This window comes from Thunnus maccoyii, chromosome 17 (genome assembly GCF_910596095.1).
Source record: "Thunnus maccoyii chromosome 17, fThuMac1.1, whole genome shotgun sequence".
NCBI lineage: Eukaryota > Metazoa > Chordata > Actinopteri > Scombriformes > Scombridae > Thunnus > Thunnus maccoyii.
The window spans coordinates 13157380-13299601 of NC_056549.1; the positions used below are offsets into that span (position 1 = coordinate 13157380).

Sequence of the window (142222 nt, forward strand, 5' to 3'; positions counted from 1 at the left end):
GTGTGTTCAGGGTGTTATCAGTGGACTCACCATTAGCAGAGCAGCATGGATCCAGCAGGGAAGCCCAGGAAGCCAGTAATGCGTGCGCACACAAACACACACACACACACACACACATAGGGGTGGAGAGCAGAGGGGCAGATGATCAGACATTGCTTTGAACATTGCGACTTATTTCACATCACATCAATATGTTTATTTCATGAGCTGCATCTGCGACAGCTGCATACTTCAGTATTCAGAATCAAGGTCAAGTTATGAGGGAGTATAATATCATTTCATCCAATTATGTTGCACAAATTCAATGGATTTTCATGACTAATCATTTGGTCAAGTTTTTTGTAAAGCCCTTGGTCACGTTTACAGTTCATGATGCTTACATTATGAAACAAAATATTTAAAAAAAAAACACCCACTAACAGTGCCTTTAAATCTGAGACACTATATGAACAGGCTAGTCATCTGTAGAAATGACACAGCTGATTCCTGTTCACACTGAGCATCCAGAACAGTCATGAGAGAAAAAAAAAAGTCAACACACAGCAGATCTCCTCCCTGGTGTGACAGCAAACAGTCCCATATCAATCTCATTTTATTGACATAATATCCACAGGTTAGTGAGAGGAAACACACCCACACAGGAACATTAATCACACAAATGATACAGAGCTATTAAATTAAAGTCACCTCCCACTGTCCCTGAAGTCCTCGACCCTTTTTTTTTCCAGGCTTTAAATTGAATTGAAACCTCATTGCTACCTGCTGAGGAGGATGTGCACAGAACATCTTGATCTTTCTCAGTCTGAATTTAGATTATAATGAAGCTAATAAAAGTTGTTTAAGCGAGGTGCCATTTCATTTTCAGCATTATTATATATATCTCTGAGGCAGCAACTGTACAATGAAAGTTTGTCTTGGTACGCTGACTGTATTTTATCATATGATCCCCAGATTTTACATTCAGAACACCAATAAGATCACAGTAAAGACAGCATTAAAACAAACTATGCGATCAGCTACTATGCCATGCTTTTCTAGATCACTAACAACACATGAAAAAGTCAGAAGATTGTACCTGATTGCCAAAGGTCCCATATTGCAAAAATAGTTCCGGCACAGAGATTAAGACAATCACAAGTCTTGACTCTACAACTAATCAGCCTGACCTGATCTAAAGTCTCTCTATCTCTATCTGTCCTCACTCTCTCTCCTCTCTCTGTCTCTCCACCTTCTCGCCTCCTATGTTGCCCGACAGAAACCTCTCAGTGCACTATGTGGCAAAAGGCCTGTGGTACAGTTGTCTTTTTCCATTATGCGGACTGGTGAGGCTTGCAGTGTGGAGCTGATCCACCAGGCTAGCAGTGTCCTCACTGTAAACCAACAGGTTGTGGTAGTGTTGATAATCTAACAGGCTAGGCGATGAGAAACACAGTGTCCTACAGTCAGGGAACTGTAGTAGGCTAGCTTTCCAGTTTCCCATGCAGGCATGAGATCAAGGCAGTACAGATTCTCTGGAGGATTAGTAGCGAGCCCTTCTGAGGGGAATTACCCTGACGCAGCCATCTGGACAGCAAAATATTGCCCACTAGCCCAACTATTGCCCAGCAAACTCTGTGTCCTGATCTGAGGAAAAGTCAGATATCACCCAGTCATCCATCAACCCTGACCTGACAACAATCATTCAACCCTATACTCTGGTTTTAAAAAACAGTAAATTGTGACCCAGGTAGGCCTGTACCCTGGTTTAAAAGACAGCCCCCCCTCCAAAAAAACATACTCTGGTCTAAAACATCAAACAAACAAGACTAAGAGTGTACAGCGACACTAGCAGCTCTGTGAACTCTGTGTGCTTTGAGCTAATTGCTGACATGATGGCAACACTAACATGCTGACATTTAGCAGGTATAATGTTTACAATGTTTACCATCTCAGCAGATTATCTCTGGCAAGCTAAAATGCACTAATTAGCACAAAGTACAGCTAAGACTGATGTCATTAGTTTTGCAAGTATGTAGTCATAAACCAATATAGGCCTATTGTACAAATGTTTGAGCTACTGGTGGTACTAGAGGAAAGGTCAGAGGTTCACCAAATTCATCCTCTGGGGGATCATGAATACCGTTACAAAATTTCACAGTAATACATAGTTGTTGACAGAACAAAACAATAAAATAAACTCTATACCCTGATTTTAAATACAGTGAACTATTGAACTATTACAGGGTAGTCTGCATTGTGAGAATACAAAGTGCATTATCAGAGTAGACATGCACTCAGAACACTTCAAGTGCTCCATTAAATGTCGACTGACCTCATCAAAGTGCAATTAGTCCACTCTAATGTACATAAATGCTACAGTGGCCTACCCCATCATGCTTATCCATTAGCCACTACAAAAGCGTGAAAACTGCTTTTAACAAATTAGTTAAAGTCCTCAAAAGATCCTTCAGTTTTTAAGATTCAAGTGTTAACATTGTGAAGGTGTGGCAAGTGTGTCTCCTACCTTTGCATACTCAGCAAACAGCTGTGTCTTCCAAAACCCTGTGTACCTATTTTTAATTGCGCACTGCCGATCTCTATTTTAGAACATTCTGGTAAGTAATTCACAAACATGATCAAATGAAGGCAATATATTTAAAAGGAGTTGTAAATTGTAATAGCCTATCAATTTTAGTTTGGTGTAATTAAACATAATATGCAGAGGCAATACATACAATACCCTACCAGTGAATTCGGCTAGTGTGTAGTCTGTTAGTGCAGAGATAACACTATGTATGCTGGAGGAAACAAATATCTGGTTGATCTGGTGTTCAGCAGAAATACACTGAAACTCTCACCACATACCTCAGAGCTCATAATGCAAACCACCATTTGTGGTCAGCAATGGAGGGTATCACTTGTTTTTTTATGCCAGTAAACCTCAAAATCTTGCCAAGCAAGTGTTTGTGCCACAATCTGAACATATTTTTAGAAATAAACCGTGACAAATACAATATTGCACTGTTGCTTACAGTACACATAGATACACTTGAACCAATGTACACAACCAGCCTGCAGACATGCACCAGCGCCTAACCCCTATGCTAAAAAGTGCAATAACATAACAGAATACATACTAATTAGGCACACACACACATCAAAGTGAATTTTACCTGACAACCAGTGAACCAGTTGATAATCAGCTGGAACAAGCGGCTTGACTGGACTGAGTATTTCCTTGTTGGACTGTCTGTTTCTCTTGCTCTCTCTCTATCTTCACGTGTGTCGAGCAAATACCAAGACACTGAACAAATATTTCTCTCTCAATTCACACCTGTTTGTTTTGTGTAATGTCAACCACCAGCTCTCTCTTGCTCTCTCTCTCTCTCTCTCTCTTCCTCTTACACTTCTTTGTGTGTGTGGTAACTCTAAACTCCAGGATCAGGTGTCAGATAAGGAAGAGGGGGAAGAGAGAGAGAAAGACAAAGAACTTACAAAAGAAAAACAACCTGATATACAGACAAAGACAGGCTGAAAAGCAGAAGATAGATTGAGAAATACAGTATGCTGAGAGGTACCAGAAGAGAAGGAAACAAAATAGAGAGAGAAAGCTTTTAGCAGGGTGCAACCATGGGTGGCACCATTACCTTATCACTGGTTTAAAGGAGACATTAGTTTACTCTGCAAGTTGTTTTTCAGTCGTCACACTTGTGGTACGAGAGTATCCATTTAATTAATTCCTCTCATTGTGTGTGTGTCTGTGTGTGTATGTGTGTTGGTGTGTCTTGGATCAAGAAAGGTTAATCAGGGAAACATTTTTAAAAAAAAGGTGCCTTTTGTATGAATGTGTGTATGTGTTGACCACTCACACCCACAAATATCCAAACTGTGAACTGAGACTCAGTGTTGTCACTGTATGCTTGTCTGTTACACTCATTCTACTCAGACAAAGATATAAATGCTTTCCTATTAGGTTTGATCACGGTTTAAGTGTCCTGTAATCATGACTAAATTCAAGGATACAAGGACCTTTATTGTCATCTGACCGCAGTTACATTCATGCTTTTCAGTTTAACGCTACATATGATGGCATGAAATTGCATTTCCTGGGACTTTGGGGAGAAAGTAGCGTAATACAAAAGAAGTATTTAAAATTTAGAAGTAAGAAATGAATTTTAGTGTACATATATTAGGTTGTCACTCCATTTAAAAGCAAATCCAATTTCACTGACTGAGAGTCATTGTGTTATATTTGAGTATTGGCTATGAAGCCACACCACAGTATTCCTATTCTGGTAAAGTGCCAATGATTATTTCACTCAGTCACCTTAGTTGTTTTGTTTTCTACAAGAAAAAGGAAATTGCAAGGGCGTTTTGTTTGCATTTGTAGACATCTGTCAAGTTGTTATTGTTATTTTATTCATCACTATCATGCAATTTTAACATGCACTAGAAATCTGTAAACATTTTTATTTAATTCCTAGAGGTACCAAACATGACATTACAAATCAATAAATTGCTGCAGCAGCAAAAACAGCAAAAACAAACTAGAATCAGTAGAAAGTTAGAGGGATTTCTCTATCCACCAACTGAATCCTTGTGAACTTCACTGGGATGGATGAATACCTGGTACATGAATGCACCATAAGGCACAGGTTTGCATTGAATGACTGATAAGCTTCACTAAATGCAAATTTAAGCTGAAAAGTATCTCCGCTTTATGAATAGTTATTCTTTGTGACATGCAAAGAATCTCTAAATGGGCTGTCTGAGATTTGTAGACTGTAGTCTTGAATCCTCTTAATGAATGTTCAATATTCATAAAACTGGTTAATGGTATGTGATTGTGAATATTTGTGTACTGTAACACCTGTTCATGCTACTGTACTATATATTTGAAATGGTATGTTTAATTGTATAATGTTGATTTTTAACTGTAAATGTTTGATGATTTTTCACCATATCTTTCCATTTTCTCATATATGTTATGACTTAGTTTTCTGAAAGCCCAGTGCAGTGTTTAAAGAAGAGTAGTGGTTGTGATGCATCACTATGTGCAGCCTAAGATGCACAATACTGAGAGACCACTAGAGGACAGCAGCCCCTCTTTTCATGGACGTCTCATATGAAACTGAGCTTCAGTACCTCTGCAGTTTGGCCAAATATGCTAAAAATAAACATAAGCATAATCTTGAAAACACATGTACACCAAGAAGAAAGATTGTGTGATTTTCTCTCAAAATAGATGTCTTAATTAATTTGAGATTTTAGAGAGCCCCATTTTCCTCATGTGGTTGACCACTGGATGTGGTTGCCAGTGTTGGAAAGTAACTACATTTACTTATGTAAGGTACTTGTACTTTACTTGAGCAATTCCATTTGATGCTACTTTATACTCCACTCCACTATATATCAGAGGGAAATATTGTACTTTCTACTCCACTACATTTATTTGACAGCTTTAGTTACTTTTCAGATGAAGGTTTGACACAATAGATAATATAACAAGCTTTTAAAATACAACACAATGTTAAATATGAAACCAGTGGTTTCTAATATTTTTGGCTTTTGATGTCTTACAAAAAGCAGTGTGTAGTCGGGGTCACATTTCAGATGTCTATGAATTTTTAACAGCTCCACCAAATAGTGATTTTTCCCTCTAAACTTCTCACATGGTTTCAATTCAATAAATGTTCAAATGATCCAATATTTCACCAAAAATCAAAGATTAGAGAAAAAGTCCAAAAACTGAAGATAGATTTGTGTATCAGAACTTTGTTTTTTCTTCTTCTCTCTCCCATTAATCATCTCATGACCCTTCAGATTTATCTGGTGACCCTTTGGAGGGGCCTCTCCCTTAGGTTAGGAACCACTGGAGTAAACAAGCTAACTGTATATAAAGTAATTCAAACTAGCTCCACCTCCAGCAGCTACAACAGTAACATGCTGCTTACACACTGATGCTTCAGTATTAATAATCTAATGATGACATATACAATAATATATCAGTCAGAGGGACCAAACCACTACCTTTACTGCAATACTTTAAGTACATTTTGCTGTTAATACTGTTTATACTGGTAATTTCAATTCAATCTCAAGTAAAGGATCTTCTTCCACCAATGATGGTTGTGTTTAGTTTTTTTCATTCTTTTGCTCTAGACAAAGTCACACAGTCAAACTGAAGCCTTCCCAGAAAAATGTGAGGAATTTTGTGTATTTCATACCAAGAGAGCTGGGGGGAAACTTCACCACATTTCACCCCAGCTGAATACAGCACTATAGCTGGTTACCATGACACCCTGACAAATTGCACAAAACATCCCTGATGGCGCTAAAATGATGTGAGAAAATTCAGTCATTAATTTTTTTTATGTTATTACTGTAAAATAGTCGTATTATGGTACTTCATGCATTTGAAACTTCTTTGACATGTAACAGAGTGGCACCCTTGACTTACTTAAAATTGTGAGAAGAAGTAAACATTTATGACATCATCAGATGAAATGTTTCTGACTTTTTGACCATCTAAAAATGAGTTAATTTAGTCCAGTTTTATTCCAAATCATTTTAAGAGTTGATCAAAGGTAGAGCAATCCAGATCGCCAAGTTTGTTTTTCCAACAACCACCTGTTGTCCAGACTCTCTCCCCACTCATCTCAGACAAACTTGACTTGAGTGTTTCCTGTCTCAAGTGGATATACTGGAAAGATTCTCTCTCTCTAGTATCCATGGCAACGAGCTGATCCATTATTGCAATTTCCACGACCAGGACTGAATCCTGACTCTGAAGTTTTAATATCTACTGTAGGCTCTAGGGAGTTTGTGTGATTCTCCAATACTAAGAGGAACAATTCTGACCTATCATCCTTTTTAAAACTCTGGTATCCTGATATATTTGGAGTCTTCACCGTCTAAACATGAATCTCATACACCAATAAAATGGGCAACGGTTCAGAAATTCAAACCCTTACCCTAACCCTAACCCTAACCCTGACCCTAACTTCCTCAAGCTGCTCCTTCAACATGCATGCATCTACATGTGCGGTCAACATCTCCAACTGATGAAAACCAATCTGAGTCATCTGATGGTGTGTCCTGACCTCTTTGAGGCCAAAGCGCTTTTCAAATCTGAATATTTGTTTCTGTGACTGTGGCCACAGGCCTTCTGGCTTACTGGTATCTCTTTGTGTTTTCAAGTGTCCCATGTCTTAGCTGAGCTTGATCAATCAAAAAGCATGAAAACACGACCAATTAAGCACACTTGCTGACTTTGTTCACTTTATTCAGTGTCCTCAGGCTGCTGTATTTCACTCTGTGGATAGAGAATTTATTTGACTACTCTTCCAACAGTGGTAACATTCAAATGAACAATATCCTGCACTCTTCTCTATACTGGCATACAAACACTGAGTAAACAGATACGCATTCATAGACAGATGGAAACACACACACACACACACACACACATCTCATCAACCTACACTCACACTAGATTATTTTAAGGTTATTTTAAGGTTTTTACATTTTTTTAAAGGTTTGTAATCAGGTAATTGTACCTTTTTTGAGGAAAAAACATATTAGACACATAATACACCATGTAACAAATTTTTACTTGTTTTTGGCTCCTGAATAATAAGTGTTATTTTAATTGCTTATGCCTTAAAGGTGTAGAAAATGGTTGCTTTTATATTCTGTCTTGATGCCTTTTATGCTCTATGTAAAGCACTTTGAATTTCCTTGTTGTTGAAATGTACTATACAAATAAATTTGCCTTGCCTATTATTCCCTTCAAGCTTTGATTTTGTGACCAGGATGGTGATATTTTAAAATGCACCTATTTCTGATGGGAAATGGGCAAATTTGCACATTTTCATTTACATAAAGTCAATAAAAACAACACATGAATCACCAGATATGATGACAGGAGACTATATTTGGGGGCTGATTCATGAAAGTAATTAACAGTATATCGTAAATGTGGAAAAACTACTCACTTCTAAGTATTCTGTGGTCACTTTTGTCTAACTTTAGTATACACACTTGTTCATTTTGACTCATATGTTGTTTTTTCTGACTTTATGTAAATGAAAATGTGCAAATATGTCCATCTTCCATCTTGGAAATAGATACATTTGAAAAATATCATTGTCCAGATCACAACAGCAAAGTCTGAAGTCAAGTCTTTTTTATTTATATAGCACCAAATCACAACAGATGTTATCTCAGGGCACTTTTCACATAGAGCAGGTCTAGACTGTACTCTTGAATTTACAGAGACCCAACATCCAACGGGAAGAAACCTTGAGCAGAGCTGGGCTCTAGATGGGCGACCATTTGCCTTGTTGGGTTGAGAGAAAAAGAAGGAGGGGGAGAAGAGAGACAGACAGACAGAGAAGCATAGCAACAATAACAACAACAGCAACAACGATGGAAATATCATAGTGGTAGCAGTGGGCAAATATGACTAATAATAATAGTGGTAGTATTAGGCGTCGAGCTGGACCAAGGGGACAGCAGGTGGTCTTGAAGCCTTTTTCTATACTTTTTAGGCATAAGCAAATAGGAAATAACACTTACTACCCAGGAACAAAAGTTGTGTTACATACGCCTAGGGTTGTTATTCCAAGCAGAGTCTTTTCTGTGCATCTTACAACATGTCTGGAGGGGATGGGCAAGTAGTAAATTACCAAAATGCAAATAAAATAGTGGACTTTTTGGCCCCATGTAGGTCTGGGGTCCATGGGCAGTACAAACGAACCACTAAATACCACTAAAGGTTTGGAGAGTCTCTATTATTGGTAATGGACAGTATTATTCCAGTTTTTAATCTGACTGACTGTTGTTCCCTCTAATTGAGTTTACGCACGCGCTTCATGTGTATGCGCACGCTCCCCCACAATGCGCGTGTACACACACTGTAGTGCGTGTACAGCCTTTCAGTTTTTTTTATCCAGTGAACCGAGAGAGAGAGAGAGAGAGAGAGAGGCAGTGTGTGTGTGTGTGTGTGTGTGTGTGTGTGTGTGTGTGTGTGTGTGTGAGAGAGAGAGAGAGAGAGAGAGAGAGAGAGAGAGAGAGACTGTCTTGTCGCTTCCGGCTTCAAACATACAGACAAACAACGCTTTACTACGAGCAGAGAGGTGTCGAGCAGCACGCATGACAACAGAAACCTCTTTAAAAACTATTTATCCCGGGAGCGAAACTGCGAGAGGACCTCACTGCTCGCTCCGGAATTCCTTAAAGTTTTCCTGAAATAACCAGAGAGAGGGGGAGAAAGAGAAAAAAATCGTGGTGGAGAAAGACATTTTGAAATCTTCTTCTGTGGAGGAGGAGGAGGATTTTTTTTTTTTTTTTTTTGGTGAAAAGGTGAAGAAGCAAAAAGGGACCGGCGGCAGCGTCGAACAAGTTCGTCTATGGAAGAAGCCAAAAACACATAAGAGGAGTAGTGAATAAGTTATTTGGCTGCACAAGAAGACGCGTCTTTGGGCGTTTTGTGTGTCAGACGCACACACAAGAATCATCCTCGGGTTATTGTTGCTGATATCAGGCTGTAATATTAACTCTGAGCGGTAAAAGTGTCCCGGACAAGCCTCGCAGAGGACGCTGAGGTAAGATCACACAGGGCCTGCTGTCATGTCAGGACCTCCATCCAGATTATTGTTGTTGGATATAGTTTATTACACTCTCATACCACCACTCCATGTGTAGGTGGGACAGGTTACAGTGAAAGTTGTGAGGATTATAGGCCTAGATATGCTTTAGTGACTGATATAATGGCTAAGCAAAGTGTTTGAATAGTGTGTGCAATTAAACAATTGTATCTTTATCACTTAATGAGTTTTGAATTGCCCCACAACATATGTTTTGTGGTTACAGATGTATTCTTAGATAGACTAAACTAACAGCAGCTTTCCAATGATATACAATATAATACTGTATACTCATTATCATCCATGATGTCACTTAGATAAGGTTTGAGTTGGGCAGCAGTGAATTCACAGTTGAATCTGCTTATCAAAGCTTATCTTATCTCTTTAGGTTTAACTTTCAGCAGTTGTATGTACAGAGGTAGATGCTGAAGAAGAAAAATTCAAATATTGACATATAATATTTGCGTTTCAGATAACTAAACAACAAACTAAAAATCAGGTTTTTCCAGATTTTGTTCAAATTTGCACTTTTGTTAAATGTCCTCCTGAATGTTTTGTACATCTCGCTTTACTCATAAAAAGGGACAACAGAAGATTTGATAAGAGATCTGGGGCTTAAATTATTTCACCAAACTGGATCCAAAATGGAATCCGCTATATGAAGCCTTATATAATGAGATTACATTAGATTTCAGGTAATTTCTAATTTGGTTTGGGTCTCCCTCAGGGCCCCGCTTGAGGCCTTTACCCTGAGCTATAAGCGTGGTGCTGTGTACTTTGAGTATCCCGTCTGCTATCAGTGGGCAAAATTGATAAAATCTTCTAGTGTGGTATATTTAATTTTATATCACAATTTTTGCAGTATCAAGTTTCTATGAAGAAACTGTTTATGGAAATAGATAACCAGGCAGAAATGTCTGTTTTTGGGAAATTTAGTGAAGTTAACACATGACAAATAAATGTACATCATCATATTAATCACACTGATGAAAAAAAATCATATAAAATTCCACTATTACCATAAATTAGTCCTGCTTATTGATGTGCAACATCGCCCACAATGACCTAATAATATCATATGTATAGCTACCACAGTATAAACAGTCTTGCACAATCAATCAGACAAGTTGTCTCACTGCACATATTAATGAGCTGAAACTAATGATTCTTTTCAGTATCGATTAATCTGCTCATTATTTTCTCGATTAATCTTTTTGACTATAAAATGTCAGAAACTAGTGAAACATGCATGTTATAATTTCTTAGACCCACGGTGATGTCGTCAAATGTCCTGTTTCGTACGACCAACAGTCCAAAATCCAAAGATATTCAGTTTACTATCATGTAAGACACAGAAAAGCATAAAATCATCACATTTAAAAAGCTGCAACTTGTAAATTTGGGCTATTTTTGCTCAAAAAAAAAAGAAAAAAAAAGACTAAAACAATTATTCAGTCGTCAATACTGTTGCGATTTAATTTTCTGTCAATCAACTAATGGACTAATTGTTGCAGCTCTATATATCATTATATTGTCCTGCCCTATCATCTGCTTATGTAAATTTTCATTTTTTTTAAAGCGTGTAGGTTTATTGCCCACTTGTGTGGGCAAGTGGGCAGTTTTAATACTCACACAGTCCCACTCAATCTGACATCAGGCTGCGCTGAAACACAGACAACACTCTGACTGAGGTAGTTTACATGTGCGGTTGTGCTGGAATCACCCAGTATTTGTTTGTATTTGAGTGTATTTGGTGTGTTAAAGGCGGTATTTTTGTGTGCTGCATTAAAAATTTGTGTGTGTGGCATCAGTGCAGTTCATGTCAGGGTCATGGTTTACTTAATTATTCTGCTTCATGACTGTTGGTAATTGTTGCTTAATGGTCTCTTTAAAATATTTGGAGTGCTGTTGGCACTCCAAATATTTCATGGACATGGACAGTTCATGTTCATGGACAGTTTAGCATATTTTCTGCTATCTTTTCGGGCAATATTATCTTTAAGGGAGGTGAAGACATGTAGGCACCAGAGTGGCATTGAAAGACAAAACATATTTTGTCTTTTCTAACTTCTTTCTGTTTTGTCACAAGAAGTATTCCCCATATCTTAAAGCTGGTGCGGTTGCAATGGATTCCCTCTGATATATGCAGTTCTAGTGTGAAGGCTAATCTCTTGCGATGCACCTTTAAGTGCTGCACAGACCACAGCTAAAAGTTCAGTCAGGGTTTAAATAATTTTTAGACAATGTCCTTTTTTGCGCCATTTAATTGACGATACTTTGATGATTCCTTTGGGATAATTGGATATTTTGGAGAGCACAGAATCTGGAGAGCTGTCCTGTAGTGCGACAAAAAAAAAAAAGGTCTTTGGGATGCAGCTAACCATGTGCAACATGCAGTGTGAAAAGGGTTCCTGGTGCCCAGTGCTGCTTCATTACAGCAACCGAGCCGTCTCACAGAAAGTAAATCCACTAATTCTGCATGAAAGATTCAGAATAGACAATCAACCTAAAAATAGCCTGCAAACACCATTTTTCCCTTCCTCACTCTTCTGTCTTTCTCTGTAGTCTCCCTCAGTCCTGCACTGTCTCATTTTCTCCCTCTTTCTTTCTCAAACTTTCCTCATCATCTGCGTGACTTTGTGTTGTTTTCATTTAAATTTTGTGTTGAAGCAGAGAGAAGTGATTATTCAGCGTGAAAAAAGCTGCACTGGCGGTTAGTAAGCTACTAGAGAGATGGGCCATTCAGATTGTTTCCTGCCTCCCTCTACAGTAACTGCGTCACTCCCCTACAAGGAAATCCCATGTTTACCCCGTAGTTTATGACCTGATGTCTTAACTCATCTGGAATCAAAACACATCCCAAGGCAGTCTCTGGCAGCTCAGTCAGAGCATGACAAGAATACCAGCATGCTTAAATGAGACCCAGAACTGGACTGGGAGGGCTTTGAAAAGCTCTTGTTTATTTGACATACAGTAGGAGTTGCAGTTTAGTTTTGCTGATCGTTCTGCAAGACAGAGGTGACAACCTGGTGTGAAAAGATATACAGTTTGTTTTGTGTATCTGTTTTGCTGTGCTACTCTGCAACACACACAGATTGATTTGACTTTGGCGGCTCTAGAAAGAAGCCCTTTCTGAGAAATTAATGAATATTAATTAATTTCAAAGCACTGAAACAAAAGAAAAATGCCACCAAAGACCAAACAACAAAACAACACTGCAATGGAATGAAGAAATGGAGGAAATCAGGAAATCCTTGAGCTTTATGTCGGAGGATATAAGTAAAGTCACCAAACAACAAACCAAACTTATAGAAGTAATGGATAAAATGCTTATTAAGGAGGAGGATGAGAAGACTGAAGACTTGGAGAAAAGAATCGATGACATGGAACAATAACACACGAATGGAAGACCTGATTACAATCGGACTGCCAGGGCGGTGTCAGTCACAGACAAAGGTGAGGATGCCCCTGAGAGATGAGATACTAACACTGGAACAACAAGTCATTGTTTTTTTTGAGAGACAGAACACATCCATTGAAAGCAACAACATCACAGCTTGTCAAACACTTCCCCAAAAGGGCAGAAGAGTAAAGCCGGCTATTATATTTTGTTTTGTGAATCGAAAGAGCAAGATTGAGCTATATTGACAGACTAGGAAGCTGACTTTGATGGGAGTGTATCCGAATGAACACCTCACCGAAAAGAATGCTGACATTGCCAGGCAGGCACGCATTCTCCAGAAGCGAAACAAAATACAAGCCACTACAAGCTGTCGGGCGGCTGTGGCACAGGTGGTAGAGCGGATCGCCCACTAATCGGAAGATCGGCGGTTTGACCCCTGGCTCTTCCAGTCCGCATGTCGAAGTGCAGAAGCGTCCTTGGGCAAAATACTGAACCCCAAATTGCTACAGAGGGCTGTGGCATCGGTGTGTGAGTGCGTGTGTGCGTGTGAATGTGTGTGTGTGTGAATGATTAGAAACTCTTCCTGATAAGCAGGTTGGCACCTTGCATGGCAAACTCTGCCATCAGCATATGAATGTGTGTGTGAATGGGTGACTGTGACATGTAGTGTAAAGTGCTTTGAGTTGTGGGAAGACTATAAAGGTGCTGTATAAATGCAGTTCATTTACCATTTACCACTTGGACAAGAAATTGCAAAGTTTTGATTTGGCTGAATGGATCTCCTGAAAAGTGGTTATGGTAAGAGAGCTAAAATCTAGATCTTTACAGATGATGACATACAACTAGCTCTGTCTCATGGAACAGGAGTCATCAATAGCCAATGATGTTGATGAACAGCACTGGCATGAAGTGTGTGTGGAATTATTTAAATGGCCAAGACAAGACTGTTTCTGTTTGGAAATACTTGAATAAACTATGACTGCTGCGATGAGACCTGACAAGATTATTCCTTTCCATTCAATGACATGGATGATGTTGAGTTTGGAGAAATGGGATCATCAGACTGTGTGGGTAACAGTTTACCTCGACATGAGAACTATGGAAAGGTGAACTTGACTTTACAGAACACAAAATGTATGAAACTGAGAATGACATTCATCCTAAAAATCACCTCTAAAATAACATGAACTGCAGCTGTGAGTATTATACAGATGAACAATTCAAAAGCAACATAATAATGGACCGTACGTTGTCGATAATACACTTCAACGGTAGAAGTCTGTATAGTGATCTTTTAAAATGAAGTGCTATTTCACCATGTTCAATGTAATTGCTGTATTAGAGACTTGGCTCAGTAAAGAGAAGGGAGCTGATGTTGAACTTGAGGGCTTCAAACTATTTACAGTACTATTAATAGAACGAACAAAAAGGGAGGATGAGTTGCCTTGTTGGTGAATAATTAATTCAAATGCAAAATAGTAGAAAGCAACAATAGAAAATATGGATTGTATTACTGTACAAATAAATGTGGAGAAATCTAAGAATCCAGGATCCTATCTTGACGCATAAGATGGTTGAAATGTATTTTATTTATTAAACCCAAATGAGACTTTATTCACACAAAGTACAGTATAAGTCTATTTCCTACTATCTTAAAACCAACTAGAATAACAAGTGACAGTGCTACATTAATAGATAACAGTTTTACCAATTAAATTGGGAGTGGGAGTAGAGAGTGGACTGCTCTTTACTGACATAAGTGACCACCTTCTTGTTTCTTCTTCTTCTTGCAACCTTACAGAACTTTTTAAAGATAAAAACACAAAGAAATTCTGATACTTATACATTTATTCAACACAGAACACCAGAAGTCATAGGTGCTGTTAAGGGGGACTCAAAGAAGCAAAGCTGGAATGAGGTTTATTTAAACAATGATCCAAACAAAGCTCATGAATTTCTGTCTGCTTTAACCACCTTATATGACAATCACTGTCCCATATGAACACAAAAGAAGCACACATATGAAGACAAGTCCTGGATCACCAGGGGACTAAAAAATGCCTGTAAAAAGAAAAAATATAACATAAGCAGTTCTTAAAATATAGAACAATGGAAGCAGAAAATAAATATAAAAAATATAGAAAAAAATTGACAAGTATAATGAGACACAATAAGAAGGATTATTACAACAAACTGTTGGTGCAGCATGGAAGCAACACAAGGTCCATGGAAAGTTTTTAACAGCATAATTAAAAGGGTACAGGACGAATCAGATCATCCACATTACTTAATTAAAAATAATCAACCAATCATAAAGAGATTACCAGTGAATTTGATGATTACTTTGTGAATGTTGGCTATAATTTAGCAAATGATATTGTTGGACCCAATAATGAAGGAGGGTGTAGATGATGACATTATTGATATAAATTCCAAAACCATATTTCTGAAGAGAATTGAAGAGAAGAAACTAATTGACATGCAGTATACAGTTTTAAGAATAAAAAAATCCACTGATTGTTCTGATATTGACATGACATTTATTAAAAAAATATTATAGAGTATTGAGCGAAACCACTGACCCACATCTGTAACCAATCACTCCAAACAGGAATATTTCCCAATAAATTGAAAATAGTAAAGGTCGTTCCTATCTATAAAAATGGAGATAGGCAATTTTTTCAAACTATAGACCATTTTCTCTCCTTCCTTAGTTCTTGAAAATTTTGGAAAAACTTTTTGTTCAAAGACTTGATCATTTCATAGAAAAACACAACTTAGTGAGTGAACATCAATATGGTTTTAGATCTAATTGATCCACCATAATGGTAGAGATGGAACTGAAATATCTACAGTAATAGAAAATAAGGAATAGACTGTAGACTGTTTAAATAGATTTTTAAAAAAGGCATTTGACACTATTGATCATAGAGTATTAATGAGGAAACTCGAAAGATATGGTATTAGAGTTGTAGAATACTTATGGCTTAGTATCTATCTTGATAATAGACATGAGTATGTGCAAATAAACAATAATAAATCTGACCTGCTGAGGATCACATGAGGGGTTCCACAAGGTTCAGTACTGGGTCCAAAGTTGTTTATATTGTACATTCATGATATTTGCAACATGTCCAAATTGCTAAAGTTCGTTTTGTTTGCAGATGATATGAATTTATTTTGAGAAGCTTCTGGATTCAGTGAAAACTTTAAATTAAATTTGGATATTGAAAAAATCAATAATCAAGTACAAATAATGAAATAGAAAGACCACAAACTACGCTAGAAACCACATATAAATCATTTAAAGACAAAAATGTTGAAGTCTAACTTCTTAACATATATTGTACTGTTCTTTTATAGTTCCATACATTACCTACTGTGTATAGGTTTGGGGAAACACATGGAAAACGAGCACAAATCCAATTTTTATGCTACAGAAGAGAGCTATAAGAATTGTAAACAGAGCTGATTATCATGAACCAACAAACATATTATTTATAAACTCTTCATGCTCTCAAATTTGGAGATTTGGTGAACTTAAAAACTGCACAATTAGTGTATAAAGTAAAAAATAAAATGCTTCCAGACTGTATCCAACTGAGAGTGAGTCAGTATGAACTACGAGGAATTTGCATGTTTACAAAAACAAAGATTAGAAAGAATGCAAAACAAGGATGTATATCAGTGAAAGGCGTTAATTTGTGGCTTTGAAAAGGAAATGAGTAATACAATCCATAGATTTAAAGAAAAAAGAAAAAAGATGATTAACAAATATAAAACTGAGGTATGAACACCTTTGTATATATGAATTTTGTTTGGGACTTTTGGGTATATATAATATACATATATAAAAATACATATATAAAACATATAATAGTCAATATAATAATCATAAATAGTCTTTCTCTTATTTTCCTTCTTCTTACCGAAAATTTAAGGGATCTGTACAAAATCATGAATATAAAAAGGTTAGCTGTAATAAGCTGAGGTTCAGTCTGCACCTTTTCAGTTAGTATAAACTTGCTTTGGTTTGACTTATTATTATTTATTTATTATTTATTTACACGTGTATTTGAGTGGTATAAGTTGAAAAACTAAACTAAACTAAACTAAACTGAACTAAAGTCAGTGGACAGAAATATTTTACTCAAGTATGAAAGAAAAAGTTGACCATGAAACAGGTTTTGGTGACATCTCATCTCAAGTTTGTAGTTGTGTGAACTGATTGTTCAAAGCTTTGTACTCCAGTAATCTGCTTAGGTTTATCTCATGTTATACAAAGCAGTCTGATACAAGTCAATGAACACTGAATCACTCATCTGTCAGAATCACAGACGAGAGTTAGTTACGAGTAGTTAGCTTAAAAAGAATACGCGTCTGCATCTAAGTTAAAAGCACAATCTGTAAATCTGCCTTTGGGAAACGAGACATTTTTTTGCAATGTGTTGCGCAGTTGACCACTGCGCATCAGGTACCAGTTGTTGCACAGCTAAGCTTATTTGCATAACTTATTTCAGATTTCAGTCACTACCTGTTTGGAACAGGGCTTGATACTACAACCTATCGCTCTTTTTCATTAATATACTGAGCGTGAGCTTAACCACATAAAGCATTAAAATGAGGATTGACAACTATATTTAGCCGTATTGTGAATGGGACCTGAGTGAGTCTGCAAATAGGAGACTCTCGTGCACCTTCACCTCAAAACCTTCTTGGTGCAGGGGTGTGTCATAGTAGAATACTTGCAGGATGCACTACTTAATAGAAAGCCCAGTACATAATTGTATTTGAAAACAAGCTTTTTTTTTAAAGCTTTCCAGTTAATTTAAGTATATTTTAAATTAAAAGCTCACAAGATGCTTGCAGTTGCTTTTTAATTCTGTCTTGTTGCATGCTATTTAAGCCTCCTTACATTCAGAAAATAAAGATACAATGACCTACAGTCTCTTGAGAGTGTGCTATCTTTTGCAGCAAATAGATAAGTGCTTATTCAGTGACTCTGGGTGTCTCTACATGTCTTTATCTGGTTCACTTCAAAGTGAGGAGATTCCATAGAGGTTTTCTGCCTCATTTTCCTGCTGTTTAGCTTTCCATCTTTTTGTCTTTACCCCTCGGTGTTATATGTCATGTCTCACTTTCCTTCCACCTCCTGCCCTTTTTCAATTCTCCCTCTCTGCAAGTTTATATCTCCATCTTTCTGCCCTTTTCTGCTTGCCTCCCTCATTTTGCCACTGAAAGAATGTTACCTTCAAGTTTTTTTATCTTTAGACCCCACAGTTTCAAACAAACAGTGTGCTCTGAGATCATGTAGAGCAAAAGATTATGAGAGTTTGGTCTGGCTGAACTTTGGACATCATGTTGTTGCTGCTTTTGTAGAACAAAGACATGTTTGGTACGACCATGAAACGAGCAGGATCAGGTTCATACACTTGAATATGTAAAACTCTATCAAGTTTCAAAAACAGTCTGGAGCAGAATTATTGTAAATTGTTATTTAGTTGAACAGGAGGAAGATGATCGCCACTGAAAAGGGCAGTCATTGTCATAGATATAAAATCTATGGTCACAGTGCTCTGTCATAAACCAGCATAAACCATTCAAATGAGCTTTATAAAAATCTCAGATTTCATGAAACGTTGACAGGAGAAAAGGCTAATTATTTCCAGTGAGGAAAACATTTCCCTTGCTCATTTTTTTCAACATTCATCCCTCTATTTCTCTCTACGTCTGTCTCCTTTTCTCTCCATTTCACTTTCTCTTGGTTATTTTTCATTTATTTAGTTTCATTCCTAGTACGAACAATGATATCTTTTATTTTGGACTAACAGCAGGACTACATGAATAATCTTCTTTGTCCATGACGCAGTTAGGGATGACTTTCCAGGAATGGAAAATTGGAGTTCCAGTATCTGTCGTTTAAGAAAAGGGCTTATTTTCATCTTGAAGAATGATTCTCGTTTTAATGCGTATTTGCTACTTAACTAATTTTCAGTTATTTTCTTTTTAATAATTAGGGAGGTTAACCCTAACCCAGCCTTTTCATTTTTTTCAGTGTCGGGTGCAGATTTTCTTGCAGTGTGGAGCTGCTGCTGCTGCCGACTGAATGCAGAAGAAACACTGAAAGCTGTTCTCCAGACCTCCCTGCAGCTTCAGGGGAGATTGTCAGATGTGTACCCAGCACTCAGAGCCCCTGGCCTGGCCGCGGGGATGGCAGCCTCTGCCCTGAACCTGAACGGCCTCGGAGTCATGAACAGGTCAGTTTTTAACAGTGTTGTCCTGCTGAGTTTTTGTGACAGAGAATGTGTTTGGTCAGTCTGCTGCGGCTGACCAGTAAGATTACTTTATTTGTAATACATCACAGAAAGTCATCCTGCTGTCCAACAGGTGAATGATTTACATTAAAACATTGTCTAATCACTTGTAGGGATGCATAAAAATCTCTCTTTAAACATTTTTTAGTTATTCAGAAAGCAAGTAACTCTTCCTTTCATCTGCAACCTAAGTTTTTGGAGCGTGTCACCATTAATTGAAATGATTGGTTTGTTGTAATCAGATTTCTCGCATCCCCTCCAATTTCTAGCCTCAATGCTCAGACAGGATGTTTTATTATGTGATATTAATCTTCCTTGCCTCTCCTCTTCTCCGCTCCCCACAGCAGTAATCAGTTTCACACCCAGCCAGGCTCCTCTAGTACCACCTCCCGAGCTAGAACCAGCCCGGTCGGCCGACCTGTGCTGCCGGTTCCTGATCGGACCACCTATTGCCAGTTACTGGGTGGGGGAGCACTGAGTGGAGGTCTCTACAGTCCAACCAGCCCCAAGGTATCTCAGGTCGAGTTGTTGGCCGTGTCCACAATGATGGACATAAATTAGAAAATGCCATTTATGTGTTTTCCATCCACAAAAGTTTCTTTTTGTTGTTGCTGTCATTCAATTTGGATTTTGTTGGGCATTTAAGCAGTCAATCATCAATATAAGAAATTAACATGGCCCAGGAACCTAAATAATGTTTTCAATTCTCAATTCACATTTTACATAATAAACAGTACCAAACTGATATATGTGTATTAGGATACAGTAGGGTGCTTTGAAGAAAATATAGAGATCAAAAAAGAAGGAAAAATAAATCACTATTTTTGTTTGTATTAGTCATTTTTGATGTTCTCTCAACCTATATATTAGCTTATATAATAAGTGTTTTGGAGTTCCCCTGATCCTGTCTTGTGTGTCTGCCCCTAGACGAGCCCCCGGGCGCTGGGTCGAACCTTTGTCTTCCCCCCTTCATCCTCACTCTCCCCCAGCCCCACCCCTCCTCGCGCTCGCTCCCCTTCCCCGAGAAGCCCGGAGCTCCTGGGAGTCAATGTGGGCCAGCGGGTTCGACGACTGAGCTCACCCGGCGGTGAGGAGAGCGGGGAAGGAGAGGTGCAGGAGGAGAGGGGAGGAGAGACGGGAGGAGGAGAGAGGCGAGAGGACAGGAGACGCCAGGCACAGCTGCTGCAGATTCACAGAGAGCTGCAGAACGTTGAGGTGATACTACACGTGCCTCCCTTCTTTGTCTACTTCATCTCTCTCTTCCTCTGTGCCTTTTTTTGTCTCTCTCTAACTGGCTACCTCTATTTGTCTGTCTGACTATATCTAAACATGCAATCACATGGAGGTTTAAAGCAATTTATTCTAACACTGAGGGCTTTACCCCTTTATTTCTATTTGTAAAGCTGGAAATTTGTACTTTCGGTGTCTGTCATTTCGATGAAAGGGCTTAAGGGCTTTGTACTGTTTTGTACTTAGTCAGATTACAATCTATCCAGTGATCAAGTTTGTGAGTCCATGTGACTCTTGTTCTCTTATCTTGGATTGTGTTTCCTTGTGCAATGTAAATTATTATGCAATAATAAACTAAAGATAGACTTACATGTGTTTTAAGGTTTGGTATTGATTATTATACCGCATTTCTCTCTGATCTTATCTCATGATTTTACTGAAGTAGTGCTATTGGTTTAAATTTAGGTTTGTGTTTATCTTTTGCTTCTTGCTAAATTAAGCAAAACATGCATCAAAGTAAACTTCTCTAATGTTAGTTCAAGGGAACTGAACTGTAGCTGCATTTTAACCCTTATCCACTTTCTCTGTGTCTTTCAGGTCAGGGGAAAAGTGGGCATTTTCGAGGCCCACATATCCGGGATTCGTGCCCAGGTGCTGAACAACGAGCTCCAACGCAGCCCTCGGTCGCCAAGACGTACGACGATCCAAGCCCCTTCCCATCCCGGCCAACAAAACACAACCCCTGAATGCCCAATGACCCAACCACAAGAGACTAAAGTTCCTTCTGTTGTCCAGAATGGAAGAGAAAAGGAGGATGAAACAGTGGAAGGAGAAAGGAGAGAAGGAAGCAGCAATGCTAATAAAACAAACATGGAAAACAAGACACTGATTGGTCAAAATGGCCGCCACTCAGAAGCAAAAATGCAAACTCCCTGTTTGGATGGACTGGTTGTTGTTCAGGGTTCCCTTGAGACATTAGACCCAGATGCAGCAACAGACAGAGAGAAAGAAGAGGGAGAAAGGCTGAGAGAAAAGGAGGGAGAAAAAGACACAAGGGAGAAAGAAAACAAACAAATGCTGGGAGACAAAAGAGAATGGACGGCGAGAGATGTAAGAGGTGAGAAAGAGGACCGGTTGTGTCCTTATATGCTGCTCCAGACAGAAGCAGACAGGTTGGAAGTTAACCCAGAAACCCCTGCTTTACCTCCAAGCAGCGAGAGCTCCTCTTCTTTGCTGGATATCACCGATCAAACCTCCAACCACTCTCCCTCCATCCCTCCCTCCATCCCTGCAGTCATAATAACTGACCACGGTTTGGAAAACCAGCCTCAAACCTCTGAAGGCCCCGGCTCAGACCAGGGACTATGCTGCACCCCTAGCCCCAGTTCTAGCCCTATCCCCGGGCCAAACTCCTCCACCCGTTCCCTCAGGAAGCTGTCATCCTCCTCGGCCTCCTCGGCTGGTTTCTCCTCGTCTTGGGAGGAGTCGGAGGAGGATATTTCCAGCGATACGGAGAAAGGGGAGCAGCTTCTCAACCCCGCGCTCCTCAGTTCTCAACAGAAAGCAGTAAGTAGTGCCAAGTTTGAAAGTGTGGGCCAGTTTGTGTGGCTGTATCTACAGCCTGCTTGCGATTCAGTAGACCTTTTGTAGTTTTAAATGGCAATGACCTTTGGAAAATGTCTTTGCTGGGATTTGCCATACATCATACAGACAGGAACACAGTTTTTAAGGAAGAATCCACACTTGTGGTGAAGTGGGAAATCTTGAAAAAGGGAAAACTCTGATATTTTTGATCATTTTAAATTATTTGAAAGGTTCACACTAGTAAAGGTCACGTATGAAACCTGAAAAGCTGCAGTAACTATTTCAGAATGGTTGCTTTTGCAGCAAATCCTGCCAGATCTTGGAAACCGTTTGTCTTGATGTGGGTCTCCGTTACCAGTCGTACCTCAAAATGTTTGTCTGTCGGCTTATGTGTGTGTATGTGTGTGTGTGTGAATATGCCTGTGCATGTTGTCGGGTGCTCCTGTGACAAATTGGCCTGAGCTCTCTCCCTGAGTAATGGTTGACATTCACAGTAACAAAGCCAGCTCTGTGCCCTGACCTGTGTGTGCGTTTAGGTGTGTTTTGGTGTGTGTGTGGGTAATGTGAGGGTGTGTGTGTGTGTGTCTGTGTGTGTGAGCGAGAGCGGGGGTGATAGAAAAAGGGAAAGCAAGAGAAATTGCCTGTCACACACACTTAGGCTTTGCCTGCATTTGGACGCTGTTCAAAGAGGAGGCTGAGGCCTGTTTTTGTGTGTGTGTGAGTGTGTGTGTGTGTGTGTGTGTGTAGGTGGGTGGGTGGATGTGTTTTTATTTGTAGCCAGCATAAGTTCATGAGGCCATCTCACTTCTACTTTGAAACACAATTTGACGCAGGATTGTATAACTGATTTTTGCCAGTTTCTTAAACATTGTGCCTGTTCAAAAAAGTGTCAACTTCTTAGGTTTCTGGCTTTAGGAGGAAAGTGCTCATATTCACGTCTTATCAGTTGAACTGTCATGAATCATATATAAGCTTTAAAACTGAGCGGTGTTCCCCCTTTGACTGTGCAAGCCAATACAAGCATTTGAATACTCCATCGCTCTGCAATCAATACGGCAACTGCTGTAATTTCCAACTGCTGCTGCATAGTTCCACACATACTTTGGAGACGTGGTCACCGAAATCATTAAATCTTAACTTTCCATGTTTGCTTTCATTATGAGAAGCAGCAGCAACAGAAAAAAAATCAAATATTCACCTGACCTAGCCCTAAACCAATATCCCAACTCTCCCAGGTGGATTACAAACTATTTGTTTAAATGAATTTGGTTGATGGATTTGAATAGTGTTTGTATTGCTGTTTGCATATTTCCAGACATTGTTTTTCACTTTATCCAGGCAAAGAGAGAGACAGAAACTCCTGCAGGTGGTTGCAGTTGAACAAAGATTTATAGTTACTAGTGATAATCTGGATTTCCACCATCGTAGCGCAAAGATGTCAAACGTGACAATTATTCTTATTCTTGTCTGTGGCTTGTCATATTTCCTGATCTTTATTTTAAGGAAACCTGGTATATTTGTGCAAAAGGCAAACATGCAGAAACACATAAAGCATGCTTGATCGTGTGGGTGGTATGTAGGAGAGAGGAGAGGGAGAGAGATGAGGAGTGATACTGAGAGAGGAAGAAGAGAAAAGAACAGAGTGAGCAAGAGAGTAATGTTGGCAGAGAGAGACAGCTCGAGAGGAAAAGTTGTACAGTGTGTACTGTAGTCACGTCTTTTTAAATCGATCTGAAGGGAGACTGGATACATATCTGTTCTTTTCATGGCTATTTAATGTTGGAGCTACTTGACTTTATCTGGCATACAGCAAGTTAAGAGGCTTTTATCACTTTGGCATTACTATATAAAGTAATCACCGAGAGAAAGACGAGAAAGAAAAACATGTTCCAGCACAGGAAAAAATAACAAGTATAAAACCAGGGTTACAGATTAACATTTTATATGAGGGTATAAAAAAGCTCAGTGGTTCACTGTGGATGCATTTGTTATCCTGATCACTTACCAAAACACAGGGGTTTTAATTATTCTTTGTAATATTATCCACCTGAGTAAGCGTTACATTTCCATTTTTGTTTAAACACAGTCAAACACATCTGCTCTGCTATGGTCATTAGCTTTTGGATTATATCAACTTGTATTTTAACAGCGTACAAGCTGAACGGGTGGAGGCTGGAATCTGAATAGAGCCATATATAGACACTATTTGGCTGATCTTTTGACTGCTGGGCATCTTTCCAAGGTTAGAAGGCACATATGTGCTGCCAGTGTTTTCCTAGTTCTAGTAAATTGGCAGCAAAAGGGCACCTGCGATAGATTGGCATCAGTGCTATTTTTCTCTCAACAAAATTTCAGTTGAGTTCTGCGGATTGAAAAGACGAGAATCTGGCAGCAGACGTGTCTCTGGTAGACTGACACAGTTGTTTGCTTTTCTTTGTAAAATGCCTTCAACCATCAGCTCCACACCCGTCTTAACAGTCTCCAACCATGGCTGCAAGTAACATTTCTCTTCATTACTGATTGATCTGTTGGCTATAAACACAGAAAGATGTTCAGTTTGCAATTTCATAAAAACAGAGAAAAGCAGCAGTTATTTGCATTTGAAGCACTGAAACCGAAAAATTCTTGGCATTTTTTTTTTTGGTAAATGACTTTAAGCGTGTAGTGTTTTAAATATCATTAAAATTTAAGAATATATGTAGAAACAAGTTTGAAATCACCAATAAACAGCAAGATTCATGGAACTTATTAGCATATTTAGACATATCTTCTGTACTTCATGTGCTGATAAAACAAAATCACCTAAATCCATTATTTTGTCAAAGATTTTCAGAATTAACTGCCAACTATTTTGATAATTGATTCATTGTTTCACTTGTTTCAACATTTGCTGGTTTTAACTTCCCAAATATGATGATTTGCTGCTTTTCTCTGTTTTATCTCAGTTAATTGAATATCTTACCTTGAGCTTTGGTTAAATATGATGATTACTACTTTTTTCACGTCATAATCGAAATGATTAATAGATTAATTTAAAAAATTGAGAACTAAAGATTTAACAGCATTTTTTTTTTACATTCTGCAGCTACAGTTTTGAGTTGTTACTGATGTAAACATGTTGTTAAAACTTAGCGGGAGCTTTACCACAGCTGTATTTAAACCCAGACTATGAAAAGAAAACTCCAGCATCATGTTTCAGCTTTTCAGAGAGAATGATGAAAGAAACAGAGGCTAGTGGAGCAGAAGCTACAGTAGAACGGAAGTGGGGAAGGACTTACGAAGGCCTCGCTATAAATGATGCAGAGGGTGTGTTGTTAATTGTGGTGCCTGTGCTGTAAGTAAAGCTCGGGAGGAATCGCGTATTTGGACACGTTTCGATGCACCTTTGATCCTTGAAAAGATGCATCCATTATGTACACAGATGTGTCTTTTGGAATGAAGACTGCACCCATAAATACTGCTCAACTGTAAAAGACACACACACACACTAACGCTGACACACCCTCTGTACACACCACATTTATACCACCATTTCAACTTTTTCGACCAACACACGCGACTGTTCACTCACACAAGCTGTTTTTCTTTCACAAACACAACTTATGGCACATTGACTCACATCTCTTTTTTTTTTATGATCCCTTGAAATGTGGTCACACTCAGACCCAAACATTAATCTTCACCATTCCAGGTTTATCCTCCTCTAATCCAACCGTGAATCTAACCTCAATTTTAATACCAAAAAAAGAGTTCTTGTAGTGTTCTGGATGGGACGAAAACTCATTTTTATGTCCACAACTGTAACTCATGTGGGTCGGCACACACACACACACACACACACACACACACACACACACACACACACACACACACACACATACACTGTGTTTCTACTGCAGTGGAAAATCTTCACTACCACGGCGGCCAGTTACCTAGCAACCCTGTGACGTCAAACCGAGTTTCCCTCTCACAGCTGTATGTGTGTGTGTGTGTGTGTGTGTGTGTGTGTGACAGAGAGTCTGTAAGTTTATGGGTGTGTGCGTGTCTAACGCTTGTCGGTGTGTGTCTGCCTGCTTGGTTTACTGCGAGAGGAGAAACACCGGTCAATTCTTTATTTGGTGTTACTGTGTGAGAATGCGTGCATGTGCGTGTTCAAGTTGCCCTGTCCTCCACGGAGGAGTCAGGGCGGCACACAGAGTGAAGCTGACATTTTGGCTGAAAGAGTATCTCTAGAATTGGATTCGGTGCAGAAGTGTGGTTTCACATGCTTTCAGAGATGTCAGTGACACATTGGGGAAACCCTGCTGGATGTGATGTGTTTCTGCAAAAAAAAGGGATGTATTATACATCTTATGGCTTTTGGCAGCAAACTGGGGATCCACAGGTTTTACTTCTAAATGTAATGGCTATATTAGCAGAAGTGGTTATTTTCTGTGTGTTTTTTAGATATTAGATTTCATTGTTATATGCTGACATGAACATGCCTTCATAAGTTATTCTGCAGCTTAGTGAGGAAGCTAAGAAAACCCCCGAAACACCTCTGTTTGTTTAGTTTAATTCAGGGTGCTTAGGAGGATAGGTTAGATCTAAAGTGAGATATGCGCTTTAATGTTCCATAGTGACCTCAATTTGGAAACAAGTCTTCCTTATCGGACCGCTTACAACATAACTGAGCTGCCACATCACAAACATGCAACCTTTTTCTTTTTGAGGTGTCCCTTTTTCTACCTTGTATACATCTGTCAGTTTCGCAAAGCTAATTTTCCACTGACCAAAGTTGGTTGCTAAGAGAATTATCTTGCACTCTCTAAGCATGTTGTTTAGCCTGCACCACACTCCCTGCAGTTTAATTTTGAATGTGTTTAGTTGTTGTGTGTGTGTGTGTGTGTGTGTGTTTTCTCTCAGTCTAAACTTTGCAGACTCAGACAGTTGCAATATTTGTATCTGCAAGGGGACCTTGTGGTGAGCTATATCAGGGTTGTTGTTTCCTCAGTGCTTCTCCGTCGAAAACATCAGCGTGCATCAGTGTTTCCCCTGCTTGTTCACATTACACATTTGTAACCCGGCGTTACCCTTTGCCCCAAGTTTTAACCATTCTCACCACTCTCCGCCTCTCTCCACTCCTCCCCTGCATGCAAATGAGTGATATCTGGTTGTCCAATGTAATCTAATCGTCAAATTTCCATACATCTAAGTGTGCTGTTTGCAACACCCTTTTTTATTACCCAATTTGGTGATTGGATAATTTGATGAGTAGCCTATCTTTAAGTAAATGAATGTTGGATAAAATCATGTCTGCAGATGTGTGGTGCACTTCTAGAGATGATAATCAAGAGGCCAATAAAAACTCTTTGCCTCAGTGCTTCTTTTTCCCTCTGTGCTCTTTCTGTTGTTTACAGAGGGCAAGGCCTTTTTTTTTTCTTCTTTCTTTTGTTTGTAGTCAGCGGCGGATGTGGAAAATACTGTCGCTGAGGCAAGCGGCAACCCCCCCCACTTCCTGTCTGCAAGAAGTTCCTTCGCTTACCATTTCCTCCCTCTCTCTCTCTCTTTCTCTCTCTCTCTCTCTCTCTCTCTCTCTCTCTCTCTCTCTCTCTCAATGGAAACTTAACTGTTTTTCCTGCTCTCCTCTTGTCATCCAGCTGGTCTGGGGATAGAGATAGGAGAGACCGCCAGAGAGCAATGAGCCAGAAAAAGATGAGAAAAAGACAGAGAGGCTGACTTTGAGGGAAGAGAGTATGCACACTTTAGACAATTCAAAGACCTCCTTGAAATGTCTTTCATGGCCCCATTCAGGTCCAGCTTTTTAAAAACAATGTTCATTTTTCATAGTTTTTAAAACGCATACTTACTTACCATCAAAAACACGAAATTAGCTTCCCTCCAAAAAAGCAAAAAAAATAAAAAATGCAGTAAGATGTGTGTGACCATAAAACACTTGATTCTCATGAAACTGAAGAGCTTCAGTTTGAACGTCAATTTTTTGAGGAATTATTTCCTGGTGGAGACGTCCATTTCTTCCTGTGGTTGTCTGATGATTGACAGTAGCACAGTGTAAAACAATGCACGCACTGAGAAGGAAAAACACTAAAACAGAGACACTGGCAATAGCAAATTAAGGCTGTATGTGTGTTGTGATGGATCATACACTAATATTAATACAATAATATAATAACCAATCTCTGCAATATTTGTGGGGGCTTGCAATTTTGCAAAATTCCTGCAATTTCTCCACACTAAACAGGAAATTGGGATTTTGCAAATGTTATAATTAACGTGAGAGCTTGCAATTCTGCTAAATTACTGCAACTTTTCTGCATGAATTGGCCAAATCAACAGACTGCTTGTTATATGGACGAACTGTAACTTGCATCATCGCAGCACACAGGAAGTGATTACATATGACTCTTCATTGGTAGCAGTTTAAAAAAAAATCATATTATTTTCCTTTGCCTGCGATTTTTCCCCAATTCCTGCAATTTTACTGCAAAAAAGAGCACATAAAACATTGTCTAAATTGACTAAATATAACACAGGCAAGTGTGTAGAACTTGGTTTTTATAGTGCACAGCAGCAAATATTTTTCTGTGCAGGTGGGAATATTTTCAACTAGTTTGCAAGACAATCAAGAGTGACTATAAACTTTTAAAAAAATCACCAGAATTTTCCTTAAATTATATCAGTCAGCCAGAAATGACAGCAAAGGAGTTAAACAGTTTGACCTTTACTGGAATGTAAAACTAGATTTCTGATTGGATATTAAGTATGCAGTGTTCTCATTGGCTACTCAGAGTCAGATGTGAAGACAAGCTCAAACTTTTTGATTGTTGTGCTTAGAAATCCACAAAGGTGCTCTTTTTTCCCCTCAGACCTCGTTGTGTAATCTCATGGTTGAGATGAATTATGCAATCATTTCTCTCTAAGTGTTTCTAAAAATAGACATATAATTTCTGTTGGCACAAATTTTTTTGGCACATTCACAAACTTTACTTTCTGTGTTTTTTCTACAGACACATTCATGCAATTTTTTTTTTTTTTTCACAGGTTCAGAAAAGGCAAAGTACATCTGCCAGCTGTGAAATTATTTTCTCACAAGTTGAGAATTTTTTTAGACCCTTTTTGGATGTAAAAAGACTTTCAGTAGACTCAAAAATATGTTTTAAAATATGTAGATCCCATGTAGAAAATGTCCAAATTTATTCATGTGCATGACTAGTTTTCACTGTATTAAAACTCAGATGTAGTTAATGATAAAGTGTTGCACCCAGCGGCACTGAGGCAGAGGTTGTAGGTATTTTCTAGTAGCTTCATCAGCTCACCATAGAGCGTGGTGTTATGGACTGTTTCCTTTTGTCTATGTTAGCTTATGTTGCAACTTCTGTCACAATCTTTTGGTGTCTCACACAAACATAGGGAGACTGCTATAGTCACAAAAGACCGAAGATTTTCAAGCATACTTACACGGTCATACATGCATACGCAAACATCAGTATAAATATATAAACCCATACAAACGCCTTAATAAAACACATATTTGCTTACTTGTTCCACAAAGCCATCCCATTTTACCAGCACTTGATAAACATTCACACTCACACACTCATTCACACACATTTAGCTCCGTCTGTGTCCTTCAAATCCTGTGACTTGTGGAGATTTGCATGCCCAGATTATGTTTGTCCTGTTTTGCCAATCAAATAATCCCTAGTTGTTTACCCACACAAACACACACACACACACGTGTAAATTAAGTGGAGCACAGAAAAAGGAGTATGTGAGCCTGAGGTGCTTGTTTTTAAAGCAGAGAGAGACGAGAGTTTGCGTGTGTTGCAGGACAGGAGAGCTCGGTCATGGTGTGGGCTGCGTGGCTGTGTTCACTGTGGAGTGTTGTTGTGTCAGTCGGAGCCGTCCTTATTATTATCATCATCCACCTCCGCATTAGCCACCTCCAGGTACTGTCACCCACACTGCCAGGGTTACTTTTTCAGTTCAAGTCTTGCTTACACTGTCGCAGAGTACTTTTAAAACCTGGATTTAGTCCTTGTTTTGTGATGTTTGACAGCTCTACTTTTGTTCTCAGGTTTTATTGAGCAGTAATGACGCTCAATAATAATAACATCAGTGTGATAACTAGCTTTTTTAGTTACACACAAACCAACCCCTCTCCTCTGATCGCATTTTAATGTCTCTAGCTCTTAAATCTACACAGTGTGACATGGTCTGTTATTACTCACTCTTGAGATAGTCCAGACTTTCTATTTCTCTCTCTTACTTACCCTCCCCAGTTCTCACATACACCAGCTGTAAGTGGGCAACATGGTAGATGGATGACAGTCTGAGGTGATGGAGAAAGTGCAGACCCTGGCCACTTACCAAGCTGTAGCCTGATACTCTTGCTCTCTTGCTAACTGGCTAAAGATGGTGGAAAAAATGAAAAGGGGAATACCTTGCCTTCTTGTCTGATAGCCCTCATAACTCAATCAGTGTTGCATTTCCTTGAATAAGAAGCCAGAAACAGTGATTGAAATCTGATTAAAATGTGAAAGTGACATTGAATCGGCAGACAAATTGAAATCGTGAGTGTCATTTTGTCTCATTTCAACCTTTATTTATCTAACTTTTCAAACGTTTCTAGTGAAAGCCTCTACTGGATGTTACCATTTCAAATAACACCTACTTTCACTCAGTCATTTCTGTGTTTCAGACTAGCTACACTAGCTGAAAATGCAACAAAGACGAGCGTTAATAAACCCTATGATATCCCAGGGTCGAGACTCTGACTCAAGAATCGCCTCTCGCTGAGACCCATTTCAGCTGACCTACCTTGTAGTCAGTTTCCACCATGTGATCTGTATATATGTGTGTGTGTGTGTGTGTGTGTGTGTGTGTGTACGGGGTGATTTTTTTTCCCTTTTGCTCTACTTCAGTGGTGCAGAGAAAACCCCTCATGTGACTCCTCACTGTCTGAAACAGAGAGACAGAAAGAGAGAGATGGGGGGGGGGGAGGTTGAGAAAATGTGTGTGTCAGAAGGTGTGTGTGTGTGAACACATCTAACCATAGATAGTCATGTTATCAGCTTATGAATTTTCAGCAGGTCCAGCTTATGTGACATGAGTTATATATCGCCTTCTATGGTCCTCTTCTCTTATCTTACCCATCCTCTCCTCCTCTCCTCTCCTCCCCTCTCCTCCTCCCTTCTTCTCTTCTCCGGGTTATTTGTAGACATAATATTATTTCTTCAGGCTTTTGCGGACCAGAGGAAATCTCCTCTGTGTTTAACATGAGGAAAGTAGGTCATTTGCACCTGTGTGCGATTTAAGACAGGAAATTTCAGTATAAATATTATATTAAATAAGATTCAGTAACTGACTTGGGTGAATTTAATGTATTATAAAGTAAAGTGGTTTCAAGTGTCTTGTTTCATGAAGTATTTTCTATCGTGTTTTAAAGGGAAAGCTCTAAACTGGTTGTTCCAACAAAATGTTTCACAGCCAAGCATTGTTTAAACCCACAGAACAAGACATCTGGAATTTTTCCATCTGATGTAATGCTGCAGGCATAAAAATGGTGTTTGGGGTTTGAATAGTCTACTCAACTAGAGTGTTATTTATTTAAGCTTCAGTGAGTTGTTGCGACACGCAGAAAAATACATGCACACATACATGTACTAATTCTGAAACTACTAACAGGACAATTTACGGGAACATCTGGGCTTAGAGATAAGAGTATTTTTTGAAGTATTATGTCTTTATTTTGGTTATGGATAGTGGATAGTTCATTTTTAAGGGTTATAGTCAAGAAAATCAACTTTGCCTCTTGATAGTGACACTTCTGATAAGTTTTACTTATTCTACAAATATTTTTTCTGGCACGTCCTTATCTGGTAAAAATAACAGTTATTGTTCTGCAGGGAACATACAGTACATGTCTTGACTTGAGTCAGTCGGTGGTCGCTGAGAGAAAACCTGTTGATCTTGACACAACTTTCCGTGCGTGTTTGTGTGTCAGAGAAAACAGTCTCTGTTTGTGAATGACTGTGTGTGTGTCTGTGTGTGTGTGTGTGTGTGTGTGCGTATGGCAGGAGTCCCTCAGTTCAATGTGTCCTTGCCAGGGGACAGGGAGAGCCCTTGGAGAATCACTGTGTGTGTGTATGCGTGACTGTGTGTGTTTTGGTGAGTGTGTGCGTTTGTTACCAGGGGAAACCCCAGCTCGGTACTCCCAAGTTGAGTTAAAATGTTCTGAAAACAGCCAGAGAAAAAAAAAAAAAAAGGGAGAGGGAGTGTAAGAGAAGCTGGCAGAGAGAGATTGAAGAGAAGCCCCCTAGGGTCAGGGATGCCCCACTGTGTGTGTGTGCGTGCCTGTGTTTTAAAGACTTGTTTTGCTCATGGCCATTAAACAAAGCATGTAAAAAAAAAAAAAAAAAAAGCATGGGATGAGCCAAAAGCTTCAGAGGGGAACTCAGACTACAAGTACTCTGTTTCCTGGGGGATGGTAAGCTGGTCGCACACTTCTATAACTGTAGGGCTGCAAGGAACGTTTATTTTCATTATCGATCAATCGTTTTGTCTGTAAAATGCATTCAATCATCACATTTGAGAAACTGAAACCAGCAAATGTTTGGCATTTATGTTTAAAAAATTACTAAAACGATTATTTGGTTATCAAAATAGCTCACTAATCGATTTATTGACTAACTGTTGCAGCTCTAGATGACTCAGCTGAATCCAGAAGTCATAAAGTTCGACTGGCTAACTTGTTTGCATAACCAGAAGCAGCCGTTATTATCAGATTGACCTACATCAATTTAAAAAATGTTTTTTTATTTATGGATGGTTGAGCGTTCAATCAAATGACCACGAATACAGATAATGATTAAATTACAACATTACAGTAACACACAGAGAAGATTATAGTGGAGCTTGTGGTTAAATTAAATTCATCACTCAAAAGCACACATAATGTAGTTGGTGAGACATGTTTGCGAAGACTAATCACATATATGTGTCTGTGTGTGACTGTAGCACAAGTCCTGGAAGAAGATCAAGAACATGGTCCACTGGTCGCCTTTTGTCATGTCCTTCAAGAAGAAATATCCCTGGATACAACTGGCTGGGCACGCAGGTATTTGGACACACAAACATGGTTCATACCAATAAAAAATAAATAAAATAAAGTCAACCCCGTGTGACTTACAGGAAGTCACACGGGGTCAAAGCAGGATCTTAAAAGTCCTGACACGACCCTAATCAGCAGTATTTGGGCTGTCTGAACATGTGGAAGCAGCGTTAGAAGCAGGAAACATGCACTACTAATTACCTTTCACACAGACGCAGAACATATGTGCATATCGGTGATCAGCTGGTCAGCAGGTGTTGCCTTTTCAACATGTTCAAAGGCTTTTTACAAGATATGAGGTGACACATGTTAGTGCTAGCTCTCTGAGGCCGGGTTGGTGTTTGTGTGAAATGAGAGCAACACGAATGGGGAAAGGTACTGCTGGTGTCTTGAAAGTTCAAAGACCACGCAGTTCATTTGTGTAAAGCTAGTGTACTGACTGTACCTTACTAACCTAAGGTGAGATATCACCAGTGACTCTGATTTATGTGCTGCGGCTGCTTCACAGTAACGGTGTTTCTTTACAGGGAGCTTCAAGGCAGGAGCCAACGGCCGCATATTAAAAGTAAGTTCACAACAATCAAGACCTACTTTCTCAATGTTGCCCCTAGTTAAGAGTATAAAACACTAATAAAATGTTGATGATATCCTTCAGAAACACTGTGAATGTGAGCAGCGCTGTTTGTCCCTCCTGATGAGGGACGTGCTGCGCCCGTTCGTCCCCGGTTACCATGGAGATGTAGAGAAAGACGGCCAGAAATACAACCAGATGGAGGATCTGCTGGCGGAGTTCGACTTCCCGTGTGTGATGGACTGTAAGATGGGAGTGAGGTGAGAAGACGTCACATGACATGACATCACATAAATTAACTTTAATGTCCTTTAATGTGATAGCCTGAATTTTGGAGCTAAAAGGAATGACATTTACAATAAACCACAGACTGTTTTGTGTTTCTTCCTCTCTACTGGAATAATTTTGGTTTATTACAGCTTGGGTCTTGTTTCATAGTTTTGCCTATCATTTATATCAGTTATGATAACATTGTGCTCACAGAGTAATTGCTGTGATACCTCATTACACACGAAAACTATGCGTGAACTACGGCACGTACAGTAAGTCAAATCTGAGCTAGGAAGTCAGCCTGTAATAATTCATAATTCAGGTAATAATTTTACCATCCACCTTTGTTTTCTCTTCCAAAGACGTGTGGTTAACCTGAGCGTTTGTTTAAAAGTCGTGTGATCGTTTCACCGCTCATGTTTCTTGTCCAGTCAGACTTTTTTAGGGATGTTTCTGTGTTCCCAGATCTCAGCAGTTAACTTGGAGAGCGCAATGTTATTATTACTGATAGGACTGAGGGCCAGTAGCTCTAGATTAAACTATTAACAGCGAGATCTTGCAGGCCGCTGTGAACAGCTGTGTCATTCTGTTTCTGTTCTGTTATTCTTCACACATTCTTTCTCACGTTCTCTCCTCATCTCTACCTCTTCCTCCTACCTGCTCTGCTCATGTCTCTTGCCCACCCTTTCTTCTCCTCCTCTGTTCTTCACCGCCTACAACTTGTTTTTGTCTTATCCTTTAGGACCTACCTCGAGGAGGAATTGACCAAGGCTCGTAAGAAGCCCTCTCCGAGACCGGACATGTATCAGAAAATGATCGAGGTTGATCCTGCTGCGCCGATGCCAGAGGAGAACGACAAGAAAGCGGTGACCAAGCCCAGATACATGCAGTGGAGAGAGACCATAAGCTCCACAGCCACCCTGGGATTTAGGATAGAGGGAGTCAAGGTAAGACTCACAAAGAGAAAGGTGTGTGTGTGTGTATGTGTGTGTGTGTGTGTGTGCGTGCGCGGCTTTCCTTCCCTCCTTTCTTCCAGCATCATGTGTTCGTCCCCGTGTGGGTGTGGGTGTGTTTGTGTCCTTCAGGGGCATGATCTAACTTCCTGTTTTTAACAGAAACTTCCTCTGAAGTATATGTTTGTACATCAGTTCCTTTGTCGTACAAGAGGCCTGTCTGTGGCAGCTCTATAGGCCGCGGCATCTGGCACTGACACTGTACACACACACACACACACACACACACACATACACACACAAATCTCTCCGTCTCTGTCTTTATTTGAGGGTCATGGCTATATAAGGACATTCACAGCCTCCCGGTGGTCTGTTGCCATGACACCGAGGGTTATCCCCAGAAACACAGTGTGTGTGTGTGTGTGTGTGTGTGTGTGTGTGTGTGTATGTGTGTGTGTGTGTTTGTGTGTGTGTGAGAGAGAGAGAGAGAGAGAGAGAGAAGTATTGTTTAAATCTATGTTTATGTAAATGCAAATTAGTGTGTTTTTGTTACTGCAGTATGTGTGCATTTCTTTATAAGCTCTTATGTATGTGAAAAGTGTTTGGTAATCAAGTATGGTGTGTGTGTGTGTGTGTGTGTGTGTGTGTGTGTGTGTGTGTGTGTGTGTGTGTGTGTGTCTACGTGTATGTGTGAAAGAGCCCGAGCTGTTCTCAGACCTGAACCATAAAGGGAAAAATAGTTCTGTCTCCAAATAATACCTTGTTGCTTGGCAGCCAGCAGAACATGAAAGGCTCATTTATTCCACTCTGAACCAACCAACTAGTTGGTTACCACTGCTGGTGCTGCTTCTGCTGCTCATCTACTATAACGCCACTACTACTGTACATGCACTGTTAATGCTATAACTCAGGTACTAGTTCCACTACTGCTTTTACTAGATCTATTACAAGTACTACGTCTTTGATTTCGTTATTACTCTGGGTGGAAAGTAACCACAGTAAGTAAATTTACCACATTTAAGTACAGCTTTTACTTTTTTTACATTTTTTTTTTTTTTTACATCCTTCTGGGAAGCTTACCGCTTGTGTTCCACTGCATTTTACAGGGAAATAACTAAAAGCTCTAGTTCCCAAGACCCCAGGGACAGAGCTGTGCATTGAGTTGATTTTGGTATATTAGCAAAACTAAGACCAGAGCTGCAGGTCATGTGATGCCCTCAGGCCCATCTATAAAAATTTCTGCTGAAAATGTCCGCAGGATCACTAACATAAAACAACTGTTGTTTTTCACTACAGTCATAAATAACGAGTAAATGTCAAAAACAGATTAAAGCAGGCTAAAGCTAAAGCCATTTTGCAAAACATAATGAGCTCATTAACTCTGATTTACTGTTAGAGTTTAATCTAGTTAGTGTAACAAAGAGAAATACAAGTCTGTTCAAAATGACTTGCACTATGACTTACCAGAATCAAAATTGGTGAAATGTTGCAGAAACAGTCAAGAAAGTCAGATTTTTGTAAATGGCTCTGGTCCATAAACAGTGAAAGACTGTTCCCTGCTTTATGGCTAAATCTCTAAAAATATCTTTCCCTCCCTCTCTCTTTTTTTTCTACCATTGTTTGTTCTAGTTTTCTTGTCCATCCTCTCCTCTGCTCCTTCTCCTTCCTTCCTTTCTGGATTCAGTGTTCCTTTCCTGTCCTCTGCCTAGCCCCTGCCCTTTGTGTCTCTACTGTACAAAAAGCCTGGAAGTTGCAGTTTATGAGGACAGAATGTAGATATACTAAATATAAACATTTACTTCATGCACACCCTAATGACCCCAACAATACTGCATCGTTATATACTACTAGATCAAATAAAAGTCAAGTTGAACTCTCACTTTAAGTCAGTTTTCATGCAGATTGTCTCCTTTCTTCTCTAGAAGGAGGATGGGACAGTGAACAGAGATTTTAAGAAGACAAAGACGAGAGAGCAAGTCACTGGAGCCTTCCACGACTTCGTCAAAGGAAAGAAAGACATACTGGTGAGTGTGTTTGTAGTTCACTGTGTGTCTGTGTGTGTGTAGCCTCAATAGGAACTGATAGAGCTGTTTTGCACAGTGTTAATAAGCTCATGGAAAACACACGCATACGTACACTGTGACCTTAAGTGTCCTGGGCCAGAAGAAAAAGGAAGTCCTCGGGAACTCCCTGGGACTCTTTACACACACACACACACACACCCACACTTAGTATTTGAAAGCGATGCGCATTCATTTGTGAGTGTGTTTGTTGTGTTGAAAACTCATTTGAAATCAGAGATAAAATAACAACATCAAGACAGACTTTCAGTATTCGGTGTTTGAAATATATCTATCACACATTTGATTGTAAAAGCTATTAAAAGTGGAGCACACTGGTGAGTAGTGAGTAGTTGATTAATTCAGCTGCCAACCAAACTGGCTGCATCAGAACTGGAAAGAACTGCGTGAACAAGATATAAAAGCTTGTATGTGTTTTTTTTTTTCTTTTTCCAGAACGTTTATCTAGCCCGGCTGAAGGAAATCAGAGACACTCTGGAGATCTCCCCGTTCTTCAAAACCCATGAGGTAAAGACACAGTTCCAGTGATGGAAACTGTTGCTCTGCTGGTCTCTGCACTGCTGCTGCACATCATGGTTCCATTGCAACACATACATATAAAGTGAAAATAAACCTGACCATATATGTTGTTTATAAATTTATCTGAAAAGTCAAACAATTAAAACTCTTATTCACAAAGAAATTATGTGAAAAATATGTACCAACTAGTCTGTGAGTGGGTTTTAATAGATGCAAGGTCATTTCCAGCTTTGTTTTCACTTTTTCTGCAGTGTCACATTGTGGTGAAATGATATTGTCTAGTGGCATGTAAATTATACACACAAAAATGCATTTTAGGCTTCATAATGGCCATGTAAAGTCAAACTGTTGGGATTTTCCATAAATAACCAACAAACCTTAAGCAATCTTTAAGCATTTTTACAATATTTTTGGGATTTGCCTTACTGCAACTTCTTGATTCTTGCAGAACTGGGCTCAATTCAGAATTTTTATGCTCTGTAGACTGTATTCACTTAACTAAACAGCATGTTTTACATATTTTTATTGGGTTAATTGGTTAATGTCTATCTGGTATCACTGTGCATAAATTTGTAATGTATTGATGTAGTGATTAAGTGTAATTTATCGGTGTGTGAAGCAAACACACCAGTTCACAGCAACATATACGCAAATAGCTGTTCACGTCATGGAAACTGGACAGCAGCAGCGCTGACCACACATGCACACATTCAGTTTCTCACTCACACACTTGCACACACACACAAACAAACAAACTAAACAGACGTGAATGTAAGAAGAAGTTGGTGTGTCAAAACAGGAAGTGAAATGATGTTTTTAAAAGATACACATAGATGCACATAGTTCAGCAAAAAATGTAAAACAGTTTTAGTAATTCAGTTTCTGTTTTTTTATTCTTTTTATTGTTTTCATCTGTCTCTGCAGGTGATTGGCAGCTCTTTGTTATTCGTTCATGACAGTAAAGGACGGGCCAAAGTCTGGATGATCGACTTTGGTAAAACCACTCCTCTTCCTGATGGAGAGGAACTAACCCACCGAGCGTCATGGTGCGAAGGGAACAGAGAAGATGGCTACCTTTTTGGACTTGATAGTTTGGTGGACATCATTTCATGCATGGTGAACTCTGAGACTTGAAGTCTGAGGAGTTTCTAAATCCAAGTGAACATTTGGACACACAACCACTTCCAATTCAGTCTTTATTTCTATGGTGAACACTTTGGACTTCCTCAAGGACTTCTTCTCAGATGCTTGTCCTCTTGTTGGAAAACCGCATCATTCCGTAACAATACGTGGCCGAATCCCAATGATGGATGCCGTCTCTTTTTTCATATTCAGTGGAGATTCAAGAGCTAGTTCTTCCCCATTCATAACCTTTTTATTGTCCTTAACCTCTAAAGGGCAGGGCATAATAGGCCTTTTTCATGGCAGACATTTTAACTTGCAATAGCAGGGAAAGCACAGGTTGCTAATAACATTAATGAGGGCTCAGTTACATTAAGTGTCTCAATTGGCTATGGGCCAGCATGCACAATATCATTAGTGTTATTAATTACACCTGTGCTTTTCCTGCAATGACATGTCAAAATGTCAGCTGTCAAAAGGGTCTTTTTTTACATGCATTATAACCTTTTTTACTGAAAGAATTCTCCATTTGAAACTAGAAAACATACATTGCTTAATCCAAATTAAGTGAGAAGGCTGGGGATATTCTATATTTTTATTATTGTGAAAAAAATCCCCTGAAAAGACCAAAGCCATCAATTTATTAATCCTGGTCATGAATATATAGTTTTGTTTTTGTTTTTTTAAAAAAAGCTAAATATATTTCTTCAACAGTAATACATACATACAGTAGCACTGTAATATTACTCAAACAGGATTAAACGGTGCACAGAGGAACATGATTGGCTACATGTAAGACTTCTTAATGGGATACATTCATCATTGGTTTTGGTATTTTCATGGGATTTGCTGATAATAAGAAAAATACACAATATCACTTGACATAGCCACTATATTAAAGCCACTATATGAGGAATTTTCTACTAGTGGTCGTTTCAAAAAAGACACTGTGTTTGTCTAATTTTTCTAGAAATAAGCACTTAAACCACAACAATTAGTCACCATAATTTGAAAGATGTTGTAATCAGAAAATATACACATATAATTTAAAAATGCAAAAATTCAAAACTCCCGTACTTGACCTTGCCAATGGTTTGGGGCCTATTTAATTTTAAATAGACTGTCTTGTTCCCAGCTCCTTTAGACTCTAATAGAGATATAATAGAAGAAATACAATTTATCCCTGATTCTCACTTGAATCAGAGTGAATTGTACTTCTTACTTGACAGATCTGAACTCCAATTTATTGGACTTTTTTTCTGTTTGATCACAATTTCAAAAACATGTCTGCACTTAATTACTTTTCCACTGTTCGAGATTGTACAATTTCTGTGTGTTTTTAACTCATCAAAACATTATTTAGTCGTGTTTTACGGCAGAAAACAAAACTAGTCTTTTTTAGCGGTTTTTCACTTCTGTTTGAACATTCACACTCAGAGCCGTAGACAGAGTTTAAAAACTGTAAGTTGGTTATTGAGGTTTTCGATGGCAGCCATGTTTTCTCCACAATAATCTGGTTATAACTGGCAGTTAGGTGGAGCTAAATTAGAAATCACACAGGAGTTACAGTATGTTATTGGAGGGCATTGTTTCATATGTGACATATTTGCAGCTAACATGGCGTCCATAGTGCTTCCCTAGCCAAACACTTGTCACCCCCTCTCACACTTTGTTGGTGTGATAGTTCACAATGTACAGTAAGCTAGAGTTATTATGTAGTTTTTTTTTTTTGTAACATAATTTTAGTGTACTCAAAATCCTGTGGAACACTTACAGCCATGAACAATCTTATTTAAGCTATACAGTGCCTTGACATTACAAAGCCAAGTCAGACAACTGAAAATACGTTCTTACTTTTTAAATGTTACAATGGATTTTTCTGCTAGTCTTAACTGTCCGTTTCTTACTTTTAGTCTTACATGGGTGCATGTTTATTATCCTCTAAGTTTGGTAGCTCACTCTGTTTTATTTATAACATTATATATGGGATACTGTGACATTTTGAACTTTGGGCTGTTCTGTTGTTGTTTTTTCTTCAAGCATGTGTTACAACATGAGGGAAAGTCAAACTGTAGGGCAGCTGGCTGACACTGTGGACATCCCGTCTTCAAACCAGAGGATATGGCTAAAGAAAAGATTGATGTTGTTCAGCTAACGCATTAATTTTGGCAGGGAATTCCAGCTGTTATTTAGATGTTGGTTGGGCAGAGGAAGGAGAAAGGCAAAAAACTTTTACTTACTCATAATGTAACATTGATGATCAATAAAACTCAACAGCTTGTTTTTCTCTACCATATATTTAAAATGCCGTAGTGTTCAGTTGGTGTTTGCAGCGATGGTAGACGGAGAAAGAGACTGATTGTAATTCCATGCAGTGCCTTCTTAAAGAAATACTTTGGCATTTTGGGAAATGCAATTATTCGCTTTCTTTGGGAGAGTTAGATGAGAAGATTGATACCACTCTCAACGCTAAATATGAAGCATTCACTAGCAGCCGGTTAGCTTAGCTTAGCACAAAAGCAGGAAACCGGGGGAATTAACTAATGAACGTGTGATATCTTGTTTGTTTAATTAAACAAGTTTTTGCACAGATTACACAAACAAGATATAATGTGTTAATTAGTGAGCGTTTGAGGTGCTGTCAGGGGGATTTTGTTACCTTTGGACAGAGTCAGGCTACCCCCAGTCTTTACCAGTGTTTATGCTAAGCTAAGCTAACCAGTTGATGGCTGTAATGTACAGTTATGAAAATTGTATTGATCTTCTGTAACTTGCAGTAAGGAAGCGAATAAGGGTATTTCCCCAAATGTTGAACATTCCTGTAAGACCAACCATCTTAGCTTTTGCTTATGCTCCCCAATGTGCACTTACAGCTGTTTGTTACAATAGTAGGTATCATATTTGTTCTGGTTTTGCCGGCTTGTGTATTTATTTGGATTGTTCCTTTTAAAAAAGTGTGTATTTGGTGAACAAAAAACAAAACAAAAAAAAAAGACCTGCTTCCACGTGTGATTTCTTTGAATTCTGGTATCAAATCATATGTCTGAGTTTCTGTGCATCTGTCTAAATATCTGTTAAATGTCAAGAAAATATAAATTTGTTATTCAAGAGTCTGAACAATCTTAACTTCAAAATCATAAGAAAATTGTTTAAACAGTCATCAAAGCTGGAGTCAGTAAATCCTTACACAGTGTTGATTTCACCTGTGAGGACACAACCTCTTTCACCTGACCTGAGAAATCCCACATTGACCCCACGCCTCTGCTGCTTCTTGGCCACATCGATTGCTGTGTTTGCATCATGCTCATTTGCCATTCAAATCCCCACCTTTCCACAACAGCAGCATCCGGAGCTGGTGGGAGAGAAAGGCTGAGAAAGGGCAGTCAGATGTATGTATTTTTCATTTTATGGAGGGTGACGGTGAGCTTTTTAGACAGTGGTGGAAAGTAACTAAGTACATTTACTCAAGTACTGTACTTTAAGTACAATTTTGAGGTGCTTGTACTTTAATTGAGTATTTCAATTTGATGCTAATTTATAATTCCAGTCCACTACATTTCAGAGGGAAATATTGTATTTGCTATTCCACTACATTTATTTGACTTAAGTTACTTTTCAGATGAAGATTTGACACAATGGATAATATAAAAATACAACACATTGTTAAAGATGAAACCAGTGGTTTCCAACCTTTTTGTTTTGATGTCTAAAAAAAGCAGTGTGTAGTTGGAGTCACATTTCAGATGTCTATGATCAAGGCAGATGGCCGCCCACCTAGAGCTCGGCTCTGCTCGAGGGTACTTCCCATTAAAGGGGAGTTTTTCCTTACTGCTGTCAAAAATTAACCTCTTAACATCCACTGGGTCGCCGGCGACCCGCTTAAGCCAGTTGTAAGCAGCTTAGCATCACACAGTAATGAGTAAAAGCAACTGACACAACTTGGCCACTTGGAGACGTTTTGGAGAAGTTCAGGAACACCAGTGACACCACAAACTAAAAACTCCCTAGATCTGATAAGTTTAGATCTTGAGGTCTGGAATTTTATACAGCTGTGGTTGACAAGATATAGAAGGTATGTGGTGATTTGCATTGTTCTGGCATAAAGCAAGGTCCTAGTTATTGTTATACAAATATGACTCATTATAGACGGGGAGCAAAAACACTTTTTTGATCCTTATTTGAACTGATGTAGTTTTGGTTGTGTTTTAGCCACGCGCTAAAAACGTACATTTCCAGAAACCAGAAGGTGTTACCTTTCAAATGAAACCTAATACGTGCTTTTTGGCCTCACAGTTCTTCTGTTATGAGCTTTTCTATTAAGGTTAAAAAATTAAAAAAAAAAAAAAAAAGGTGGATGTTAAGAGGCTACAGAGTATGGTCTTGACCTGCTCTATGTGAAAAATGCCCTGAGATAATTTCTGTTGTGATTTGGCACTATATAAATAAAACAGACTTGACTTGACAAACAGTGATTTTTCCCTCTAAACTTCTTACATGTTTTCATTTCAATAAAAGGTCAAACGATCCAATATTTCACCAAAAAACAAAGATAAGAGAAAAAGTCCAAAGACTGAAAACACATTTGTGTATCAGAACTTTGTTTTTTCTTATTTCTCTCCCATTAATCATCTCAAGACCCCTCAGATTTATCTGCTGACCCTTTGGAGGGGCCCCGCCCTTGGGTTGGGAACCACTGAACTAAACTAGCTAACTGTATATAAAGTAGTTCAAACTAGCTCCACCCCCGCAGCTACAACAGTAACATGCTGTTTACACACTGATATTTCAGTATTAATAGTCTAATGATGTCATATACAATAATATATCAGTCAGAGGGACCAAACCACTACTTTTACTGCAATACTTTAACTACATCAAGCTCTTTTACTCGTAATGGAGTATTTTTACTTTGCTTTGTTGGTACTTTTACGTAAGTAAAGGATCTGAATCCTTCCTCCATTACTGTTTTTTAGGTCTTTTTGAACATGAAGCTTCTACAAAGTGTCACCAACTATTTAGCTACAGTATGCTTTGGCCACTCATTTTTCCTTTTGTGTGTTTTTTTTTTGGTTAGAAAGCAAGGATTTCTTTATTAGAGGAATTTTTTTCTGATTCATATAATAATTAAAATGCTCCCCCTACATTGCTCCTTGCATTTGGTGGGTCCCTTTATGGTAAAACTTGAGTCTTAATTTAAGTAAGGGATACATTTTGGTTAGTTTTTTCCCCTATTTTAAATCCCTTACATGTAAACTGGGTTGCTATCGACCTCTGTTTCAACTTGTCCTTGCTTAACAGGAAATGTGTTCAGTTAACAGGACCATTTAATGTGTTTAGTCTAGGAAAACTTTATTACCTCCTTTACAAAACATAATGTAACATGGTCTGTATGGATCTATGGCGCACTCTGCTGTCACTTTACTGACACTGCAAAAACATCCGTCTCAGAAAGTCAAAGTCAGGACCCAAATTTGTATCAAGTTAAAAAAAGGAAAGTTGTCAATATTTTTGTGTGTATAATGGCTTTTTAATCATAATTATTTATATTTACAACAGTTGTAGTTTTTATTTGTCCACTTGAATATTGTATTACAGTAAATGTTTGTTTTAAAGCACATTAAAAAATCTGTTCAGTTTTGTATTTGAAATTAATTGTCAAATCATAACATAATTCACGTTATATTTTTTTCTCTTAATTCAGAGGTTTTCAAACTGGGAGGTGGGCTTCCCCAGGGGGCCTCCAAACAGTTTCACAGGAGGCTCAGTGAATGGAAGTGAAAAAATACTACATTAGTTATTACATTAGTTATCAAAAGGAGGTCACATAGAATAACCTAAATGTGTGTGATTTGGTTAAAGAGATAGTTCAGAGATACAGTAGTTTTGGGAGATTTTACTGTTCTCCCCACTTTCCCAGAGTCAGAAACAAATAAATGCCTTCAGACAAACCTTTTTTTATGTATTTGGTGTAGTCTGAAGTATGTCAAGCAGCAATATCAGGCTATCTTGGCTCAGTTGTTGAGTGTCAATGGGATCAAATAACATAATCATGATCCCACAGGCATCCAGGAATTGAGCGAAACTAAGCAAGTAAACCAAGACTGAAGGGGCGCCGTTTTCCGCCGTTTGCGGAGAGGCCCACAGTCTCAGACTTTGAAAACCCATTTTAATTAATTTCAGTAGTACTTGCAGTATAGGTGCTTTCCTCTTACTACCAGCAGGTGGCAGCAGAGGCTCATTTAACCGTCGACATACAGTTTATTTCTATGTTCGGCAGCTGTGTGGTCTTTGTGTTTGAATGTGCTTCTTGACCGAGGGTAGCCTCTGTAAAAGTTTAATTTGTTCTCAACAATACGGAATTAAAACCTGCACTTTGTTTTTGTTGCGGCGATGAACCAATGAGAAACCGCGTTCCAGCCTCCACCTCCTGTCAACAGACGACGACAACCAATAGAAAGAGAGAATGGGCGGGACAGAAGCGCAAAACCAGAGCCGTGCATAAATCCAGTTTAGCTAAGCAGCTGGGTGCATGTTTATGGGGTGAAATAAACTGTTATGCCTACTTAAAGATTGTAAAATGAGGCCAGGTTAGATTTTGAAGGTGTTTTCATGAATCCAGATGGGAAGAAAGGGAAATTGCATAGAAAACAGAGAGAAAATAAGTACAGGTGTAATAAGTACACGTACACATGCAGAAACGATATTTAGCTTAACTATTAAAATACAGTTCAAGAAAATACAATTATATGTAAGAGATTGTACAAAATGTGCATGTTTGTGTGAACACGAGAGCTTGTGTGTGCAACAAACAGCAGTGAGGGTCAGATGAGTGGGTTGTGTCGATTCACGGCTCTGGCTGCTCTGTGAAGTTGGTAAATAAGGTTTGACCTCGTGGTGGAGAGAGAGAGAGAGACAAACTGGATTAAACACTGTCAGCAACAGCAGCAGGAGGAGGAAGAGTAGGAGGTCGACCGACAGACTACCTGCAACATAACTGTGTCCTGTAAAAAAAGAGCGATGTTAATTTGATGTAATAAAATAGAGTGATTGTTTCTGTCGCGTTTGACCTCTTCAGACAGAGTTGGACAAACAAGCAGGACAGACCCTGCACAACAGCTGCTGGTGAGTACACTGCGACAGATTGTCGTGCATCAGCTTTTTTTTTTTTTTTTTTAAAGTTTGTCTTGTTCACAGTTGCTTTGAGCTCAGACTAGCTTAAAGCGTACCGATAGATAAACAAATAAATAAATAAATAATAGACCCTCTGCAGGCGGCGTGCTGACGCGCCCTCCGTCCATGGCCGCCCCACTTCTGCTTAACTTCACCGACCCGCCAACGCAGCAGTGAATTAGTCCCGAAAAGTATTTTAGCTGCACACTTTTAAATCTCAGTCATCTTTTTTCAAGCAGCTGTGAGGTTAGTTTGAATAATTATCAGTCAACAACGTGGCTGAGGGCGCGTGTTGTCGCAGCCGTGTGGTTACACCCCCACGAGGAAGTTCACTAATAAACATAGATTTCAGATGGGACACAGTGCTGGTAGCACATATATGAAACTGGTCATTTAGAGGATTTTTGTGACATAACTGTCTTAAAGTTTAATAATACTACAACAACTGCATGTATGATGGAGTATTTAGAAGTTTGTGCGTGAAGGGATGTTATGTAATGTAGCTATAAAACATAAACTAACTGCTTTTGGCTGATTATCAATAGGTTATGTAATTTCAACTAAACTTTACCTGAAAACACGTTGAATACTCTCATAATATACTGACAACATGTTTACAATATGTACCAATTGTGTTTGTACCTTTTTATATCCTTAGGGTGAGTATCTGTCGAGGAATAACCTTTTGGCTAACTCTCAATCAATCAATCAACCAATCAGTCAAGCAATCAGGAAGTAAAATGCAGTTCAAAGTGCTTTACAAGTTGTTGACAAACCGTACAGGATGGTAAATATGGATTTTGCATATTTAATGCATACCAAAAAAATGAAAAAGCAAAAGAGTTTATTGAATAAGGCAACAATAAAATGATAAAATACTACACAAATTAAATAGATGATAATAAAAAATGAAAATGTTAATAATATAAAATAGAACAAAAAAAATAATAATGATGATAATAAATAAGATGTATATAATAATACAATTATAAAACACTACATGAAAGCCAGACTCAACAGATGGTTTTTAGTCTATGTTTAAAATGATCAATATCAGTCTGAACTGTCCTTGTTATATGAGTTTTATTAACTGTATACTTTAGCCAGACCAATACAGTTTTATAGACTATTCATATTTGAGTTTCAAAAATGTTTTTGTCAGTGGTCCCTGGAGGACAAGCTGTAATGGAGACACTTGTTTTTAAAGTAACATATCTGGAGTATTTCTGTACTGACGTTGGTTATCAATTATCGGCTGACATATGCACAGATGCCGATATGTCTACAAATAGCTAAGATCAACCAGTATATAATCGGGGCTGATTTAAGGGTTAATATTATACTGCAGGCTCTATTTCTTTTACCCGTTTGCAAGTATGGGAAGTATGTGAATGCATGAATGAATTGTAATTGGAGGAATTTCAGTTTTTACATATAAACATTAGACGAACCAAGAACTGGAATTACAGGTCCAACACCTCAATAAACTACAATAACTGAGAACATTATTCTTGCAATTGCCAAAAATATGAAAAAGACAGTAAAGGGTAATTGTTTTAAGATTTCTTTCCCATTGTCAATATAATGCCACACATAGATTATGTATTTCTACTCTACAGGTTACAGTACATGGTAGAGGTTTTGGCACAAGAAGTTTTTTGGTCCTTCAGTAAAATACTCAAAGGCAGGACCTCCCCTGTTTTGTAGTCTTGTAGGAAATGTGACTTTATTCACGTCTCCCCTGTTAACGGTGGTGACGTCGCTGCTGTGGTGGTTCACCACTGCACACTAACAAGGGAAACATTTCCCACTTTCTGGCTCAGGATCAGTAGTCAAGGGCAGTGACGAGAGCCTATCGGTAAGCCAGCGTTCACACACACATGCTGATACAGACTGCAGGCTATTTCCATAGCAGTGAGTCAACAGCTTGTGGAGGTACAGCAGTAGAGCCCAGACAGCAGCTGAGGATTAGGTGCGTGCGTTCGCCATACAATACCGTGCTTAATCACAGTCAGTGCGCTTTCACAAAAAAACCTTGTAGTGATCTCTCTGTCACTGGGCATCATAATTTTTAGCTCCTCTCTTCTGCTCCCCTCTCTTTTCTACATTATTCCTAGCTTTTCAGAGAGATTGTGTCCTCTCATCTGTCTAGGTGCATACAAGCATCTAGACAGAGCACACACCCACATTGACTAATAGGAAGTTGCTCAATACTGTAGATTACATTTTGCTGTAAACAGTAACTTCTCCCTGATGGTATCTGATTTTTGCAAGTGAAATTTATTCAACCAGTGCAGAGCTGTGCATTGATTGAAGTGTGTTTGTTGTAGCCGTGTATGAAGCACAAGATTTTATATTTTCCATGACCGTTGATATGCATTTTTTCAGCTTTCTCTTCAATTTAAAGGCCACACGATCAAAGTCGGTGTGGTTTGTGTTCGGTATATCGTGGGGAAAAAGAAACAATCAGTGCATGGTATCAGCAGCACAACATAGGCAGACATAACTTATTACCCAATAAAAAATAATCACACTATTTCTTGGTTGTCAATGAAGAGTTGCGTGCATCAAAGTGCAAGAATGCAGGGATGATGGGAGAGGCTGTTGCTTATACTGTATGTGCGCCAAGACATTTGTGTACAGGCATGCATTAGAAAGTTTAATTTTTGCTTCAGTACTAACTTCATATATAAATGTCCTGCCTAGCAGGAGATCTTGCAGGATTTTGCTAGATAGGGGTTGGGAGTAATAACTCTACTTGGATAGATTTATTTGGTTACAACATGCAAAAAACAACAGCAATTAAATAAATCAATTAATAAAAATAAGGCACAAGTCAATTTGTGTAATGTTTCTATTTCCACAAATATATATATATACATATATATATATATATGTGTGTGTGTGTGTGTGTGTGTGTGTGTGTGTGTGTGTGTGTGTGTGTATATATATATATATATATATATATATATATATATATATATATATATATATATATATATATATATATATATATATATAAATATATATCCCATGAGATCATGCTGTTACTTCGTGTCACAATTATGCCAACCCCTGGTCTTATGTCCACCATCTGAAAACACAGAGCTGCCCTGAAGGAGGACAGATGACCCACTTACTGACTCAGTGTGTGTATGTGTGCTGCAGCTCACATACACAACCACACACACACACACACACAGACATATTGCTTTGACTCTTTCAGCACCAGCTTTTTCCACTGGCCTGAATCCCAGCTGAGCTGTGTTGAAGCATGTTGTCACACCCACTCAACAACACCTGTAACACACTAACAAAAACCCACAGTAACGCTACAGATTGTAACAGAGAAGAATGCATCGGGAGCTATGATTAGATAAATGTCGGAGAGATGAAAGGAGTGAAATGACCTTCTCTTTGTGTCCTAAATGGACTTAACAGTATATTCAAGCTAAAGTAAATGTGCGGGTATAGTGCCAACTATTTCATCTTGTCATAACTATTTGTAAAAGATACACCAGATTAACTCTTGGAATTAAATTGTGGAATATTTTTAGATTGGCCTTAGTAGAAAACAATCTCACAGTCATATCAGCAGAGAGAAATAGAGAGAGGTACATGAACCAAACACGTGCACCCACATTAGCTCGTGCACAGAAATAGCTGGAGCAGGCAACAGCCAGCAGCTCTCGAACTTCTCCCTCTTAGTTTGCAGTGATATTTTCAGATCCAGGTCTGGATCACATACACATACATCCACAGCTGTCACGCATGCACAGCATTCCCCTCACCTTTCATGTGTGTGCACACTCAAGGATTGGAAGTCACGAGTATTTTTAGACAAAGTATTAAAGTCGTTTCAAGATGTGACAGCTGTGCGCTGGTGAGTGTGCTTGTTTCTACTTGGCAGCACAAAGCGTGTTGACGACAGGTTTTACTTCTCGTTCCATTTGCTTTCTTGTCTATCTGTATATATTTCTCTCGGTGTTCCTCTCATCTTTCCTGACATGTTCATGACCATAGACTGTAAACAATAATGGACGTCGCCCCCATGATGTCACCAATTGGTTTCTAGATTCCTGTTTTGAAGCCTTTGCATTTTGACCGTCGCCATCTTGGATTTTTTTGAGCCAGAAGTGACCATATTTGGACAAGAGGGTGGAGCTGACCCTAATGCTAGCTGCTAGCTTGGTTAGCACAGTGCATTTACAGTCTCTGCTTAGCTGTGATAATGCTAATGCTAATTTTCACTACTGAAAAACAGGCTTAAAGCCATTAAAAGAAAATGTACTTACCAGAAAAACTGAATAGTACTTTTAGTACAACCAAGCGCTGAACAAGACCAGGCTGTAAACATGTTTATTTCTGCTATAGAACTGGGGAGGAGTTTTTGGCACCTGTGTGTTGGCTTCATTTTTCAGCCCCTGAGGTTGCCGCTTGTTCATGACACACATTTAGATATGTGACCTCTCATTCTGTCTGTCTCTTTATTGTCAGTGTACAGCATGAACCCCTCCACATTACCAGGCCTGCTTTGTATGGAGATATAATGTAACTAATGTGTTTTTTTTTTGTTGTTGTTGTTTTTTCTTTTCCTCCCTCTCTCTCTCTGTCTCTATCTCTAGTCCATCATGGCAGGTGATATGATGTTATTGATGCGAGGCCTAGCTAAGCTCAGCCAGGCAGTGATAGAAACACAGAGCAACACCCTGCGCAATGGGACAGGTGAGTTCAACATTTACTTCCTAAATTAGAAAAATACAGCGTGTTTCTCCAGCAATTATTTATCTTCCACAGGTCATTGTCACATTATGGAAATAAAAGTTTTGGCATTTGTCTTTGGCATTTATATTTTGGTTGAGAGGTAAATGCTAGCAAGCTATTTTTGTATATGAAAGACTTGATAATGTACAAATATACTAGACTTCCATAAATATAAAGGACTATAAATGAAAATGTTAGTGTTTGTAGCATGTTTTGGAAGGACTAGTGCTAGTAAGCCACTGTGGAGTAAACCAAATTAGCATCTTCTGTAACCTAATTGTAAGTTCATGGTAGCTAGCAAGCTAAATGTGATACATTGACATACCGCAGTTTAAATAAATTCCACCATATTTTTATTGTCTTGCACTTATAATGGGCACTAACATTGATATTTCTTTCTGTATAGTTAGTTTCTATTGTACTGAAGAGCTAACAAGAGTCTTCTTTGATATTTAGTTCCAGGTGTTGGTGCTGCTGTTCAAAGCGTCCAATCGGCTGCTGAGCAAGGCCTCTCTGCTGCCATGATGAAAATGCAGGTGCGTGTGCTTATGTGTATGTTAAATTACGTGAATTGGGAGTACAGAGTCGTAAAGAGCTGTATATTGCATTAAATATCGAGAGTATACTGTGAGTATCTTTCCATTTTGTAAGAGTGTTTATGTGTTTTTTCTGTCCAGGAGCTATCTGGCCAGCAGCAAGCCTCTTCCTCAGAGTCAGACTTCGACTTTCCTAACGATGAGTTCAAGGAGGAAGGTGCAGACTTTATGACAGATCACAAAGGAAGTAGTGATGAGGGAGCCGCCAAGCACAGTGCAGCAGAAGGGAGCCATGTTAGTGGGAAACAGTCGTTGTTTGAGGGATACAAAGATCCCAGCAACCAGTTTAAACAGACCAGATCTTACCACCATGACTCCAGGTATAAAAAGTCTCTTATTCAATTACAAACTGCAGTTTTTTCAGAGATTTTTCTGCTCTTTCGAGGATGAAGTTAATCATTTTTGCTGTGTGCATGTCAGGCGTTTCGTGGGAAATCATCATCTCTACAACCACAGTCTGAACAGGCATATGTGGGGACAGCTTCACTGTCAGCATTCGATCAAACAAGTTAGGAGCTACCATCAGGACCCGTCCACAGTTGGAGGGCTGACAGCCGAAGACATCGATAAAGCCAGACAGGGCAAGAGGGCTGAGACCAAACCACACAAACAGATGGTAATTCCTATTTCTCAGTTCCTATTCCCAAACACACGCATAAACACGGATGGAAACCACATACCTTTCTGCACACACTTTTGACATGTACATAGAAATGAATCTTTACTGCTCTGTCTTCTTTAGTTGAGCGAGAGAGCCAGAGAGAGGAAAGTACCAGTGACCCGGCTTAGCAGACTGGCCAACTTTGGAGGTAACACAACTCTTACTCTTACTGAATCTTGGCTCTTTGTCTGACTGTGACGGTAGGTATGTGTGCCTGTGTGCAAGTACACCTCTCCGTCTTTCTGTCTGTCAATACAAACAGTATAACATTGTAAAATAAAGCCTTGTTTGGTTGGTCGTTCTAATAATTCAGACGGATAAGCCTTAAAGGTGCAGTGTGTAGAATTTAGTGGCATTTAGCATTTAATTAGTGTGTAATGCCATGAAGATAAGAATCATTGTGTTTTCATTACTTTAGAATGAGCCCTTTATATCTACAAAGGCAGTGGGTCCTCTTCCACGGACGCCGCTGTGTTGCACCACCATGTTTCTACAGTAGCCCAGAACGGACAAACCAAACAATGGCCTAGAGAGGGCCTTCCATGAGTTTCCTACACTACGCTAGTCTCCTATGCACTAGAAAGGGAGGGGTGAGGGGTTAAAATCTGCAATGATGCCCTAGATGCCACTAGATCCCACACACTGCTCCTTTAAGTAATGCCAACAAAACACAGTGGATATGCGAATCATGAATAACTATTTGTGTTTACATAATATTACATCATGGTGATGAATAATAATCAACCACTGAATCACATTTTACAACTAGTCAACTAAATTTCTAATAATGCGTAATGTGACATGAAATGGACTTGTTGAGGATTTGAAAAGTTATCTTAACCTTGTAATCTTCACTCTGATTGTTACCTCCCACCCCCCTTTAAGCCGGGGTCACTGGGTTTAAGGTAGTTCGTCTTATGACACTGAATGACCCTCTCAAGGTCTCTGCAGTGATTTTTCTTAAATAATAAATGTACAACAAAGCCTTCAATTGTAGGAAAACTAGCAGTTGTAACTTAGTCATGGTGCCGACTTAGCAATGCCGCGCATGCCTTGTACGTTGTGGTTAGTTTTGGTATAATTTACAGTGTGTATTGCTTAACATTGCAAAATATTTAGTGTGAAGGTGACATCTTATCAGATGAAAGCATGTTCTAGTCTCTAAGTCTTATCTAGACAGGATGTGTCTTTGTTTTGTTTTTTTCAGTGTAAAAATGGTCACACAAGCTTAGTGAAATGTTCACAACCTGCCTCGGGTGTAGTTTAATGTGACACGCCAGAGCTCGTAGATCAGCAGCTTGGAGCCTCATTACAGAGGGTTGATGGATCAGTTAACAGGTGGAATAAAGTGGGACAGAGAAGGACAGAGAGAGGAAAAACATAACTGTGTGTCAAAGTATACTCAGAACAGATGAGTCAGACTGGACTGCCAACAAAAATATATGCAGCAGAATTAAGCCGCAGCACATACCAAACGACTATGAGTCATACAGGCTATAGTAAAACGCAAAGGGCAGAGCTGTGTTGGTTCTGTATGTTGACAGTTGTAATATTTAGAAGGTGTTGGAGAGGAGTGGAGAGGGGAAGGGAGGGGAAGAGAGGGGGTGGAGGAATGTGGCCTCGGTCTGTCCTTCACTCTCCTGCAATGTTTGTTGACAAAGTAATACAGGTTATTCTTTCTTTTTGCCTGGTCATGTTTTATTCACAGCTGCAAGTGGAGAGAAGGAACGCAGATTTCAGACACTTAAGTTTGAGAAGAAGCAGCAAAAGTGATTTATAGTATCATAAATCTGTTGGCAGGCTCTCTGGCAACAGATTACAACAACCTTGCTTAGGTGTGTCCTTGCTGTTGTCATGCATATCACTGCCTTCAAAGGTTTGCTGAGGTTCTGAATACCAAATGATGGAAAAAAGAACTCTCTCTTTTAAAAGTCTTGTGTAAATAGTGTCCAGCAGCCACAGTTTGAACACACGGCTGTCTCAAATGATAGACAGACACTTGTGCTCGGTCTGGAAAAAAATTTGTGTCACTCAGAGATTCAGCAGGAAACGCTGATCTCTGTTTGGCAGCAAGTTTGTATATATTTATATATATAGAGTGACACGATGATGGCTCATCTGCTGTGCAAGTGTTTATGTGTGCAAGTTGCTACCAACTGCTGCACATTTGAAATCCCCACTTAAAGCAGGAACACAAATGCTGTAAGATGACAAAGTACGTGGGTCATGGAAAAGAAAGATTATACTTTGTCAGATTACAGAAGGAAACACAGACACACAAACACATACTGTATACCGAACAAAGATGCCAACACATTTTGTGGCGCACTGCCTCGTTCCCTCGGAGCCAACCCGTCTCCAACGTGTTTTTGACCAATGAAGGAATGCTTAGTCAACTTGTATACAGGACACAGAGCCACACTGTCTTGATTTGTCCGTCTGCTGTTGCATTTCAGATTTGTGGCTTCAGAGACCGCTGACTAACTGATTATGTAATGCTGAGTTATGTAAGGTGGAGACGGGGATCTGAGGAACTCGCTTACAGACAACAACTCTCACAGTCTTGCCCTTTTCCTTTTCTTCATCAGCTAGAATATTTATTTCAGACAGTATTTCAGAAGACTAATTGCCACATGATTTAATTTCCATCTGCTCTGTTTGAATGGCAGAAGTGCAGCTGTTACAGTTCTGTCATCACACAATGCTGAGTTAATCAGTGTTTATCTTTTATTTGTCTCACATTATCTTTTGCATATGTTATGTTGATGCAAGTGATATTCTTCAGAGACAACAGATGGCTTCCATATATTTATTTATGCACACACAGAGACATCGCTGAGCACTGGTGGAATATTCTGACAAGTTTATGGTGTGAATGTCCCATTCAGACAGCTGCCTGAATGGGACATTCACACACACACACTGACCAATTGACTCACTGAATGGATGTTTTTACAGTCTCACTGTGCAACTGTGTGCTTTTATGTTTCTTTTAAGTTTTTGTGATATTACTCACAAATAAACACCATTTTACAAAGTTTAATGTCCTGTTACATGATGAGCACATTGCTACATTAGAGTTTTTATAATATTCTTTAATTGTGTTGTTGGTCTGTCTGTGTTTTTGCTCCAGGTTTAGCTGTAGGTTTGGGTATTGGAGCACTGGCAGAAGTCGCTAAGAAGACCATGAGACACACTGGTGCCGCTGCAGCAGGTAACACACAAACACACACACTTGCACACACACAGCCTATGTACAATGAATAGCTTTTACAGCCTTATCTTGTTGTGTATAGAAGAAATATACAGCAAGGTTTACTGTTAACATTGATATTCAGGTATTTTTGTGATACTCAAGTATTAATTCTCTTTAGTGCTAAATCATGTACATGGCTAGTTATGATACTATGTTGCTGAGATTATAGTTGTTTCTTTCTGAGTGCATTGAAATATATTTGCGTGTACAGGAAATGTTAGGATCATCATGTAAATGTGCTATTAAAGTAATAAGGCCCCATCAGAGAGATAAATTCAGAATACTTTTGTGTCTGTAAGATAAGATAAGATGGTAAGAACAAGTAGATATTTTGCAATTGCCTCCTGATGAATAGCGCTATTATGCAAGTGAACATTATTTGTTTGCAGAACTATCCTCCATGCCTGTCGTAACATGTAGGCAGATACATGCAGCCATTACATGCTTTTTGTATGCCTCCCTCACCAACCTGCCACCTAAACAGACATTCCTGCTCTGCACTTTGAGCCTGCTAATCCAAAAAACGGAGCTAAGCTGAAACAGAGCGTACAGGCGTAAATCGGTGGCATTTGTGCGTCTGTTTGCTGGTGTGTGTGTGTGTGTGTGTGTGCGCTTTAATCCAGCAGGGACACTCTGAACACACTCATAAGTGTGTGTGTGTGTGTGTGTGTGGTAAATCTCTGTTAAAGCCTCTGAAGTCTGCTTCAGACATACCCAACCACACTACCTGACGACCTACTGACACATATACACACAGATGCTCACTGTGGTTATATACGTAAGCACATGCACATACTGTATATGAACCTGAACCTAAAACTACTGATATGGATTTTGATTGATGCTAAAAGACTTTACACAAACATAAAACAGAAAAAAGTTTGTTTTCGATGTCAAAACACCCTGCAGAGAAAATGTTGTCTCTAAAGGTTTAGTGTTGAGATGGTGCTTTAAAAACAGGCATTGTATGTAACAGGAACCATTTTGTATGAAACCTAAACTGTCCTGCGCTTGTTTTGTGCTGCTGCAGGTGAAAATAAAAAGTCCGTTCTGGACTCAAGCCCGTTTCTGTCCGAGGCCAACGCCGAACGCATCGTCAGAACTTTGTGCAAAGTCAGAGGAGCGGCATTAAAACTCGGACAGATGCTCAGCATTCAAGGTGAGTGACAAACCCACACGTACACAAATAAAAGAAAAGGAAAAGATGAGAGTCAAAGTGGAAACAAATGAAAGAGAGAAGGGTGGTGAGGGAGAAACTAAGGAAAGCAGAAGAAGAAGCATATAAATTCATTAATGCGTGTTGCGGTAGAGCTTCTGAAATTCTTACTTTGATATTGTGCAGCAACAGTCTTGATATGCCAACCATCCAGTGAGGAAAAACAGTCCAAAAAATTACACACATACACGTACCGCTTCCACCAGCCGTAGAGGCCACTAATCCTCATGTATAATTAGAAAGTGCTCTATCCCTGCACTGTGTTTCAAGCAGAAATTGTACAGCACAGTAAACCCTGCATCACAGACAACTATCAGTGAAGAAAGCTGGCACAGAAGTCTGGTTTTTGCTGGTCAGTGATTATCAGTTTGTGTCAGCTGTTCTGTGCCAATAAGCTGCAGTTGATTTACTAAGCACGGATACAGTGTTTTTCCTGATGCTACAGTTTTGGTGAGCTGGTGATTGTTTTCTGTATTCTGTGTCAAACATACAGATAGCAGCAGCAACAGCAACAGCTTATATTTGAAACTGCAGTGTAAGTTATTGCTTGTTTGCGTTGCTGAACATACCGTACGACAGATTATACAACTGGTGAAGTCAAAGACTGGAAATCCGATGGCAGTAAACATCCTGACACGGAGGTAAAGCAGCCGGGTCGGATAACATATCATTATTTTTGGTTATCACTACGGACCCCGCTGCCTGACTTTGGCAGGCGACCTTTGTCCCTTGGCATTCAGACATTATAGTGCGATAAATGTAACACAAAAACATGAGTAGAGGAGAAAAGGACATTGGCTGCAGAATGTTTGATAATCAGGTTTCAGCACAGTGGATTGACTGGGTTTGGGGGGGGGGGGGTGTCACAGCTTTACTCTCTCTGAGGTGGTGACAAGTCGATCCTTAAATTCTATACAAAAGGGTCACAGCAGTCCTCTGTAGCTGGACACACACAACCTCGCTGCTCCTCCCACATAGCGCGAAATGGACAAAGGTTGAAAAAGACTTAATAATAGGCAACAACTGGCAACACGGAAACATGGCTGTAAATCTAGACGCTAAAAATCCCTGCAGTGGTCTTCAATATGCACTGCTGACATTTATCCGTTATGGCAGGAATGCAGTTGAGGTTTGTTTTCAGATAGGCCGGATGATTGTGCGTCCAACCATTGTACCCTTTAGCACATGTCTACCATAGTGTTAACCTTGAGAGGTTGCAAACTATTTTAAATCTGAGAATATAGTTTGTTATTTTGCTCCCTCATATTTTTAGCTTTTTCTTATGATAGTATTTAAACATGGAGTCTTTAATGATTTCACTTGACTTTAGACTGATACTCTTAGTTAGTCTCTTGGTCTGATTTAATTCAGCTCAGTTCAATAAACCCTTGTGTGTTTCTGTGTTTGAAATTAGAGTTGGGTGATATGATCTACATTTGACATCCATTACTGATTTTGCCATACTGTTTATTATACCATAATAGCTCTGGGTTTATTAGGCCAAAGTGGACAGTTTTGCATATCAATAAACAAGACTCCTTTATTGCATCATCTGATTTTTGTCAGCAATGTGATGGAGTACCCTGATTTGTCAGTTATTTAATTTACTGGATGCCAAAAACAGACATTCCTGTTCCATAAATTTCCATAAATTGTTTTTTAATTAGTTCTCCAGATAATTACAGTATGATATACAGTATATTGATATCATAATACAAGATAACACATACATGATAAGAGGATTTCATTATTTAACCCACTCCTGTTTCAGATGATGCATTCATCAACCCTCAACTCGCCAAGATCTTTGAGCGCGTGAGACAGAGTGCTGACTTCATGCCAATCAAACAAATGACGGTAAGGATTTTTTCTTTTCATTTCTTTTGCATCAGTTGGCAGTTGTCATTTGATAAAGGCGTATTACATTATTATTATTATCATTATTACACTGAATTCATGTTTAACTTCATAACAACATCAGTTAAAAGATGAAATTAGAAACTGAAAATCTATCTCTAAAGGTGGACTGTTGTTGATGATGTTGTTATTGAATTAAGTTGTTATTGTTGTTAAGTTGAATATGTCAATACTAAAAATAATACTAAAACAACTGACTTGAATCCAAGTTGGCCAGGCTTGAAAAAAATTATAAAACACCTGTCAACGTACCTGTATTTACACTCTTCTGTTCATGTGTCTGACCTTCTACAGAAAGCATTAAACAGTGACTTGGGTCCTAATTGGAGAGACAAGCTCGAGTCATTTGAAGAGCGTCCGTTTGCAGCGGCGTCCATTGGCCAAGTTCACCTGGCGAGGATGAAGGACGGCAGGGAGGTGGCCATGAAAATACAGGTTGGCTTTGAGCGTGTGTGTGTGTGTGTGTGTGTGTGTGTGTGTGTACACAGAGCATTCCCATGTTATGAAGACAAACACTGTAACCGGAGAGTGTGTCTCACATTTGTTTGTCTCTCTTTCTCATGTACTCATACACACATGCAGAGAGAAACCATGCAGAATCTGATCTCTCTGGTCTGTTTATAGACTTTGTTTACAGATCAGAACAGAGACAAATCAGTTGCATGTGGTTTCTCTCTGAGAAACATCTGAGCAAATGTTATTTTATGACTTTACAGAATTTATGTGTCTAATTGCCATCTCAGTTGTTAGAAATAAATCTTTTTAGATCTTATAAAGGATATGCCAGTAAAATGTGTTGTAATGGTATTATAATTATCTCATTATAGATGATAATTACAGCCCAAAGTTATGATTTCATTATACTGTGAAGACATTTAGAAAAACCTTCAAGTGACATTAATAACAAAATGCTAACAGCTTTTTTCCCCCTTATTTTATGATTACAATTAAATTTAAAAAAGGTTTTTCTTTCCTTTCCTCTTCTTCTGTTGCTCTGTCTGTTCATCGCCAGTATCCCGGTGTGGCTCAGAGTATCAACAGTGATGTCAACAACCTGATGACGGTGTTAAATATGAGCAATGCCCTACCTGAAGGTACAGTCACATACATATATGGAAACACAAACATGCTCCACCTTCTTATTTCTACACAGACGACACACACGTGCACAAACACACTCAGTGTTACTCAACACTGCCTGTTACTGTTTGTCTCATTCACTTCAATTCTCTTGTGCCTTCACCTCTCCATCTGCTCCTGTTTTATTGTCCTGTACGCTTCTCTTATCTTCTTCCACCTGTTTTTGGCACGTGAAGGCTCGTCTTTCACTGTCTCCCCTTCTGTTTGTGACTTTCTGTCTCTTTAGGTCTGTTTCCAGAGCACATGATAGATGTGATGAGAAAGGAGCTAGCACTGGAGTGCGACTATATCAGAGAAGCCAAGTGTGCAAATAAATTTAGGTGAGCAATATGTTGCAAGTGTCTGAGTGCTTATCTGCCACAATCTAGAAAGTCTCCCAAAATGTTTCTTTAGTGCTACCACAAATCAACCATATAGATTTGATACTGTTTACGGATTACCCTCATCTCCTTAATCCAGGGAGCTGTTGAAGGACCATCCGTTCTTCTATGTACCAGAGGTGATCCAGGAGCTGAGCAGCAACCATGTCCTGACTACTGAGCTTGTCTCTGGGTTTCCTCTGGACCAGGCGGAGAACCTCACACAGGAGCTGAAGGAAGAGGTATGACTAATATACACACGGATAGGAATTTAGCTGACTAATGGGTGCAGTGAGCTGGAAATAAACACAGCAGTTAATGTGTTCAGAGGGATGTGTGTGACGACAAAGAAATATTTTTTTCCAATTAAAGTTACTACTAGGAGCTTTTAACTGGTTTTGAGAGAGTCTCATGATGCCTCTGATGCCTCTATATGACCAACATAAGCAAACGAGACCATCAGCGAGAAGATCGGCTATTTCTATACAGTTATTCTAAATTCCCCGCAAAATCAGATGAAACAATTAACGGCACGCAGACTGGAAGAGCCAATGTTTACATTACATGTAACATTAGCATGAGGGAGAACAAAGACGTTACTAGGACGAGGGGAGGGCATCATTCTTCATTTGATAACGTTAAAAGTAAAGTTAGACTTGTTGTTGGCTTCCTCACTCATTTTAGAAAAGACGAGAGAGAAAAGAGAGAGAGAGTGTGAGCGAGCTGAGAAGTGGTGGTCGAGCAAGCTAGAGAGTGAATGAAGAGAGCGAGTGGCGGTGTAGCGAGAGCAAAGGTGTAAATCAGAGAAATGACACGTTACTTTCTGATTGTTTCACAGCGGTTACGCTCTAAAGCACAAATAAACACGCTCACACCTCCGCACAAGCTTCCGGGAAGATGCCACATTGCTGGATTTGGTGTGAATGCAGCCTTACAGATGTATGAATGATACTAAAACAAAGTTTACTTTGCGTCACCATCATCATATTACAAATATTAATCTTACATAGCCACAAACAGATATATTACCTCATCACTATGCGTCCTGCAAACAACTGCGTTTAAAAAAAAAAAAAAAAAAAGCATTAAAAGCAAGTAGTGTCTTTCTTTCACTCGCTTCCAAAACAAACGCACGCGCTACCCAAGATCTTTATGACATGAGGCAGTGGTGCTCATGGGAAATGTAGTCTTCATTCCAGGAAAACACCACCGATTTTGTCAGCAGGGGCTGCTAAAATCAACACAAAATGAATGTTCCTTGTAGAAACTTTTATATCTGGATAGAAAGATGGGCCTCTAGTGGCGGGAAAGAGAACTGCATCCCTTTTACACAGTTTTCTTCCCTCTTGTCTTGTTCCCTCCCATATCTCCCTGCTCCCCTCACCCCTTAACGTTTCTCTGTTTCCTAGTTGACCTCAGTGCATTGAACTTCATTGGCATTTTGCGGCTTTAAAAAGTCCCCAAATTAATATATTATTAATACCAGTGAACAACAATAGGATCTATATATCTTTGTCTCTGTTTCAGATCTGTCAGAACATCTTGGTGTTGTGCCTCAGAGAGCTGTTTGAGTTCAGGTACATGCAGACCGACCCGAACTGGTCCAACTTCTTCTATGATCCACAGACACACAAGGTGAGTCTGTCTTCAGTCTAAATAATACAAATACTACAGCTAATACAATAACTACAACAACAACTAATAATAATAATAATGACAAGTCAATAACACTGAGATTTGAGAGTAATGAAGGTGATAGTTGATCATTGGTTTGTTTTTCTCTAGGTGGCACTGTTGGACTTTGGAGCCACCAGAGGATTTGATCTAAGTTTCACTGATGTCTACATAGAGGTAAGACCCATCAGCTTTATTATCATGTAATTTCATGTATTCCAGCATTACCATATAACAATGAATACCGAAAAAGGTTAGTTAAAGTTTTTCTCTGTGTTAAATCTGTATTTTGTAAATAAACAAGCTGCCTGGGAAGTTACTGCCACTACTGCTGTTGTTCGTTTTTGTTTTGTTGCAGAAAAAGACATTTTGTAATCTAAGGTGGAAACATGCTGTAGTGTAGTTTGTCTCACATTGAATCGTCATTGTGAAAATCTTACTGTCAAGTCAAAACTTTTGAAAAAACTATAAATTACCAAATTTTGGATAAGGGATTAAAACAATGTTAGTGACATTCATGACCTGTCTGTGATTGTAGCTTATCCGGTCAGCTGCTGAGGGCGACAGAGAGGGAGTTCTGAAGAAATCTATTGAGATGAGGTTCCTGACTGGGTATGAGTCCAAGGTAAACATCTCTTTGTACTTTATCTGTCTGCTTTATGTCAAGGCTACATTTCATATCAGTGGGCTGCCTTGAAAATTAAAAGTGGCAACCACAAGCTTGTGAAATAGGATGTGGTGGTGACAAAACTCGCACAACAAAAACATCCGTGTCTCAAATCTTTTAACTTGTTTGCTTTGCTGTTATAACCTTTATGTATGAGGCTCTTCTTCTGAAGCAAATACTCCATAAAAGTGTCACCTTTTAGTATAGTTGGTCATGCAGCGTGTTTTCTACTTTCCATGTTCAGGCGATGGTGAACGCCCATGTGGATGCGGTGATGATCCTTGGTGAGGCCTTCGCCTCTGAAGAGCCCTTCGACTTTGGTGCCCAGTCCACCACCGAGAGAATCCACAACCTCATCCCTGTGATGCTCAGGCATCGGCTAACGCCGCCTCCCGAGGAGACGTACTCACTGCACCGCAAGATGGGCGGCTCGTTCCTCATCTGCTCCCGGCTGCATGCAAAGCTGCGATGCAAGGACATGTTCCAAGCGGCATATCAGAAGTATTGGGAAGGCCGCACACCGCCCTCTCGTTCAGCCTGAGCCAGTCCCAATCGTCAGGCGGTTTGATGGACAGGTCCTGGGGCCAACAGCAAAGGCGGCAAGGTCAAAGTGTGTGACGCTGCAGAGCTGCAGATAAAACAGTTCAAGAGGAGGCCATGTTACCCACCTTTAACTGTCACCGAGCACAAGCTTATCTTTCCCATTTTGGGCATCCCACTACAATGAGGTTTTGCAAGGCACTCATACATATTTACAGTCACCGTTTCTTAGTTTGAAAGAGGGAGCAGCAGCACGGCTTTAGTAGTGCTTTAAACTCTTACCTATATATGGCCCTGAGAGGACAGACTGAAAAAAGGTGGGAGGTGGATGTAAGCAGAGCGAGAAACAGCCTTGAATAGGTGTAAAATGAATGTAAAAGGGTAGGAATTTTATCTCTTCTCTGATGTTTTGTTTTGCTGTGTTTTGTTGATTTGCGGATAATCATATCAACTGTCTGGTTGGCCAAAAATATCATAGGTGGTAAAATGAAATGTTGACTGTATTAAGAAACAGGACTGAACTTTTACTGTAAACCCAAAGTTATGAAACAATGGGGTTATTACTGTATATGGGCAGTATCAGTCACAGTTAGTGTCGGCCAACATGTCTGACTTCTATTGCTTTTTTCAAACTTCTGTCTGAATACTGGATGTTGTCAAAGGAAATTAGATTTTCTTGACATGAATAACTCAGACTTGGTTGTAAAATTAGAAATCAGATGAGATGTAGCATCAAAAGACAGAGCCAGTGTTGAAGTCGACATTTTGCCAATTGATCAAGTCCAGAGTCATTAACGGTAGAAAATGTGACAAACTGGGATTTGTCAACATTTATACACAAGAAGGGTCTGACTTTTAAGTCATGTATGTGTAGTGTATCTTCTGTATCAGTGTAGCCATTGAGATTTACAGTGCTGAATGCTGCCATTCACCTAGTTGCTTTTGATAGCTTTTAGCTTTTTGAGTAGAAAGTTTGTGGTACATTTAAACCGTCAGTTTGTTTCAAGTGACCATTAACAAGACCTCCAGTATCTGTATGTTTTGACGAACCTCAGGTTGAAGCATGGTTTTACTCAGTGTCTGTTAATAGATTTTTCCCCTTTTTGTCCTGTCGATGGTTGCATCTGATGGTGTCTTTAAACATATGGTACAGACTTATCAATGAATTCCAGCTGATGAATAACAAAAAAAAAAAATAGCATTGTGACTCAGAATTACGGTTTTAATTCTGAAATAACAAGAAATAACAAGATTCAGTTCTTCTAGTACCAAAGCCTGATTTGTAGTAGGTGATTGTAAAATGTGAAATGAAACCACACGGATCCTTGTTGCTCTCTGAAAGAAGATCAAGTCTGACAGGAACACCGGGCCTGTCATGAATGTTAATGAACTACCGGGATGGAAGAGGCTCATCCTGATATCGCACAAGCCCGGCTCGTTGGGGCTCTCCTCGCTCCCGCAAGTCGGTAATCTCTCTCTCTGCGCCTTCTCGGGTGCGAAATCCTCCGTCACCTGGCTGGCGCGCGTGTGACTGCGAAAGTTCTCTCTACTCTGCTGTGTGAATACAGTTTTAATGGTCTCTGTGGTGTGAAGCTGAAAGAAAAAAAACAAAAAAACTGAGGTGCCTGTAGTTGCCAGTGAGGGTAGAAATTTCTCCTTTGTATTTCATATCAAGACTTGATGAAAAGATGGTTTAAATTTTCTAATCAAAATGCATTCTTTACTGAAAGTTGTGATAAAGATATTGTATGGAAAAGAGTAAATGTTTGATCTATACTTGTCATGTGGCTCTTTGTGTTTTTTGTGTGTGTGGTCTCAATACTTTTATGACTGTAGCTCTTGAAGACATGAAAAAAATGTGCTGCAGAAAAACATAAATCTCAATGTATATCTTACCAACTTGCGTCCATGTATCTTGGCCATTAAGTTAAGAAGTTTTAATGTGTGTTTAGAAGAAGGAAAAAGAGAAAATACAGTAGTGGGAGAGAGATAGAGGTTGTCTTCCTTATTTAGCAATGCCTTGGCCAGGAGAGGAGGAAGTGGTAGAGAGCCTGGGAAATATGTGTGCACACTCACACAAGTATTCACCAAAGTACACATACGTACTTCATTATCCCGGCCAATGAATCGTGCCAGTGCTCACGCAGAGGCAAGTGAGTGGTGAGTGCATGTGGATAGACACGTACATTTCTCTTCTTTGTCTCTGGACTGCCATACTTTGGGTCTGCGCTCAGAAAATCCTGCGCACACACTTTTTCCAACTTATTTTTCAGTTGCCCACAGTGTGTTGTGATGTACCTCGACAGCCAGCATGTGGCGCTGTTGTGTTTCCAACCAGTGACTCTCAGCTTTAGCAATTACTGAAATGCATCACAATAATAACACGAAGGCAAAGCCCAACCAGTTGGAGCCGGCCAAATAATGATATGAAACTCAGCTGGCTGCATGAGGACATTTAATGTAATTTCTGCTTTATTAGATAATATTCTGCAAGCAGAGGTGAATTAAATTAGAATGAGAGATGAGTACATAAAACAGCAATCATCATTAACTGGGAGCAAACTCATATATGATATTGATAGTATGATGGTGAAGTCTCAGCCACCAGAGCAGCAAATGTTTTATTCACATGTATGCTCACATACTTGAAAGTATATTTTTGTGGTTGTATAAACTAATTAATCTAAATATACTCATTTTATGTCTGCCAACCCAGTAATCTAAAGCATTTATGAAGTACATTTTACATTACATGGATTTATAGCTTGCCAAGAGTAATTTCATTAATTCGAGTCAAATGCCATCTGCTGTTTTCCCAGAAAAAATGTTCTAAAACTGTATTCTACAAACCACATTTGACTACCAGCCAACTCTCCGAGAGACACTGGTTGCCCTTAGAATATTTTAACCATAAGGTCAGGTCTTAAATACTTTAAAGGCCATTTTCTTGTAAATACTTTGTGATTTGAACACTATTTGGTTTAAATGAGCCCAGGATGTCGACTCACTGACTAAGATGGAAAACGGTTTCTAACCGGCGTTGTCACTGCACTACATCTTGGTGACCTGAATGTGTTTTGACATCGCGACTTGCTGAGCTGAGATGGAAACAACTCAACTCTGGTTGTGTTTACACTACTGAGAGGATGGTAGGGAGTGAAGGGTCAGAAAGACCAAGTGGTGACAAATCCTTATTTGGTGAGGGAGGACAGTCAGCAACTCTCAGCAACTCTCAGCACAATCCTTAAAGGCAAACACTCACGCTAACTTTACCAGTTTTATTCAGCATGACTTGCCTTTTCATCCTCCTAACCAGCATCCCTGTACAGACGGTTAATGAGACTATTTTTAATATTTCCATGGAAACAGATTTTATACAGTTTTAGTGAGAGAGTACTCAAGAAGTGCACCTCTGAGCCTTCAAGCTAAATCAGATCAACTCACTTCATGGAGTTATTATAACTGAGATTCAGGAACAAGACCACGCCTCTCTCCCTATTTCAATAACCTGTGTCTACCTTTATAGGTGTGACTAAGCCCTTTCTCTCTCGTTTGTCTCTCCTTACAACCCTCCCCCCAAAACAATTTTCTTCTTCTCTCTTAATACAGGCACCACAGAGGGATGATGAAGCTGAAGCTCATCAAGACATGCCCCCATGCTGAGTCTCGCTCCCTGGGTTTCTTTATGTTCCAGACAAATCACAACCCCCATTCACCCCCTCGCACTCAACCCCCTTCATTCCTCTTCTGGACCCTCAATTATCCCACTATACATGACACTCATCAAACCAAATAAACTATTTTATATATACTGTACAAATGGCGAGGTCTTGTTAGTGAATTGACTGTAATGTAAGAAACCTGAACTGTGTGGCACTCAGCAGGACTGTGGAGTTGTTAAGATATGCCAGTTTTGCTTGTGAGCTTGTCACCAAAGGATTAATTAGTACATTCACACATTCTGCTGATTGTACCTGAAATGACACAAATGCTTGTTCAAATTTCTTGCCACATTAACCCTCATAGCTGATTATGACAGCAGAGTGAGTCCAAACTAAGTCATTACTGAGGCTTCCTTAGTTTCTACTACTGTATCTTTTGGAAACTAGCCAGGTAATTATGTAGGCAATGTATGGCAATGACCTCCCCAGTGTCTGAAGGCGTTTGATTGGGCAAATAGTGGAGCATTACTTCCTGCTGACATTCAGATAAAAAAAAAAAATGGAATAATGTTGCAGCTATTTAAGCTAAGAAGCCTTTGGCCAATTTGATTATTTTTATGAAAAGTTAATAATTTACTTCTCTGCAGACCAGTGTTTTTATAAAATCTTATGAAAATAAATAAACTTTTTGGTATGCAGCACTTAATAAGTGTTGTTGATGAAGTATGGCTCATACTGTTTCTTTTGGTATTTATCTAGTTATTATTAAATATATACTCCCTGAACAAGTCTACAGCTTGCAGCTCTGTTTTTAGCAGTACTTTGAGCTAAATGCTTACATCTGCATGCTCACACAAGCTCACAATGACAAGGCTGACATGCAAATGATTCACAGGTAATGTTTACCATGTTCAACATCTTAATTTAGCGTGTTGGTGTGACAGCATTTGCTATGTTGTCATGCCAACAAATTTTGTCATGCTGGTTGACTGTCAAGCTGTTAGTTTGTAACTAATCAGTTACTAAAATTGGTTGCACCATGATTTCTTGGGGCATAACCTGACTATTTTGGATGTAAACTAATCAAAGATGGAGTTCTATCGTCATGGTTAATGTGCGCATTAGCTTTCTGGCTGGCATGAGCCACTTGGCATCGAAGCACATTGTAGTAAACTAGATCGATATTGAAATATCATATCAATAAATTAGGTCTCTACTGGATTACTGTGTTGTAAAATGGCAGCAGTTAATGAGAAAATATGCTGTGTGGCAGAAAACCTGCTGTTTTACTGTTAGTGAGTATAATTCTGTGACATTTTATGATTATCACCTACCCTAGAGGCATGTGTATCTGTTTAGTTGTTACTCAGAGTTATGTTGTAACTTATCTCCGTGGTGCAACTGCTTTTATTTTAATAATACATAAATCACAACTTAGTAATAAGTTACGTAATAACTAGATTTGAACTTCCACACAACTGCTGCAACAGGCTGCAGCAGTTGTTTGTCCTACTCTGCAGCTACGTATTTTTTCTTGTAATGGGCTAATATCTACGCTAATATCTTCTCTGATCTACATTTGATCTCCCATCTAAACGACTCTCTGAAGCAGGTAAGTTCAACCAATTATTTGTGGTCTCTGTGTAATTGATAATACACTGTTATGTTGTCATTACTATTGTTTGTTGTCCATATTTTTACCGTAGAATGAGTGGGTGGTGATGAGGCAGTACTGATGTGATAATGTATGAGGGGCACCAAATCCTAATCTCGCCTAGGGTGCCAAAATGGTTGGAGCCGGCCCTGGATAGACTGACGGACGAAATGTTCTCCATGCTCACTAAAAAGTTTTTTTACTTTCTGAATGAGAACTTAGTCTGAAAGACAAACTGCCAAAAAGTGAATTTAGTAAAAAATTTGTAGCCAAATGAAGCACTCAAAATGTCAAAGTCAGGCTACCACAAAGGCAATTTTCATGTTATCATCTGTGCAAAATCAGTACCTATATTCAGAAAGGTATGTTTATTCATGAGTTGGATGGGAATTCACATATTTATTTACATAAAATGTGCAAATACAGATTCCTTTATGAGTAAGTGCTACTCTGTGATTGCGGAGTATTTTACCATGAAAAACAGTAACTGCAGAATTCCTCAGTTCCACAGAATAAACAATCTGCTCATGTCTATCTGGCTGAGAGAACAAATCACTCACCCAGCTGGAATGCAGGAAACAAGCTATTCCCCTCCTACCACACTAACTTCTGAGGAGTCCTTGAGCGGGGCAGTAAATCTCTATTTAGAGGTTCTTAGAAACCATTCTCTACATAGGTATGTACAAATGTATAATTGTGCCCAATGATTAAGACAATGATTCAAATTAAAGTACAAACATGCACCATTCAATCACAAGTAATTACAACCAAAACTTTTTTTAATTGCAAGATTTTGTATCAGTTACCCAATATAACTTTAAATAAAATCAGTGCTGCAAAGTCACAGAATTAAGCTACATTCGTAAAATAATTTATGTTTGTGTGTTTGTGTGTTATTCTATACAGTCAGTTGACACCAAAAATATGCATGCAGAATATTGTACATGGCAGCATGTTCATTGTACAATCGAAAAGCCAGCACAACACCACCATTATTACAGAATTTAAAAAAACAATTAGTCAATATTCCCCCCTGAAACATAAATATGGAGAGTTGGTGTTTAAAACTGAAACTTCATTACGATACAATGTCCAAATAACAGTTATTAAAGATCTATAAACTGCACACAGTCCCAAACAGAGAAATGAAACTCCAACACCATTGCTACGAAAAATACTGGTAGGGAGAACATTGGTCATTTGTACTGTAAGGCATCATCATTACATCATTATCATCATCTTTCACACACAACATTGTACAACATATACATAGTCAAAACATAAAAAAAAACATTGGTGTTGTTATCCAAAACACAGTAGTACTGTAATTGGTTAAGAAACTGAAGATCATTAAAACCTACATGGATAATAATTAAAAAAAACAAAAAAACACCAGAAGACAATGAAATGAAGAAGAGAGGAACATCCCAGCGTGAACATACTGTAGCAAAAGTGACATGAAGTTTGATTTCTGTAGAGGCACGACCAGTATGATTTCACCATAAATAAATTTGCATTTCTCCAGAAATGCTGCACTACATTTACTGAATCTGTCACATATTACATCAAGACAGAAAACTGCATTTCAGTTACCATCAGTGTTCAAGTTAATCCTAGCTGGGCTAGTTAGCTACTGTCTTGTTCAACACTCTTTGACTTTTGATACAGTGCTTGAGAGCTGATGTGGTATCATCTGATATAAAAGGCATAGTTTAAATCAATTCCTAAGATGTTTCTGACTCTTCTTGATGTTTTTTTTATACTTCTTTATAACATTAGTTATGCATTTTACTATGCAAAGTGTCACTCGTAGGTCCATCTTATCACTTACAGACCCTCCCTCATTGTCATATTGTGGCCATGTTCTCCAATCATCATTTGTCCTTTTTTCTTAAGTTTAGGGGAAGTCCATTGCATGAGCATGTGGCTTCTTGACATCTCCTGTCACATCTGTTTTATTTCCATCATCTGGTTTTACACTTCTGTATATATGTGCAAATAAAAAACTAAACTATACAATCACACATCAACACACAAACACTCACACATGAATATATACACAGTGTACACGCTCACATTTGGCTGTGTACTCAGCACAAAACAGTGAATTCAACAACTTCAAAGATTTTCTGATTTTAAGATAAATATCTGGACTCCAAGACTTCCTCTGTGAATTTTGGACTTACAGTGAATGTGTGACTTATCATTACATTTAAAAAAGACAAAGATTTCTGTTCAGACTATTAACCTCGGTCACAAACTGGAACATTACTGTAGCTGTACATTTGTCTACAGATATTTTTAGATCTGTTAATTAGATACAACGCTCTAATCATCTGTAATATCCTTTTGACACTGATTTACACATTTGAGAAGGTATCAAAATTCAAATCAAATACGGCAATTATCAGGAGGGATGATGAGTCATTTTCCACACATCGCTGTAACTTTAGGATGATGCACACATCTTGCAACCAGCATTGTGATACAGTGTGTTGAAAAGGTGTTTGCTATTGAATCACTGCATGAAAAGAAAGATATTGCACCTACACGATAACTTTAGACTAATGGATACAACGGTTACATATGAAACCTCCACCATTACCAAGTCATCATTTAGTTATCATTCAAACTTACAATAATTAATACTTAGTCTCAGAGGCATTTATAGATTGTCTGATTTAGTGGAGAGTCACTGTGATTATGTTAAATATGATTGTTGCTGTACAGTTCTGTTTATTTTACAAGTAAACACTATTTTTCCTAACAATTAAGAGAAGATGGAAGATGTTTCATTGTGAGAACTTTGAACACTGAAAGTTAAATATATTGTACCTTTTCTGAGATGGGATACAATGTCAATATTACAGCACAAACTAGAATGGAAAGGCCACTACAACAACCTGAAAACTAACAAAGTCACTCTTCATATATCACATGATTGTAAAATTCTTCTTGAAATGGACACTGAAACTAATACATCTGTTTTAAGTGAAGTGGCAACTGCTCCAGGGAGCCAGTGTCCAACTTAATGGAAACACTGCTGTGATATTTAATGCATTATTTAAGCTGAATACACCTGTCATGGCAATATTGTACATATTGGCTGAAATGGTCTTTTTATACATTTAATGTAATTCCAACTGGATTCTAACAAAATTCACAAGCCAAAGATACAGAAATACAAAATTTGCAAATCAATATCTTAGTTTTCTTACACAGTTATGCTGACAAATTGTCCCTCATTCTTCATTTACTCCATCATATTATGTAAGAAATAAGTATTCTGACATATGTTTGTAGTCAAATAAAAAATCTCAAAAACCATTGTAATAATTACTCAAGAAAATACAAACACATTGTTTTCCTTATCCTTCGTATCTCTGGTGACTCTGTCTTTGTCGTTCCATTCCTTTCACCTCATGGCGTGGTCCAAGCCAATCAGCAGTTAGCGATCAAATATTTTGTTGATAGATTTTTTTATTTCTTTCTTTTTCCATGTAGCTTATCCATTTTCAATGTGTCTCTGCCTCTCTCTGTCGTCCAGCGTTTGAAAGACAGACAGACAGCTACAGGTCATCACAAAGGTCAACATCAGGCGTCAGGGGGTTAAAGAGGTCAAACTGTCCATTAGATCCATCAGCTTAACATCAGAGCGACCTCTCTCAGACGTCTTGAGGAACACCCTGGTCTCTACAGCCTGAGGAAGTGGGTGGAGAGCAGACAAACGAGAGAGGGAGATATGGAGAAAAGAGAAAGACTTGAGTGCCTTTAGAACTACCCACTGTACAGTAAACTCTATTGTCTTGCTTTTATGACCCCACTTAAGAGGGTTTTCTAAGAGCTACTTGCAATTACAAAACATTTATTTTGAACGTTTGACATTAACTGCCGTTCTCCATTTCATTCAATTGAGCAGACTGAAAGCAGAAAGGTTGGCAACAGCCAAAAAGGAGCTAGGCTGAAGGATTAAGCTTTCAAGGAGTTAACTGGTTATGTCTCAATTTAATAGTGATGCCTCTATATGAGACCATCAGCAAGAAGATTGGCTACTTTTCTATATAGTTATTCTAAATGCCTGTCCCCAGGTCCGATTTCCCGCAAAATCAGACAAAACGATTTACGGCATGCATACCAGAAGAACCTAGGTTTACATTTTCCCAGGAAAAGTTACGCGGTGAGGAGTATGTCAGCCATTTAAAAGACAGATATGTAATATGAATTTACATTGGTGGCTAAAACAAAGCTAACTTAAGCTTTGGCTAACACTTTGTTGGTTGAATGTAGCTAACGTTAGCTGCATTTGTTGAGCAAAGGAGCACCACAAAGCTTTCTATGATTATGAGCATGATGACCAACATGCACCAGTCAATTGACAGTAGTTTGTATAAAGTTGAGAGGCTAGAAATAAAAATAAGTTGCATCTTTCTTTCACTCGCTTCCAAAACAAATGCAGGATCTTTACGACATGAGGGGGTGGTGCTCATGGGAAATGCAGTCTTCATTCTGGGAAACACTACCGCTTTTGTCCACAGGGGGCACCAAAATCAACACAAAATGAAATTTCCTTCTAGTTGCTTTAAGTATTAGCCAGTCAGGTTTAGCCAGTGATTCATAAAGAAAAAAATTCTATGAATGAGCCAAAAACAGAAAATTGTATAATAGCCTCACAAAGCAAGTCAACAGTTTTTGTTTCATACATTATGATCTGGTGTGGATCAACAAGCAGGACAGATGTCATTTCAATGATATGACCTCTGGTCCTCTTATAACTCTCATCGACAGGAATCCCTCCTTTTAGTTCAGTTTTCAAACAAAAACTCAGCAGATGTTCAGTAAAAATCTAATTTCTTGTCAATTATCCACCAAATGTTTTGAGTGGAGGTGAATCACATCATCTAAACTACTGGTTTTCCCAATTTTCTTTGGCATGGGACCATTTAAATGAAGCAATGTCCACTTGTGACCTCATCACAGATTATGGTCTTATAGCATGAAATCTGAATTGTTCAACCAAATAGTGACTTTACCTTCTCAAATAGTTTGCTTTGAAGGATTTTTGGAGACAGTGAATATCCAGTATTTTACAAGCAAAAAGCAAAAATCAGAGAAAACACAGAAAAAAAACAAAAATATATATTTTGTAGAATGTAATTTTTTCTTCATTCTTATGCCTTTAATCATCTTGCATCCTTCATTGTTATCTTGTGACCCCTTTGAGGGTCCTGACATGTAAACCACTCTCTATTGTTCATTGATTGGTGCAATTATCAACAAAATGTTAGTCAGACAAATATTTCAGAGCTAAAACTGAGCTCATGAGTTCTCCATGGGTCCACCTACAAGCTTTTACTAGAGATTTCAACTGTAGAACATTGTCTTCATCAGTGGATGAAGTTGTCATCTGTTGTCATGGGGCTTATATAACATGGTCTCATCAGCAGATGAAAGAGCTGCGCAAACTCCATCCACTGATCAATACAGTGAGATGTGTTTAATGTTCTTAAAAGCTAGTGAGTGTCCCCTGAGTTGGGATTGTTTTGTCAAGCTACTACTTCCAAGGTCAATACTGAACTTTGATGCTTAACTTTTAAGTCAACATGGATGAGAAGTCCTAAATGTGCAAGGGATGAAACCAGGGAAGTCAGTGAGCATGCTTGTTGTCTCCATGACAACCCAACAAACTCCATCCACTGATATGACAGATTTAAAAGCTTGTAAGTGGACCTTAATTTGGGATCTATGTGGTCAGACTGCTATTTCCGAGGTCAGGAATGAACTTTAATGCTTGTAATACTTTGTTAGTCCTGAACAGTCCAGATGAAAGATCATGAGAAAGTTCTAAATTAAGGTTTGTTATTGCAAGTATTTCCAAGCCTGGGAAATGTCGTTATCTGTTTTGGATATCTCGATATTTATGTCAAATATAGTCAAGCTAATGATTTACTGTTTCTGCTGTATCAATTCACTGGGGAACTGTTGTTAGCGAGTAAATGAAAAAGAAACACCTACCGTCAGAAACTTTGGTTCATGAAGAAGGAGAGCAAAGGGAAGAGAGAAGAGACAAGACAGACATGTTAGGGATGATGAGTTCAATCTTTTGATGATTAATCTTTTAATTCTGAATATTTATGAACAGTTTTTTGGGCAAAAAGAGACATTTCCATTGAGCACTCTAGTAACTTTCAAGGAAAAACAACAACTCTCTTTCAACATGAGCTGATCTTGTGTTGATACGGATACATTACAAGATCAAATGAACACAAATACAATAACACAGCCCTGGTTTGCTGGATCGATAAGTGGAGAGATGGAGACAGGAATGGAGGGAGACAGGGCGAGTAAAACCGAAAACTGAAGAAGAATAAGGCGGACAGGGAGACGGGAGGGCGGGCAGAGAGTGGGAGGAATAGTGTGAGGGAAAGAAAGAGAGGGATATGGCAAGATCAAATAGGAACAATCATTAACTAGAGAGAGAGAGGCAGAAGGAAGGCGATCAGTGGGAGGAAGATAATACCACGATCATTAGATAGATGGAGAAAGAGAGTGAGGGAGCGGGGGAGAAGAGAGAAGAGAAGGAGGGGTGTTTGTAGAGAGTTTGTAGTATAAAAAGGAATACATCATATATGCAACACTGGCTCATTAGAGAGGAATGGAGGGAATGAGAGGAAAGGAGAAGACTGATAAACATGCCACATTATCAGAATGATTCATTTCATGGAGGAAGAAAGATGGAAGAGCTGAAAAGAGCTTAAATCATAAAGCTACAAAGATATTTATTGTGTTGATCAACGTGTGAATAATAATTGATCTTACAAGCAAACAGCATACATAATTTTCAGCACCGGTTCCCTGAGAAGCACGGCTGCGCTAACAGGAAAATGGTTTCCATATTCAATATAAATATTCAATAAGCTGCTAGCCGAGAGCGCTAACAGGAGTATAGATTTTAGCAGCAACAGTTGAATAAGACGTGTGCCCAGAGGCCTAGAAAGCAGCGGGGAGCGGTGAACAATACACACCAGGGGGGCTGCTCACTCCCACACACACAATTACTGTACCTCACACATAAAAACACACACAGATTCCTGAAGGCATGTACGTACCAAACACATTTGGTTGGGCACACAGGCAGCAATTACCTCACATACACGCAGTCATACAGGCACAAAGCAAGCACTGCTGCAGTAATTCAAAGGCTGCCTTGGCACAGTGAGAGAACAGTGACTCTGTGTGTGTGTGTGTGCGTGTGTGTGTGTGTGTATGTGTGTGTGTGTGTGTGTATGTGTGTGTGTGTGTCTGCACTTGTTCATGCATCAGTGCCTGAGGAGAACACACTACTTTCTGACAGAGAAGGTAAAATTACCCAACCTCTCCATCTTTGCTCTCTGCATTGTATATCTATCTATATCTATATCTATATCTATCTATATGTATATGTATATGTATATGTATATGTATATGTATATCTATATCTATATCTATATCTATATCTATCTATATGTATATGTATATGTATATGTATATGTATATGTATATGTAAATGTATATCTATATCTATATCTATATCTATATCTATATTCTATATGCCTATCTCTGCTCCATATTTCTTTCTTTCTTTCTTTCTTTCCTTTTGTGATCACCAGACGTAAATGATAATGCTGGCAATATTCCATATCTTTGTTATTGTCCACAAGTTCATCTTCGGTGTTGTGCGTGGCTGTCAGCCCCAAACCCACCCATCCCCCTACTGTAAATCTTGCATTATGCACATTTCCATGTCTATATTTATATTCTGGGGCTCTACAGGAATATTTTAGCATGACTTACAGTTAAAAATCTCCTTTTTTATCTTACACCGACCCTTTATGCAGCCCCTCAGTTCAGCCTCTGTCTGAAATAGGCTGTTTTAGCTCCTGTCTCTTTAAGACCTCCCTCCTGATGAGCCCACTCTGTTCTGATTGACCAGCTTCCAAAAAACTGCCTCTTATCAGACTTCTGCATGCGCCGGAGGCTACGTAAACAAACAATAGTAGTCAGATTTCATTTCCTTCTCTCGCTCTTTTCTAAAAAACCCTGACCCAACTTGTCAAAGACTTAAGTAAATGTTTGTGCCCAAATTCGATTCAAAATATGCAAGTGGACAACATGAATGGACTGCCATTTGTTGGCATGCATGAACAATCTGACTTCAGTTCGATGGGGAAGCAGAGGCATGCTCACCATGTTTAGAGCAGGCTGAAGCCCTGGGCTTTTGTCTTACAAAGAGCATTTCTACATAAGTTCACCTCAAGTTTTGGAACTTTTATTATGCCTAACATAGATATCCAACATTATACCAGTATAGAAATAACAGAAAATCTCAAAAAGCATGTTATGTCTCATTTAACGCCCTAAAGTCTTGTTTTTGCTGACCCCTAGTGGTTTAACTTCTCAACTTGCTGCAATGATGTACAGGTGAACACCAGGATCCTGTGACATCTGTGTTGGGTGTTTTTTTTTTTTTTTACAGCAGCACAACAAAAGTATATATGGGATTGACTCACAATAACTATACAAGTCATGTAGCTCTATGACACAGATGAATAAGATTCATAAGGCTTTGGCTACACAGACAATACCTGTTGGTAGAATCAATCAAATTCATGGGATTTGTCAAATATAAGAAAGATATAGAATATCACCAGACTATAAATAACACAAATAACACAAATAACTTTAACATATAACTAACATATAACTAACATAACTATTGTCAGTTTCAGTCTTGTTCCCACTTCTCTACACTCTGTGGTAACCCTAACCCCGACCTTTCCGTTACACCAGACTTGACTCAATGTTTGGCCCAGACACCGAAAAAAGAGACATATTTTTAAGTATTATAATTTGATTTTCATATTGTAAAAATCTTTTACTTGTTTGGATCATCTTTGAACTCAGCCACCCACTGCATGTCACGTGTGAGACAGAGACAGACAAACAAAGAAAAGTAGACAACACAAAACTAAAAAAAGAGAGAGAGGTGAAAAGAACAGAAGAGAAACAAAGACTGTCAAACGGAAAGATAAACACAGATGGACAAGTACTGACTTGCCAGGATGACCATGTCCATTCCCCAGAAGATGCTCATGATCCATCCAACCATGATAACAGCTGTCAGTATCTGGATGAGGGCCGCCGCCACGTTGAGCCAGAACACGCAGCACACACCTCGCTCTGAGATCAGCTCGCTGCGAGCTCCACACAGCACTGTGAAGGCTGAGATGAAGGTACCTGCAGGACAGAAACAGCCAAAACATCATCATCCTCTCTGTTTGTTTGGGTAGTTGCCAGCAGAAAAAATTAAAAAATTAATGAGATAAAAATACTGCACGATACATTTAAAAAGGTTTTCTTTTGTTAAGGGGACTGATATGGTGACACTTCTGTTAACATAAAGACAGAAAGCAGTCTCCCTTGAAAATCAGTCAGGTTGATTTCCTGTGAGATAAACTAGACACCAGACCGCCTGTGTCTGCTGTATATGTACAGTAGGGCCTACTTGATGTCTTGATGGTATAAATGTAAATGACAAAATAAATAAGCATAAAAAGTGATTAATTTACCACAATGTTTACAATTATGGAAGCGGAGAAACAATCTCAAATAAATTGTATACATTTGCTGTGTTGCAGTGAATGAAAGCAGGAGAAGCTGAACAAAGTGGCTGTAGTGGAGTCATTCATCAACCAAAAGAAAAACATCTACTAAAACTCAGCGTGGACAAAGAAAGCTCTCCTCTCTCTCTGTGTGTCTCAAAGAAATAACAGTGAAGGTTGAAGCTGCTCTACGCTCACTATTCACAAAGCATCCCTGAGTGCATGAGTCTGTGATTAAGTCGGGTGGGTTTTTCTGGTCACGGCGACATTGCTATGTCTATGTCTTGGAAATGAGACCAAGAAGACTCACACACACTGATACACACATCCACCGTTACCGAGCTGAAAACAGGATTATCTCCCTGGACAATACAGTACTCGTCCGCCTGAATGAAATCCAATATCAATCCTTATCCTGTTATCTGGAGAATCAGACCTTCCTGGCCCCTAGTTCATCGTACAGTAAATCCACTGTGTGTGTGTGAGTGTGTGTGCATGCGTGTGCTTTGTCACCTATAACCATGTGTGTGTGTGTGTGTGTGTCTCAGTGCACATTGATCAGATTATTTTATTACAGGAAGTTTCCATGACAACATTTCCTCAGGATGATTTTGACTGTCTAAGCCTACTTTACATCATTGACTACATTTTCGCATTAACCAACCTTTATGTTAACTACCAGAGTATCTTTGGCATTGTCTCATCGACACAAACTACCAGGACTGTTTGATTCAGTTTGACATCCATCTATAACATATAGGACAAAAAAGCCACACACAAAGTTAACTTTTTGACCAGATTATTTGGCACTGTCTCCCTGACTGTGCATATTTCTTGCTCTGAGCATTTGTAACACACATCAGTTTACACTGAACATCTCCAGAATTCAAACTGTTTATACAGGCTTGATGGGATTCTGCATTTCAGCGGTTGGTGTTGATAATAGTGTCACTAAACTCTCCAGTCAAGATGTATTGAATAAAAGGGGACATCAAGTGTGTTTTTTGGTTCAGTAGTATCCCCACTTAGAATATTATAGTCTTTAAATAAGCATTCATTTAGAAAGTCTCATTGAGATCAAGATGTCTTTTTGTAAAACTGTCTGAATGTGAGGTGTTTCAGGTGATTAAGTCATTAAGTCTAAGAAATGTTCTCATTTGTGCACAGTCATATATTATTCATAGAATCAGCTGATGTTTACACTTTCTCTCTACAGGCTTTTTTTGTACTGCTTTTTTGCAAATATGAAAGTGAATACTGTGAACACTGAATGCGACACTAGAAATGCCTGGTGGGTGTTGTGTGCATGTTGGCCTTGGCCCTTCTCTTTCTGCTAGCTCCATTTCTTGTCACATTAGTGGAATTCATATACCAGAGCAAGTCGAGCAGGTGGGGGTGGGGGTGGGGGTACAAGGTTGACCTGACTGCCAGCTGCATCTTCTTTCTTGGGAGCAGGAAAGGCCAAAGTCGACTCATATGTATATATATGTATATTTATGTATATATAAGTTACGTTCTTAGCACCTTTTTTACATCTCTCCACTACTTTCTCTGATTAACTGCAGATATACTATATTTAGACCATGATCTCTACAAATCTGAGCACACACTAAAATATTTACTTTCACATGACCTACATTAGCCTTATCTGGAGTGACCTCCAAAAAGTCAAACTGTGGAACAAGCAGAGACCCAGAATAGAAAGCAGACCTGGTAAACGTTTACATGTGGACATGAAGAGATTAATTAGATATTTACTTTTCCTTTCAAGCTTTAAGTCGATGCTCATTTCAAAGTATCTCACAGAAAAAGAGCAACAGCAGGCTAAAATGAGATTCCGCCCAGAGCCGATATGGTCTGATCAGACAGATCTGACAGAGAAATTTTGAGGTTGCTGAGGCCACACCCACCAGCAGATGCTCTGGCTGCCGGTGGAGCTGCCCACCTCCAGACATGAGCCGTGATTGACAGCAAGCTGGTGGCTGAACGGTTACACATCACTTCCATCTGAGTGTCTGGCATGCAAAATGGGATTTATATCACCTAACTTTCAGTTTTTCTGCGTGACTTTCCAATGTCTGTAATCACTGACAGCAGGTACATGTCAAATGCACCACTTTAAAGTCCAACTGAAATCACATTTAACCATCCCTCTTTGCAGTAAAAAATGATGTCAACATGTTTTTAAATGTATTGTTAATAGTTTTGTATTATTAGAATGAAAAAAAGGTCTTTGGGGAAATATCAGAAATGCTCCTTCTTGTCTCAGCCAGCATGTCAGTGTCTGCGTTTGATTGACATTATCTGGCAGGCTGCTGTTACACCATATGGAGACAAACGGATGTATCTATAAGTCATGGACAGGCAGTGTGTCGCTTACAGGTATTTTGAAAAGAAATGACTAAACCAGCATCTGACCAGACTGAAGTGACATTTGCAGGTATGTTTCATATGCTACAGCTGAGCAGCTAATTGGCTATCCAGCCTGCTACCAGATGTTAGTAATGCACTTTTCCTGGGTTAATTTTGTTTTGTGGCTGGTTCAACAAGTTAATGTGCAGGACAGGATGTGTGTTCATGTTTGTAAGTTAGATAATGTGAAAGCTAATAGTTGTTCAGAATCTGTGTCTCTTATGTTGTGTAGCCGGCTGCTATCAGGCTCAGTGTGACTAAGAAATGACTAAACACCACGTTATTGCTTTAGTCAAGATTTTTTTGAAATAATGTAAAACTAGGGGGTACAATAGTGGAATTGAAGAATATAACCAGTATCCGCTCATGATTATTTGCAATATGGATTCATCTATTGATAATTTTCTTGATTAATTCATTTTGTTGTTTGTCTATAAAATGTAAGAACATAGCAAAAAACCTCAATCACAACTTCTATCATCTTTAAAAACCTGGTTTTGTCAACCAGCAGTTCAAAACCAAAGGCATTAAAGAAAACAAACAATTATTTATATAACAAGAACTTGTCACCACGAGTGACTCCTTTCTCATTGCACATAGTAATTTGATGAATTGCTAAATAACAAATATTGATTAAAGCAGCTTTAATTTTGACAATCAAGTTAATCAACTAATTATTTCAGCTTCAATGTTCACTTCTACTGGAGATCAATAGAAAAAAATTCACCAGCCACACCAACATCAACAGATTTCTGTGCTTTCTCATTATGAATGTGTCTGTAATCCATAAATAAATCATAACAAAATCATCATCATCTCTTTGTTTCATGAGCAGTATTTAATGAAACAAAATAATTCATAGCTTGAAGCATGCCAATTGTTGGAAGTTGAAGGAAATATTAAAAAAACAAAAACATTGCATGTAATCTTTTGTTAATATAAGATTAATTCTACACCACAGGCGATATTGAAGCAGCAGAAGATTTGTATTATTTGACTGTTTCACATTTAATAGCTGCAAACCTCTCACAGAGCCTTTCATACTGCTCAGGTTGTCCAGAACAAAGTGCAAATAACTCACTGTGCAGACTTGGTTTGAAGTTCAGGTCAGTTTAGGGGTACGTATGTTAAGGTTAGGGTCAGGCATATGGTGGTTATGGTTAAGGTTTGGATAAGTCTCCAGGAAATTAATGTAAATCAATGTAATGTCCTCTGAAGTGATGGAAACACGACTGTGTGTGTGCATGTATGTGTGCCTAGATATAACCCAGACTAATGACTATAATTACACAGAGAACTTCACAAAGCACCCACTGGCAGTGTGGGAGGTTAATGATGGAGTGTGAAAGACAGAAAGAGAAAGAGAGAAAAAGAAAGACGAAGAGAAGGAAAAGACGACTTTAAAGGAGAGAAAAAACAGGGGCAACAATAGACAGATTGGGAGAAACGGGAATGAGAAAATTGCATACTGTAGCGACAGGTTAACAGAGACAGATTGGGGTAAGAGCTGCACAATGCCAATTTTAGGCATGAGTATGTTTTCTGTTTTTTTTGTTGGGTTTTTTTTTTTACATCATGCCAGAGTCAAGTTATTTTCCTCAAATCCCTAAATTTAACCCTAAATGTAACATTCTCCTCAAACCTCCACAGTGCTGGAAATCATCTAAGTATATTTACTCAAGTACTGTACTTAAAGATCCCCTCCAGACATGTATTAAGACATATAAAAATACTCTGATTGGAACAATAATGTGTGTCTAATGTGTTTTTTTTCCACAAAAAAGGATAATTACCATGTTAAAATCCTTAAAACGGCATCTACTCCTCCTCCCTCATTAAAAATTCAAAATATCTATAAATAAGCAAATATTTTTCATTTCAAAAGTTTTCTTGCTGGACACAAGATGTCTCCTATTTCACTATAAAGTCCATTCTCAGTGTTTGTGCACTGGAGGCTTAAAGTTTCTACATCACACTTGTGTAAGTTTCATACTGGACCACGATTGGCTTCGAACTAGTTGTGATGTCACAAATCATTCTCGTAGGCCCGCCCCTTAAACTTTCCACTTTCAGCAGATAAACGTGAAAACAGCCTTCTAGTGTCAAACTCTGCACATATATTATTCTGCACAGTGAAGCTCAAACATCCAACTGAAGGAACAAGAAGAAAAACATACTTTCGAGTGGGGAAGGGGGACTTTAATGCAGTGAAGCACTTCAGCTTCACTGCATTCCAGCAGGAAAAACATCATTATATTTATTTGACAGGAGTAAAGGACTGGTTAAACCTTTATTTAACCAATAAAACCTAATTGAGATTAAAAAAATCTCTTTTTCAGTGTCTCGTGATTCAATGAGAGAGACAAACAAACAACATAAAACAGGAAATAAATCTCAAAATAAGTCATAATATCAGAGTGAAAAAAAAAAAATATATATATAAATATATATATATATAAATATATATATATATATATATATATATATATATATATATATATATATATATATATATATATATATATATATATATATATATATATATATATATATATATATATATATATATATATATATTACATCATAGAGAAAACCTCAGACTCCGTAAAACAACCCAACAGCTATCTATATCTAAAAAGTAAGTGAAATTAGAGTCAATGGTTACTTTACTATGGAGCCCCCCAAGGGTTGCAGCAAGATTTTTATTGTGTGTGTGTTCACACACACAATAAAAATTCTCTTACAATAAATTTTACGTTCTCTCGCAATATTTTTCTTCTTCCATTCCTTCTGAGCAATATGTCTATTTCTGTTCAGCTGCTCCCAACACAACGCCCCAGTATGGATCAGCTCATCGAATTTTACTTTGAACTGGGCATTAAATATGTTGATATACTACTACTGCTCAATAGGCATGATTATGTAATTAGTGACAGTAAATGAATACTTAGATCAAGAGGTCTCTCCAGAAGAAGGCAATACCATGCAACACATCCTCATACTAAAACAACAGAATGGGTCTATTTCCAACGAATCCTAAAATGGATGCTGTCGGTTTATTTGTGACCAGTTACTGTACTCAGGACAACTGTGCAGATACAGATGGATGTACTCTGAATGTGTAGAGTATGGCCTATGAGTAAGAAAAGAGGATGTCCGCTTGATTATGAAATAGCTGGATCCCAGAGGGGTTTCAACGTGGAAAAGGAGACATCTCCAGAGGTGAACTACTTCTCATAGGGACCAAATTTCATCTGGCATATTGACTCTTATGATAAACTCGAGCCTTTTGGCCCCTGACGACATCTCCTATCCCTCACTGAAACCCCTCTGGGATCCGGCTCTTTCATAATCAAGTGGACATCCTCTTTTCTTACTCGTTGCCCAGACTCTACACATTCAGAATACATCCATCTTTATCCATACAGTTGTCCTGGGTGCAGTAACTGGTCACGGATGAAACCGACAGCATCCTGCAGATTATCGTACTGCTTTCCTCTGAAGAATCAGGCATCAATAATAATAATCCAATAATAAAATATATAATATAATACTCACAGGACCATTTCCTTTCTGTATTATGAGCACTTTTATTTGTGAACTTGTAAATTTAGCTGATTGTACTTGTGCTTTTACTTGAGTTAGGGTCCTCCACCTCCATGAACCTAAAACTACACCTAACTCATAATCCCTAATCATCAAAACCCAATTACGACACCAACTGTGACCTTTGACCTACAGCTAACCCAGAGTTAATTTGGTCAAAATGAGGACCAACACAAACATCCTCACTTTGCAGCTTTTTCCTCAGGTAACACTTGGTCCTCATAAAGACGAAGAAGTCCCAAAGACACACATCCCAATACGCTTGCATCCAGAGGCAAGATGTCAACATGACCCAGTAAAGCCATGTAGTGTCTCCAATATCACAAACCATCAATCACACACACGTGTGCACACACATAGACGCACGCGTGACCTCTTCCACCCACACACTCAAACTGAGGGCTAAATCATATATTCACTTTATCTCTACGTGTCAAAGCCTCACACGTTCCAATCCTGTTATGGCAAAGAATGTAACACAACTTGTGAGCTGCAGTTTCCTTCATGATTAGTATGTGTAATTATTTAGCCCTAGACTGTTTAATCAGTTTAAACTGCACTCACCAGTGGATTTTTACTCAGTCTTTATTACATTACAGGGACAAGCTAATGTTTGTAACCAAGCACCGGACCTGAGGCGACAGAGCCTTCTGCATAGCTGCCCCCTCCCTCTGGAACTCTCTGCCTAAACACATCCGAGACCGATCTGTCCATGTTAAAACTCACCTTTTCAGAACTGCTTTTAATCTGTGTTTAATATGTGTCATATGTTTTTTACTGTGTTGTTTTCTATGCTATGTGGTTTTAGTTTTTAGTCTATGATATATGCTTTGAGTGTATTGTTTTTCTATGATCATTTTAACTCATGTAAAGTGTCTTTGAGTACCCTGAAAAGCACTCTATAAATAACATGTATTATTATTGTTATTATTATTGTTATGGCAATGTAATGTCAGAAAAGATGTAAAGTTGAAACAAGCTGACTTGAAAGAGGGAGGTTGTCAGATCAAATCCCCCTAACTTGCCTTAGAGCTCTCGCTGTCAAACAACTCATTATCGACGTATTTGTGTATTTTTGAGGCTCACTTAGAAGAAAATCTGAATTTTAACCCTGAGTAGATCCTGCTAGATGATTAGGTATTTTTGATTTCTGAACTCTTGTTTGTTTGTTTGTTTGTTTGTTTGTTTGTTTGTCTGGAGGGGAATTTTCCTCATTACAAACAAAGCACATGTGAAATGTATGCTTTAATATGTGAAATGTAAAATATGAAATTACAGAAATTCATCATGTGAAATGGTGGTTCACAATGTGTGACTTTGCATCCTTTCTTCTACCAACAGCCAATGTTGAAATTATGCTTCACATGTGCCTTTTTTGTAAGGTGGATACTTATTAGGAAATACTACAATTACTACAACAAAGGAGCTTGATAGCAGAGAGATATTCAGCAATCTGAAGAAGAAATAATGTGTATAGAAAGCCCAGTTTTTCAAGTTCAGGTGAGTTTTAAAGGACCAGTGTGTGAGATTTAGCGAGTTCTATCGGCAGAAATCGAATATAATATTCATAAGTATGTTTTAATTAGTGTATAATCACCTGAAAATAAGAATCTTGGTTTTTGTGTTACCTTAGAATGAGCCCTTTATATCTACATAGGGGGCGGGTTCCCTTCCATGGAGGCTGCCATGTTGCACCGCCATGTTTCTACAGTATCCAGAATGGAGAAACCAAACACTGCCTCTAAAGAGGGCTTTTTGCATTTTTCGTGAGTTTTGCAGCCACCGTAGGTTCTCCTACATGCTTGGAAGGGGAAGGAAAGGGTATTCAGTTTGTTGCAACCTTCATCCTCACCACTAGATGCAACTAAATCCTACACACTGGTCCTTTAAAGGTTCAGTATTCTGGTAAATGTTTCTGAGCAAAAACAAAACCATGGAGTCAGTCATAAAAGTCTCATACAGTATTTGTCATTTTACACACACACATCCTTTTTAACTCTTTTTGTATACGTGCATATGTCTGTGTGTATTTATTTATACACCTGTGTGCGCATGCAAGCAAGCAGGAGTTCGTGCTCTACTCTTGTCCAAATTCAATTACATATTTCTAATTTTATTTTGGCTGGAGGTTGAATAGAAAAAGATGCTACTTTCAGTCTCGGTCAATTAAACCCAAACAGCATTGACACACACACGCACACATGCATTGTGTTCATTTCAGTCAGTGTTGTCATGGCAACCAGTCAGCTATTCAATAAAAATGTCAAGGCATTCAGGCAAACCTACACACACTACTCACACTGTACACACACACACACACACACACACACACACACCTGGATGAGGTGTTGCCTTGATGCTTTTGCCTTGATACATCTAAAACCATTTTAGTAGGGAAAATACCAAAAAGAGCAGATAGTGAAGGAGAGGGGAAGAAGAGATGAGAGAGGACAAACACTCACACACACACACACACACACACACACACACACACACACACACACACACACACACACACACAATTACTCTCCAGAGAGTTTAGAGGTGAGGCACGGAGAGGACACATCATAAGTTATTTGGTGATGAACTCAGCTCTGAGTGATCACTATGGAAACATTAGTCTCATAATTCCTTCAGAGAAAAGATCTGAATTTGTGTATCTTTTCCTTAATTTTTGTTCTCTGTATGTTTCTCTGCTTCTTTTTTTGTCTCTCTTCTCATCACACAATGTTTTCTCTGTCACAAAATGTGACTTTCGCATGTTTAGTTGCTTCATATTCTGCTGTTCCTAAAACTGAGCCTTATCTGTGTCTTAACAGTATATACATGTATGCATTTATGTAGCAACGGTGTTGTATTAGTATGAATAGGGTTTAGCGACTGTGGATACAGCACAGTGTGTGTGTGTGTGTGTGTGTGTGTATGCTTCAGCCTGGCTCCACAGGCTTTTGTTATGTACAAAGTGAGGATCAATGTATCGTTCAGGTTTTTACGGCATCACGTGAGTGTGTGTGTTAGTGTGCGATAAGCTACCAGATGTTGTTACATAATCTTACAATACAGACACACATGCACAGACATCCAACCAAGAAGAGGATCAAACTGTGGAAATAAGAAGGCAAAGGCAACAGAAGGCAGAGACATCCTAATAATACAAAATGATCTGCATCTGTATCGGCATCAAAGTAATGTTAGAAAAATAGACACATTTTGGAGAGTACCTAAATCCTGAGATAATTAGAGATTTAAACAAGAGTGAATTATGCAGAGTTTAAAGTGTGTCAGACTCAACACTGCAGTTATAGCCATTTGAATTCATCATGTTCCTGTTGTGTGTTGTCAAAATCCAGTTGCAGTTACTCATTGTGTCCAACAATTACGGTAATTTATGTCAAATTGACCATGCTAACAAGCATTTGGCTAGTTACACAAAAAGCAGCATGGGAGATATATGTATATATTTAAAAATGACAAATTCATAACTTTTTGGGGGTCATAAAAATATATTATCAAACATCTTATGTATGCAAAACCAAAGTGAAAATGTAAAGTGCCTGATAATGACCACATGGTGGCGCTATCTACACCAGCAACTAATCAGTTCTTCCCAGACCAAGCATTCAACTACATATGATTATAATCTGTTGAGTAGTTTTTGGGATACTCTGCCTAACCAATGAAAAATCAGACAGACAAACAAGACAGAAAACAGAACTTCCTTCACAGAGATGATAATCATCACCTCACGTACACTGAGTATTATAGTAAAGTGCAGTCGGCATGCCTCTGTGCTTACATGTGCACACTGTATTTAAGTGTACTGTATGTGTTGTGGTCATTTTCTCCTTCTGTACTGACAAAATATGACAAATCTGGTGATTAGATAAACAATAAATAGCTTTGCTGTAGAGTGGATCATCTTCTAGGATCCTCTGGTAGATATCAGTTTATCATTGAAGGCTGTATATGTAATAACTGTATAATGTCTGTACTTTTCTAGTATTGTTTCATGTCTTCTAAAATGAGTTACATGTTGCTAAATTCACAACACAACACTCAAGTGTCACGTCTTCTACCCAAGAAAATGATGCAAATGTTTAGTGCACCCACAGTGATGATGTCTCCGCTTGCTGTGATGATGTTTTCCGCCCATAATGACGACACCGCTGATGGATTTTTGCACCCAGAGTGATGGCATATCTACCTGCAGCGATGACATCTGGACTCCACATTTTCTGTGCATTAACACCTGGCAGACTGTGGCGGTGTGTATTTGCACCCTGACACTCCTATTTTAACACAAGGCGTGAACGGGGTCTCTCACTATCCTTCATGTGTGTGCATGGACACAGAAAAATACACAGAAATACACACTCAGAGGCAGATTGAAAGGTGAAAAATAAAGGCTTTTCTGTCCTGTTGGAGCTTGTGTTTTACTTTAAATAATAGTTTTTAATGCCCTTGTGTTATTTTAACACGTCCTTTAACGTTAGGAGGGCTTTTAGATGCAATTTTCTTCAAACACAAATGAAAATGACTCCCTCTAATGGTTGTACAATCAATGATCAGACTTTAGAAGGAATCCCTAATGTGCCTCTGGGCTGAGTAAATGTGTGTGTGTGTGAGAGAGATATTAAGTAAGCTGGACATACTGTAGCACAGGGAGCACAAATTAATTCTAGCTGGTTATTGCCTGAAAACCTTTCATGCAGCGTTTGCGGTCCCTGCCCACATGCATCACAGCTATAAACTCTCCATGGTTGTGTGGGTACTCCAGTTTCACGACCAACCCAGTGTCCAGTTTCACTATTTTCAACCCTGCATGTTTACTTTCTGTCACATTTGCTCTCTTCATCATACCAATACATTATACCAGCTTTTATGTTTTCACCAGTTTATGTTTGTTTATTTGAGTTTCTGTCTATTTCTCAGTTCAGAAATCACTGCCCTTCTACTAGAAAGTTAGATATTTGGCTGCTTTTATAAGTCAGTAGAAGGACACAGTCCCTCATGCATTATGATGAATTCAAATGAATCAAAAAGAGAAGAAAACAAGAGATTTCCTACTCACCGAGTCCAGGTATGAAGGTGTTGAGAAACAGACAGATGACGGCTAGAGGGAAAGGCATTGTGGGTATTGCAGCCCTTAGGGGTCCCTTCTTCTCCCGGACCTCCACCACCACTCCCCCGCCTGCTGTATGAGCCCCGGCCATGGCTTTGGCCCCAAGATTGTCCCCGGTCTTAACACGCCCCTGCTCTGTTCCTCCCTCTTTCTGTGCCATCTCGGTTTCTTTCTTTTCCTTTGTCTTAAGACTGAAAATAGTTGGTGATAAGCAGGTAAGTGATTCTCTCTCTCAGTCTGGTCTAAGCTTATTAGTGATTCAGTAAAAGAAAGCAAAAATAATCAATGCTTATCGATTATGCAGTACATCTCAACAGTTACAAGTCACCACCTATATAACATTCAATTAATCATTAAAACACTAAATAACAACATCAACATGATATTCTATTGTAAAAGTATTACATTTACGGGGTTAGGGTTAGGGTTAGGGTTAAAAAATCAATCATATATTTTTTTGACAATGACTATTCCAGAGCAATGGATTGAAATATTCTGTGATGCTTTCTTAAAGTCAACTTTAAAAACATTCAGACTTATCTACAAAATATAATTTCTCTTAAAAGCTTGAAGCAATATTCGGGTAAGTTTCAGTCTTCCCTGGAGAACAGTTATTAATATTTTTTTCTTAGAGATGCTGAAATTCCTTTGAAAGTTACCTTACAGCTGTTTACATTAAGTCCCACCAAGAAAAAAATAGTTTCTTGTTGAAATCTCCACACAAAAATCCCTTCAAGCCCTTAAAAGTGACCACACTGTCTCATCAGAGGTCAGTGATATCTGCCATTTGTCTCCACATCCAACATGTTCTTAAGGAATGCTGAATCAATAACAGTTCCACCTTAAAATTGTTCAGAAAAATCCTCAAAAGATGTATGTCTCTTTTCAGCAATTTCTTGTGAACTTCTTTCTTTCTTTCTTTTTCTTTCCTTCTTTCTTTCTTTCAGTCAAATCACGCTCAACCCACACACCTCTCCAAGACAGAGAAGAGAAAGTGCACACAACAACCCCCCTTTTTCTACTACATCTCTCTCTCTCTCTCTCTCTATCTCTCTCTCTCTCTCTCTCTCTCTCTCTCTCTCTCCTTCCCTCTCTCCCTCCCTCCTGCTCCCCATCCTTTCCATTTCCATTTAAAGGAACAGTACGCCAATCTAATTATACTGTTCAATGAGATCACATTCAACAAGCTGTAATTTGGTGCATCAGAACAGATGAATAAAGTTTATGCTCTGAAAGAAGCATTTAAACTCACATTGAGATCAGTTTATATGATCAACATTAAAGGATTTGGCTTTATTTTTCTTGTTGTCAACAAACCTCATGTGCAGAGCCAAACAAACAATGAATCAATCCTACTTAAAATTCCTTCATTATGAAGAGTATAGGGACCTCAGTTTGTTTAGAAAAAGGTTCCAAAGACCGATTATGGCGACAACGTCTTCAGTCTTGGGAGAGTAGTTCCTTGTGAGGCAGACGTGCTTGTGCATGAGCATGAACACCTCCCGACTTTGAACTGAAGAAAAAATTAAAAATGTAGTGCAAAGTCAAGGGGTTGTTATATGTAGCACAACAAGCTAGTAAAGCTCTGTAAACGGCGTTCCTGTGCATGTGCATTGGCATACAAGGAACTACTCTCCAGAGACTGAAAACGCAATCACTGTTATTAGTCTTTGGAGCTGTTTCAGCGCAACAGTATGTCTCAATGACGTGTTTTTAATAGTTTTTGGACAATAATGGAGGTCTGCAGCACAGAGGATACGATACATCAGGATTTTGGATACACACACAATACTTGTAATACTTATAATACTTGTAATACTGCACATGGGAATTGTTGACAATAAGAAAAATATAGAAAATCATCAGCCTTATCCTTTAGGGACATGCTTGAACAGGTTGGCCTCATGTTAGATTATAGTGTTGTTTGTTTGCATTTATTTAATTTACATGACATTTACAGCCAGTGAACAAGCATTTTTTTACAAATAAAAACAAAGTGAACAGAAAGAAAACATGTTTTCAAACTTAATTGTGCATATTAGTCAGTTTTGCAGTGATAAACACAGATATTTATTGATTAAGAAAAAAAACATGAAAAAAAGAAAGACCAAGAGGATGGAGAAAGACATATTTCAAAAAATGAGAGGGAAAAGAAGTGAAAGGAAGCCATAGGACTTACTGGATGAAGGATTAAAGAAAAATATAAAAATGAGCATCTGGTGGTCAAGATGATGGAAAACAGAAAGGACAAGGGGGAAAGATGGCTTGAAACGAAGAGACAGTTGGTGTTAATATCTCAGTAATTATTCATGCAACCCAAACCCCTATAGATCAGACATATCTCATCTACCCACACCCAACCTTATCTCTGACTTTCTTTTCATTTCTGCTGCTCCTTCCTCACTTTTTGACCTCCTCCTCCTCTTCAAAAAAAAAGAAAGAGATAAAACACAATGGAAATTGTACGTGTCTCTGTGTCTCATCTTCTTCTTCTCTTCCCCTTTCTCTCATATCCATTTGACAACCCAGGAAGCTGGAGGTAATTATACCGATGATATTGATCTCTAGGTTTTTGGTCTCTCTCTACCCCCTCTCTTTCTCATCTTTCTTAATTTATTCTCAATTCCCAGTTTTAATTTCCTTTTAATCTCCTTTGAAACACATAAGATGGCTGCCATAGGAAGTGGTTTTACTGTATTTTGTCATGCAAAGCAGCGTTATCATGTGTGTGACAGCGCAGGATTCTAAGAAATCTGGACGGCTGAACTCAATCATCATTGGATTGTTCAGCCAATGTGCTGATGCTTATTACCATGACAACGTGACAGGAAAAGTTATATGACAGCCATCTTAAAGTGACAATTTGGTTTTTGCTGTTAAGGAGTTTCCCCAGGAAATGTAGCTACTCTGTTTGAGTTGTGATAAACAACCAGCATTAAACTGGTGATTTACACTCTAATTTCCCCTTACTGTCCTTAATGGTGAGCATCATAATAACCTTCTAATCGTATGTGTGTGTGTGTGTTTGTGTGTGTGTGTGCGTGTGTGTGTGTGAGTGACAGGTGTTGGTCTTGGCACATGCTGTCACACTTTGTTGCTAAAATAAAATATTCTTGCACATTCGACTGCATGAACCTCTCTCCTCCTGCCCTATCTTTGACTCTTTCTCTGTCCTGTCTCTTTCTCCTGCAAACACACACACACACACACACACAAACACACACACACACGCATGCCCGCACGTACACATGCACACACACACCCTCTCTCTTGTTCTCTCAGGGTTTAATTTATGTTGATCCCATCTGTCAGGAAAAGCTGACATCACACACCGGTTATTTATATACGTATGTGTATTCATGTGTTCATGTTCCTTCTCTTTATTTCTCTCAGTCTCCCATAACACCACATGAATTCCACATACAAGTGTATCACTGTGGTTTGTGTCATTATTATTATTTTTTTTTATTACCAAGATAAACAGCAGGAGCATCCTACAAAGGCAAAAACATCCCTTGTGCTCACCAACATAGAAGCTTTTTCACTCCAAGGTCACTGATTCATTATTTCAGGCTTCAGTGATCATCACAGGTGTTTTGTGTATCACTACATCTTGAAAAAATACCAAATATATCTCAGTAGACAGGCACAAACACACATTATTGACACATTTCTGTAAAGGAAGTAATAGCCCATTTCTAACTATAGTCGAATGTAGTGAATTCATTGTGAAGTCAGGTGAAATACTTCAGGCCTGTGACTGTAATACCTCAGGCTGCCTGCTTGTGTCCTAATTTCTTTCTGCTACAGGTAGGTCACGCTGACAGACGGGTATAATATGCAAATTTAATAGGACATCTCCAAGACTCCCTTCCTGGTCTCATGAATAAGTACCACAGCAAATCCTCCAGACAAAAGCTCAAATGAGATATGGCTTGAATTTTATTTTATTCATTAACAGTGTTGTCATTTAGCCCCTTTTAGCTGAATATTTGCTATATTGATGAATTGCTTTGGTGAGTTACCCATGTCTCCGACCTGATTCTTTTCTTCATTAATATGCAAATCTCTGTAGCAAGGTTCTCCAAAATCTAATCAGACCATCTCCTCTAATGGGTCACCTGTGGTGCGAGTATGAAGCTTCAGTCATAAGCTTTTATTGCGTTCATAAGCACCTGCATCGAATGAGGCTGATAACGCCCATTCAATTGAATGATGGCATCCGAAACAGGTGTCATAAGATTGTGTGTGTACACATACATGTAAAATAGCAGGGAGGGTGGCCAGACATAAAAATAAAAAAAAAAATCTGGGTCTGAAACTATTTAAAGGACTGGGTGATGATGTCACTGACGTCATTTGAGGTGTCATTTTGAGGCCGGAAGACGATTTTCAGGTCAAGTTTGTGCAGAAATTTTCCAACAAAGAGCAACGAGAGTTTCATGAATGTTGATCACATATTTTAGAGAATGTTTTTACCATTTGGACCCTGTTGACTAAGTCTGCACCCTCATATAAGAAGATTTTAGTTGTCATGTTTGCCCTGGTACTCCATAACTGAGTCTCACAAAGATGCATTTGTCAAGAACTTCATTAAAAGTGATATTAAAAAAATTCTCATTTTGATGCAGTCCACCCTAGAGCCATAAAAGCCCAGCCTGGAAAACACCGTGATCCATTTTTGGACCTTGTTGAATGTGAGAGAAGACAAGAACGACATCTGCTGGCCACAGAGCTACACCAACTGCAAATTAAGGAGTGCAGCTGAAGAGGAGTGATGATCACTTATTTGTACAGAGTTAGAAGAAAATGATGTATTTTCAAATCATTCTCAAATGCTTAATTTGCTCATGTCAGTCTAAAGGGTTGAATCTGCTGAATGCTTGACTATCACACCCTTGTGGTGCAGATCTGGAGCAGATGTGGTGCAGTTTCCTGTGGCTTTATCAAATAGAAACCACAACACCAACGCTGATTATATCTAATGTTTCTCTGATGTCTGATATAAAGTCGTACAAGGACTTACATGGCCATTTAAAAAAGTGAAAGTGAAAATAAGTATGATATATAAAGCATTTTATTAGAAAATAATATTAGTATCTGATTTAAAATGTCATAGCTTATATGCAACCTTCCAATACATCACTTAAACCTTCAACTGCATTGAAATAAACATACAAACAAGAAGTTATCTCAGGTTATTTTGCAGTTAGTTTTAAGCTCATTGAAAAGTACACTTTAGAAAAGTAGAGAAAGCTTTAAAGATGGCTGGATTAAATGTTACCACTACACAACCGCCTCTTATTAATACATTGGATCAGTTAGTGGTTTTAACCAGAGCTGGATGCTTTTGCAGCCTGGGCATCTTTCATCTTGATGATGTTCCTGACCCACTCCACAGACGGGTCGACACAGAATACGGCGCCATTCTTCATCGTAAAGCTGGAACAGAGACAGAGATTGTTTGAGACATTTTATTTAAAAATGACCATGGAAAGCTTATTTCTGAAAAGAATCAGATGTGAACTTATAAGGTTTATGTTTAATAGCAGGAGATGTGACACTCACAGCGCGGCTTCCATCGGACACATTTTGTCTGTGTATTTGTAGCTCATCACCCTTCTCTTGGGCAGGAGATTGGAGTAAAAATTAAAACAGCACTCATCCGGGCCAAAGCTGCCTGAGAGAGCAAGAAAGAGACAGAGAAGTTATGAATAGACATTTATGGGTTTTCTCTTTACTCTTTCCCAGCTGAACATTTTGATAAGTCACAAAAACCATTAAATAACTTAAATTATCTTAAATTATTGGTATATTTGGGAAAAAATACCAATTATATTATATTATATTATATTATATTATATTATATTATATTATATTATATTATATTATATTATATTATATTATATTATATTATATTACCCTCATGTGTTTAAATGCCAGTGTGTCTTTGGTTCTGACCTCTGGATTTGTTATACATATATAAACTTGCAGTCAAATACATTTACATATATAAAAAAGTACATACTGTACACAAACACACGTGGAAATAAACACTGTATGATGGATAACGTACATGTAGTGTGTACTGTATACACACTTACAGACCTATATACAAATATACCCAAGTTTATAAGACAACAAAAACTTTTCCTAATTGCCCCCATGTCTATGTAACTTAAATATAAATACATACATACATCTACAGCTCATTTTTCCACTTTTAATTTTTTTAAATGTCTTTTTAGAATATTTTTTCCTTCCAAGACTCAGAAATCAGACATTATAAACCTTGTTAGGCCTTTAGTGAGTAACTTAACTTTTAAAATAATGGAACAGCATTATTTGTTATTTTCCATCAACCTTTTATAAGATAAGTTAGAAGATAACACTTGATTGAGGGAAATTCATTCTTTAAGAAGTTATTACAAGAACAGGATTGCAAATGCAGTCAACTTACTTTGAGATGCTTCGACAGTGAGGGATAAGAGAAGCACAACGCAGGCCGTCAGAATGATGGAGCTCTTCATCATCATCATCTTGATTGTTGGCGTCTTTCTTCTGCTGGTGGTACTCTGTCTGTCTGTCTGCATCGCTCGAAGTCCCTCACTTTTATTATGCTGCTTGTGTGTGTGTGTGTGTGTGTGTGTGTATGTGTGGTTAAAAGCAGGGGTAGTAGCAGGTAGCAAAACAGGTTCCATGACCATACCCTGAAACTACCCATCGTGCAAAAAAAAAAACCCTGCGGCCATGTGGTCAACAATTCTCAGTAAGAACATGAGGCAGAGGAAGAAGAGTGAGGGGAGGGGAGGAGGAGCGTAGTAAGTGAAAGAGCATATTCTATGTGATAAAAAAATATATATGCACATCAGTCAGTCTATATGTGTGTGTGTGTGTGCATTTGTGCATGAGTGTGAACGTGTTTGTGCAGTATGCAGATGCATACTGCAAAGATGTGGGTTTAAGCTCCTCTCTCTATTATTGCTTCATGGGTATTTTTTTTAAAAAAAGAAATGATGACAGGCGATATGTAGATTAATGATATTCTATCATCCTTAATGTTAGTAATGTGTGCAAACACGATGGTCAAGGTCTATTTTAAGAAGTAGTGACAAAGCCTCATCAAAATCGGTCACTCTTCTCAAACTTTACAGCGTACGTAGATCAGGCTAACTTTTCTTAGACTGATTTTTTATCACTACGTTTCTTCTTTGTCACATTAGACTCATTTTACAACAGCAGGTCCTACAAAGTAGTTTTTATGACAATGGTTGTTTATTTATTGTATGTACAGTATTCTTTTTTCACTGCGTTTTTTGTGAAATTAGAATGTGAAATGGTAAAAGGAGCATCTGTGGTGGATGATGGGGGACAACATGTATGGGTATTTTTGACTATATAGATGCTCTTGATGCTGTTTACACATTATTTCCTTTTGAATCTTGAAATTTTCTGAACATGAGGGGGGTTTTGGGGTATATGTTAGGGATGCAGGATTCAAGGGATAAGTAGATTTTTGGGGGATCAGAAAAGCACAGGAGTTACTGTAACAGCAATTAAGGGCTTAAAACCAGGTGTACTCTATTAGAAATATTATTTTTTTCTCAACTACATAGCATAACACATGTAACGTAACCTAATATAGCCACAGTGTACGTCAATATCGAGTGAAAAGTTTAAAAGCTGGTTCAGCTGTGGAAGAAAATGCCTCCCTAAATGTCAGATTATCACTTCACAATTTAGTTGTATCACTAATCTGTGTTTGACCTGTTAACTCAATACAGATCTGGATGGTTGTACATTCATACAATATGTACCCTTTAAGCTAGTCAGTTTCTGTGGTTGTGCATTCAAAGTTGCAGGCATTTAACTCGGCTGTTTACACTTTCAGGGTTGATGAGGTCACATTTGGTTTGTCAGTCTTGTCTGTCCTGTGAAAGTTGTTAGAGTCATTAAAACCAATCACTTGACTCAGTGTTTTTGGATATAATTAAGACTTTAAATTATTGAGAGGAAAAAAGTTATTAGTCATTAGTCATGAATTAAAAAAAAGATACATAAAAGACACACAAAACCCCCAGAGGATGACTACTGCAGCAATCCACCCCCTGCTAACTCAAACGGAAACCTGTGGTTTCGCAACTAAGGCGGGCGTGATGATGCAACAGGTACGATGCACAAATGTGGATATGTAAAAACCAGTAAAGTAACAGGTTCACCAAGTGAATTTCACTTATTGATACCTGATATTAGCACATATATATTTTTTTTTGTAGAAACAAGCCTAACACAAGTTGTGTTCCAAAACTGCTTCATTACAACTATTAAGTTTAGGAAAATAAGTAGACCTTGTGATGAAAGATGAAATTTAACATGAAAACATACTTCAACCCAACCTAATACTCTCAAAGGGGAAGTTAGCCAATTTTTTTCTTTTTCCTGGTCTTGGGTAGGAAAGCTAAATATATGATAAAACTTTTTCTTCTTCTGTGGCTCAGGAAGAAACTGCGAAAAGACTGCTGGTTGGTTTGGAAAGTTTAAATGGAAAGTTTGCTTGCAGACTGGGTTTGGGGGGGTGTTGGTGGGAGGAGGAGGAGGGTGTTAAGCTGCCAGCATCGCAACATGCTGCGTTTGCTTATCTCAGCATATTGTCTTACTTTGCGGTTTACAATTCTTTTCATAATTTGGTGACCTCAGCTAACGCCTAGCAAAAATCCACCAAAACTCATCCAGATTTAACAGATTTAATTGGCCAAAGTAATTATCATAATTTCAGGAATACTTAAATTACTTCAGTGTTTAAACTACTGTTTAACTAATTCAAAAGCACGTCAACAGTGTCTCAACAGGATGTTCCTCAGACACAATTCTGTTTAAAAAAAAACATCTCTAGACTGACAATAGGTGGATCATTCATGACCCTCTGGTTTATTTATCGAAGCCCATGCTTCACACACACAGGTAATTTCACTTATTGCCTAATCAGGCCCTTCAGTTAAGATGGTGTGAATGTGTATAGACCAAGAACAGTTCTGACTCGTTTCTGTAATACAGTAATACAGTAAATACACACCAGCACTTACATATTAAACAAATGAGGTAAAACAAATTAATTAATTATCTTTATAGATGCTGCTAGGTGGAATTAGTAAACTTTTTGTGGTACTGATATGATAATTTAAAAAAAGAGAGAGAGAAACATGAGAAAATAAAATAAATCCTTCATGAAGTTCTATAACCTGACCTATCCAGATGGATAAGTCATTACAAGTGTACATTTAATATTCAAGGTTAATTTTAATCATCATTAAATAATGCAGGATTGCACAATGAAATCCAGGTTTACTTTTTTCAATTTAGGTTTCCTAGAGGCCAGAGTGTGATCTCTTCTATGAAATGGCTCTTTATTAAAAAATATGATTAAAATCTAAAATGAAAAAGAAAATAAAGCAACATTATTGCTGGTAAGCATGTACCGATCAGATTTAGCACTGTGTTTCCTAACAGAGGAAAATAACAAAACAAAACCAACTAAAGCACCCAGATGTTGAATATGAATAACAGAGATGACGAACTATCCCACCATCAACATAGAGGACTAACTTCACACCATCCAATGGTGTAAATATTGAGATTTCTTTTGTTGTTGTTGTCTTATTTATTTAATGGGACCATGTACAGTGTTAAACATAAATGTTACCATTTGATGTACTGTATTTGATGTACCAGAGTTAGCTTATAGCTAATTTTCATCTGCAGTCCCTTAGGCAGGTCACAATTAAAACATATAACAGCACAATAACAAACTGTACAAAGCAAAGAACACACAGGACATATAATACAAAACACAAAGCTACACACAATAGCACATCACATACACCCACAATGTCAACTACAAATGACTAATGTATGCTTGTCAAATTAAAAGCAAGATTATTTGCGTTCATGAGGATACCATGAGATAAACGGTAGAGTCAGTAGTTTCAGAGCTGAGTAGTTTTTAACAGACATTTTAATTTGGTTTTGAACGTGCTGATGGAACTGCAGCTCTTCACATCGTCAGGTAGGATGTTCCACTGAGTTGTGGCTTTCACAGAGAAAGCTGACGGCCCAAATGCAGTGCGACGAAAAGGTATAGTGTAACCTCGCATAGAGGATATTCTGGAAGATCTAATGTAACTTACTGAGCGAGTATACACAAAGTCAAGTGAGCAATAGCAACATGTAAAAACACTACATATATAACAACACTATTATATTTTAATTAAGTAGAAGTACAGTACTATTCACAGCAAAATGTACTCTAAAGAAAATGGACACATTAGGTAGCAGACTGACTCCTGTCAAAGAGTTTTATTATGTTGTATTGGATATTATTGCTGATACGTTACCATTTTAATGTTGTAGCCGTTGAAGTAGGCGAAAAGGTATATTTCACTTCTGTATATACTGTTAGCCTTATAAACTAACATCATATGTATTAACAGTAATATCTTGATCTTCAAACTATGGCTGTGAAATTTAGGCTATGTAGGTATATACAATGTACATATCGAAATAAAAATAAAATTTGCAGCGCTGGTACAACCAACCACAGTACTAGAACAGAGAAAGAGTAATTAAAACCTCTAATTTAAAAACATTATGAATTGATCCTAAAATAATAACAAGGTATCCATAACCGATTGGAGAGTTTGAAAGTGATGTTTCTCTAAGGCTTGGGGGATTTAAGGTTAAAAATAAGTTAGGCTATATCCACAACTAGCTATATATATTCATAAATAACAAAACTACGATATCAGATATAGAACTAGTTAGACAAATATCTAACTAGATAGTTCTTATTCATTTTCAAAACTTGATCATGCTAACAAAGATTCAAAATTCATCAATATATCTCTAATTGCACCACCACCACTGCAGAATTCTCTGTCACATGCATCATGTTCCACATGTCATGACAGCAAAACTAACAGCTCCACTCAAAACTAACCAGTCATTCATTTCACCAAATATCACAAAGCAGTTCAAGTTTAGGTTGAGTCAACGCCTGCCTTTGTTGAGAGTGTCATGGAAAGGTAGAGTGTGTTCCCAGCAGTCAGCATCTGCTGGCCCTGAAGTTCATCCGCAGAGGTTTTGAGGTGAATTGTTGCATTTTATATAGTAAACTGTGTGTATTTAACTACTGTTGGAGCAGAGGTGGATTTTCTTCTGTGTCATCCCTTGGAGCAGTCACTGCAGGTGCTCATATTCAGAACCAACACCTGCTGCTTTTTGAGTCATTGTTGCAGAGGTTTAGTGTCAGCTGTTGGATTGTTGTTGTTGAGAAACTGTGAAAATACCAACTTGTGTTGGAGCGGAAGAGGGTTTTTATTCTTTTTAGGGGAGGAGGTGTTCACACAGTAGGACTGGAAGGTCTATTCAGGTCATCATCTGCTGGAGATTCATCGCCACTGAGGTTTTGAGGGTGAAATGTAAACTGTCACGGAGGAATCTGAGAGCTCCTGCTATGAACATGTGGCGACCAACAGCTTACACAGTGTACACTATATTGAGAACAAGCATTGCTGTTGCTTTTTCTATGATGAAAGCCACTGTATCCATAATGACAGTAGGAGGTGTCATCAGTTACTCACCATTGGTGGTTGGTGTTTTATTGACTTATTTTTGTGGTCACAGTGGTGGATGAGCTCACCACTGCTTTTAAGCAAATAACTGCTGTTACAATACAAATTTAAAAAAAGGAAGTGCTTTAGCTGTGGTACAAAAGGCATTAGTACTGTTTGTGCCGTGGCAGGAGCAGGCTTTGTTACTGTTTGTAACATAATGTATAATACATAATAATGTACATGTGTATAATTTCTACTGTTTCTACTGTTTTCTTGGGCTTACACACGTGGTGGCTCCGTGGTTAGCACTTATCACACAGCAAGAAGGTTTGAGGTATTCTCATGCAGGTTAGATGAGCTGTAGAATGTAAAGTTTCTGCGGGTGTGAATGTTGTCTTTGAGTTAAAATATGTTCCTTGTTTCATTTTGATTCAGTATAAACTATATTTTACTGTGCAAACTGTTTTCAATTGTGGCTGGATTACAAGCCGGCAAAGCCTCAAGGGGCCCAAAGGCTCCTGGCTCATTGTATGGGTTTAGTTTAAGGTCGTTCAATAATTTGAAATTTTGTTTAATACTGCATGCACCACCAAAGGCCTTAAGGTAACACCAGCATCTTGAGACCCTGTCTTGTAGAGGTGCCCTGCGTTAAAATCAAGTTTTAAGAACTTATTTTCATATACAGTGTATTGTTTTTACATTGTGTGTTTTACTTAATAAATTTGTGCTTCATCTAGTCACCAAAAACTGATCAATGGGGGATAACAGCACATTTTTGACCCAGACCGCCCCTAGGTTGGTTAACATGGTCCTGGTTGGGAGAAAAAAAGTAAAGACTGAGCTGAATATGAATGACCAACTTCGCTGCCTAGTGAGTTGAACCCCAGTAAATATTTACAACTAGTAACACCAAAAGTTCAAACTTAAACAAGGCACACAGACTCATTGACTGGGGAGCAGAGACATGATTTGAAAACGGGTTAATGTACATTTTTGAGCATGAGATGTGAAATGTTTCAGTAACTGAGCAACCACTGGGTGGCAGCAGAGACATGTGGAGATGAGAGGAGTGCTGTAGAGAGAAACGTACTCTTTGTTGTTTCTATTTTTTCCTGTTTATCCCAATCACAGTTAATTGACATTATTTGTATTAGTGAAGTTTGTAGATGGATGGATCAATTTCCTAGGAGCTTCAGATAAATTTTGGTATACATTTCTGCAGAGAACAAGGATTGTAGAGTTTGTCACTCATCAATCACACTGAAAGCACATTAGGAAGAGATCTTTTAATGGCCAGTATGAACAGGAGGAATGATCACAGCAGGCAAAACCTGTTTAAATCCTGACTATTGTTTTAGATTAGATTAGATCCAACTTGACATTGAATTGATTGAACAAGTACTTAAAAAACGAGATGCAGTTGGCATCTAACCAGACTGCAATTGAGGCATAGAGTGCTGATGTGCATGATATAAATTACTTTGAGCCTCTTACAAGAAATACACAATGTAGATATACAGATTTGTGCAGTGATGCAGTATGTTATATGAAGTGGAGAGTAAATTGTTTAGTTGTTACAGTTCAGCAGATAAACAACAGAAGGAAAAAAGCTGTTCTCCAGTCTGCTGGTGCGGGACCGGAGGATTCTATATCACCTCCCTGATGGTAGTGGAGTAAACAGTTCATGGTTTCGTTGCAAAATGCCTTTGGTGATGTCGTCAGCCCTCCGTAAACATTGTTTCCGATGGATGTCCTCAATGTGGGGAAGCTGGGTGCTGGTGACATGTTGTACAGTTTTCACCACCTGTTGAAGGACTTTTCTATCAGCGACAGAGCAGTTCCCATAAAACACTAAAATCTGTGGAGACAGCTGTGCTTTCTTTAGTGTTCTCAGAAAGCACAGTCACTGCTGCACTTTCTTGATGAATCTGGATGAGTTGATGGACCAAGAGAGGTCTGCCTAGATGTTGATGATCAGGAACTTGAAGCTGGAAACACGTTCCACGTCAGTCCCATGGATGTGGATGGGGGCTTGTGTGCAGGCTTTATTTCTTTTGTAATCTACAATCAGTTCTTTGGTCTTGTTGATGCTCAGGTCCAGGTGGTTCTCTTTGCACCAGCTGCCGGGTGCTCCACCTCCTCCCTGTAGGCTGACTTGTTGTTGTCTTTGATCAGGCCCATCTGCAAACTTGATGATGGAGTTATTGTCATGAAGAGCTTTGCGGTCATATATGAAGAGGGGGAAGAGGAGTGGGCTGAGAACACAGCCCTGTGGGACGCCAGGGCTCAGAGTCAAGGTGGAAGAGGTATGGTTGTCTAGCTTAACCGATTAGGGCTCCAGAAAATCCAGGAGCCAGTTACATATGGAGGGGCTAAAACCGAGATTGTGAAGTTTGATGACCAGCTTGGAGGGACGAACAGTGTTGAAAGCAGAGCCGAAATCAACAAACAGCATCCTCACATATGTGTTGTAGGCGTCCTGGTGAGTCAGAGCAGAGCGCAGTGCTGTGGAGATAGTGTAAGACAGACTTGAAAGATTGTGGACGTTTCCTTTAATTATATGAAATATAAAATGTGAGCAGGTCAGTGATGCGTGTGGTGTCTGTGTGAGTGGTATGGAGAGTATGAGTGTATGGATATGAAACACAAAACACAATGCCAACAGAAATTCATGATTCATGATCCAAGGAAACACAAAGAGGGAATTTTATGCTAAAAAGACTGTAAATGTGGCAGATATCCACTTGATATGACTAACCCAGACTGCCGAAAGCCTAATATAAGCTTCAGATAAACTTTTAAATGCATTTTTGAAATGAACAGGAGGAATGATTACAGAGAGGAAAACCTCTTTCTGGGTTCATTTGGGCACCTAACTGTTGTTTTAAGACATACTTGAAAAATTATGAACCTATCCTTTAATATCCCTCCTTGCAGTTTTCATATTGTACCACCAAGCGGCGCGCTTCCATTCAACGGCAGCTCGTCCATCCCTCATCCATCATGGCGTCGTCCCGGTCGCCAATTATTTTTTCCTAGGATGGCGAAGTCATTACCTGCCCTACTCTTCCTTTGATTGGCTAGTCCTCGTTGCCTTCGTTGGTTGGGTTGGTCAGGTTTAGGCACGAGGAGTGAGATTGGTTAGAATAAGGGTAAGAATATCACGGTAAACCAATCAGAGGCAGAGTAGGGCGGGTCATGACCTCGCCATCCTAGGAAAACTACACATCGCGTCCCGGCCGGCTTCAGCTCCTGCACCATTGGGCGGGACCGCGCTGGGTCGGGCTGCCAGTCGTCGGGCACTTCCGCCGGGCTCAGGTTTCCTTCGACTAGGCATTTAAATTGAGCTGCAGGGCATCAGCTGCTGCTACATTCAGCGCCGTGCTGTGACAGTGAATAACCACTAGCGCTAGCAAACAGGCTAATCTTATTTTTTGACTCGAAAACGACAGAAATAATTTTACCCTGACGAGTTTGTGCTGGTTTTGTGTGGCGGAGAGCGGGAGCGGTTGAACAATAACGGTCGCTGCGCTCTGACAGCAGCTCGGTGCATCATTTTTGGGATTCCTCTGCTCGCTCTTGGACGATATTGAATAGCGGTAACGTGATGAGCAGGGTAAATTAAGTTTTTTTTTCCCTCGGCAGTGTTTGTTTACTAAGCTAGGTTGGTGAACAAAAACAACCCCATTGAATGCAGTGTTTCTTTCCGGCCCAGGATCATCATTAGTGGCCTGGATATTTAAGCAGGACCGATGGACTCGATGATCAGGATGCGTTTGATGGGTCAGGTTTAAATTCTCATAAATAGATACAATTTAGATTTTTATCCTGTCTTTTTTTAGACATACCTAGAGACAAATAACCCCTCTAATTGCTTTCAACTGGGTTGAATGTAACATCAGGCCAAGCGTCAATATCATCACCAAGAACAACAACAGTCACCACCCATCCAGCAGAGCAGGACACACACACACCGACTTTCATCCCTGTTTTTGTGTCCTGGGACAGTTGTGACAGCAAAATACTTTTATCTTTTTTGCAAAGATTTCTAGGAAAACAACATAGATTTTTGTCAGTGTTTTCGCCTGTCAAATTTAAATAACCCTTTTGCTTAGATTTAAATGGAAGTTGTTTTTAAATTGAGCCAAATCTCAGCTTCACCTGCCCCTGTATCTCCAGTTAGACACATTATGTGTGTTGTAATTTAAGTTTATTAAGTTTTAGAAAACATAAAACTTAACAAAGTAGACTTAAAGCTATTTTGTGAAACAGAGTTTTGAATTGGAGCTGTTAAAGTACATTCATATTGACCTTGAATATTGTCCAGCTCATCAACAAACAGCATTTTTGACCAGTTGCACCTATTGGAAGCTAGACAACTCTTAACAATCAGCCATCGGTAACCATGTTCAGCTGGCTCGGGACCGACGACAGGAGGAAGAAGGAGCCAGAAGTCTTTCAGACCGTCAGTGATGGTCTGAAAAAGCTCTACAAAACAAAACTCCTGCCTCTGGAGGAGAGCTACAAGTTCCACGAGTTTCACTCCCCGGCTCTGGAGGATGCCGACTTTGACAACAAGCCCATGGTTTTACTGGTGGGACAGTACTCTACTGGCAAGACGAGCTTCATACGGTGAGAAAACAACACATACTGACATGACATACTGATGAAGAGCTCCATATGGATAGGGGGATCACATACAAACACACAGGGCAGGGGCTTCTAGAAAGATAGACAGGGAGAGGTTGACACACCCAAACTGACTTTTCCCTCTCTCAGCTTCAGCAGTGAAGCAGTTTGTCAGCAAGAGTGAAGAAGAAGAAGAAGAAGAGTGCAGTGGTCTTACAATAAGCTGGATTTGAACATAATAGAAGTAGCATTGAAACAATAAAAAGCAAAACATATCAATATTAAAAAAGAAGAAAGGTCAGCCATCATACCCACCAATAAAAACACTCATAGCCTAACTGTGAGGAGCCACACCTCTGCAAGCTTTATTAAATCCATAAAAAGTTAATATGACAGCTGACATAACACACACACACACACACACACACGCAAGCTTGATACCTCATATCGAGGCAGCTCTGCCTGACACTGCAATCCTCCCTGAAGAGGTGTGTGTGTATATACAGTATACATGTGTATGAATGATCAGACTGATATATATATATATATATATATATATATATATATATATATATATATATATATATATATGTATATATTATGTTCTCTCTACTATGTATTAGGGTCATGAAATGTTTGTGTTTTCAACTAGGGAGCCAAATATGTTAATAGAACTTGTTTTAGAGTTATATTTCAAAATTAGAGCGTTTGCCTTCTTATTTACCAAATATACCATATACCAATTTAAGTTACTAGATTTAGCAAATGTCCATGAATGATAGTTTCTGAACAGACAATCAGTTCGTACATTACAAGACAGGCTGTAAGTACCAAACTGAAAAGAAAGTAAGCAGATGGAGGCACAGATGGGTACAGAGTGGACGTAGGAGCCTTGTGTCTGACCTCATGCAGAGCTGACGGGCCCTGAGGTGCAGGAAGTGTCGGGGACCTCCTCCTCCTCCTTGTCCTGCACCTCATGAAGAAAAATTATAAAAAACTTGGATGTTTTCTTTTTTCTTGGATTAAGCTCCCAAAGTTAACTATTTAAGCAAACATGTTGTCCTTGTAAACATTCTTTTAAACAGTCAGTCTAGTAAATACATTTCCTGCTTGGATTTCACAAACATGATCAAGGTTATGTTGCATATATTATCAGCTTGTTGTAGCTTAGACACTGTACTCATTAGCAAAGGTTGTGTTTTATTACAATTGATATTATCATATATTCTGTTTAATCAGAGATTATGAGGTGGGGAATTTCTGGTATTGGTGTATATTCATGTGTGTGTGACAGAGAGAGATATTCGCAGCTGGGTGTCGGGCCTCTTTTGAACTGCACGGCTGCCACTAACGATTTGCGCCTCAGACACACACATGTACACATGCAGAACACCATACACACACACACATACACTCGCATTGAAGGTAATTAGGAGGTTAAGCCTTTGAAAGCCAGAGAGAGGATGCTGTTAGTGACTTCCTGCTATAAGACAGCACAGTGCAGACATCCCTTTTCTCTCTTCCTCTTCTCTACTCTCTTCTCTGTCTTTCTCTCTTCCTCTTCACTGGTTCTGCACTGATGACAACACCCCCCCTCCGGTCAGCAACTTGACCCTACACCACCGACATTGTGACAGTAAGACGCAGAATGTACAAAATGCTGAGTAACCCTCGGTCAGAGCTGCTGCAGTCACAGATTTGGAAGCAGTAAGGGTACTTTTGTCAGTGGGTCAGGTGCGGATGTGCTTGGATATGATGATAAACAAAGAATGATTTGTCCATTTATTTAAACAGATATTTATTTAAATTATTTTTAGATTGATGTGAATGAGAAAAGGAATAAAATATAAAATAATATGAGTCAGGCAGCTAAAAGACTAAAAGAGAGAAACGAGATGCTGATGGAGGGTAACATAGTCTCTCTATTTAAGCAGTCATTCAGAGGTCAGTAACGTGAGCTTGTCTTCATTTTTGGGCTGAATTTATCGATTTTTCTCTTGCTCCCACATCTGACTTTTATGGTCTGTCAAAGAGCAGATCATCATCACATAAAAGGTTTCCTTCAAGGTGACAGGACACATTCTGGTAATGTCATAAAATCGAAAAATGTTACGGTGACAAATGTTTTTCACACAGCTCTTATAATCTTCTATTTTCTTTACTCATGGGTTGATTTTTTTAAGATGCTTCAATGCTTCAGACCTTTAAACTTCAACTTTGAGATTGTGTGTCGGTGAAGCTTGTGGCTGCAAATGTTTATTTTTACCTCCCTGTCAGGAAATAAACTGAGATCAAACTGCACAGAATGTGATAAATGAAACAGCGTGCAAGTGAGCTGATATGTTAGTGTGAATTTCACACACACAGAGACACACACACAGACACATACACATCTATGCTATCAAACATATAATCTGGTTGATGCACAGCCTCCCTACTCACACTACACAGACACGTGTGCAGAGAGATGGCTCCACCAGGCACAGCTAGCTCCTCTGAGAAGGTGTGTGTGTGTGTGGGGATTGGAGATGTATAAGAGGGAACCATCCTTACATCTGTTAGCAGTTAAAATGAATACACATCCCACATTCACACTTAAAATTTATAGCCCTTTTAGCTGTAAATCTTTTGTCTAAATCTCTTTTTATGGCCTGAGTTCACATTGTTGAGATAGTGAACCTCAACACAAACTCACTAATCTTCATTTGTAACATGTGTGATGTGAATTAACAGTTGAGGATTCAACCTTTCACACCTTAAACGTATGAGTTGTAAGTCAGCTGTGCTGCCATGGCAACAATCGCAGATGAGGTCAAAAGTTTACATCAGTTTTATGTTGAACAAAATACATATTTGCTGTAAAACACACGAACAAATTGGAGTTATTTGAGATATTTATTATGAGCTTTCCTGAAAAATCTGCTCAGTCAAAACCATGCATATAATCCAATGTTTGGATGCCTGACTTTAACCTTTTTCACCTCAGTCAGCTGTTTCTTATCATCAGTTAGCAAACAAACCCCTGACAAGGTAGTATATTTAACCATTCACCTTGTCAGAATAGGTGGAGCTCAACCAAATTCTTCCACAGATATGTCTTCTTAGCCCAGTCCACATATTCTCTATGTAGTCAGAACTTAACTCTCAATTTTAACCTTATTTAGCCATTGAAAAACTATTTTTAGTCAGGATAGTGGTGTGACTCTGGGCAGTGTTGGTCTATTTGACGGTCGGTTTGGCAGTCAGTTGTTCCACGACTTAAATATCTCAACAAATATTTAATGGTTGCCATGAAGTTTTATAAACATTCATGTTCCCCAGAGGATGAATCTAAATGCCTTTGTGATGCTGTGACTTTTCCTTTAGCGCCACCATGAGGTTGACATTTGTGGTTTTGAGTGAAATGTCTGAACCATTGGATGGACTGCCATGAAATTTATTACACGTTCCCCTCATGATGACTTGGACTTTGTGTCACTTTTTAAAAAATTTTTTTACCATATACCTGATAAACTAATGTCATTCCCATCAGCCTCAGCTGTACACACTCATTAGCAATTATTAGCTAACACTCTAAACTAAGATGGTGAACACTGTAAACAGTAAACCTGCTAAACATCAGCATGTTAGCATTCTCATTGTGATCATGCTGACATTAGCATTTAGCTCTAACCACCACTGTGCACAACCTCACAGAGTCTTGTTGATGTCTTTTAGACTCACTGTCTTTTAGGAACACTTTATTGTGTCCAAATTGCTGAATAATATTGATTTAATCTTTCTGATTTATCATTACTTTGCAATGAGTCAGTCCCAGAGTGCAACGCTGTCATCATCATTCCTGAAAATAGCCTCTGTGGCTTGGTGATAGATATCTCACCTTTTCTCCTAGTAACAGATACAATATTGTCATTCAACTCCACATCTGGAAAATTATCATTATCTTGGTCTCACCTGACCACAAAACACTACTTCAAAAAGGTTTCTTATTTGCTCCATGTGATCAGCAACTAATATCTTGAACTAATATCTGTTGTTTTTGGAGCAGGTGGTTCTTTTGTGCACGGCAGCCATCCAACACATGTGATGTAAAACCTCTCTTAATCTTTGTTCCAGCAGCATCTAATTCAAGGCAGACTTGGCAATTCTTGAATTGCGTCTTACCATCCAGACCAATTTCCTGTTGGCATAATCACTTTGAAAAGGCATGCGGCATCTGTCCTGCTGTCTACAGATGAATGTAGGGATTCAGTGAACTGATGTGAATGAGAAAACTGATATAAGGCCAACTTGCAAGCAGTTGTGGACATGGAGAATTGCTTCTTGTTGAATCAGTAACCCATGGATACAGAAATTGTTTACATTCTCTGTCATTATAGCTTTATACATTTGCAGTAACATCACTTTCTTCCTTGGCAAATACTTAAAAAAGTGGATGCCTCTATTTACACTATTGTTCAGTGCCTCAGATAGCATCTTCTTTAGGGATTACTCTGACATACCAAAAAGGCATTTATGTACGGTTGATTTATTCTTACACGCTATATAATTTATCAAAGACATCCAGTCTCTTGTTTAGTTTAACGCCACATCTCGCTATCTCTCTGACAGCTACCTGTTGGAGCAGGATTTTCCCGGAATGAGGATTGGCCCCGAACCCACCACGGATTCCTTTATCGCGGTGATGCACGGCGACACAGAAGGAGTCATCCCCGGCAATGCCTTAGTGGTGGACCCCAAGAAGCCTTTCAGAAAGCTGAACGCCTTTGGAAACGCATTCCTCAACAGGTAGACGCTCACACACACACTTATACATGTTCACTAGCTGAAATGATCTGATGGCAGATGCTGTCAAATTTCCTCACAGGTGTGCCTGTCCTGAAAAGAGTAAATGTTACGTATCGAGGTGAAGTATGTAAACATAAGATGGAAAGACTGAGGAAGAAAGAGAGCGAGCGAGAGAATCCACACTGCAGCTCTACATTCCTCTGTGATTGAATTTCCCTCTGCTCACTGGTCAGGCTTTCCTCTGTTAATGGCTCTCTGTGTGTGTGTGTGTGTTTGTGTGTGTGTGTTTGTGTGTGTATGTGTGTCAGCCAGTCATCTTTGCAGAGTCATCCTTCTGGAAAAGGAAAACTGCCAAAAACTCTTTTATTTGCATTTGCTCTTGCGGTAGTGTCCTCACTGTGAGGGCCCACCACTGCTGAAAGGAGACAGAAGAAACGCTGATTGTCAGTGGGGATTAGAGGGGTTCACAGTGAGGATGACCGCCGTTCGTATTTATACAGCTGGAAGAAGAGAGCAAGAGATAGAGGAGAAGGAGGAGAGAGGGACAAGGAAATGTCTAGTGTTGGATAATGTTTGTTGTTTAAACATTTTACACTTCTGTCCTGACTCTTGTCTTCTCGTCTTCCCTTCTCTTCTCTCCTCTCCTCTCCTCCCCTCTTCTCTTCTCCTCTCTTCTCTTCTCTTCTCTCCTCTCCTCTCCTCTCCTCTCCTCTCGTGTGTGTGTGTGCAGATTTGTGTGTGCCCAACTGCCTAACCCAGTGCTGGAAAGCATCAGCGTGATCGACACACCAGGGATTCTGTCAGGAGAGAAACAGAGAATCAGTCGAGGTAAAACACACTTTCATCACACACTTTTATCTACCTCTGTTTATGTTAGTGTGTGTGTGTGTGTGTGTGTGTGTGTGTGTGTGTGTGTGTGTGTGTGTGTGTGTGTGTGTGTGTGTGTGTGTGTATTCGTTCACCGGACCCATTCAGCTGTGGCCCCCCTGAGTCCCACTGAAGTCTGAACTTACAATGTCAGCATTTTCTGTGTGTGTGTGTGTTTATTTTAGCTTTTAGCTATCAGGAGGATTATGCTTCATTCATTTCAAAGAACAGGAAGCGGTGACAAAAAGATGAGCTTTCAATGCGCTCCCTCTCACACAAACACACACAATGTAACTCTGTACAGTTCTGTATTGAATTTAAAACATGACAAACACAATGTGTATTTGCCCTCTCATGCACCGAAATCTTCACACAATGTTAACAAACACAGCTGCAGATTTAAGAGGACCAACAGTCACAATTGTTGTTGAAAGTTGGACCAACTTTATTCAAACTCTGCACTGAACAGAAAATGCTACTAAAGTACTGTTAAAAACAACATGGCAGATTTTTCCTTCATCAAACTTCATTCTTTAGTGATTCTACAGTGGTGAAATATCTGTAGAGGCTCTATTGCAAAAACAAATTCCTTGACATCTCATTGGTCGCAACTCTACTGTACATGTCATCAACATTTTGGAAACATCCCTGCATCACTGGATATACTGTATGTGAGATATTTATCATGTTGTTAAAAAGTTCAGCCAACGAAGAAACTCTTTTTCTGTTGTTGTGTAAAGGTAACAGAAGTATGTCTCTACTGGCTTCCTTGATGCATTTACTGCACTTACAGAGTGAAATACTTTTATCAATTGTTTATAGTGTTCCTAGCAATTCTGATCAGACTGAATTGCTGTTTTATTCTATTTGAATCATTAGATAAACAGATGTGTGCTATGATGTAGAGGTCTGAAACCAGACTAATAAATTCTCCCACCATGAGATGGAAAAATGTATAGAGCTGCATGTTAAGGACCAGTTAAATTTTAGGACTGTTTCATTCGATAATGATGCTTTTCACCGATCTCATCACATTTATGCACATAAAAAAACGCATTCATCATAAATCCAATCCAGCAAGAGATTATCAGATAAAGCTGTATGATTTTGAATTATACTTTTGAAATGAGCACATATCCCAGAGCAGCTGAGGAGTTTAGGTGTAAACTGCAAACAAGACTTCTTTCTGCAGCTTTCTTCTTACAGGCTGATATGTGTCTGATGGCTGGCATTCCCAAAGCTCAATGGTGGCATTGCCATACCAACGGCTGAAATAAACAAAAGCACAGGGATAATTAAAGACAGCCATACTTTACTCTTTCCCACATTCACCTACTCTTTCTTACACCGTCCATCTTTGACTTTCTTTCAGTTTTTTCTCCTTCTGCTTTTCTCTCTCTCTGTCTTCTATGTTCTGTTTGTTCTCTGTTAGAACCACAGTTCTAACAGCAGTAAAGGGTGATGAAACACAAGCAAAATTCAGAAGTGATAATGAACAGTTTTTAACTATATCGCCATACTATTTTTTCATAATGAGGTTTTTACAATACATATTTTCTCCCCACTCAAATCTGTATGCCCTCTGTTGTTCCAAAAAGGTTGTGCATGGTCAATATCATGAAAGTCAGGGTGGTTAAATGATAAAATATAAAAACATATTTCCAAGGGCTACATAAGAACAAGGAACGAGTCCTGGTCACTGGGTTCAGCACATTACTTCATAGCAGGGTTGGGTCTGGATTTTGGAAAAAATGTTTGTCATGAGAAGTTTGTTGTCTTCAGCTTCTCTGTTGAGAAACAACAGAGAATGAACACTCTTGTCAGCACCAGCAGAATTTCACATTTTGTTTACATTTGGAAGTCATCTAATTGAAACAGACCCACATCGGCTCTTCTCTGCTTTCTATTTGTTCGGCCAAAGTGAACGTGAACGTGCTGTCAAACCAAATAAACAGCACAGTGAGGTGTGACCCTGCCCGTGTCTGTTGGATATTAAAAAAAAAAAAAAAATACTTAACCTCTACTGAGTCAGCACAGCTGTGTTTTCTCTAAGGACAGAGTGAAGTTTCTGTTTTGTGTGTGCTCATTTTCATTTTCATTTCATCCATTATTGCATGTCATGTAAGTGTTTTCATGTTTTATTTGTATGTATGGTATTTGTACGTTGTCTCATTCTTGAATCTATCATCCATTTATTTCTTTTCTGCCTTGTTACATCCATTTTTCTGTATTTATTTGTATGTGTGTGTGTGTCCAGATGAGGAGTTTTCAGGCTATAGCTGCCTACATAGATGTCTTTATGGAGGTACTGTAATCATAAACATGGGCATCAACCAGCTGCAAAAAGGCAAAATAAAGCGATATCTTGACTTTGACGAATTTGTGGACTGTTAACACGTTCTTCACCAGAGTCTGGTCACATGGTTTGGGAAAAAATACATAGTATTCTTACCTTATTAGGGTATTTTAGTCAGATATATCACACGGTGCTGTAGCTTCATTCAGGTATCTCTTGATGTTCTGGGTTTGAGTGCTACTTTTAAGAGAAAAGTCTTTCTTTAAAAATGCGGTAAGCTTTATGCACCATTAGCAACAAGGCCTAATGATAGTGACAACAATTTTTACATTGCCATGAGATGTGGTACTCACTGTCCCCAGAAGATTTCTAATAACTGTGATGATCCTTTCCTCTTCTGCCACCATCAGAGGAATGTCCCCTTGTTCAGCGCTTTGCTCCTCATACTACTACAATTTTTTTTTGTCCCTCGCCTTTCTTCTTCTGCTACCATCACACCCAAATGTCCATTTTTACACATAGAAAAGAAGCTGAAATTGTGCAATGTAATGAAAATTGCAATCTTGTTTAACCCCAACACCATGTGAAAAGTGTGTGAAGACCAAATCCACTAAATTCTGTTTTCTTATCGAATTCAAAATATCAAGGTATCTGTCTCAATTAACCCTCTGTAGCTTTGCTCAAGCAGCAGCAGTGTGCCCTCTGTCTCCTCTCAGCTGTGATCATGCAGTACTGAAAGGCTGCTAAAACAGATTTCCATTGTTTTACATACTTATTGTCACTGCTGCTGAACTTTTGCTCTATTCCAGTAAAGAATTATTTCAAATTCCACCAGTAATTTCTTCCAAAACAGTATTGCCTTTTATCATAATTCATCATAAGAGCCTTGAATTCTAATGTCAGCATTATAGCTCAAGAATCAGAATCTTGGGATTTCACAGCATTATCACCCTTTTGTGAATCCAGGAAATTCATAACTCTTCTTCTACTGCCAGGAGCAGCAGTTCAGCTACAGCGGCAATATCGGCAGTTTAGCAAGTATGTAAAAAGGGTGATTTTTATCACAGCTATGTCTGTCTACTGAGACTCTTGAGGGTGGACCAGACTGGGTCAGACTTGGGTAATAGAAATATTTATATGGGTCTCTGATTTCTTATAAATCAGGGGTTGTTTCTGTAGGATATTGTTTTGTAATATAAAGGGAGACAATCTTTCACATTTGTAGCTCTCCAGAAAATCCATCTGACACTCACTGAATTAACATTAAACTACTACAGTACCTACTGCCAACTGACAACAAATGCCTCCTAGTTGCCATCTCATAATATTTACAGGTTTTGATTCTGTGTCCTTCAGTTTTAGTAAGCACACTAATCCTTCCTTGTATCCCTTTTGTTCTTTGTTCTCCTCTCATATTCTGTGGAATTTCTGCAGGTGAGAGTGAGTTTTGTCCTTGAGTGGGACAGAAAGTCAAAGCAGTCTGTGATGTACTTCTGCTGACAGACTCAGTCATTAATTCACTCATTCAAGCATTTATTAATTAATTCACTCATACATACATCCACGTCTGTCTTCATTCATTCACAAGGTCATAACATTGGCCTTGTATCACGTAAAAACTCAAATCTGTTTATTAATATAGCTAAATAAATAGTTAATGAAAAATCAATGTTTTACTATCCAAATGCTTATGGAGTGTGTGGCTTTCCCTCCTCATTATTTACTTTTAAAAGGCCGCTTAGTTTGGACCTTGGCAGGACTGCCTCCATTTGTAAACACACATTCTTTTCTCTCAACATGTTGTAATATTGGCGTCCTTCACATTGCCTCCTCTGTGACCCGAGGCTATTGTAATAGTTTATTTTGCAGAATATTGCAACATTACAGTTAAGGTTTATGATTCTTTGGAATATAGATAGCGTTGATCATCAGCATAAAAACACACTAGACTGATCTGTGCGTCAACAGTAACATGAACGGTCTGAACCTTTTAATTAAAATGCCTCTCCTTAATGCTATTTTGACACCAGTATGGGATGGGAACAAAGAAATGAGATATAAAATGATACACAATCATCTTTTTTTCTCATATTCTCTTTTTATCTCAACCCTCCTATTGCCTCATCTGAAATCTTTATTCCACCTTTTATTTCACACCCTTTTTCTCCTCCTCCTCTGTCTCCTCCTCACAGGCTATGACTTTGCGGCTGTCTTGGAGTGGTTTGCAGAGCGTGTGGACAGGATCATTTTACTGTTTGACGCCCACAAACTGGACATCTCTGATGAGTTTTCAGAGGTGATAAAGGCCCTGAAGAACCATGAAGACAAGATCAGGTACTGTAAGAGTCATTGATTTACAGACATTTTAATAACCAAAGCAAACATCAAATTGAAACACAAAGCATGCAACATCAACACCGTTCTGTTGTTCTCTTCAGGGTTGTGCTGAACAAGGCTGACCAGATAGAGACGCAGCAGTTGATGAGAGTGTACGGTGCCCTGATGTGGTCACTGGGGAAAATAGTCAACACCCCAGAGGTACAGTAAACTTAGTTTCTGTGATGATATCTGCAAATACATCAGCTGAGTGTGATAACCTGTTAAAACCTGCATGCAAATGCCCTCAAATGTATTGGTCTTTACGCCATAATATCTTCATTTTGTAGGATTGCCATGAAGAAACACATAGAAAGACATTGTGAAATAGAAAGTAGCTTTAAAATTCAAACTCCTTTTGGGCAACTTTTTTTACCTTACAGTTGACATTAGAAGTTGGGAGTTTTCTTGGAGAAAATTCAGACCAGTTCAGTGGCCACATGTACCTACCAACCGCTTTTTAAAAGCACTATTATTATGCAGCAAAGTAGAATTATGGACCATTACAGCACCATTTACTCCTCATTGATTTTTAAAGACACTACTCCAGCCAAAAGGTGGCTCTCTTTCACTTTCTATTTTGACTTTTCTCCTGTATTTTTCTGGTTTCTACCGGTTGATTTCTTGATTTATGTGGGCTTGTGTTTGGTGTCAGGCTTCCCCTATGCTGCGTTCACACTATATCTGATGGATGAGTAGGAATGGAAAGACTCTCATGTTAAGGACTTGTGAGCAAGTCAGGAACGCTGTATGATAACCGAGTTGGTCATATGAGGATTTAAAATACTGTGCATTGGCAAAATTACATTATAGCCATTAAATTTAGGTGTAATTACATAAAACAATGTGCTGTGACTGACATGAGGCGTCCATATTTGCTTGGCTTTGAGGCACTTCTGTATTATTAGGTGCCTCTTAGGTTGACTGCTCTTATTTGTAGCATCTGACTGCAGTTTTTTATCCTGAGGAAGACAATTTGCCAAAACATTGATCATCATTTGTTGAAATAAGTGTGTCGGTGTTATGAGTGTGCGGCTTTCACATTTATTTTGATGTCTGCCTACGAGCCAGCACATTACTAGAATAAGTGTGGGTTTTCCTTCAAGTATGTATTCTTTAGTTACCAGAAACCTGATGAGGTTAGTTGCTGACTCACTGCCTTAAATAGTCAAAAAGAAAGTTAAAAAGTTTACATATTTACTCACCTTTTTGTACATTTTTATGTACAGTTTACTGTTTTGGTCTCAGCAGCCGCTGATTCCCTCTCTTGTCTCCTCACTGGCAGGTGATTCGTGTCTACATCGGTTCATTTTGGTCCCACCCTCTGTTGATTCCTGACAACAGGAAGCTGTTTGAAGCGGAGGAACAGGATTTATTCAAGGACATTCAGTCTTTACCGAGGAATGCAGCACTAAGAAAACTCAATGATCTGATCAAGAGGGCCAGACTAGCCAAGGTAAGGTACACAGGAAATAAAAATAACCACCCACCTAGGGATGGAATGACATGGCTGTTGCGAAATGTAGTAACTTGTTGTCTGTGGATGTTATTAATGATGGATGTAATAAGCACTGTTGCATATCCGTAACTAAAATTCCTTTGTCCCACAGTAGGATCAGTTTGGTCCCCATTCCATATTAAATCCATTTGGCCAAACATGAATGAATTTACAATTTTATTGGTCATTTCCAATTATTTTCTTAACTGAAGGTTCTAGAAAAAAGCCTTCCTGCATTAAACATGTTTGTTTGTACTTAATTTGGTTGAACCCAAGCTTGAGTATTTTAGGGATGACAGTTAGTGCTGAGCTTTTTTATTTTTAGACATTTATAAATAGCTAAAATAATGGGACTCCTGCTGCGACAGTATGTATTGTGTATTCTTTCCCATCACTTGTTCACTCTTCCCGTCTCAACCAGCTGTTAACCTTGACAGAAAAAGCTTTTCGCTGTCACAGAACCAATAGAAACAGACGAATGTGGCACTCTCCTCTGAGTGAATTATTTCCTGTTTCCTCTACGGACAGGAAGTCAGGTACAAGAGGCGACAGTCCGCTTGCTGACTGTCGTAGTTGGAGTAAATACACAGAGGATGCACACACTCAAACACTCACACAGATTGAACAAACTGAGAATTGAGTACTGTTTTCCTGTTTGACAGCTGATTGGGTGTGTACATGCGTGTTTTGTGATGAGCTTCAAGGACATGAGATGGATTTAGGGAAACACTCACACACACACACACACACACACACACACAGATCACCACAGCAACATAACAAATACGGGTTTTTCCATTACTTTTAAAATATTTAGTTTGAGTTGAATATTAAAAACAAATGTCAAAAGGTAATCTGAGAGATTTACTGTATGACTAATCTGGTTAAAGGAGAGTTAAGGGTCCCCAGAGGCCATGTTGCAACCGTCTGCTGCTGCTGATGTTACATTTGAGAAATTTATCAAAAGCTTGTTATTCCAAAAAAATTCTAAAGGGCATGAACAGGACAACAATAAAAACACAAATAACCTGCAAGAAATTGTATTTCTGGCCTACTTAACAGACAGTTAACACAGATACCTGTGTTAATCTGCTTGTATGTTGTGGTCCAAACATTTTAAAGAATTTATAGACCCATTAAACTCTTCCTGTATTTCAGTTTTGGTAGAGTTTTGTCACAGGTCTCCCTCTTAATACATAGCCATCCTTTATAGGCTACCTATACCTATATATGTGTATTACACCGAGTAGAAGTCAACAGTTAAACAAACTTTAAAGTAGGCCGACATTAACTCCCCACTGCATAGATTTTCTGTTGACAACATAAGTATCTTACAATCTCCCAATGCAGGTCCATGCCTACATCATCAGCTCACTGAAGAAAGAGATGCCTTCTGTGTTTGGGAAGGACAACAAGAAGAAAGAACTGATCAGCAGCCTGGGAGATATCTACAAACGCATCGAAAGAGAACATCAGATATCACCTGGAGACTTTCCAAATCTGAAGAAGATGCAGGTAAAGACGGAAGAGCAAAGGAATTATAGATAGATGTTTAGATAGATAAGACCTAAACTTGTGGTTGTTTTGCTTTCTGCCTTCCTCTCCCAGGACCAACTCCAAGCTCAGGATCTCACCAAGTTCCAGCCTCTTAAGCCCAAACTCCTGGAGTCAGTGGACGACATGCTAGCCAACGACATTGCTAGCTTGATGGTCCTTGTCCGCCAAGAGGAAACGCAGCGCCCCAACGCAGTTGTCAAGGGCGGTGCCTTTGACGGCACTTTGGACGGCCCGTTCGGTCACGGGTACGGCGAAGGAGCCGGCGAAGGCATCGACGAAGCAGAGTGGGTCGTTGCGCGTGACAAACCTGCTTACGACGAGATTTTCTACACACTGTCTCCTGTCAACGGGAAGGTGACGGGAGCCAATGCCAAGAAGGAGATGGTGAAGTCAAAACTGCCCAATACAGTGCTGGGAAAGATCTGGAAGCTGGCAGATATCGATAAGGACGGGATGCTTGACGATGAGGAATTTGCGTTGGCCAATCACCTGATCAAAGTGAAACTGGAGGGACATGAACTGCCGTCAGATCTGCCAGCACACCTTGTGCCTCCTTCCAAGAGGAAAATACCTGAATAAATATAAGCTTCTCCATCGCCCGTCCTCAAACATGTAAGTACACCCCACCTCCCTCCACAGAAAAATATCCCCTTTAAAATAGGAAACTACTCGTAGCATTATAGTGAAAAAGTCCAAATACAAGCAGAAGATATTTGAACATGAAAGACCCTTTTCCCAAACTTCAAGCTCTCTGTTTCTGTTATTCGACATCTGCAGTCTTTCGTTACCTTCAAGAGGTATATATTACAAAGGAATACTGAGTTACATTCAAATAAAAATTAGATTTGACTGTTAGCACATTGGCTGCAAACTTTTGTGTGATGTAAAAGACAAAGACTGACAGTTTTTTAAAAAAAAATTCTGTAGGATTTGACTTCTAGTAACATTTGGATTCAAATGCTACAAGTGTGAAGTGCTGAAATGTCTTACGAGGGTAGAAAAACTAGATCTGGATGAGTCGTACAATTAAAGGCAAGTCTTTAGCCCAACGTGCTCTTTTGTGTTTTAAATTTGAGATACTGGGAGTCGTTAGGTAGGACGAATGTTAGAGATGATAGGACAGTTGATATGATAATTAGTAAAAGTCTACAATACACTACAATAGAGCAAAATATAAGTTGATCTAAACTATTAGAAGAAAATGAGAGAGATGCGACAATGTGAAAACAAAAAGAGAGAAGAAAGCAGACGGATCATTTTGGAAGAAGAAGGACAGGGATATAAATATGCAAATAAACTGTTTATCCCCATTAAAACTATATTTATGATAGGAACTATTATTATCTGATCTAATCAATAAACTAATGTCAACTACATTATTCCTCATGAGAGCCAAAACATTTTACAGCTCTTGTAGTCCGAGGTCCTGGATTATTTCTGTCTCCTGGCACGGCTGATGATTCTGGCTTTTGTTTCATGGTGATGTATTAAACAACTACAAAGACTTCCTGGCTGGTGGTTTGAGAATACACAGAAATACAAATATGTGGAAGCACACAGACACACACACACACACACACCGAACAGATTGAACAGTGTAATAGAAAGTGGAAGAGCTCTAGTGGTGTAACACCTTCAGTTACCATAAAAAAGAAAATGGCCTAAATTAATTATCAACTTTTAAAATTTTGTAACGTGATGTGCTGATGTTCATATTTGTGTGGGAGTTCATGACATCACCATCATTTACCGTAGCAACTGGATGGACACCGAAATGAAGAAGGATGTGTTTCTCCAATGTGAAACTAGCAGGGGAGAAGTGGTTTTATTATTTTTTAAACATTTCTGGATTTCATTAACATGTTTGAAAATACTGTGACTATAATATGAAACTATATTATGGGTATTGTTTATTGTATAGGACTTTGAATGTTGAATGTTCACATGTTCATGGTTTTGTGTGGGCACATCCTGACTATTGTATGTATGTATGTATGTATGTATGCATATGACCACATGTATCAGTGTTATTATTTGTAACGTAAATGTATTAAGTCTTAAGCATTACACGGGCTACTGAGCTGGGAGTTTTCCTGAGGGTTATTAATTGAAAAAATGATTAATCAGTTATTATTCACCGTTTTGAAAGTAATCCAAACTAACCTGTCAGTCCAGAGATTGATCACACAGCTGTTTTTGTGATGGTAACAAACACTTAACCACACATTTTTCGACTGTTTCTTCTTGCTTTTGAAGGAAAATTTGGCTTTCTATTTCATGTATTTAAATTGTATACATGCAATAAATGTGTTGTTCTGATGTATCACTGTAGCGATCTGCCAGTATGTACTGTCTGTCATGAGATGAAACACTAAACTAACTACATTTGGACTCCAATATGATAAGAAATGTTCAGTATGTTATGAATGAGACAGTATTTACCCATTTCAAGCTACAGAATTAACTTAACTGAAACATTTGCAGTTTACGGCCCTTTCATGTCCCTCCCTGTGCGTCTCTGTGCTGTTACTGTGAATCTAATGTACATAGAAGACTGCTTGCATTCCACAAGCACAGATTGAGAAATCATCCACGTGATCCGGAGCACTTAATGCATCACTAGCTCATATTTCATAGATGAGCCAACACACAACAATGTGAAAAACGATGCTTGTTCGAGCTTCTGCTTCCTCACTGCAAAACAGAGTCCTCCAAAAGTTGTTTTCATACCCTGATGGATGGCCACATGAATTCCTGTCTACTGCGAAACACAGTACACTTTAGTGGAAACACTGGCGTTATGTTATTTTGTCTGTTTTAAGATGCTTTGCTAAATCTGTATTTCACAGCTTTTCTGTCAACATAAACAACAGTCCAAAAGTATAATAAAGATGAATTTACTCGACTTACTGACTTTGTTTGGTTTGTGTTAGGAGTAATCTCACTGTTTAATGGAGATGCTGTCCCATATTTGTCTGGATGTAGAGGAAAAATCTGATATAGATGTTGTATATAGTACATAGACTGTAGGCTTTCACTCTAATAAGATGATATCTTGTATGACAAAACTAACTCAATAATGAAGGAAAGATTTGAAATGTAATTATAGAGTAAATTATTAAATTATACTGAACTCACTCTGGCAGCTTGAACAATTTGAAGTCATTTCTCTAATGTGCAAGTCATGAGATTCAAATTGGACAACTTTACTGAAATGTAGGGAGCAAATAAATCCCAACATATGTAAAGAATGGAGATTACATTTTCAGAAAAAGTGATAATGAGATAAACCCAAGAGATTCTCCAAACTATAAAAAACACGTTTTTAGCTTCAACTAATGAAACATAGGGTGGAAGTGTGATGAGGAAAAATGAATTCCTACATGTTATTTCTCAAGACGTTCTTCCTTATCTTGTGCTTAGTTCAGGGAGGTCCATAACCTTTAACAACAGTATGAATGTGTGAGTGCAGTCGCCACATTGTCATCAAGAATCAGATTTCTCCAGTAACATTGACCGTAATGTGACACAAGCTACGAATGACAGGAAACATTGCATGAGACATAAGTTTGGGACCACTGACATTACTGTATTATCTAGGGAGTTCTGTATGTATATATGTGTGTGTGTGTGTGTGTGTGTGTGTGTGTGGCAGGAAGTCAAAGCATCCCCTTGGACTGTGACTCAAAGACCCCTTAAATACACACATACACACACACCATATGCAAGGAAGATGCAGCACTCTCTCTTCTCGCACAGGAAGTTCTGTTCTTGTCTGCCATTTCCTGTCTGTCCTACCTTGACCCTCACACACATCGACACACACCAACACACACACACATCCTATCATATATTGTATATGTAAATAGGGTTAGGATTGTGTGTGCCTGTGTGTGTGTGTGTGTGTGTGTGTGTGTGTTTTGTTCAGGTATTCCTAACATTGTGGGGACTCACCTCTTAGGGGGAGAAAATCATTAATTTTAGGGTGAGAGGGGGCAATTATTTTAAGTATTGTATTTTCGTCTTTCCTGGAAGTTGAGGAAAAATGAGACGGTACGATGGAGAGAGACGGGAAATAGGCTAGCGAGAGGCAGACAGACAGACAGCGGGAATGAGAGAGAGTCAGAGAAATAAAAACAAACTCAGAGACAGCTGAAATGCTGGTTTCGGCTGTTATCTTATCTTTCCAGGAGGAAACATGGTATATCTTGAACTGGTTTGTCAGTGGTTGTAAATGTTGGATGTCTGTCAACGGTGATGTATGAACGTGTGTGTGTGTGTGTGTGTGTGTGTGTGTGTGTGCGTGCTGTGAATCTGTGTGATGGATGTGTGTGTTTGTCTGGTGGAGAAGTACGCATGAGGAAGCTATACATCAGGATTAACCGTGTACACCCACACACCCAAAGGAACTGGTATTTCAGAACACTGGGTGGAGATGATGCACTCACTCACGCACACACATACCAACACACGACACATACATTAACGCCATCCTGCAACTACAGGTTAGGGAAAAAAAACCATAAATGAAAATAAAGTTTGACAAATAATGTCATAATTCAAGTATATATTAATGGTTAAGGTCCATTTAGCAGCTTTTCTGAGAGATTTCAGCCACATCTCAGTGTCTTCATCAGCAGAAGGAGTTTTCATGTCATGTAGGAGAGAAGAAGAGAAAGTTAATAAACACCCTAAATAATATATTGATTATACACATTTACTGGTCATTGGTCCAGCTCATTAAAAGAAAGAACATCATGATACAACATAAAGTATATTAAATAAAGCAAAGGAAACATATGTCATAAGAAATACTTATCTCAGAAGGCATTAATCTTTAACAAAGTGATAAGAAATAGGTAAATGATCATTGGCGTTTCTTTTGCTTTATTTATTGCTATGTGAATTTTGTTTTAAATTGCCAAAACAATCATATATAGAATGTAATTGTATAAATTATCAACAGTATATTATCATACTCTGCAATATAGCTTCTTAGGGCAATATAGTGGAGATTGTGCAGTAGGCTTTGTTGTTGACCTCTGCAATACGCCACATGCACATCAGATGATAGAGTGTAAATTGACTTTTCATTGATATGTTTTCTAATTTATTGAATTCTAACTTGTAACGTTATAATGTAGATGCCAGTCTCCAGCAGATGTTCATTTTTTGTTTTAAAACAAAAATCTCAACCAAACTTGGTCAAATATAAATGTTTGTCATGATGTGTCAGGTAGAAATGAGTCAACAATAATTATAAGCTGTGTTTTTTCCACTTTTCCTCACTTTTGTAACTCCAGTACTGTTCTTTTCTAAAGCACTGCTCTTTGTAACCCCACTGTTGACCTGAGGGGGGCTGCAGACTGACCTGTGCGACCTTTGTGACAGTTATTGTTGTCAGCTGCTTCGTTTCACCTGCCAACGATGAGCTTCACCAGGAGGACGTAACAGACCCCTTCCCACTCTGCCGGAGCCCTGACCGACCAATGAGAGTAGCTCGTGCAGCGACAAGGATGTAATCTCTCACCAGCTTCACACCAGTAAACACCGCCTGTTTTGTTTTGCTGGAACTGACGACCCAACCCGAGGTCTCTCTGCTGGGGGATTGCACCTGGCTGAAGCAGTGACACATTTACATGTGACTCATGAGTCACAACTCAATACGGATGAGTGTGTGTGTGTGTGTGTGTGTGTGTGTGCCTGTGCCTGAGGGTGGAGTAGTCACAAGGTCGGTTGAGTGGTGACACCGTGCTGTTAATTGCCGTGTGTTTGTTCCTATGGAGACAAGTGAGAGCCTGATAACAAAACAAAATACAAATCTAAAGGATAATCAAAGGTCTTACTTAAAGAGTTGTGGTTACTGATGGTGCTTTACATCATCTAACAGGACAGGATAAGATTTGATTCATCACATTTCAATCAACACTGGTGACTTTTCTCTTCTTCTTTTCAACAATGACATTGTTCCTACTGTATCCACCATGGTCCATTGAAATTACCTCTTAATTTATCCAGATGTTATTATATCAAAAGCAGACATCTTGCAGTGATTGCAGAATTATATAAACACTACCTGCAAGTGTGATTATCAAAATTGAAAATAGGAAACCGAAAAATGTGCTCCAGGCAGTGTTGTAGTGCCGTGTAGGTGACTTAGATCCTGATAAAAACTCCTAGAAAAAGACAATGAATGACATTTCGCATGTCAGGTCAACTGTCTCTGTCATGTTTGCATCCTGTGACTCAAGGAGTGTAAGTCCGAATCCTGTTGGTCATACCTTGAACCTCTTCCTGACTGAAACAGAGGCCATGGATGAGGTGAACATCCTGTAAAAAAAAAAAAACACAAAGAAAAGCACGCACACTGCGCTAACCAGCCCATTTTTCTGAATTCTACATATATATGTTTACCTCAAGTTGTCAACTATCCCGCTGTGGCTTCCCTGACCCTTGCCACACAAGCCTGACCTTTGACCTTTAGAAAGACAAGAAATATTGTTTGGAGACCAGGAAAACATCAGATATACACTGCTTTTTGACCAAGAATTGATTTAACTGAAATGCTAACACTGTTATGAAGTTATTTCACACTTTCAAAAGTTAAATGTTATATTAAAGTCCCCCTCCACTTGAAAATCTGTTTTTCTGTTTGCTACTTCACTTGGATGTTTGACCTGCGTTGTACAGAGCTTGACACTAGCAGAATGTTCTCACATTTGTCTGCTGAAGGGGGAAAGTTTCTCTATCCAGTATGTAACTAACACTGAGAGTGACGATCTTGTGTCCAGCAGTTAGGTATTTTAACTTTTTTTTGGTGGAAAAACCATATCAGACAGAAGATTATTATTCAAAGCAGAGTATTTTTATATATTGTAAAAGGCATGTCTTTAGATTAAGAAATTTTTTTGTAAAATAATCCTCATTGTCTCAAAACAACACCCATGACCCTTTGTAGTTGTTCACATGAGTTTCAATCAGAGGTATCAGCTACGTAACAGCCGGTTTGGAGATATCGCTGAGAAAGAAACAATATTTCGCATTCTTGTTATACAGTTTGATAACACAACATATCACACTATTGTGATCTGATATTTCCTGTATGTGTTGTGTTTCCCACATGATAGACTGATTAATTTCATCTTGATTCTTTGACAAGTCACGGCACACCTAGGACATCCTGCTGTGCTGTGCTGTGACCGTAAAAATAAAGTTATTCTTGTGCTAAATATATAACATATTTCTATAATACAGTCTTCTCTTCCAGTTATGCTAAATTTGGTTATCTTCCTGTGCATTTCACATGTGTGCATACATGTGTGTGGAAGTGTGCATGCATGACATTCAGGAAACAACGTTTTCATCACTATTATGTAACAGTTGTCTGAATGAGAAATTCTCCGATACGTTATCAAGGAACTGTATGTTTTTTAGGGAGAGCAGGCACCCGACTGACACAACTAGACAGCAGATCTCATTTAGTCAGACGTGGACGGTTATCACTATTATTCTTGCTGACTGTAATTGATTACTCCCAGTACAGTTAGTTTCATGTAACACTTTAAATATTTTATTTTTTGAAAACATTTTGCGTTAATTTGAGGACCATATATGGCCTTCCTCCTTTGTCACACACTTTTGAGCCAGGTTGTGACAAAACGGAGGCTCGTCCACATCATTTTCTTTATTTGGCAAGTTTTCTAATGCTGTATTCTGACGCCAAAAGGTTTTTACTAGCACATTTTTGTCACTTCTATCTTACATTAGCCTGTAGCAGAAATGTTTGGGCCTTTAGAGAATAGATAGAATTAGTCTCAGGTTCATGTATGCATAACTTGAGTTCACAGTCTATCTTTAAGCTGCAAATTAGTAGTTTTGGGAGGCCATATTGTCCAGTTTTTTAATTATTGTTTGTGACTGAGGTCAGATTGTCTGTAAAGAGCTGAGTTGCTTCTAAAAAAAAAGGTACATTCTGTAATTCTGTGTAAGTAGGAGACTTGCGGTTATTTACAATTCCCCATATGAGATGCTATATTACCACGTAATTGTGTTTGTTTGTGTTTTACTGTGTTTTACATGTTAGTGATGTGCAAAAATATGGAATAAACTTAACCCTGAAGTTATTCTGAAATATTACTTGTAGCTATTTTCGTTCATTCAATTTATTCAAATGTTTTTCTCAATGTAACACATTACAGTTTTTCCTGTTTTCTTGAATTCAGAATCACTTCCCACCATCAATTCCCGCTCCACTTGTGATGTAACTCTCCTTTTATTGAGACATGTATAGTCTGATATATGCACGTTATGCTATAATTGTCTTAATTTGTTTTGTGGTCTGTTTGTTTAACAGTTAAGCATTTTTTCTTGCAGGCAGGGTCGTCATCCCGGAGAGCTGAAACCCTCAATACAACAGTGAGAACACTGTATCACTTGACGAATGAGCGTCTGTTATCTGAACTGGTCAAGAGCCAGGATGAGGAGAGGATGTGGAGAGAGAGGCGTTGCATATTGTTTGTTAAACATTTTCCTCTTTAACAGACAGACAGGATGTATTCTCAGAAAACACAAAGCTTAAATATATAAACAAGCTGGTAATAAAAGCACAGCATAGACATGAATGACAACACTTTTGAATATGATAATCCAATAAAAAAAAAAAATGACGAAAGCACTTTCATGCTTACTGTTTTTCTCTAACTGGCTCACTCTTTGATTTTACATCCCATTTCCAATCTATGAAGAAATCACTGTGGACTCCCTGTTTGATCCACCCATCTACAAACGTCACAAATACAGATACACAAACACAAATAATGCTAAGACACAAAGAATGTCAATTAACTGTGAATGGAATAAACAGAAAGAATAGAAACAGCAAAGAGTATATCTCTCTCCACACCACTCCTCTCATCCTCTCATCTCCGCATGTCTCTGCTGCCAGCCTGTGGCCACTCAGTTACTGAAACATTTCACACTTGATGCTCAAAAATGTAAAGAAGTTTTATTTAGGCTGCATTCCTTAGTAAAACTTTGGCCAGGACACATTTGGATTTCTTCAATCACATTGAATGTATTTATATTTTCATATTATTTAAGTAGGAAAAATACTTGAAATAATTGGCGTACTCCTGTTGAAACAAGCAGGAATCAACGTTTGAAAAACAGCAGTTACATTTTACTCTTCACTCGAGTCCTGACACATGTTGGTTGAAAAATATAAAATGTAAAAAAAGGTGACTGTTGTTGTTGTTTTTCCTCCTTTTCTTTTGCTTTAGTGGAGCTGGTTTGTTAAATCTGTTCTATACTCAAAAAGAAATGTTTTAAACTGTTAAAACATTTTAATGTTATACTAACTACTGTTTTCTTTCCCAGCAGCCACCTCCAGTTTATATTTTTATTTCTTCAAAACACCTACCAACTCCCTTGATGAAACAGGTCATTCATATCAGTTTCCCAAAATTATCTCACATTATTCTTTCCCTGCACCACCTTTGTATTGAATTACAAATGTTTCCTCGTTTCTTTATCCCAACCAGAGCTGTAACCCTCCTGGGGGAGCCGAGGTAAAAATGAGCTGTTTTTGGTGACTAGATTAATGATAACTGATAGAAAGAGCTAAGAGATGGGACTCATAAATCAGCAGGACTTACTGTATCAGTTGTGTTGATGGCTTTGTTGAGACAATATGAATAATATATCTATCCATTTTGCTGGCGAGAAGTCCACTGACATCCCTGAGGGAGTTGATCTTTCAACTACAATATTTTATGACAATTTCAATAAGTTTTATAATGCTTTATTATCTGAAATTGAATGTAACATTATTCAAAATTCAATGAGCTCTTGTTCTGTGTCATGCTATCAACATTATCTGTCAATTAGTAGGCCTAAATTTACATGCACACTAGTCCCTGTTGTGTCTTATTCTGTTTTAATCATGATCAGAATATGACATGAAACATAACCTGGTTATTCATATCCCTGTATGATTCTAACATTATCCAGGTCAGTGATTGTCTTTGACACATTCAGAACAATCTCTCGTTTCTGCACTAAGATGCCGGTATATCCTGACCATGTTTTATGACACAATATTTAAATTAATTCAGATTTTTCCTTGATTATATGTCCTGAAGTCTACATTTAGTTAATTTTTCAGTTTAAACAAAATAAATAAAATAAATAAATAAATTAATTAATAAATGAATAGCTCCACATTAAGAAAATATCAGTGCTATATATAATAATATATTGTATAGTATACAATATTCTCCTATATAGCTGATTTAATATTTAAAATTTTAATTTGTTGGTATGATAACATACTAATCTCAGACCATGCTTCCGTTTCATTTCTTTTTAAATTCCCCAACTTTCTGCACCATTCCCCAAGATGGCGTCTCCAGACAACTTGGCTTAGGGATCCAGAATTCATAGAGTTTATTGGAGCACAAATAGACTTAGTATTTTGAAAATAAGATTGACCAGACATCTGTAGCTGTGAGGTAGGGAGCCTTTAAAGCCTTTTTAAGAGGCCAGATGATAAGCTTTACAAGCTTTAAAAAAAAAAAAAGAAACTCAAATTTCCCAAAATCCCTGCCATCAGCTAATAGTGGAGCTCCATAAACTGAGAGCCAAATCAATTCCAATTTCCGCACCACCGTCCCTTTTTCAAGTGTTAAAGAAAACCTTTTCAAACGTCATTTGGAACAATAAACATCCGAGACTTAGGCTTTCCTTGTTATATTTACCATATGACAGAGGTGGACTACAATTACCAAATCTTTAATGGTATTTCTGGGTAGCTCAAATTAGAGCAGGGATGTTAAGGACCATCCCTCAGCATGGGTCACAATTGAATCCCAGTCAGTTTTAATCCCTATAAACTTGTATATGCACTCAGTAGATAAAAAGTTAATTAAACAAACAAAAAACCCTTCCTGAAAAACACAATAATGGTTTGGCACAGTCCTCTCACATATTTGAGTGAGAGGACTGTGCCAAACCTCTCACTCACAGTTATCCCAGTTTTCGCTCATGTTTGGTAATGATGACTTTTGGCCAGGCAGACCCAGGCTTATAAGACCTGCAAGGTATCTGGCCTTTATAATGGAAATAAATGTATGTCATTTGAAGAACTTAAAACCACATATGGAATTCCTACAGAGCACTTCTTCAAATATCTTCCTCTTCAAAGTTTTATCATGTCCAGGCAGCGCAACAGTTTGGAGTTTTCCCCGTTTGTCTACCTTAGAAGACATCACTTTAAAGCGTCTGGAAGTCAAGGGGCATGTGACTTTACCATACAATCTGTTTGTGGACAAGTGCAAAGAATCTTCAAACAATATTCTACAAGCATGGAAAAATAGATTTGAAAGAAAATGTAACAGAGGAGGAATGGTCAGAAGCTTGCTCCTTAGTTCAAACCCACACAGTAAACACACACTCCAAATTATTACAATATAAATGGCTAAGCAGACAGTACATCACTCCGGCTAGGTTGCATTTCTTTGACTCTAATATTCCTGACACATGCATTAAATGTCACCACCAGAAGGTGTCTCTGTTTCATTGTATGTGGAAGTGCCCACAGATGATCTGCTTTTGGGGAAAAAGTGCTGGATCTGATCAGTCAGATTATTGGTAAACAAGTGCCTCTTAATCCTAAAATATGTATTCTGAATACTTATCCAGATGATTTTGTAACTTCAAACAGTGTAAGGCCCCCTGCTCAATGTTTGGAAGCTAAACAGTACATTGCCTGCACATGGAAGAAACAAACAACCTGTGGAATTTCCCAGTGACTGAAAGGAAAGACTTTTCACTTTGCTCCTGAAAAGATAAGATAAGGTACGTCGCCAAAAACAAACTTTCTGATAAGTTCTGGAAAATTTGGAATGTTTTTTACAATTTTCTGGAACATAAGTACATACAAAATGATGGTTGCAATGATAGACTGATTTGACTGTTAATAAGGCTGTGTGTGTGTGTGTGTGTGTGTGTGTGTGTGTGTGTGTGTGGTTGTGTGTGTGTGTGTGCTCTGCATTGTAATTGTTCAGATTATGTTTAATAGTTTCATTCATCTTATTGTCTTTTTTTGGTTTGGTTTGGGGTTTTTGTTTGTTTTGTTTTGTAAAAGACAATAAAGAGATGTTTAAAAAAATAAATAAATAAAGGTACAAGACATGTACTCAAGTATGCGGACACAAATTATGTAAAAGACACTAAAAACTGAAATAAGTGTTTCCTGGATGAAAAAAATCTGTAACCATTACATTATATGTATGAGTAGAATAGATTTAACACATTTACTTTATTATTTATTTTGAATATACAATAATTCTGTCTTGCAACATACAAAAATATGACAAAAATATCACAATATTATTATTATTATTTCCAAGAGTGAAACCATTTCAACAAAATGGATACGACTTCATGCACAGAGCCAAACTTATCATTAAGATCATCTCGGGGAACCAGAGTTGTATAAAAACATGAATCTGAAACTAAATGTACGTGAAACCCCTGGAGACTGATTTACAATTCCCTTTTACAGTGGGTTACAACACACTCAGGTCACAAGTCTACAGGAAGAGAAATTACTCACAGAAATTCCCCAAATGAGACCATGAGCGAGCACAATGCTGATAACTGCTGGGTGGAACAAAGTTATTATCTTGAAGTAACATATAATATATCATAACAGCGTCCTTCACACAGGAAGGACAACAAATAGAATTAGAAAGAGGAACAACGTTTATTGATCTCCTTTTTTATTACATAATAGGACATCATTTATGTAGCATTCTTCTGAATGACAAACAAGGGTACAAACATGCAACTAGAAGTGTCCACTGTACTTCATTACATATTTTAAATTATTACTTTAAGCTTATGTTGGTGGTTGTGGAATGCAGAAGTGACAGCAGCAAAGAATGAAGTCTGATCATTTGAAGAAACAAAATTAATCTCTTGCATTTAATTCTGTACTGCAGACCCTTTTTTCACAGATTAATTTTCTGTGCAAAGGCACAGATAATATTGATACATTCTGTAGGTTAGGCAACTTTATTATTAATAAAACCTCCATATTGGGTAAAAAAGAATAGAGAAAAGTACTATTTGTCTATACATCAACACATTAATCACAAGCAAAAAGCATTTCCTTCATGTAGTATATTCAGCAAAGGGGGATCTGCATAGAACGGATGCTGTAATCACTGAGAAAATTAAATATAATTTGGCCCAATTTAACAATAATATTCATATAATTGATTGATTGTATTTCTTTAATAGGACAGTGTGCAGTTTTTAACATAAAAGATGCACTGCACCGGAGTTAACTCAAAGCTAATTAACATCCGCAGTCCCCCACAATCAAAACATACAACAGCACAACAACAGCACAAAGCAAAAAACACACAGAACACACCATACAAAATACAAAATACAAAGCTACACACGACAGCACATCACATACACCCACAATGTCAATTAGAAATTAATAATGTAAACTACCTACCTACAAACTACCTCCTACAAGACTACCTGCACTAACGAGAAGACCTTAGATTAAGTTTAGACTCAGTGGTCACAGAGTTGATTGGTCTTTAGCAGGTTTTTTAATTTGGCCTTGAATGTATTGATTGAACTGCAGTTCTTCAACATATAACATGTAATATACTGTAGCAGTGTTTTATCCAAAGTGATGTTAAAACAAAACCAAAACTACCCACAACTGCTACTATTGGACAAAGGTGTCAAGCAAACACAGATATGTGGTCATATCTATGAACACTATGTTGACATTGTAGTCATAAAGTAAAAGAAAACATCAAAATAATTGATTGTGCTTATGTGCCACCGGAACAGCTTCAAATCACAAAAAAATTCAAATGTGTCCACAAAAAAAACAAAAAAAAATCATAATTTGGTATTTTGATTATAGTTTTGAACAAACATGTGCCAGACACAAGTCCTGAATAGTCTGTTAGTGCTTTGTTGAGTTAATCTCTATGATGTGATATGGTGGTGACTATGACGTACAGGACATTACATTAACATTGTTTTCATTGTCATTAAACAAACTTAAGGTGTAGTGCTAACATCCTGTCAGACTGCACCCTCATGATGAGAAATAGGAAATATTCTGCTATAAAATGAAACTAATCACTCAGAGGAACTTTAATTTCATATCAAGCACAAATAAATGCAGAATATGCTGATTAATGCACTACATCCCAAAGGATGACAATGTGTGATTGTGTATGTGTGTGATTCACATTGATTGTAATTTGATGATCAGATAATTCACAGTAAGCAACATTCAGAGGTATAAAAGTAAACCTACGACAGTACTAAGTGCTCCTAAGACTTCAATTTCATAATATGTGTATTCTGAAGAGACTGATTCATGATCAGTCGTGATTTTGTATTGTTATTTTCATGATTTTTGTGGATAAGTGCAGACAAAAAGCTATTTTTTTGTCATAATGTGTTAAATGTCTTGATCAATATCATCTACTGATCCATTGAGATCACTAAGTTCCATTTAGTCATAATATCGTCCGCCTCCCATGCTGTTTCCATCCCTCTCTGTGCCTCTGCCTCCTCCTCAGATGCTTGTCTGACAAACACACTCTCCAACCTCAAGTCGCCCTTCATCGTCTTCACCTCCTCCTCACCTCCCATCCTGTCCTCTCTTCCTCTCTCTCCCTGCAGTAACCCATCTAAACCTCCCTCCTTGTTGATCTCCATCTTTGGCAACACTAATTTCCTAGTTTCAGGATTCCAGTTAACACAAATAGCTCCTTCCTCCTCCTCCTCCTCCTCCTGTGCTGATGCCAGTCTCAGAACATTGTGGTCATCTGATAAGAAATGTGATTGGCCAGTGTAGGGGGTGGGCATGGGTTTGATGTTTTGAGAGGCATAAGCACAAAGGAGGGGTACGTTCTCACTCTCACTTCCTTCCCCCACACCTTCATCTATCTTCCTGTCTGTTCTTCCTTCCATCCCTCCCTCCCACTTTGTTGACAGATTTAAAGGGATGTGGAAGAAGCCAGTTTGTGGGTTTTTGTTCACAAATAAACCTGAACGCTCTCTATCCTCCCTCTCTCTGTCCACCTCACTCTTGCTTGTTCCCTGAAAAGACTGTAATGATGCCTGAGTTTGGGTCAGTAACACTGGATTTACCTCGGACCATGCATGCGCTTGCACAAGTGTGCTCCTCTCTGTCTGTGTGTGTGTCTGCAGGTGTACGTGTGCGTGGGTTGACTTCTTTGGGAACGCTGTCTGAGAAGCATAACCTCCAGCGGGGCAATCATCCTCAATCCTCCACTCTTTCTTGTTGTTGCGGTCTCGTGCTACACATTTCTGGCGTTCACCTCTCAGATTATTCCCATCTTTTTCTCCGTCTTGCCTCCAATATCCTCCTTTCCCTTCTCCTCCATCAGTGGTCTCAGCTATGCCAACAACTCCGTAGTCAACAGACAAATCATCCAAGAGGTCCTCAGGCTCTGGGGGTGTTTCAGACCTCTGGGGGGTGTAAATTGGCGGGGGATCTGCAATGTGTAACTGCAGCTTATTGGGGCATGCAGGCTTTGAGATGATGCTGTCGGTGACTGATGATAGCTCATCTTTCATGACAGTGATGAGGATGAGGTTAGGTTTCTCAGGGGGGAAGGTCAGAGGGGCAGAGTGGAATGAAGGTGTGTCCTGGAGGTCACAGGGGAACGAGTGTGGTATGAAAAGATGGATCTTTAGCTTTTGAAACAGGTTTGATACTGACATTAAATGTCTGAAATACAATATAATGATTACAAAACACATAGTTCATTTAAAACATACAATTAGACACAAAAATTAAATCAATGTACCTCATGTCTTATGTCTTGTGAATGTGAATGTATCTACGTTACATATTAACCTGACACCATCCTAACTTATATCTTATATATCACGGTATTATTATTTATCTTGGTAGTAAGAGATTGTAAGCAAAACCTCATGATGGAAAGCATGAAATTAAATAAAGATAATTATACAAATAAATCAATCAATGTAATTTTGTAAATGCTTAATATCCTCTTTAACACCCCCCTTGCATCACTGTGTTCTTTGAGGTTTCACTTATACACTGTCTTATGAATCTATAAATACATAACATGTTCATTTATATGTAACTTTTTATAGTACTATCCTACTGCAATGTGCAATACTGGTGCAATGTTCTTTTCCTGGTTTTATAAGCTGTTTTTCTTTTGTTTGTTTGTTGTTTTTATTTTATCAATGTCATTGGTCTTACTTAGACAAAACTTGGGCGAGATGATGCAATTTGTATGATAATTTGTAAGATAAGCTAAGATATACTTTATTGTCCCCTCAGGGAAATTCTTCTTGGACTTAGCGTTAATTGCTTCACGAAATATGTATCTCCTAAACATACTTACTTATATACATACATACCTCACACCATTCATACAAAACAAACAAAACCACAGAACCATCAGAACAAATCCTGTTCTCATCATTTTGAGGAACAAAAAAAGGAGGAACAATTTTCCACTGTGTTTGTGTGTGTGTGTGTGTGTGTGTGTGTGTGTGTGTGTGTGTGTGTGTGTGTGTGTGTGTGTGTGTGTGTGTTTGCATTACCAAGATATATGGGCTCTTCTGTCCTTTTCCCGTCAGGTAATGATAGAGAAGGTAGCCAACCACCAAAAGCATACACATGCACGCAGATGATACAACGATACCCACAACCACCCTCTGCAGCTGTCCAATCACAGGATCTGGAGGGAGACAGGAGAGAGAGTGTCACACAGACACATACATGCATACGTTTAAAGATAAACACATACTATATAGTGCACAAATGTTGCAGTTTTTTATTTCATTAGTGCTCCAAATCCACTTCTGATTATTATGTTTCGACCTGAGGTGAAGGATCAGGTTAAAAAAATTCTTGAACCTCCTGGACTTATGAAGTCAAACTACCCAGGTAGCATACGGAAGTGGGCCACTTCCAGCAATGATGTGGCACCGCTGGCCTTCTTCTGGCCTGGACAAAATGTATGTGAGCCTGAAATGGCCCACATGTAAAGTAGCAAATATGGTCCAAATATCCCAAATCAAATGTGGGCCTTCTCTGGTAAAGATGCGGTGCTCTCAGGTATGTTTATTCTGGATGTGGGCCAGTTCTGGTTTATCTGGTTTGTTCTGCGGTATGTAGGTCGGAAGAAAGTGCCAAAAGTGCCAAGTGTTGGCCATATCTGGGTCAAAGTAATTTTGCTATCTGGGGCATTGTATAATGTCTACAATGCATTGTAATTAAGCTACAAATAAACTATTTTGCTTGATTGACACTTGGGAAATAAAAGTAATACACAAACAATATGTTTCAGGGCACAAACATCATCTCAGTAATTAAATCTATCTTTTGCTTCCATATTGTGTTCCATCACATTCCTTTCTACCGGTCAATACAATAATAACAACAATAATCTCTTTCACAAACACACAAAGGCAACAAAGGTTGTACCTCGAGGCATAGTTATGCAGTGCCACGCTGAGGATTGGCACTCGACAGGCATGGAGAGGAATCTTGATTTTGCAGAGAAGCAGTACTTGGTATCGTACTCCATCAGGTGATATTTATACGGACTGGAGACCACTGGGATATGGTGCTGCAAACACATATAACAGAGTCGACCGTTATTAGTCAAACTGTTGCAAATTTGTAACAGAGCCTCAGGTGTGCTTGATTTAACACCCTGTCCATGCCAAGGAGGGTGGGACAAGCCACATATGTCCACTCACCATCTGGTCACGACGTGTATTGTGGATGTAGAGGTAGTAGGTCATATGGGGGTAGAGTGTTGCCATGGAAATCCCCGGGGTTTGGTTGGTGGGCAGATATTTCATTGGTCCCTTCAGACTTATGATGGCACTGTTGTTCTCTATTTCCACAGAAAGGAACGGAGGCCCAAAAGTAGCTATAGAGATAGACAAAAATATTTTATTTTGGTTGATATTTTAAAAAATGTAGGTAAAAATGCAAAGTAGTTCACCTATTTAACCATCCACTTAAGCCAAATAAGTGGTGTATTTACTTAAAGATTAAAGGTAAGTAGATCTCAGCTCACATCTTTAGACAAAATGTCACTTTAACTTACTGTCTGACTTTGGATCGAATCTCCGTGTGATAACCCATTTGGACGATGCTCTCCTGCCCACAGCACGAACCTTGGCATGGTACCCCTGCTCCAGGTCCGACGTCTCATTGGACAGATCACACCAGCTCCGCACTATTTCTGTACAGTGCTGCACGGCCCTCCAGTTCACCCGTCTTCCTTTGCTTCCCTCAACTCTGTCCCCGTAGCTGAGAAAGACAGAGTAAACACACACAGATCGGAGGATGACTTATGGGACAATAAGAGTGGAAGGTGTAATCTCAAAACAACTTCTTGTTCATTTCCCCCTCAGGCATGAAACTCCAGGTTCTATAGACTGTTTGTTACTAGTTTCGGTTGTCTTTTGTTTGTTTTCCTATCTTCTTTCTGTGCTACTTTTTAAATTCCTTTGAGACTAGTGACCTATAACCTATGTAAATAGATGAATTTCAACATTAACCGGCTGAAGTCCAATGTAGTTACAGTATGACTAATATACCAATAAGGAAATAAATCATTATTCATTCAGGTTTCATTTTAATTCTAAAATCTCTGCTTACATGGCATACTGCACCGTGAAGTGTGTGTCATCCGGTGTGCCATGTCCTGGGATCCAATGCACCACGTTCCACAGATTCACAGAAGAGAAGGTGACATTGACGGGGCTGGGAGGAGATGAGGAGACTGAGAAAGAAGATGGAAAGTTTGAGATTGAAAAACGTAGCATCTATAAGGCCTCATGCTTGTCATTAGACTAACTATTTAGACTAACTGTAGCATGTTCATTTCTTGGTCTGGGAGTCTAGGTAGCAAGGTGGCCGAACTTTGAACTTCCTGTAATATTTCACATGTAAACTGAGAGCTGCTGCTGTTATCAACTGTTTCTCAAACTTTGGCCCAACCCACAGTGTCGGGGATTTTAGACAATTATTATGTTGCATTACTATTATTTGCTGTTCATAAAAAATATGTTAATTTGTAGAAAAGCCTCCAGTACATCAGGCAATGACTAATCTATTTGACACGATCTGTAAACATCACACAATACAGTGTAACAAGGAATATCAGAGTATATTAAGTTATTTCTGAATGGTCTGATTGATGAAAGTGAGTTTCATCCTGTGGTGCAGGTTTTAGCTTACAAACCTCTGAACTTGAACCTGTGACAAATTTAATTTGAACTCGAAGCAGAGCTCCACACATGCTAATTTTCAGTCCCAAATGACAGGCCTGTGAACAAATTCTGAGGCCTACCTTACACAGCCATGACACACCATTGCGCATAAGCAATATAATAAGTGTTCAGGAACAAATTGCATAATGCTTCTAATGCAAGTTGTAGCAGTTTGTATTATAAGTAGAGCTGCAACCACTGGTTGATTAATCGATTAATTGCCAACCATTTTGATAATCAATTCATTGTTTTGAGTCTTTTTCCCCCCAAATTCTCTTATTCCAGATTCTCAAATTTGAATATTTTCTGGTGTAATTAGTCTTCTATGATAGTAAACTGAATATTTTTGGGCTGTGGACAAAACAAGATATTTGAGGACTTCACCTTGGGCTTTGGGAAACAGTGATTGACATTTTTCATCTTTCTCTGATATTTTATGGACAAAACAACTAATCGATTAATCAAGATAATAATTGTCAGATTAATCAATAATGAAAATAATCGTTATTTGCAGCCCTGATTACAGCCCTGATTTTTTTGCATCCACTTCATAAAACTAGGCAAACAGAGATCCACAGTGAGATTCATATCAATTATTGATTTCATGAATCTGCAGCACATTGCCCTTGCCAATTTCTGATTAATCCCTTTATTTCTACCTCACAGACACACACAGTTGTTCAGGGCCATTAAAATTAAGCTTAGTTGTAATTGTGCTTTGAAGTCATGAGAACAGGCCCAACAAATAAGAAAAAAACAGCAATTATACTCTTAATGTAAATTTAATGCACCCTTACCTTTACAGTACAGAGCCTCGAGAATCAGAAAAATGAAAACTGTCCACATTTCATGGACGGTTTCACGTTTTCACAAGAAAGACCTACATATTCGACCTTCGACGGCTTCTCAGCTCCTCCACTCCGACTACACACTTGTCACACGGCACAACGCTGATCTGATTCTCCACACGAGTATAAAAAATCAGACACAAAAACAAATATTCAAGGAGGAAATTCAAAAGTGGAGGTTTTAGTCCGAAAGGAGGGGTATAGGTGACAGCCAACCAGTAAACCCGCTATGATTCATAATGAAAGTTAAAGAACACCTTGCGAAGATTTCCGTGAATGAGGAAGGAATGCGACCTTACTTGTTTGTGCACATTACAGGTGTGCCCATGTGCGTGCGCGCGGGGAAGGGGAAGAATAAGGAGAGCAACAATACACAGTATTGTTTAACTACTAGCTTATTATTAAGCAGTGGAAGGAGTACTTTGGGAAGTAAAACTACCACTACCATTGTGTAAAAATACTTAAATGCAAGCAAAGCATTGATAATTGTACTCAAGTAAAAACACATCAGCAGCGTAAATGCAAAGTATAAAAAGTACAAATGGATTATTATCATTATTATTAGATTACTATTGATGAATCAGCATGTAAGCATTATTTGTTGCTGGTTGAGATGGTGCTAATTTTATATATTTTGTTTATACTTTATAGCTCAATAGTTTGAGCAGTTACAACATAATTTTTTGAAGTGCATTATATGTTTGGTATGTAAAATCTTAATCTGCAAACAACTGTCAGATAAATAGTGCAGTAAAAAGTTCAATAATTTTCTCTGAAATGTAGTGGTGTGTGATACATGTATAAAGTAGTGACATCAACTGGAAATACTCAAGTTAAGTACAAGTCCATTAAAATTTGATGGGTAAATTTACCCACTTTCCAGCACTGCTACAAGGCTTAAGGGGCTGAATTCTTTTTTTTTTTTTTTTTTTTTAACTTTTAACATCTTAAATGAACATTAAATAGCCTAGCTAAGACATGAGTCCTGGAGGAACATCAACATTGCTTTGTTAAGTGCCAGGTTAATTCTTCTCAGGCCTGTTTCATGAGGCAAGTTTACTGAGTTATCCGGATCACATAACTGAGAGTAAAACCTTCAGCACTGGGTTTGCCTCTGCAGCCCACAGTTGTCAAGGTTCAGAGTTACACAGAAAAGTCATATCTTTACCACGTCTTAATACACAAAAATACAATAAACAAAACAAGACAAGACCAATTAGGAAACAGAAACAACTTAGAACAGAACATGTGTTTTCATTAACACCCTCCATTAGTGACATCTGGTGGACAACATGCTCCACTGTCATTGTGTCCACTTCATATACAGTGCGGATTTTTAACCCTTGGGCCTTGCTTTAAAATAGTATCAGTGGAGCATATTAGGGACCTAAAAGGTCCCCATCAAAAACTGCTATAAAAATATTATATATCAATATATTTCTCCACTTTCACTGAGTTAATTTATTAAACCCTCAGCCCTGATCATAACTACCAAATATTCATTCATTTTCATAATTTTAACCCTTTAAATGGCAGTTTTTGTGATGATACCCCTAAGTTTTATAAAAGAAATATGGGATATGTCAATGATTAGCAACAAAATTGAAATTTATGCTTTTTTTTGGTGCAATGTCAGATTTTCTTTCAAAAAAAAAAAAAAATTAGGGGCCTAAAAGGTCCCCGTCAAAAACTACCATATATATATTATATATTAATATTTTTTTCCACTCCCACTGAGATATATTTTTAACCAACATCAGTCCTGATCAAAACTACCCAATATTCATTAATTTTCAGAATTTTAACCCTTTAAATGCCAGTTTTTGTGATACCACTAATTTGTATTTAAAAAAACAAAACAAAACAAAAATGTTGATATTTTCTATATACTAAAGGTGAGGGGGATTTAAAAAAAATTATCACAGTCTGATATGTCAATGATTAGCAAATTTATGCATTATTATTCTTTGTGCAGTATAAGATTAAGGTATAGAATCTGACCTGTTACCAGTAAATTAGAGTGTATGTAAAGTGTCCTATTACCCTTCAAAGTTTATAGCATATTACTTTATTTTGCTCTAGAAATATAGCATAAATACCACATCACTTCAAACTACATTTAATTTACAAAATTTAACAAAATTCAACATTTAACATTCAAAAATTTAGAACAGAAATGAATGAGTGAGTGAGTGAGTGAGTGAGTGAGTGAGTGAGTGAGTGGGCCTGTGTCTGTGCATGTGTGTCACAGGTAAGAAATGAATAGCTCAAGAACTGGCTGTATTCATAAGTTCAGCTACGACTGCAGCTACATAAACAAAGTGATGGTTTATGGTGCCTTGTTTGGTTTTTGCCTCGCTGCACCTTTGCAGCGCTGCAGGTTTCCATATGTCTGGAAGGAGTACATGTATGGGTGTGTGTAGGCGACTATGTAATCAGAGGGCTTTGAACTTTCTCTTCAAAAACATATGAATCAGTATTGAAAAGACACATAAATCAGAGCAAATGAAAAAAATGCCATGGGAATCACTTGCCCTCTTATTTCACACACACACACACACACACACACACACACACACACACACACACACACACACACACACAAACACACACACACACACACATAGACAGAGTGACAGATATGCACTTGTTCTGTCACTCTAAGCAAACACACACACACACACACACACACACACACATACACACACACATAGACAGAGTGACAGATATGCACTTGTTCTGTCACTCTAAGCAAACACACACACACACACACACACACACACACACACACACACACACATAGACAGAGTGACAGATATGCACTTGTTCTGTCACTCTAAGCAAACACACACACACACACACACACACACACACACACTCCATATACACACATACACCACACTTCAGTATCCCTACCCACACATACTCATTGTACTCGTAACTCATTGAAGCTGTAATATACTTGGCTGCAGTACTCATAATAGAGGATTAATGCCCCTAGTGGAACCAGGAAAATAGCATGCATTTTGCACAAAGGATTAAAAAAGAGAAAATGGCTCAGTCAGCTGGAAAATAGTAAAAACTAAAATTTTGAAGCCAGGGCTTCAGTTTGAAAGTCTTTTAAAACAGAATGCATGAATTAATGCAGGAGCAACCACGGGATCAAAAAATGTGGTTTTAATGGGTTTCAGTGGGACCTAAAAGGGCCCTAACATGCTGAAAGTTAGTATTATTCTACACAGTGTATCATAGACTTAATATGGGATCTGTGGTTGCATTTTCAAAATTGGATAAAAAGCCAATTTAATCGCCAAAATAATCGAAAAAATAAAACGTTAAACGCACAAGGGTTAAACATAGATATTTGTGAAAGCTATTGTTGTGGAAATAAACTTTCAGAGGCGAAGCCTTCAGAGGAATATTAGGTCTTTATTGAATTAGCAAAGTGGCATAGACCTGAGACCAAATTTAGATAGTGGCTACGTGAGCAGCCACTATTTATTTATGCTTGACAGGTTACTGATTTTTTTGTCCTGCTCTGAATTTACCGGGTGTTCATGACCT

General features: G+C 38.6%; 6 protein-coding genes across 11 annotated transcripts; 3 read left to right on the forward strand and 3 right to left on the reverse strand.

Moving 5' to 3' along the window:
- Positions 1–9026: 9026 nt before the first annotated feature.
- itpkb (inositol-trisphosphate 3-kinase B) lies at positions 9027–41897 on the forward strand. 2 transcript variants are annotated; one of them, XM_042391045.1, is made up of 12 exons: positions 9027–9587; positions 19088–19289; positions 19691–19856; positions 20274–20561; positions 21174–22142; positions 33180–33279; positions 33801–33838; positions 33929–34104; positions 34857–35061; positions 36990–37091; positions 37584–37655; positions 38592–41897. In XM_042391045.1, the coding sequence occupies exons 2-12, from the start codon at positions 19243–19245 to the stop codon at positions 38799–38801; spliced, it is 2373 nt and encodes a 790-aa protein (XP_042246979.1). In that variant the 5' UTR covers positions 9027–9587; positions 19088–19242; the 3' UTR covers positions 38802–41897. The 2 variants fall into 2 exon arrangements, with proteins under 2 accessions (XP_042246979.1, XP_042246980.1); XM_042391046.1 differs by having other exon boundaries at positions 19694–19856.
- A 3875-nt stretch (positions 41898–45772) lies between these two features.
- Positions 45773–64532, forward strand: coq8aa (coenzyme Q8A, genome duplicate a). Of its 2 annotated transcripts, none has more exons than XM_042391098.1 (17): positions 45773–45911; positions 50585–50684; positions 51180–51259; positions 51401–51639; positions 51740–51935; positions 52062–52128; positions 55114–55194; positions 56267–56395; positions 58224–58309; positions 58664–58804; positions 59382–59463; positions 59736–59829; positions 59969–60110; positions 61396–61503; positions 61654–61719; positions 62081–62167; positions 62454–64532. In XM_042391098.1, exons 2-17 carry the CDS (start codon positions 50591–50593, stop codon positions 62748–62750), a joined length of 1989 nt encoding a protein of 662 aa, XP_042247032.1. In that variant the 5' UTR covers positions 45773–45911; positions 50585–50590; the 3' UTR covers positions 62751–64532. The 2 variants fall into 2 exon arrangements, with proteins under 2 accessions (XP_042247032.1, XP_042247035.1); XM_042391101.1 differs by having other exon boundaries at positions 51785–51935.
- Positions 64533–68521: 3989 nt separating this feature from the next.
- On the reverse strand, positions 68522–89828 carry stum (stum, mechanosensory transduction mediator homolog). 3 transcript variants are annotated; one of them, XM_042390755.1, is made up of 5 exons: positions 89685–89828; positions 88793–89034; positions 77156–77338; positions 74078–74086; positions 68522–71765 (listed from the first exon to the last, which is right to left on the reverse strand). In XM_042390755.1, exons 2-5 carry the CDS (start codon positions 89001–89003, stop codon positions 71731–71733), a joined length of 438 nt encoding a protein of 145 aa, XP_042246689.1. In that variant the 5' UTR covers positions 89004–89034; positions 89685–89828; the 3' UTR covers positions 68522–71730. The 3 variants fall into 3 exon arrangements, with proteins under 3 accessions (XP_042246689.1, XP_042246688.1, XP_042246690.1); XM_042390754.1 differs by having other exon boundaries at positions 89503–89828; XM_042390756.1 differs by lacking the exon at positions 74078–74086 and having other exon boundaries at positions 89503–89828.
- A 4074-nt stretch (positions 89829–93902) lies between these two features.
- ccl38a.4 (chemokine (C-C motif) ligand 38, duplicate 4) lies at positions 93903–95486 on the reverse strand. The gene is made up of 3 exons (XM_042391004.1): positions 95304–95486; positions 94412–94523; positions 93903–94285 (listed from the first exon to the last, which is right to left on the reverse strand). The coding sequence occupies exons 1-3, from the start codon at positions 95434–95436 to the stop codon at positions 94174–94176; spliced, it is 357 nt and encodes a 118-aa protein (XP_042246938.1). The 5' UTR covers positions 95437–95486; the 3' UTR covers positions 93903–94173.
- An 8210-nt stretch (positions 95487–103696) lies between these two features.
- Positions 103697–121368, forward strand: ehd3 (EH-domain containing 3). Its single transcript, XM_042390732.1, has 8 exons — positions 103697–105084; positions 109693–109869; positions 110600–110697; positions 115225–115366; positions 115471–115570; positions 116694–116864; positions 118257–118421; positions 118515–121368. The coding sequence occupies exons 1-8, from the start codon at positions 104858–104860 to the stop codon at positions 119040–119042; spliced, it is 1608 nt and encodes a 535-aa protein (XP_042246666.1). The 5' UTR covers positions 103697–104857; the 3' UTR covers positions 119043–121368.
- Positions 121369–131959: 10591 nt separating this feature from the next.
- Positions 131960–139193, reverse strand: il20ra (interleukin 20 receptor, alpha). 2 transcript variants are annotated; one of them, XM_042390605.1, is made up of 7 exons: positions 138608–139193; positions 137197–137320; positions 136640–136845; positions 136284–136459; positions 136006–136150; positions 135120–135256; positions 131960–134183 (listed from the first exon to the last, which is right to left on the reverse strand). In XM_042390605.1, the coding sequence occupies exons 1-7, from the start codon at positions 138654–138656 to the stop codon at positions 132990–132992; spliced, it is 2031 nt and encodes a 676-aa protein (XP_042246539.1). In that variant the 5' UTR covers positions 138657–139193; the 3' UTR covers positions 131960–132989. The 2 variants fall into 2 exon arrangements, with proteins under 2 accessions (XP_042246539.1, XP_042246538.1); XM_042390604.1 differs by having other exon boundaries at positions 131960–134231.
- Between the last annotated feature and the right edge of the window lie 3029 nt (positions 139194–142222).

Excerpts from the sequence above, each read along its gene's own strand:
- itpkb (XM_042391045.1), top strand. The coding sequence starts at position 19,243 with ATGGCAGCCTCTGCCCTGAACCTGAACGGCCTCGGAGTCATGAACAG. Across the intron at positions 37,092-37,583 it reads AAGGAAAGAAAGACATACTG|AACGTTTATCTAGCCCGGCT; the intron begins GTGAGTGTGTTT and ends TTCTTTTTCCAG. Across the intron at positions 37,656-38,591 it reads CGTTCTTCAAAACCCATGAG|GTGATTGGCAGCTCTTTGTT; the intron begins GTAAAGACACAG and ends CTGTCTCTGCAG.
- coq8aa (XM_042391098.1), top strand. The coding sequence starts at position 50,591 with ATGGCAGGTGATATGATGTTATTGATGCGAGGCCTAGCTAAGCTCAGC. Across the intron at positions 51,260-51,400 it reads CTGCCATGATGAAAATGCAG|GAGCTATCTGGCCAGCAGCA; the intron begins GTGCGTGTGCTT and ends TTTTCTGTCCAG. Across the intron at positions 51,936-52,061 it reads CCAAACCACACAAACAGATG|TTGAGCGAGAGAGCCAGAGA; the intron begins GTAATTCCTATT and ends TGTCTTCTTTAG.
- stum (XM_042390755.1), bottom strand. The coding sequence starts at position 89,003 with ATGGCACAGAAAGAGGGAGGAACAGAGCAGGGGCGTGTTAAGACCGGG. Across the intron at positions 77,339-88,792 it reads CACCTTCATACCTGGACTCG|GTACCTTCATCTCAGCCTTC; the intron begins GTGAGTAGGAAA and ends TCTGTCCTGCAG.
- ccl38a.4 (XM_042391004.1), bottom strand. The coding sequence starts at position 95,436 with ATGCAGACAGACAGACAGAGTACCACCAGCAGAAGAAAGACGCCAACA. Across the intron at positions 94,524-95,303 it reads CACTGTCGAAGCATCTCAAA|GCAGCTTTGGCCCGGATGAG; the intron begins GTAAGTTGACTG and ends TTGCTCTCTCAG. Across the intron at positions 94,286-94,411 it reads TGTCCGATGGAAGCCGCGCT|CTTTACGATGAAGAATGGCG; the intron begins GTGAGTGTCACA and ends TCTCTGTTCCAG.
- ehd3 (XM_042390732.1), top strand. The coding sequence starts at position 104,858 with ATGTTCAGCTGGCTCGGGACCGACGACAGGAGGAAGAAGGAGCCAGAA. Across the intron at positions 109,870-110,599 it reads GGAAACGCATTCCTCAACAG|ATTTGTGTGTGCCCAACTGC; the intron begins GTAGACGCTCAC and ends GTGTGTGTGCAG. Across the intron at positions 115,367-115,470 it reads AACCATGAAGACAAGATCAG|GGTTGTGCTGAACAAGGCTG; the intron begins GTACTGTAAGAG and ends TGTTCTCTTCAG.
- il20ra (XM_042390604.1), bottom strand. The coding sequence starts at position 138,656 with ATGTGGACAGTTTTCATTTTTCTGATTCTCGAGGCTCTGTACTGTAAA. Across the intron at positions 136,846-137,196 it reads TTCACGGTGCAGTATGCCAT|CTACGGGGACAGAGTTGAGG; the intron begins GTAAGCAGAGAT and ends TGTCTTTCTCAG. Across the intron at positions 136,151-136,283 it reads ATACACGTCGTGACCAGATG|CACCATATCCCAGTGGTCTC; the intron begins GTGAGTGGACAT and ends ATGTGTTTGCAG.